The sequence below is a fragment of the Neolamprologus multifasciatus genome, chromosome 8, assembly GCF_963576455.1.
Source record: "Neolamprologus multifasciatus chromosome 8, fNeoMul1.2, whole genome shotgun sequence".
NCBI lineage: Eukaryota > Metazoa > Chordata > Actinopteri > Cichliformes > Cichlidae > Neolamprologus > Neolamprologus multifasciatus.
In genome coordinates this window covers 20,182,470-20,287,663 of record NC_140446.1, presented here as the reverse complement: position 1 = coordinate 20,287,663, position 105,194 = coordinate 20,182,470, and the positions used below count along the sequence as shown (strand labels likewise).

Genomic DNA, 105,194 nt, shown 5'->3' with positions numbered 1-105,194 from the left:
TGTGGCGGCTGCTTCAAAGACAGGATCTGTTTCACATCCCCCTGCTCCTGAGACTTAGGCGATCTTTCTTTATTATCAAATGAAACCAAATGACGTCTTGCCAAATATAAAACATCGTTTTTAGACAAACAATATGACCTGAAATGCATCTTAGATCTGAAATCGCTGACGTCATATCAGCGATTTCACTGAGACATACACCAGACTTACCCCGATGTCGTGCTTTGTGATTCTTTTTAAAGCTTCCAGTTTTGTGTTTCTCACAATAGAAAATCTGTTACTGTTTCCTCTCAGAGTGAATACACCATCATGACTTCTCAAGCTGTCCAGAAGGGCGTTGTAGTCATTGTCCCCTGGGAGAATACCGAGCATTGTACCTGTATTGTGCTGCCTCTCTGAAGAGACAATAGATGCGACCGGCAACTGAAGAGCTGGTAAGTCACCTGGATGGAATGTGTCTCGCTCTGAGCCTGGGACAAACACACACACAAAGAAATGTATCACCAAACCACACCAGACACCATCATTAAAGAGGACTGTGGATTAAAGGATGGGTTTCATGCAGAGCTTCTTGTTTTTTGTTTTTTTCAAGCTAGTCTGACTGATTCAATCCAGAGAAACTTTTGGAGTTTTTGTTTGACCGTAAAGGAATACTTCGGGAGTTTAGGGACCTTTAACACACACCTTCCTGATATTCCTCTGATTTTATATTTGGTTTGGCAGAATGTCAAAAAAAGCCTCATATATAGCATCTAAGAATATTTTTATTTTTTTATAATATGCTGCACACTGTTGTCCATTTGACCTCAAGATGGCACTGGTGTGTCACTGTTACTTTTAATAAATGTAGACCAAATGATACAAATTCTCATTCTTAAACTTTTTTATTTATTACTTTTTATTGTTTTATTGATAATACGCAGCTCTACAAACTAGTAGGACACACTGAGGGTGCCAGTGGCATCCTCCACCAACATCCTCCACCAACATCCTCCACCTAAGCTCATGCCAAAACCCCGGCCTATATTGAAGTTTTAAAGAATTTCTTCCCTTGTCAACGCTCTGTGTCACAATCAGGTTCCATTAAACCCGTTAAATTTGCTTAATTTTGCTGATGAGCAATGATTGGTGCAATGATTTTTTAAGGTGTTCCTGTTGCAGGAAGACACTGGGAAAGCTCTATTCAAATAGGCTTATTGGTCAATCCCAGATATGAAAACCAGACAAGATTTTTAAATCCATAATTAATTCTGTTTTGAGCAGGAACAAATAACAAGTTAATGTTTCAACTCATTGTAGGATGGTTTCCTCTCTCTTGTGGTCACGTTTATAGAATTATTACCAACATAGGACAGTTTTTCCAGGGGTGCAATGGAGGGAACCAGCAATATTTTCTTTGGGGGGATCCAGTACCCCGTGGCCCCCCCTTGGTGGCGCCCCTGGCTTTAGCCAGTGAGCTCCTACAAAGACAGAGGTGAATTTTTATGTATTTATGTATTTTTATTTATTATCTATGACTACTCAACAAAGAATCCAAAGTGCCTGAATTGAAGGTAAGTCAGAGACAGATAGAGATAAATAGATACACAGATATTCCCAGGTGAAAATGCTTTAATTTAATCTACTAGATTACAAAAAAACAAGTGGTTAATAATAATTAAGATTCATTCTCTATAAAATATGCACAGTTTCAATAGTTTCACAGTAATTTTTAGAGAGAGTGCATTTTGAGCACCAGAGACTTTTTGTTCCACTCACACAGTCGGCCCTGCTGATTTTTTGGGTGTTTCTAGTTGTCCTAATATACGTCGCTGTATCCCCTATTGTTACTCTTCGATGTTTTGAGAGATAGAAAAGTAGACCAATCTGGACACACTCTTTCCCCAGTCAACAAAACATTTAAGGGGGAAAAAAGCTACACCAGGTAAAAACTTTGAATGACAGCGTCTCCCATTCAGCACAGAAACACTGCAGGAATTTGTACTTTGTACAATAGCTGTCACCAGGAAAACTTCACACACAAATAAAGCACAGGCATCAGCCAATGGGAGAGTCCGTAGAGTCTTCACATCTACGCACACAGAGAGCCAGTGGCAAGGCCATATTCTCAGCCATAACTGCAGGGCAGAGCTCTGCGGCGAGCTGAGTAAGTATAGGGCACAGCAGCACTGTACATTATCACATGGGTGTGGCCATGAGCTTGCTACTTGAAAAATGTTTTCAATAGAGAAGGCACGTCAAGTGCCAGGCATGCCTGCACACGATTGTTGCCTCACTATGCGACCTGGGGAAATCAGAGGGCAGTTATGAAAACTGTTTACCAGTTTAAAGCTTTGCAGAGAGAAAAGCGAGAGCAGGAATTACACTCACCAAATGACCAGCTGCCTTCTCATATTTAGACTTTTACAACACTACATTGCAAGCAACCGATCATTATCTAAAATAAAAAACAAAAGAAAGCTGTTTTGAGGGGGAAAAAAGCGCTCTTTTGTTTATTTCTCGTCTAATTGCTTCTTGATTTTTTTCTGATTTCATAAAGCAGAAAAAAGAAAAGGCCTCCAAATTTGAGAGAAAAACCGGAGGGGAACAAATGAATTTCAGATGTTTCCCTCTCAGTGGAAACATTCTTCTTTAACACTAAGGCAAATATTTTGATTCTCGTTCAGTCATTATGAATGCACTCCCTGTGTAATAGGATTGGGGAAATGCCATAATGATGTGTTGAGCTGTGCTGACAGCATGTTGACCAGTGACACACCGCCAGCATTTTGGACCTCCTCCTCCAGCCGGTGGAGTAACAGCACAGGATGAGATAAGGCTCCAGGTGCTCCACGCAGGGCTGAGGTTCAGACACAACAATGCAGACAGGATCGGCTTATCTACTGCTGACGTCTTCTAACGTTTATGTTAGAAGACACCCCCCCCCCCCCCCCAAAAAAAAGGCCCATTAACCAGATATATAGCTATTTGAAATGATTTTTCTGTTATAAAAGAAAATCAATAGTTAGTCTCCTAATTCATTTAATGATGTTTATTTGATTCGTCAAGTTCTTTAACAATGACGAAAAAAAGTCTGATTTTTATATTGCAAAAGTAATTTCAAATTATTTAGTATTTAAATGACTTTCATGTTTGACTATAATTTAAAAAAGGCACAGGTCATATTTACACATAACAAAGTAATTTTGCATAATGAAACCTTCCCACATACCGATGCATTACAAAAACCTACATTAAAAAATTAAGATTTATGGTACAATGAAATGTTATTAAAAATAAGGAATATTGATTTTTTTTTATCCATATTTTTTAACCATTTATTTTTACCATTTGCCATTTACAAATACAAAATTTAGAAAATTAACAGGATGTTTCCTGTTTTTTCACAGTTTTCTTTTACAGTGTATAGTGGCATCCATTTTTTTCCCCATTTCTCTACAGCTGTGATTGCCACACATTTCAACAACAGAATTAAACTGTAATTATCTCGTGACCTTGAGAGACTTTCCAGATGTTTTGAGTCATTAAGGGTCACTTAAAAAAAACTGCCATATACAGACGAGTTCTCACGCTGCACATCTACATGGCAGTCATGCCTGCATAAGCAAATGATAAAAGAGAGTGGCCCAAAGAAAAGCTTTTGAGTCCCCGTGATTCTGATCTCAGCTACACACCTGAAAGGTTTTGTAACACTATCTTGTGCCCTTGTTACACCATCATGTTGAAATCGGTCCATAGATTAACAGACATATAAACACCTGCCAAAACACTCAACACCACTTTCATGATAGTTTCCTGATAGTTCGTGCTACACCGGGTTTCTTTAAACCTGAGAAGTGAAAATATTAGTCTGTTGCACATTAACATGATTGTGTAACTAGAAATGGTCATATTATAGGATCACGCGAACTGTGAAGCCGCTCAACATGTTGGTGTTTTGCCTCATGAATAACCCCCACCACATAAAGCCGCGAGTACTCAGTAGTCACTGGCTGGACAGCATCCATCTTCGAACGTGCACTTCATTTGGATCTCAGCTACAATCCTGTAAAATTTCATGACTGCATTTGGCACAGTTTTGTTGTTATAGCACTGACAGACCTGACCTCAGTTAGTCATATAAACACCTACCAAAGTATCGTGTTTGTCTCCCTTCCCACTGCAGCACGTTTCGCTGTAATGATAAATTTTGCAATAATGACACAGACACCAAAGCAAATAGCCTCAAAGGCTGAAAGCGATACCAGTCACCGCTAAAATGTATATATTTTAACTTACTTTGAATTATCAACATAATACAACATCAAACATAAATAAAGTGCAAGATTTGCATATGTCTTTACATACATACACTCCTAAATCAGTCCTGAATTCCATGTCTTGGTTACAAACAGCATCAAACTGCCATTTTTAAAAATATACATATAAATTATTGTTGCATTCTATTTATATATTCAAGAACTATTTTATTATTAATAACCGCACGTTAAAAAAATAACAAAATAACAAAATAAATCACCTGCGCTGCTAATGGAGATTCACCGCGTTAATGCGTTTATGGCGTTAACATCATTTTAACAAGATTAACGCTAACAGCACTACAAAAAACTAAACAAGTAAATAAAGCCATTTATAAAAGTTTTCCCTAGTGACAGCTTAAAACGTGTCAAATTTCTATCAGCGCTGCTTGTTAGCAGTGACAGCTACGCTACGCTAACGCTGTCTGTGGCCTGTAGCCTCATGTAATTGTAATGTAATTTTATATGTGCACTTTTATGTGCACGCGCTTACTTTTCAGCTAAAGTTCACCAGGTTAGCCAACTTCTGGCTGTTTACTTTCATATGAATTAGAAAAGCAGTATTGATCTTTACCTCTACAGCCCTTTTGAGCAAGAAAAAAAACACGTTGGACAAACAAACAAACAAAAAACAGCCCAACTTCATGAAACAGCCCACAATCAAACCCTGGAATGAAGTTACAGGAGACCTCGGGGACTTCATGGCAACAGAGCAATCGCCCTATCTGTGCTACAGTTCACAGCAGGAATCGTCTTCTCCGATACGTTATCTGACAGATGTAACTCAAAGTAATAAGACCACCCCATGATACGAGCAGATTAAAGCTTCACAGCGGCATCTGTGCTCGCAGGTTATGCGAGTGCATTTCATATGTGTGTGTGGTGAGTCCTTGCACGAGAGTCTCCTTCTGCCCACCTTCTTCTTTCCTCCGCATCAAACATTTAGCCCAAAATGTCAGACTGCACGCTACAGCTACCGTGCAATTTACTGCGCTGTGTGATCTCCAAAACCATACCATTCCTTGATCTACAATCATGATGTCATTCACAGGATTTGGGGGGAAAAAAGTGGTTTATAATCATTCTGGTCACTTCTTCTCTCTGCTGTGAAATTCCACAGAGATTTATCAGAAGCTGGAAACGAATATAAATTCAGACACGTGCCACGCTGTTAGATCATTTGGGGCTATTACAGTTACATGGTGTTTGCGTGAATGCCTGTGTTTTGAATACAGGAGCTTTATAGAGTGGCATTGATTTCACTATGTGGTTGTTTAAGCAGGAGAAATCGATGGAGCAAAGGAAAACTCAGAAAACTTGTAAGATCTTGAGCAGTTTCACCACAGAATTATACCTCTATAAACCTAAGCCGTACCCACAGAGGGAAAGACAGAGCCTAAACAAACATGACCCCCTCAACCACTAACACCGCACACACAAACAACAGAGTGTATCGCAGCACCAGTTCTGCAGCGATGGCCAGGAGAAAAGCCCCTGATTACATTTCTTTGGAGCGTGTGCCGCTGCAGTTCAGGAAGCTCGGCTGCTTTGAAGCCAGTCACTCGGTTTTTCTCTTATCTCCTCTTGGACTTAAGATAACGCAGTTAGACAGGAGTAAAAGACGATGTTTACAAACAGCGAGCGGTGCTGACAGGAGGAATCCACGGCGACGCAGAAGTGAGGCTCAGAAAGCAAACCAGATGGTGATTACTGGGCAGATGGTGCTTGAAACCTGGATGCACTTCCACTACCTGCTGCGGCCAGACATCCCATAAAGCACTTCTGCTTAAACTTTGTATCACATCATATTCAGTTCTTTCCTTCCCCCTGCTGTATTTCTGGTAAAGGGTCAGTTCACTAAATTATACTAAATTAAGTGACATTTTCGTACTGAGGTTAGAAGTATATTCCTACTCACATAAAGCAGATTTGGATTTATTTACACTGGTTTTGAGTTATGTTTCTGGGATTTGTAAAGTCTAAGACAGATGTTTGGCCTGATGATGACAGAGGGATGGATAGTTTTTCCTTTTTCCAATATGGATACTTTCCATTTTTCCTCTTTACTGTATGTTTGACCTTTAACCAATACACAGGGGGAGAATGTAACTTAACGTCTGATGCTTAAAATGTTGGAAAATGGTATAGTAAAAGCAGAAATGATGAGATAAAACACAGGAAGATGCGTAATTAAAAAAATACTTTTAATAATTTGACTCTTTAAAAGTGATGGCACTATTTTAAACACAAAGAGTTGTGGTCAGAGGTTTAAATACTTCGGTCATGGGCACAAATCTCATGGTAATTTGGGGCTTTTAATGATTATTTAACCTTAATTCTTTAACCGTTTGCTTAATGACTTGAAAAAAAACAAGAATTTGGTGCACAAGTTTGAACTTATCTATCTTTTCTAACACACACAGGGTCAATATATATGTACACACCCACTAATAGTTAGTTAAATGTTCCTTAGCACCTTGACCAAATGCATTTCGTGTGTCCTGTTGGAACACCCAACTGTGCCCAAATTTCAATGGTTTAGCTGTTGCACTAAGGTGAAACGGAAGAATTTGGAAGTAGACGTCCCTCTTAAGTTTTCTATCCACTGCTGGCAGCAAAACAACCCCAGAGCACGATGCTACCACCACCATGCTTGACTGCGGTTGCAGTGTGTTAAGGTTTTAAAGCCTGGCCTTTACTCCTCCAAACACACTTCTTGGCCAAATACCTAAATCTTTGTCTCGTCTGACCGTACAATCTTTCTCTAGAAGGCATTTGGCTTGCCCATGTGGGCAGCTGTAACAATGGTGGAAAGTTAAAATACAGAAAGCCACATGAAGAAGTAAAGTCAAAATAAAGCAAAGTCAAGGAAAACACACAAAGCAAACAAGAACTAAAGATTACAAAAACACACTGGGATCATCAGAAAGGCCACAACAACGAAGGCTTTAACTGTCAGTGTGCTTTAACTGCTCCTGAGATTCTCATAAAGAGCTCAAAATTCGGCTGCAACAATCAGGCAGGTAATAAGGACTGGGCTTCTTTTTCACTTGTTTTTTTCTTCATACTTTCTGCCACTTGTGGGTTCAAGTAAGTTCAGCACCATGAAAATGGCACACCTTCATCCAGTTTGAACGATTGCTGCCCTCTTTGTGATGGCAGGGTTTTCGTGCTGTCCCCGAGTGTGGCCATTAAGGCGTAATTATGCCTTTAGATGTGGCTGAGTAACACTTTGCACAAAAGTGGTTTGAATGAACCATGCATTTAAACCGGCCTCAGCTTTAGTTCGCTGTACCGAGTAACCATTTGATAAAAAAAACATTTGGTACACATTGAAACAGTGTCTCCTTTCTAGTAGAAATAATGAAGAATGGTGTAGTACATATTTATGAGCCCCATACCAGGACATTAACTTTATACAGATGCATAGCAGACCTTTTACAGAATCAAAGCCACTGTTAAACATCTGGCAAGAAAAGCACGCCAATATAGCCCCTTGTTGCATTTTTAACTCAAATCCCATCTGGAGCTGAAAGTTGTCGATACCTCGCTGTCTGTGCTGACTTATCGAGCAGCAGCTCAATGCTCTGATCTCACAGCATGATGTATGGGGGTGTACGTGTGGGGTCCGCTAGGACCTGAGAGATGCCGCTGACACTGGGGACACACAGCAGGCCGAGGGAGCTGGGCGCTAAAGTCGACAGGCGTCAGGGCATCAAGATGGATGGTGGAGATTTGTCCAGAGGATGGAACGTAATTCAGCCCAGATGCTGAGTGACTTTTGTTCCACTGCCTGGCTAGGTAGCTGCCTGTCGGTCGATCCTGTTTGCAGCATGATTTAACTTCTGACCGCACGATCTTCACCCAGCAGGAACGGGTCATAGAGCGTGCTTTGTCTCTTTTTACTCAGATGGTTTTACATCTTCAGACAAATTTATAGCCTAGGCCTGCTTTTCCGAACTTCAATGCTGCCCGTGCCAGAACACTGTAAATAAACAGCAAGTGGTTAGTGATCTGACGAGTTGGAGCTGCTTTCTATCTCCAGTATGTTTTACCTTGATTTACATCATTAAATGGCTATCAGGGGAGCCACGGGGAATACCATCAGGTTGTGCGTTTGAAGTGAAATGTTGCATAAATGCACCAGAGCCAATTAGAGGCTCTACCAATTTTACACAAGTAGGTTGGTTTACTCATCATTATGAGTACTATTCAGACTGCGAAAACACTTTGTAAAGTCAAATGACCATCGGGATGAGGTCATAACAGATTTGGCACAACGCTTTGAAATGTCTTTGATGATGCTCCAAACTTTAGGTGTGGCGCCTGAAGCACAAGGGTATTTACCTTCAGACATGGCATGTCCATGAAGGTAGTGAGTTGCACTAACAAAACCACAAAAAAAAACACATAAAAAAGAAGGAAGAAAAGAAAAAAGTGTGCATCTCAGTCTCTACTGCTTTGAATTTGACTTCTCTTTTTAAAATCAAACTCATTGTGACTCAGATGGCAATATAGAAGACACTGCATTGTTGGAGTAACCCTTCAAGGCATTTTGGCATCCAGTAGAAAAAAGCAAAACTTTCTTTAGTACACAAGAAGGGGGAAAAAACTAGTTTATAACAATACAAACAAGTGCAGTAAGGCGAAAGAGACACTAAGAAGACCTGTAAAAAAATTAACACAGCCTTTCTGCTTCCTTAGGAATTAAGAGGATAAGGAGCAGCCAAGTGCTGCTAATGAAATGCATTTGATTAATTGATCATTAGCAAATGTGAGCACCTCTATAAAAGCAGACATTTTGGCAGTTTGCTGGTCTCGAGCTGCCAGCTGCGTGTTAACACAACGTCAAGGAGGAATAACAGTGAGTGAGCAACCGTTATAAGACCATCGCCAAAAGAATCTGAAAGTCCGCCATTCTTCAGTGAGAAAGAAATAGGCATTCAAGACAGCTGTGAATCTTCCCAGGAGCAAACATCCCAGCTAATTCATTTGAAAAAGAAAATAATCAAAGTGCTGCAATGGTCCAGCAAAACTCCAGACCTCAACCTGACTGAATTATTGCAGTGGGACCTTCAAAGAGCTGTGCACAAATGAATGCCAGCAAGCCTCAATTTAGTGATGTGATGTTTGTTTTTTGTTCCATTTTTTATCATGTAAATAGTGCACAGTATGGCAAAATTCTGTATATATGTAGGATAAAAATTAGCATAAAAAGAAAAGACTAAAGACTATACTTCGCAATGATGTGAGAGACTGATAAACTAAGAAAATGTTATTGCTGGTAAAGGTGGTTCTACAAGCTACTGAATTCACAGGACTGCATAGAGTACTTTCTACCTACAGACTGCAAAAGCAACCGAAAAAACAAAAAACAGCAGAGACAGACCAAAAAAAGATAAACATATAATAGATATTATTAAAAAAGTATGAAACAAATACAGAATCGTGACATTTTTGCTAGCATGCACATGTGTTTGAGATTTAAAGCTTCATATATAATATATCAAAAATTCTAATGAGTTATTTTTGTTGGCATCTCAAATAGATTCATAGTGTGGGAGTCCAATATGGCTCACCATTGCACTATTTTAGCATATATATACCACATATTAGCAAACTGATAGAAATGCTATCTCTTATTGGGGGTTTTCCCATCTACTGAGCAAGTTGTTACCACCAAAACTCGTACTCCGACTTCTGGTACATTCAAAGTAAGGCGTTAAGGCAAAGTCTCTGACCATGCAATATATCATGACATGGACATAATTACAAGAATAAAATATTACAATAAAACACAACACTAAACTGCACCATCAAGTCATTCCTGCTCACATGCTCCATTTTAAAACGCCTTCCTAATAGGAAGGATAAACATACCGCGATGCAGGTACAGCTAATTGTTTGTCGTCTAACAGTCGCCCCTATAGAGGAGGCATTTCTGCTGAATATATAACGGTTAAATCTAACTCTTTATCTAGATCGAGACAATAGAGTTTCACCGTCCCATAGCAAAACTGATATGTGGGTATGCATGTGCATCTCTGCGTTTGTGTGTGTTTTGGCTCAACAAGTGGCTCTAATATGCCCTAATAACCATGATGTCATCCACCTGTTTTTTGGCTCAGAGGCAGCGATGACTGATGGGACAATTTTGAATAATCATCTTATCTGATCTGGAGCCCGTGGGCTAGAAACCCAGAGAAAATAGTACCTATGAATGTGAAAAGTCGTCTATTCGGAAATACCCTTGGGATTTACTGCTTTGGGAAAAATTGGAGAACAAAGGTTTTTTCCATTAGGTTTCTCCAAAGTGCTGTGCAGAATGTCTGAAAAGTGTTTGTTTTGTAGACCAGAACATTTTCTTTTATAAAATACACCAATTTGGATTCATTTACCCTTTCAATTACGCTGTGGTAGGAGAGCCCTCCATAAACTCCCCGTTTGTAATGAAAGATTCATCAGTACGGCCGGGGAAGAAAAGGTGTAGTTCTTTGAATACCCTTTCTTTTTTTTTACAACACTGCACAGGTAACATATAATTGAGCTTCTTCACACCAGTACAGAAATGTTTTTTCTCACTGGATCATACATTAGCTCAATCTTAAAACGTTTCAGGGCAGCCAGGTTAATGCAGCGCTTGTGCAACAACAGCGTGCTGTCTGCCCTTCGGAGAGAGTCGCCATTAACCCGCAGACGTCCTACGTCCACACACCTCATTGAGAAAGCACTTTGTTTCTGTTTTGCGTCTTTCATTTCATCAGTGGTGAAACCCAAATGCAGCTTGATGCGTATGAGTCATGCTAAGGTTAATGATAGCTATGAGAAGATCAATTATTGCTGAATTATCTATCAAGTAGCTGTGCACAACATGCCAAGTGGAAACCTTTTATGACGTGCAAAGATGTTCAGACCAGAAAGGTAGTTATCATATTTGTGGTTTAGAGCATGCAACTTTGTTTGGTTTCCTGCGAGATATAACTTCAGATCACTGACAGTAGTGTTATGAACATTTACAGATGCCAACTTTTAATGGAAAAATCCTTGTAAAACATGTAAGCACAGCCCTTTGTGAAGCAACTCTTTTTCTTGAGGGCAAAATTAGATGATATAGTGCCATTAAAAAACAGACATGTTTAGTCATATGGCAGAAAACGCCAACATAAATTCAATAAAATATATATGACGAAATTTTTTTTTCCATAAACAACAAGAGGTGAAACTGTTTCTTTCAGTTTAGATTTTCACGGCCAATTACCAAATGTAGCATTACATCTAATATTAAAATGGTTATTATGTCTCAAATCAGACCCTTCTGTTGGCGCACTTTCATTTAGTACACTTTGTATTTTGACCAGTGTAGTTTATCTCAAAAAATGGAAAGTTTGGCACTCAGTGGAAATGACAATTGCAGCATTTGACTGCAACACATTTTGTAAACATCTGAGATTTTTAAAGCCTCTGACCAAGAAACTAAACTGAAACAAGTGAAGATGGCAATTAAACACAAAGTAACAAAAAAAATGGCAGATGTAACATCAGTGCCTGATAAAAACCTATGGATGTTATCAAGATAGCTAGCATTGGCATTGCAATTTAATAAGTATGTATGTCTGTTTGAATCTCCTTAATGGGTTGGCCAAAATTTCTGGACGAAACTTGCACAAACATAACCACACATACAGCAATTAATAACATCTCTATATCAAGTAATTGTATAATAAGTAATTGTATAATAAGTAATTGACGTGAAACAGTAATTTCACGTCAACATCAATCCAAGGCTTACAGGCTATATGTAGCTTGCAAAGATGATGAATCACTGTCACATGTATATATCTTTCTGTTGTGAAGTTTTATAACAACCAAGTTTTTCTCATCTGAATATATACAGCGGCATATACATGAGTGAAACGAAAAAAGTGCTGCAGGCTAGTCCTCTTAATTGTTGTGAATAAGGGTAAGAAGTATGTAGTGTTCCACTATTAACTGAATTGTGTGTGAAGTCCTGTTTTAAAGCCTTGAGCTGAGCATTTCTGGCTTAGCTATTTTGGCATTTTGAACTGCATGTGGTTAGCGAGGAGCAAATTTATCTGTGAAACAACATGCTCAGTAGCTAACAACGTTGTTAGCTACTGTTAACAACGTTAGCCTGGATACTCTTCCTTTCTGACACCTAGCATTAGTACTGACACCAGCATTAGTAATCCAATGGGATGCGGATGTAGTTTAAGAACATAAAAGATTTTGAGCAATAGCTGCTGACCGTAGTGACCCCCAGGAAACATTAGCATGCTATCACTGTTATTCCATGTTAGCATCATGGATAGCAGAACAGATGGGTACCTTCCAGATTTGATTACGAAAAAGGTGCTTTATTATTTTCAACAGCCAGCAAGGGTAGACTCCTCAAGCACAAGTTGTTAGTCAGCAAGTGTGTAGAAAGCTTCTTTCAAAGATCGTCACACACTAACACATAACAGGACTTCACTAACCATAAATGGATGATGTCTCTGGTGGTTGATGTCACCTAGTGTTTAAAGATGACAATGAATAAAGAAAGAAAAAGATGATGCCGAGACCAAACTGGAAAGAGTTAGTCCCTTAAGATTTTTATGGAAAACTATTGTGGGAAATACGAGCAAATTTCTGCATAATATGAATGACTCGTTGACGTACAAAGACTGCATAAGAAAGAAGTCAATCATGACAGGAATGAACCACATGTCACAGCCTCGTGGAATATAACAGCAAAGATGATCCATGGGGCTTCTTTCTCTGCAATTACAGACTTCATCTCGGCTATCTGTTGTCGTAATCACAGTCCCCTAGATGTATCTGCTTTTACCTTATCCGACAGGGCTGTACAGTATACCACAGGCAGAGCATGACAACCACTGCCAAGAGTTATGGGTTTAACTCCTAGCGGGACCACCTCTGCTAAAAATGCTGTGCAGTGCGGCATCTTGGGTAAAAACATCCACCAAATAAGCTAAGTTATGTTGAAAGAATAAGCTGAGTGTCTGCCTGCCAAGACAACACAAGAGGAAATTCACTCAGCCGTAACAACCTCGGTGCAAGGTCAGGCTTCTCTGCCACTCTGAGGCCTGAATGCATTCGAATACCTTTGGCAGCGCGAACACGTGAAGTCGGATGGAATGTTTGCAGCTGAATATTCAAGCTGCGGACGGTGAGAGTTCATCGACATCTCCCAATGTTATGATGACCTCTCGTAATTGCACACTACAAGAAGTGATGTTTGGAAAGAAAATAGGCTTTAAACTTAACTTGTCTGTGGTGAGACCAATAAAATGGAGTTCAGTGTGTGTGTTCTGTGTGTGTTTTGGCATGTACAGCTCCGTGTTTTTGCACATAGGAAAAAAAAGAAAGCGAGTCGATGCCATTAGGTGGGAAAAAAAGAATACATCTCTTTGAAGTAGTACACGTCTGTGACATGGACGAGAGAGGGTGGCGACTGACACGTTTGTCAAGCTTTGTGTGCACGAGGGTGTATGTTTACTTCCTTTGTAATGATAGCCCTCAATCTCTCACCAGGCGGCCGAGCTACTCCTATAAACCTCAGGGTCTTTGCCAACCCCCGGAACCCAGAGAATATGGCCTGCAGCTGGGCCTCAGAGAGCGCCTAAGCCCCTGCTGAAGGAATTAATGCCAGAGAACTCCCACAAACACACACACAGATTTCTTCCTGTGCATCAATCACACGCGTAGGCAGTATACCAAAGCATACAGTACACCGTTTGCATCATATAGGGGCAAATGTAGGGAATCCTCACTTGTGGAAAACAGTGAATGTCATGTGAAAGGACAATATCGCCATCTAGAGCTCAGTCTAAAGAATGACAGCTCTACCACTTTGAAGGTAAATTTAAATAAGCAAGTTCATCCCTAATGTAGCTATGTTAAGTGCTGCAAATGCATCTTTAAAGACAAAGACGGACTCTATCAAATATAATTTATTGTTTGGTTTTTCCTTCGCATAAGCAACAAAACACTAACAGTGGGAGACAAATTAAACTGATGTGCATTCGACTGTAAACTTGCTATACGTAAAGGATATAGAGAACAGAAATCAGTGTTAAGTAAATGCGGCAAACTGGAAAAACAAATCAGCTGAGTCATGATTTGCATGAATTTCAAGTAACACAACAGCAGGCAGACTATCTGGACTTTGGTGCATAGTCAATATTTTTAAATAGACAGCAGCCTTTGGAAGTGAAACTGCTTTCAAGTGTGTCTACTCACATCAACGTGTTTCAGCAGAGGAGAGTAAATGACTAAATGCACATTAAATATGAGGTATTCAAAAAATTTGAACCATCTTGTAAAGGAATATTTGCAGAGATGCGGTCCGAGCTCGGCGTCACAGGCCCGGTCAAAGATTCATCAGTGGACAGGACGTCCCTCCAGGGCCTTTCTCCCATCCACGTCACCCACCGACCCAACCTGTTCGCCGGATTTGAGCCGAGCAGCAGGTACAGCAGCTGGACACGAAACACTTCACTCGCTCTTTACTGCTTGTCCTTACCTTGGACAGAGAAGAGAAACACACTTGCTGTTGTTTGATTGCATGTGAGGCTAAATCTGAAAAATGCTGATTCACTCTTACAGGAAGCTACCAGTCAAATCTCAAACATCGAGCACTTTGTGGAGCAACATCAGAACACATGAGTTATTAGACGAGAGAACCGGAACAGCATTTGCTACCTCAGTTCATTTCAGATTCAATAATATTGTACTTTAAATCCACTATATTCTTCTAATAGCTATATTGTCAAGTAAGTGTACAGTTGATTCTTTTTCCTAATGCTTATCGAGCCTGAATCCACAGTGGTGAGTGGTTTTTGCAAGAAAGGATGGTTTCATATGTGAGAGAATCAACTGACCTCATTGTGGACAACGCTTATTATTTTCTGCTTTTAAGAGAAACAGCTACCAATTAAAACTTTTAACAGTGAGTATTCATTTCACAGCTTAACAAAGCATTATTGCTAAGAAGCAGGTTTTATAATATAGGTGAAGTGACCTTTTCTGCCTGCATGCATGGATTTTCCAAGGTTAACTTGTTATAAAACAGCAGTAAACACAGTTCTCTACCTTTTCTGGGGACAAACTTGAGCGAGTGGCTGAATATTCAAAAACGCGATATTCCCTCCTCTGGACCGTCATTTACAAACTCGTGGCCTAATCCATTGCCACACTTGCCGCACAGGACCTGTGTACACACAACACCAGAGTGCACAAACCTCCCGTTGTAACCAACAGGTGACTGTAATTATGATTTTTGTTGCTGCAATGCACACTTTGCTTGGTTGTGACTTGGACCTTGTAGGCGGTGAGCGTCTCCATCATCTTGGTTACACTGTCCTCCCTGATGGTCTCTGTGAAAGCCGGCCAGGGAGACGAGTGAGCAAACTTGGACCGACTGGAGAAGAGTGGATGGTTACATTTGGAGCACACATACACTCCTGCAGGGGGACATGCAAAAAAAAAGCTTTGGTACCTTTATTTATTTCCAACCTGCAAAAAGACATTCAATATAATCTAAAGATGTTTAAGTAGTTAGACAGAACTGGGTTTATTTTGTTTTCTGAATAGCTGCTGTTTTTTTTGCACTTTTTTGGGCTAAAATCCTTCCAGCATTGCTCCCAACTCTACAGTTTGTTTGCTCATTAACAAAAACTAAAATCTGTGTGCTACAAAAATTCCTCCAAGTGCCAAGACAACGTCTGAAGAAATTTGGTGGTTTGAACATACCACCCTTTGATAGCTGTAGCTAAATGCTTGATTGGATTCTTAAGCTGTATCACTGCTTTGTTTTTACTATTACAGCAGCTTTATTCTATTGCGATCCTGGTAAAATCCAGCTACATTTTTTATCTTCCTCCAGATTTTGCCACAGTACATCCTGTATCCTGCCACTGTGATGCTGCACAGGATTTACTTAATTTTACAGTCACACGATGCCTCAAAGTTCATTTTCATCCTTACTTATATACCACAGTCCAGGGGAGGTTACATCACATCACCGTTTACCGAATAACGGGACCGCCTGCTGCTCACCTGGTTTAAAATGATCCTTGTAGATCTCACCGCCGAAAAACTGACAGAAGGACATGATATTTGGTCTAAATAGATTAGCTAAAGGGAAAATTCTCTCTCCTAAGCTTGCTCGGTGTTTCTTCCTCCGTTTGGGAGCGATTACGGAACGTCTCCGGTTTCCCCTCCTCTCGTGTGACGTGATCCTGGCCTGGGATTTAACGGGAGCTCCGCCCACTGCCGTTATTACCACGGCCACTAGATGTCAGTGTCTGACAGCAGACGCACAGGTGGAGGTCGTGTTACTCCAAGTCTGTTGTCGGACTGAAACAGAAGTGTTATCTCTAATGTATGTGTTTGATGGGCTGAGCAAACCTTAACCAACATAACGTGCCGGAAATGGAGCATCATATTTTCAATTGGAACCACGTGATACTTTTTTAAATTCAATTACAGCCTTATTATTGCCTTATTCATGGATGTAGTGAAGGAGGACACGCAGAGGGTTATGGAGGCAGATGAAGAAGAACTAAGAAGATTGATTTAATTATAACTTTCCACCACAGCCAGACTCGTTTTAACTTTACAAGGAGATTGATTGTTATTCTGAAATATGGAAATCTGAAAATCACAGTTCAGTGCAAAAAGTATCAAGCAACCCTTCATTTCGGGTTTTTTTTTAGTTTGCTGGGAAACTGGGGAATAATTGCAGTCATCTTATTGGAACTTGTGCAAACATGGAAATATATAAGGCAAAAACAGATTATTGACAAGTTTCCGCTGAGGCTTCAAAAACTCATTGAAGAAAAAAAAAAACTGAAGTAAAGTGTAGTTAAATTAACTAGGTTGGGGCAACATATTCATTATGAGTAGGCCCTGTGCCTTGCTACAGGGTCTTTGCTGGATTTTCTCCTACTTCATAAGGACATTACTTATAAATACTGTTTGTCTGCCATAGTTTTTTTTCCTCTGAAAGGCTACTAATGACAAAGTCTCAACATACAATTTAAAATGAATTCTTTGCTAAGTTCTGTGTTATGTGTAGACACAACACTGGTTCATCCATCGAGTCAGAAAAAAAATAAAAGGGTGAAACGTGAACATGAATGTGGAAATGACTCAGTGTGACCAGATCATCACATGAATTTCACCTTCTGCTTGCAAGCAGCTGCACCGCAGCTGGAACAACTTTATTCATTACAGACACAGCGATGTGTGAAACTCCCTGTGATGCAAACATTAAAACTAATCAATCAAACAGACACATAACAAACTATTTAAATTTACTTTACTTTGATCTTGTCATCTCAAACAATTCATGTCAGCTCCAAGTGAAAAGAGTGTAACGCTATAATTTATAAATGTCATCCAAATAAATATCAAATTCTTGATCGGACCTAGCACTTAAGTGATATCCATGTATCCATGTGTCCTTCATTCATACTTGCAGTAGTGTTTGAGTGCCTCTGGCAGCTCGAGCCAGTCAATGGCCATCCTGTGAACAATGTGCTTCTGGATGGCCTTCCTACACAGTGTCTGCAAGGATGAGACTGGAGCGACAGAAAAGAGAAGAGGAAAATGACAAAAATACAAAGTGTTTTAGCAGATTAAAGGCAATGGAGAAAATAAGAGATGAATAAAAAGCACTAAAGAATTTCTTAACATGCAAACTGCCCAGCTGCCCCTGAGCCTGAGCAACTGAAATTATTAAACAGTCATCAATATTTGATGGATGGTCAAATTACCATAGTGAAGCCCAACATGAAAAAAAGGTGATGACCGTTTGGATGCAGAGAACAATCACGACAAGACACAACATGAACACAAAGAGATGCAAAAAGTCCAAAAGAGGCTAAAAACAGCCATAAACTGACAAAGAGAAGATAAAAATTTTAAGCAGACACAAACACAACAACACAGAGACTCAAAATGACAAAAACTTGGCACAACAGACTGCAAAGAGATGCCAGACAACTACAAAGAGATTAAATAACTACAGAGAAATGCAAAGTGACTGTGAAGATGACCACAAAGATGTTAATAAAGGAACGTGTACACAATGACTCCTTTGTAGCTGTGTTTTATCTTTTTTTTAGTGCCAATCAATGTCAGTACCTTGCATCCTATTATCTCAAAATCATTCCTACACTCACATCCATACTCCACCTGGACAATCCGAACACACTTGGTAGCAGCAAATACATCCACCACAGCATAGAGAGGCCCCGCAGTAGAGATTCCCTTTGCAGAAGCTCCCATGTCCTCCCCATTAATGACTATGTGCATGTCAGCCAGGCCTTCTCCTCTAGGCACATACAGTACTCCTATCCTGCTGCGTCTGGCTGTGGGAGGCAGGGCGTTGGTTTTATACAAGTCGTCTAAAATGTGACTGTAGCGCCCGGGCCGGCTCCGACCAACCAGCTTATCTCTGGGAATTCGAACATTCTCGATGTACAAGTGGGTGTCGGTGAAGAAAGTCTTTGGTCTTCTGTTCCTGGCCGCTCGTTCGTCTGCCTGATCTCCAGCCCCGTCTTCTTCCTCCCCTCGCCCAAGCCTCCGTCCCCCGACCAGTTCTCCCTGCCTGGGCTCTATGAACTCAGCCTCCTCGACGATCTTGTTATGGTTGCGCGTGATAGCAAATATCCAGCTGTCCCCTAAATCTGTCAAGTTTGGAATGGAGTATTCAGGTACCACCTCTAAGCTCCTGGGGTCCCTGGCGGTCAGACCGATCCGGAGGTGGCCACACCATCCCAGCTCCTTATCTTCAATCTCTATTAGAAAAATCTCTCCAGGCTTCAGGGGGCATTTGCTAAAACAAACTCCGTTGGCAAAGCTCTCAACTCTTGTGGCCTGGGTTTCCAAGTGGTCCAGTCGAACATTGGTACCATGGATGGGGTGGAATTGCATGAACTGGTCAGAAATGGGCTCCATTTCCAGCTTTGGTTGCAGCACTTCAAGCAGCCACTCTGGATCAGGAAATGATCAAAGAACAAAAACCCCAGATGAACAGAGGGGTTAAAAAAATGAACAAAAGAAATTATCTTGCTGTGGTTTTAGAGTACACGTGGTCATTGTAGAGTCAAAACAACCTGCATGGACGTGGGACAGGAGCCCTCTCTGCTGATCTGCAGGCCACTTACGGAAGCTTCTGGTAGAGGGGCTATTTTTGAACAACTGCACATGTCAACAGATGGCAAGATATGTGTGAGAGTGTGTGTTGAGGAGGGGGTGGCCAACACTCGCACGGCCACAGTCATTCACACGGCAGACATGGAGAAAGACAGGGACTGAGCAGGGGTTAGCTGGAGCGATGAAGCCCCCGGGGCCAGAGCGCTCATTTTTGATTTCACAAACCCACGTACTGAAGAAATACCAGCGTAATTATCCTAATACCATATGCCAGGTAGATATGTTAAAATACTGGCCTGTCATGGCTGCACTCTAAAAATAGCTCATGCAAACACAGACTGGGATTTCATTCTTATGTAAAGCAGCAATTAAAGTAACATACCGAGGTAGACAGAGCCGTGGAGAATATGAAGAACAATTACAATTTTTTTTAAAGGAGGAATGTGATGAGAGGTTTTTTAATTATTATGTATAAATAAAAGAATATAATGTGAAGCTATCTGGTTCTTTAACCAGGTCATATTAGAGCAGTTATGCAACTGTGGAAAAAAAAAGAAATAAAATAAAATACGTCACTTGGGTTACCGTGGCGGCGAGCTCATTGTGGCCTGTGCAACCAAATGTTATGAAAAGCACGTTTATATATTGTTGTGTTGCTCGGCAGAGATGTATGCTATGAGATACGACTTTTCTTTACTTTTTCCTGTGAATACTGCCTGCATGAACTATTTCCATTATGCAGTTGCTGTGGTGGAGATTGCATAACTCCACCACAGCGATTGTCTTTTTAAGGGACTCGGTTCTGTATCTGAGATTCAATATCTGAAGGTTAATATGATAACGTGATGAAAAGAAGCTCTGCACCAGAAAGCTTAAAAGAGTGTTCTTCCAGAAAATAGCCTTAAACAGAAAAATTAAGCAAAATTTTAAATAAATAGGGGAAAACCTTAAAGTATGTTTAATACCTTAAAGCTATGCTTTACCATACTGCATGATTAGATTTACTTTGAGGCAAGCTTCCACCTGGTCTGTGTTTGAAAATGTCACAAAATCTGCACACTTCGTAAATGCACTTATTATGAAGCTTTTTATTTTTGACCCAATACACTTCACAGTGTTCTACTTTGGGGGGTCTAACATCTACAGTACAGTAATTATATGCTGTGCCAGCTGCCAAGTTGGTGACCTGCTTTCAGTCCTGTGCCTCCTGCTGGAGACGTGATCTAGCATGCTGCTTTCACTCTGTGTTTGAAAGCTCAAGTGGCCATTAGAGAGTCTTTAGAAAATGACACTGCTAAAGAGAACTAATGCTTAAGCTTCACAGTACAATAAAAAAACACCAATTTATGGTCTGACAGAAAGTCTGAGGAGTAGTTACTTCTTTTGTTCACATGCAAATGCCAATGGAGCTGCACAGCACTGTGGTGTGATCACAGGTCCTAATAAAGGATATCAGGACCTCGTGCCAGTTTGGTCAGAAACGTGCACAAGTAGACCACTGGAGGTTACTCTGCGAGGCTCTGGCAGTGCTCCTCCTCTTCTTCCTCGCACAAAGAAGCCAATCCCAGTCCTGCAGCTGGGTTGAAGCCCTTCTAACAGCCTTCACCTCACCTTCATGTAATCACCCATCTCCTGGAATCTCCTCCACGCTCTCAAGACTGTGCTGAGAGATACAGCAAACGTTCTTGCAATGAAATGCATAGATGTGCCATCCTGGAGGAGCTGGACAACCTCTGCAAACTGAATGTGCTGCAGCAATGACAAGTGCACCAGAAAAATGACAGTGACTAAGGACATGTATTTAATTCAAGGAATCTTTTAAGTTCTCACAGGAGCAAAAACAAACCCTTTCAGGACTATTTAAGGACCCTCTGGTTCCATGACTCCACTCATTGCTCATATGTTAACACCAACAAGTAAACAAAACGTGTAACGCCATAATAACAACAGAGCAGAGTTAAAGTAAAACAGAACCATGAAATTGACCAAACTGTACACAGAGTGTAGCTCTTCACTGAGTCTCTTCCTCCAGGCAGTGATGGATGGGGGGTTACTGTCTCTTACCCCAGCTGCAGCCTGCAGGCCAGTCTGCCCCATTCCTCACGTTGTCATTTCTAGGGCTCACATTGTGTTTTATGTAGGCCAAACTGCACAGAAGAAGGGAGCCGTATTTATTCTTTCCTTTTTAGCATCACATAAAAGTCTTCTCTGGCATTTCACTCAAGCTAAACATACTCTTTTTAAAAATCGCACATTCCAGTATCAGTGTGTTCTGCTGGTTATGGTACTTTTGATCGATAACGGAGTTTAATGCAGTAGGCTGTGTAACGGTATTCAACCCTCAGGGTGTACTTCAGCTGTCACCCTGTCGTGTGTAGGATACAATTAGACGATTATTAGACACACACTGTGCCAGCGTGCGTGTGTGCGTGGGTGAGTTTGTGCGAGTGCGTGTTAGGACCGCAGAACTCTGTGGTTAATCTGGATTACCATGCCGCGCGGAGACGCTTTTCATAATCAGGCTGTTGAGCTGTGATTCTCAGCAGCGCGTGACACATCTGGAAACGGGCGGAGGGAAGGTGTGCGCGCGTGCGAGGCTGCGTAAGAGGGGAGAAAGAGAATGGGGGGAAGGGGAGGGGGGCAGTCAGACGAACAGAAGAGCGACACTTTCGCATTTCGCTGTCCTCTCGCGCACAAATGGAGAGGAACCCGGAGGAAGACAAAACTAACGAACCGGTTTAACTATTTTCCACACACATTTCATGGGGTAAGTAAACGCCCCCTAACCACATTTTTATCTTCCTTGTATTTTTTTTCTTCTTCCAAACATCATAAGCGGAGACGTGTTTGCTCTTTTAGCTAATTGTGCACACTCGCCATCTCTTTAACTTCCACCTCTCCCGCCGTGATTTCCTTTCACGCTCGTCTTGTGCATGCAGGGAGGGATGCAAACGTGAAGATTTTACTGCTACACGGTCTGTATGCGCTGTTCCAAAGCTGCACTCTGTGCTTTAATAGTTTATATGAGACATCTGTTCTTGGATTTGGCTGTAAAGTCAGCCAATAATATTTTATATTTTCTTTCATACCTATCACATATGTTGGTGCAACGAGGATTCAACTGACCGCTGTTCTTGATTGAATGATTGATGTATCATTTATTACATTTATTGTTTGAACGTCGTGGGAGGAGCCCTGAGTGTCATTTTCAAACTCATAACTTTATTATTAGTGAGGTTGAAGTTGCTTTTAAACTGCTGCAAGAAGTCAGTTGTTACTTGTAATATTTAATCTAACATTTACTGACATTCTTCGACTTTTCATGTGAAAAGAAAAAATCTCAGGGTATCTTTATATTGTTTGTGGTCTCCACCGGCCTCCATCTCAGGTTCATGTAAGAGCAGAATCTCCCATAAGTCCTCGGCCTGGATATGATTCCTGCAATTTTTTATTTGTCAATCACCTGGCTTTCACTTTAAGCCCAGGAAGATGACTCATAGCTAAGGGACTCTAAAGTATTGCACTGGTACTAATAACTACAATCAACATTGGGTCAGCTGAGATGAGCTAGCTTGGAAACACACTCCAGCAAATGTTGGTTTAGCCCATAATCCGGCTCTGTGATTTGTTAGATTTCACAGTAAAACCCTGCATTAATGTTAATCTGAGATTGTTACTGTTTGTGTCTGATTGACGCGGCACACAAACACACAAACCTCTAAACTCACATACAGAGAAAGTGAGTGAAAGACACCCTGTCATTTGAATGCTTGGATTGCATGTTAAGATCTGTTATGGCCTAATTGTTTTACAAGTGAGCTTGTGGTTGAGCTTTTCATGTTGCCGGTTAATAAACTGAAATGAGTTTCTGGAATCACAAATACAAATGAAAGGCTTTAGGAGTAGTAACGTTGAGACACCAAATTATTACTTTTTTCTTGCCCTTGTTTAAACTACATAGTTGTATAATTTCACACAGTTTTCAATGCCCAATGGGCTGCCACAGATGAATACTCCAAATGCACAGTTAACTAAGTGAACAAAAAGGACATATAGGGATCTTGATATTTGTGTAAATGTTTTTGAAACATTAGACTTTGTGTCTAATTTTCTTCTAAAAAACACATCAGGGATCAAGTTCTGAGCCACACTTGTTATTTATCAGTTGGTCTGCATTTTGGTACAGAAGGAATAACCTCAGAAACTGTTTTTTTGCAAGTTAGCATGTAAACATACAATAAGATAGTAGTGTAAGTTAAACAAACATATAGTTAGTTGTAGATATTGATCATAAGCCATATAAAACATGGACATAGGTACTGTGATGTCACCCATTGGTTTCTGAAGCCCTGTTTTAAAGCCGCAGCCATGCCCAGCACACTGGTGACAGTGAGCACACATGCAGATGGGTCAAGGATTTCTTAACAAATGGACCACAGAGTTGGGAGTTCCCCAGTCTGACACTCTTCCGGGGCTGTGTGCTAAGCCCACTTTGCTACTCCCTGTACACCTATTACTGCACATCCACCCCAGCACCAACTTAGTCATCAAGACTGGACATGGTACCAGTGTCATTGGATTAATATATAATGATAACAATTCTGCCAACAGGAATGACCTCTGCAAACTATCTGAGTGGTGCTTCATCAATAACCTGGCATTCAATACCTCCAAAGCAAAAGAACTGATCACTAGCTTCAGGTGACAGAAATAGGAACCTATACAGAACTATTTCTGTATAGACAATCATTCTGTACAATACAATAATTATAGTTCTGTTCTGGTCTGTTTACAACTGTTTACAACTGTTTATTACTTACAATTGTATATCTACAATCTGTATAGTTTCATATTTTTAACCATATTTATATCCTGTATATAGCTTGTACACTGACTACAGCCTATACATACTTATAGTTATAGCATATTCATAACATACCTTCACACCGTGTACATTGTAACATACCTATAATAGATCCATATCTTGTAATATACCTATATTATTACTAAAGCACTTTCTGGATTGATGCAAACTGCATTTCGTTGCCTTGTACTTATGACATGTGCAATGACAATAAAGTTGAATTCTATTCTATTCTGTTCTATTCTAGGAACCTGTTCCATTAAACATAGGTGGAGAAACTGTTTGGAGACTATTCAACTTAAATTTTTTTAGCACACATGTTCCAGAACCTCACGTGAATTATAGACACAACCAGTCTGGTGAAGAATTCGCCGAAGTGGCACTAATTGAGACACTGAGGAAAGCTAATCTGTCAAAACAGTTGTTAGCATCAGCGCAGGAGGCTTACCAACAAAAAGGCTTTTGAGAGAGTTAATAAATCAGCACAGATGGCCACCAACACTCAGCTATTTTCAGTTGAGCATATGTACATTAGGTCAGAGACATTATCAACGATGCTTCTCATTTTCTTACATGGTTGCCCTCTGGAAGGCATTACAGATCCTCCCTCTAGACTGAAGAAAAGCTTTTATCCAAATGCCCAAATGTATCTTTTATCCAAATGTCATAAAAAGACATTTGGGAACAAGCTCTAAATTTTGTTATACGGGGCTCTAGAGTGCAACCAATTTGGTCGCAAATGTGACCAAATTTTTCAACGGTGCGACTAAAAAAAAAATCTTAGGTCGCACCGGTGCGACCAACTGTTCGAGTAACAAAAAAAAGTCTCTGCAATTCTGAAAGTCTCTGTGTGGTCAACAGCAGACACACATTATGCCCCTATCGTGGTCTAAACCAATCAGAGATAGTCAGGGGCGGGACCTCTCTGATTGGCCGTGGTGCAGTTCAAAGTGCAGGTGGATTTAGAGAGGTGAGTAGCTTGAATAAAGCGATATTGATTCATTAAATCCTGAATCGACTTTTAAATATAAATGTATTTTGCCAGGAACCCCAGAATCGCAGGTTAAAGCTCACAAAACTATTTCAACAACCACCAAACAGTAAATGAGAGCAGGTAGATGGATTCCACACAAAGACACACAGAATGGACCCGACGCATCAAAATCAGCTTTCTCTTTCTCAGCTTTCTCACCTGACGGCACGTACACGGACACGCCATTGGGGCTGAAAGCCGACAGCTCACTGATTCTGATGTGTCGGGTCTTTACGTCTTTTTTGCGCTAGATTGATCTGCAGGTATTGTGTCTCTCCAACCGAAATTCACTGAACCAGCAGCAAAAGAAGATCCAAACTGTGCTTCACATTTGATAAACATCGTCATGAATTCCCTCTGACTTCTGCTGTTTTGCTTCCGCCACGATAAAATCACACTTGCACAGCTCTCTCTCTCTCTTTGGGTATTTCAAGAACAGTTTCCCATCTCAAATTTCTGTTTTCGGTATTATTCATTCGCTTATTACCCACCAGTCTACCGTTGTTTACAGCGCTATCAGCCGCTGTCCATCAATCTTTGAACGCTGAAAAAGCACAGTGTATCCAGAAAACACATTATATGTCGTGGTAAATGCGCTGCCCAAGTGTCCCCTCTCCCCACGGCCTTTCAGCAGCAGGTAGCAGCAAACAGGTCGTCAGAAGAGGCCGATGTGATGATTAAATTTAACATGGGCTGGGCGATATGACCAAAATCCCATATCCCGATATAAAACATCTATCATCCGATAATGATATAAATCACAAAAAAATTAATATTTTCTGTAAATTCTGTGAATCTCAGGTAGCTGAAGTGTTTCCAGCTGAGCGTCGTGTACCTGGAGTTGAGTGTTTTAACCGATACATGAAACTACACATTTTTAGACATAGGTTGTAACGGCCGCCGTTTTCTTTGTGAGTATTTATTACACGGCGTGCTGTGGGGAAAAGCCTGTTCTAACGTTTGAGTCTAAGGTTTATTTTTTAGCACCTGACAACTCTTTTTTTGCTTCTCATCCGTCAATACTCTGCATACTTTTTCACGTGATTCCATTTATTTTGAAAAGTCTCAACAGGATCTTGAGCTTTATTGTGAAAGGTTTATGTGGAAAATAAACAAGCGGACATGCGATGGTTTGGAACAACTATAGCCAATCACTGAAGCAACACTTCCACGTGAATCCTGTGTAATTAAGGTGTTTCACAGCAATTTCTGTACAGTTTTATTTTCTCTCTGTCTTATTTGAGACATATAGAAGACCTGCACATGTTTTAGCTTAAAGCCCTCTCCACTGTGGATTTTGTGTTATGCTATTTGACCAATACAATAATCTTATATGCCCCAATGGTTGATACCCTTTTATGATGAGTTTATGCATAAAGCCGACTTATAGCTGGCGTGATTGTTATAAAAAACATCTGGATTAGAACTACAGCAGCATCTGGAATCCACGGACCCCACAGCAGTTTCCCAACTCACATGATGATAAGACACCAACAGTCAGCTTGGACAAAACATTATTAGCTTAACAGTTGTTTAATGTGTGAGTGCATTTAGCACCTTGCGGCTTCTGGTCCGTCTTTCCATCCCGTTAAAGGTTGTGAGGAAGGAGTAAAGCCGCCTCAACACATCTGTGTGTGTTAGTTTATCTCCCCTCCGTCCATTTTGGCCGAGAGCAGATTAGTCAGAATCCACCAGCTGCTGGGGAAGTGGGTGAAACTGTGCCACACAGTGCCCTAATACAGTTACGTAAATCTGAACAGTAAGAGGTAGGGTTCAACTTGCATAAAGAGCAGGGCACTTGACCTCAAGAGACTGCAAATAAAAGGGCTCCCACTGGGCCTTTATGCTGGTTTCCAACTTGTGTTTGGGGACACAGAACTGCTTCTTTCATTCACTAAATGAGAGCTGATCTAATGCGTCTCTCCAATGTTGGTTTTTACTTGTACCACTTTTACAAGTTCATAGGTGGTGGCCGTGTTATGTGAAAAAGCGCAATGCTGTTGCGACACACAAAGGCCATATGCGGGGATGGAGGTGGGGGGTGAACGATAAAAAACATCCCCCCTCACTATTCATCTCAGGGTTGCATAAGTAACTTTCAAAGCAGCTTGAGAAGATATCACAGGGAGCGTTGTGGCTCAGTTTCAGTGGCTGACAGTAGGCTCTTTGGAGGGTGACGCTGGAGAGAGATTACATTCTGAATACTGCTTCACAGAATGAGTGGAGCTTTTTTATGTTTGTTTCTGCTTTAAAGGGATCTTACCATATTTAAATTACCCCTTTTTTACTATCATGCACAGATTTTTCTGTTTCCATAAAGGCATTCATATCAGGGCCAAAAAGAATATAGATCCAAGCCTGAGTTGCCCTAGTTTGTGCAACATTTGGGGAAGAAAGTCTGTCTTGTCTATTTTTGCATGCTTCTAAAAAACCTTCAGTATGTGGAGCGACAGCTATGGGAGACATGCTTACTTGGCTGTGATTCAGGCTCACTGGTCTTCAGATTAATGTAGGTTTCCACAGCTCTTTAGAGCTCAACTAAGCGGCATTCACACATTAATGCGCAGTTGGCATCAGTAAGCAGTTTCTTTGGAAATTACGCACTAGCACAGAAAAGATGCCCTTCCTCATTCTCTACAGCTCAGACCCTGACTGCTTTCATTTGTTCTGCCCTTGAGGCTTAGTGATGTAGCTGACCGTGTCTTTTTTTATTCTTTTTCAGTGACACATAAGTGCCTCGGCCTGGAAATGTAAAGTCAAGAAATGGCAGAAGGTGGTAAAAATGGAGAGAGAGGAAGCGAGGACAAAGGTGGAGCAGGTGGCAGATCTCCGGAGGAACCCCACGGTCTCTCCTCAGTGGGTGCCACCTCCCTCGGGACAAAGAGGCATCTCCCCCGAGGGATTGTGATCCAGCTAACAGGGACTGAAGGAGAGTGGGACAGCTTGGATGAGAGTGAGTTCATCTTCTCCCTTGAGCATGATGAGGACTACCCTGCTATATCGCTCTCTAAGGAGAAACATTTTTCCGTCGAGGATGACAGAGGGATGAAGTCCAAAGAGTTCCATGTCCCTCTGTCTCCCTCGACGCCAGGTTCCCTGGGGAACTGCTCTGGTTCTCTGGGCCCAAGCTTCCTCTTGCCTGGCACGCCCTCACCCACCCACCGACCCTTAGCGAGCCTGGTCAAGTCTCTGTCCACAGAGCTGGATCTGAAAGAGAGCTCCACCCTCAAACCCAAACCCTTTCTCAGCCTCGTCAAGTCAATCTCCACAGAGCTTTCCCGCTCAGAACCCGAGGTGTCGCAGTCCAAATCAGACTCCCGACTTAACCTCCACCTGTGGAAGCAGCTGACACAACCGAAAACCCGCAGCAATGGAGACTCTCGGACTGCTCCCCCATCTCCTAGTTCACTTTCCCCAAGCGGAGACAGCCTGAAAGGTGGTTTCTTCAAAATGGAACTGGAGGACACCAAGAGGAAGCTCACTGAGGTTGTGCACGAACCTTTGAGCAGCATGTTCAGTAAGATCAGGAGGGAAGAAAGCTCAGGCAGCCCCAAACACCAGTGTAAGAACCAGGGAACTCACCAGATCAGCTCCAGAGGTTTGGGGCGGGAAAGTAGCTCAGACACTGTTCTGTCCGAGTCTCCTGTGAGAAGCGCCAGGAAAACAGATGCTGATGTTTTTTCTGTCTTTGAGTGGCCTTCTGTAAGACATCTCGGGAGAACTCAGCACTGCCCCTGCCCGGTGCATCACCACGTGCAGCAACACAGGGATGAGGAGCTGGAAATATGTACAGATGGTGATATGATGCAAGTGTTTGCCATCGAAACTCATAAGCAGGCGAGGAGGTCGCCTGGTTCTCAGGCTCTAACAGCACCCACAACCTCTCCCGTTCCACAGCCCCCTCACCCTCTGCCACGAATGAGTTTATTTTGTGTGGCAGTGCTTTCATACGGCTACTTTATCCTACCTCTCAGTCCATACTTCTCTGGCCTGGCTCTGGGATTAGCAATGGGCTTCTTGCTAGGGCTTTGGCTCATTCGGATGGGTTCCTCCAGGTCTAGCAACTCAGTCCATACCTATAGACCGCCACAAACGCTGTTGGGAGAAGGGATTCTGACAGGTGGCATTGTAAGCACTGAGCCTGACACACTCAAGGTAAATGGATGAGTCATCAACGATGAAAATGTCACTTTTATTTTCAGACACCTCTGTTCAGCTCCAGTACTCACACATTTTTAGTTTGTCATAAAAATGCCTGGGAATCAAGTGTGTTATGGCACCTTCAAGTGCATCAGAGCACTTGAAGGTGCCATAATGCTCAACAGATACAGAATTGAATTTCTTTCTTTTCCTCATTCTCCAACCCGACAGCCAGTTGAAGTGTTAGAAAAAGGCTGGCAAGAGGGAGAACTAAGTAGTCCTGGATGATTCCATTTTCTGCACTTATTAGCAAGAAAGTTCTTAGTCATCTGCGGCCTTTCTGTGTGTCCCGCCTTCCCTGGTATGGGTTATTTTTCAGGTTACATCGATTGGAGATTTTAACTCTCTGAATTAAAAGTTACTGTAGGTAATAACTCTAGTTCTAACTCTCAACTTAACCTAACTCTGTTTTTGAGATAGTCAAACGTTTTTTTAAAAGGGAAGTAGTTTTTAATTTGTGTCAGAATGATCATTTTCTTTGTTTGTTCCTTAACTGTCAAGACACAGATTTTTTTTAAAAGCAACCCAAAAACTATTCTAATTACATAGGTAGAGTTAAGGTTAGGGTTCGGTACTCCTGCTGAAAACGTCTACACTAGCCCGGATAAATTTGAAAACGGCGTATACGTCTAAAAACGCTCTGCGTCCACACTATCGTTTTCATTCATTTTCACAGAGTTGTATGTCCACATTGAGTACGTTCCAGTACTGCGCATGCGTGAAATGCCAGACGATTCGACCTGCGTCATTTCTGTCTGCCGTCTATTTACTTTCTGGCTCTTTGAAACGTTGCAGCAAAATGTCGAGGAAAAGTTTTTTAAACGGACTAACAATGAGGTAGAGTTCTTGCTGCGAGTAACCAAAGTACAAAGTTGCAAAAGCGATTGAGAATGAAAGAATTTGAAGAAAAGCTATCTGGAGTCTATCTTGGTCACATGACTGCATCACATGACTAAAATGTGTCATTTATGAAAAGGCTCCGAGTTCGCTGTCCACACTGCGACGTAAAAACTGAGTTTTCAAATGGATACGCTTTGGAGAGTGTTTTCAAAATACTCCGTTTTCCTTGACCAAAAACGCCGTCTCAGTGTGGACGGAAGGCCAAAACGGAGAGAAAAAGATGAGTTTTAAAACGAAAACGTATTAGTGTGGACGTGGGTCTCTGTGTGTCAACACTGTGATGGAGTGGCAATCTCTCTTGGGTGTAAAGTCATTTCTATCCAGCTTTGACAGGTTTTGTCTGCCTGTGACCTTGAATTTGATAAGTGTTCAAAAGAATGAATTGAACAAACACTGTTATATAAATATTATGTGGAGATGGGATCAAGAGTTACTGCAAAATAGGGCATTAATAGTCTCAGAACAAATTCAGATTTTTGACCCTCCTGTGCACAGAGAGCTGAAACAGGTTCATATTGTAGTGCACAAAGTTTTTTCATGTTGGCATGTTCCTACTCTGTAAACAAACTTCAGTTTTGTCTAAAATGTTCACATGAAGCAGATGGATGGAAACATGTACCTCAGTATGGTCACAGTGGGATTATGGCTATTTCAAAATGTTTACCTCTTATATGAACGAAAATTTACTAATTTCTGAATTCACTTTAAAAAGCTTGTTAAAAAATCCCTCCAAGTAAACTTCAGCACCCAGAGTATGCCAAGTAGTTGTTATTAGTCTTCACTACTGCTCACTTGGTCCAAAATAACAATGTCATGCTGGCGAGTCACTTCAGCAGGTCTGACTGTTTTGTTCTCCGATTAAAGCTTCTGAATGTGGCGTGCTACTACCGTACACGAGGATCCTGGAACACAATTGAAACCGTCAATAATGAAAAGTGCTGGAGCCGCAGTGATAATTGCTGTTCTACTCATGGCTTAGCTTGACACGGGGCAACCGAGGAGGACTACACCACCCAGACACTGTCAGCTCCAGAGGCAATTAGTGGGAAATACAGACAGGAATAAGCTGTAATTTGTCAGGAAGCTAGGCAGACTAGGGATGGAGAAGAGTGGAAAACAATGTTTGCTGTCTCGCTATTGAGCTAATTCCCTTTTTTGGCCATTAGCAGTTGGGTATCAGTTTGAAAGCAATTCAAACGTGAAAGCTGTGGAGGTTTGTGGGGCAGTCTACGAGGTCATAGGGTGACTCTGCTTTAAATTATTAAATTACTGTGTGTAATGTACCAGTTAGTTGACTGGACCTTTAAAGTGGAGTGCACAAACAGTTAATGAGGTACTTTTGTTTGTTGCCTTAAATTAAATCTGGAAGTCTGCACTTCAATCGCACATTGAGTATTTGTAAAGGTGAAATAAGATAAAGGATATCTTTGAAAATCCAGAGAGTTGAATCTAATTTGCCTAGTTTGGTCCCGAGACATCAGCTCTCCCTCTGAAACCTTCACTGACAAATAAAGCGTTTAAAATGCACCTTTACTTTTCGCTCTCCACATCACATCTCAGCCTGATTACAAAGATCAGGATTTTCACGGCTGCAACAATTCGAGATGAAGTGTTTACTTCTCACTTGAATGTGCATAAAAACCCCTAGTGTTGATTTTAAATCACCTCTTACTTTCTTTCTTTTCAGGGCTGGATGAATGAGATATTTGATTACGACCCAGAAACCAGCCATCTAGGTCTGACTCACTCTGTGTTTGCCACCCTGGAGGGATCGTGTCTCCGTCTGGAAACACCACGATCAAACATCAGCCGCAGGGCCACATATGACGAGAGATTCCACGAGCCCACCTTTGTCAAGTCACGCTGCTATCAGCTGGCAAATAGCAAAGTATGAGAACTCGCTAAGTAATAGTGTTAAGTGAAAGGTTTTACTGTATCTGAGGCCCCACTGGCTGAAATGAAATATTTGATTTTGAAATTAACTCTCAAGATTAAAATAAACTGTTTACGTTCCCCATTTAACAGTTTTGCTTCAACACCACTGAACTCTGCTTGCTTTTCCCAAAGGTATTCCTGCTGCCATCTGTGTTGGCGCAGAAGAGGATGTGGAACCCAAAGTATCCCATCTGCATCCAGCTAACCAGGGGGGCAAAATCTCAGGAGGATGAGGGGGGAAGGCGGGAGGAGAGCCGAGGATCGGAGTCCGGAGCCGAATCCGCCAGTCCAAAACCAAGATCCTCCAAATATGACCATGAGCTTCCCACCATTCTTTACCTCTTCGGCCGTACGGGAAGAGAGAAAGAAGAGTGGTTCCATCATTTCCTGTTTGCATCCATGGACACAGAAAGGGAAAAGGAGAGAAACAGACAGAGCAAATATGTCTCCTGCACAAGGGGTATGAGACACATTGTTAATGCATTAGGAATCTGTAATATATGAGTGGAATATGGATTACGTGCTCTGGCAATCCATTTCAAGCGAACATGCAATAAAAAACAGAGACCAGCCTTGTTTTGGGGAAACTTGAAACGGTTTTACTACAAATATTCTTAAATCAAATCTGTTATTTCATCATGCTTCTGTTACACTTCCCTCTTCCACTGGCAGCTTTATTCATCCGAAATCCACGGCACTAAAAGTATCTGTCATGCTGTGCTCTTGGGAAAGGCTGGTTTTTAATCTAAACGGTCATTTTAGTAAATTCAAATAGAGTAATAGTTGAAATAATTATGCATGATTATTCCCGTGTCTGAGGAGCTGAGAATACTATTAGCGCTGTCTCTCCTGTACTGTTCTAGTGAAGACCTGGAGCTAGGAGATGACTAGCATAGCTTAGCATAAATGCACTGTCGTAGAGGGGCAACAGTGCCCCCTTGCTTTGTCGTAGTGGTCTCACCTACTATATACTCTGGAATCACAGAATACAAGAACATATCGGAAAAGTGTTCATCAATACTGCCACACCACAGGATGATTCAGGGTTCAAACCACAGACTGTATATCAAAGATGGACAGACACTATTTTTTGTGAACTCCAGTTTTGAAAGCTCAACTTGAGTAGTTTGGTTGAACATATATGCTTGCAAATAATTTTCTTTCAGATACCATCATCTACAAGTCTGTCCATCAAAAACAGACTTCCAGCTGCCCTGTTCATGTGGAAAATATATTAGAGGATATTTGAGGAACTGCAACATAAGCGATGATATGATCACTATAAAAAAATCTTTTAGAAATTAAAACCCATAGTACAATATTTCTCAGTCAAAGTTTCCAAGGTAGATGTTGTGAAACTAACCAAAGTAGCTTGCAAGTTATCCCTTGCTGAAAATGAGACAACTTGCAAGTTGCAAATAGCCCTTCTCCGCTAGTACCTAATCAGCTCGACATAACTTGGTTCTGGTCATTTTCCATTATAATCCAGAACCAGAACTTAATGTGCATGGGGTTGTTATAGCAACACGGCCGAGAGTATCACACGTATGTATAGTTACATATATATGTACATGTATTTAGTTCGTGATATTACTCTGCTCTTTTTTTGAAGTTTGTGTCCCAGTGACAGGTTGGCCACACATTGACTGGGTAGAATTAGCAATTTAAATCCGTGTCTGTGATGTTTATGTTTTTTCAATACAGTTTTCAAGAAATAAATCACTTTATTTTATATTTTAATTAGAGAGAAGATTTATGATCGGGCGTGAGATTTTCTGGTTTTAAAGTGGGTCGCTTTGCTCTGAAAAATCATCAGAGTTACTTTTTGTCAGAACTATGATTATGACTATGATCCTGTGTTCTCCCAGGTGACCAAACACAGCGCACCAGTGTACAGGTTAATGTCCCGAGCAGCAGAGGCTCCAGCAGAGTGGGCAGCAGTGACGAGGACGCCCCATCCACACCTCCATTCCCCATTATCTCCGGAGCGCCCTCCAGTAGCACCAGGGGCCTTTCTGTGCTCGACTACCCCAGTTATATGGCCCGTCTCCTGGTTACAGAGGAGCTGACCCCACTCTGTAGTCCTGGAGCCAGCAGCACAGATGTAAGCTTCACCCTTAAAAACTATACAGCCTTTAATTTGCTCTAAACTTGTGTTTTTCTTGTCTTTATTTTTTAAGTGTACCTGTGATCTAGCAGAGTACCCAGGGAAAAGCCAAACTGCCTGGGCTAACGCTCTAATCGGTCGGATCTTCTGGGATTTCCTGCGAGAGAAGCGCTGGGCCGACGCCATCTCCCACAAGATTCAGAAGAAACTCAGCAAAATTAGAGTGAGAGCAGTAGTGAAAGCTGCCGAGTCAGAAAGGTTAACCATAATTACACCACATTTTTGCCCCCCTGTGATTTTAAATCATGCAATATTCTCTACAGCTGCCTTACTTTATGAATGAACTGACTCTGACTGAGCTGGATATGGGCAGCTCAATGCCGCAAATCACCGCTACCTCCAGACCAGAGGTTAACCCCAGAGGTGAGTGCAGAGAGGAGATTAAACACTGCAAAACATAAGGGCAACACAAAATGCAAAGAGATTTAGACAAATACACAGACACAGCAAGCGATGACCTCATGCACAGCATCAGATCAGACACTGTTATCCTGTCGTAATCTTGTGGGGCAGGGCAACCATTACTCTGCAATTTGGAGCATATTTGTGTGTGTGTGTGTTTTGAAATCAGGCCGTTTGGCTGCTCCTAACGATGAGGGAAATTTAAGCTTATCAGCATGAATGTAGCTGTGTGACATCATGACCTTCCCCTTTTTCGATTTCTCCGCCTCCTTCGCCGTTACGCAACCTTGTGTCAACAGCTTTTGCTGTTTTCTGCCCTCCCCCCCCCCCCCCCCCCCCCCACTCACCTCCTAAAGAGAATTAATATCTCTCGTAATTTACTATGAATTTAATTCCAAGCCTCGATAATCTCAATGAAAGCTGTTTAATCTGCCTACTAAGCAGCGTGTGTCCAGATTAGGCTGTCTCTAGCAGCATTTGTCTTAATTTTGGAGGTCTAGTTTTGACCTGTTTGGGGTGCCCTCTCCAGGCCTGTGGGTGGAGCTTCAGCTGGTTTACACCGGTAACCTGCAGATGACCCTGCAGACCAAGTTCAACCTGTCCAAGCTGGGTAAAGATGGCGGTCAGGAGACAGTGCACTGTATGACGGAAACCGGTAGCCCACGGTCAGTGCTGCACACATGTCCATTCGCACTGTGACACGTGACGCATCCCTGTAATCTTATAGAGTTACCTATATATAGATATATTCTTACATATTACACACTTTCTTAAACAAGATGCTGTTTAAAATGTAATAGCCAGTGATGTCTGTGGATAATCTCTTTAATTAGCTACCTTACTGACTTTGTTTTCATATTCCAGTAACCCCCACAGAGCAATGTATTAGCTGCATCCTCATCTTTAATGCACTAATCACCGCGGGGGTGAAACTCACAAAGACAGATACATCCTGACTTACCTACTGAGCTGCCTCCTATTTTTAAATTCTGTCATGTATTATTATTTTTTAAAAAAGCTAATAGTGTTTTTATCATCTGTATTGCATATTTCATCATGTTGCCTTGCCCAAGTAGCACGAGCAATGTAAAAAATAACAGTAAACATGGGTTTTTCATTCTAATCCTTTCTATTGCACGCACGCACACACCTACACATCTCTCTCTCTTGATCCCTTCTGCTTTCTGATCTACAGAGCTGCACATTATAATGATTAGACCTTCTTGTCATAAACCCACAGGGATTAAAGTCCAGGCAAAGCTTCACATTAGCTGTCTCTGTGCTGCACCTGAAGCTAAAAGTCAAGATAGCAAAGCTGCAGATATGTTCACTAATAGCAGATGCAAAATTGGCTCCTGCACATGTACGTCTCCAATTCTGGAAAAGTTGGAACTCTGTGTGAAGTGTACATAGAAACAGAATGATTCGCAAATCTCAGAAAGCGACATTTTAATCAGAATAGAACAGGATATTTTAAGAAACATATTTGCTCTTTTTTCATTTTTTGGCATGAACACACCTCACAAACAGGGGTGGGGCAACGAAACGAAGTAGTACTAAAAAGAAATAGCTGGAGGAACATTTTGCAACTGATTAGAGTAATTGGCAACAGGTCAGTAACACGATTAGATAGAAAATGAACATCTTAAAGATGCACAGATCCTCAAAAGTCAAGATAGGCAGAGGTTCGCCAGTCTGGAAAAAATGTGTGTACAAATTATCAAAACAATGTTCCTCAACACAAAATTGCAAGGACTGACTATCGCATCCTGTACAGTACATAATATCATGAAAGGATTCAGTTTGCATGTATTGGATGCTGTGATCTTTGTCCCTCAGGCATTAAAAACAGTCACGATTCACTTCATGGGATCAGAAACACTCCCAGAAATCACTGTTTGTGAACACAGTTTACCATATCAACCACAAATGTAGGTTAAAGCTCTGCCGTGCAGTAAATATGTCATATATGAACATGATCCAGAAACATTGCTATATAGTCTGGACCAAAGTCATTTTAATTGGATTGAGGCAAACTGAAAAACTGTTCTGTGGTCAGATTAATCAAAATTTTAAATTATTTTTAATAACAATAATGGATTGCATTTATGTAGCGCTTTTCTAGGCACCCAAAGCACTTCATCCATTTACTCACACACTGGTGCAGGCAAACCACAGTTGTAGCCACAGCTGCCCTGGGGCAGACTGACTGAAGCGAGGCTGCCATATCGCACCATCAACCCCTCTGGCCGACACCAGTAGGCGGTAGGGTAAAGTGCCTTGCCCAAGGACACAACGACCAGGACAGAGAGAGCTGGGGGATCGAACCTGTTATAGATGAACTTCCCAACCCCCTGAACCACAGTCACCCCATGTTTTTGGGAAACATGGATGCCACATAGTCGGGACTAAAGAGGAGAGGGAGGATCCAGCTTGATATCCGTGCTCTGTTCAAAAGCCTGCATCCTTGCATATTTCATATTTCTGCAAGACAAATGCTAAACCGCATATTGCATGGCTTCATGGTAGAATAAAAACCTCCTCATTTCCCAGATGTTTATTCAATTCAATTCAATTTTATTTATATAGCGCCAAATCACAACAAATGTCGACTCAAGGCGCTTCATAGATACAGAGAAAAGCCCAACAATCATATGACCCCCTATGAGCAAGCACTTTGGCGACAGTGGGAAGGAAAAACTCCCTTTTAACAGGAAGAAACCTCCGGCAGAACCAGGCTCAGGGAGGGGCGGCCATCTGCTGCGACCGGTTGGGGTGAGAGAAGGAAGACAGGATAAAAGACATGCTGTGGAAGAGAGACAGAGATTAATAACAGATATGATTCAATACAGAGAGGTCTATTAACACATAGTGAGTGAGAAAGGTGACTGGAAAGGAAAAACTCAATGCATCATGGGAATCCCCCGGCAGCCTACATCTATTGCAGCATAACTAAGGGAGGATTCAGGGTCACCTGGTCCAGCCCTAACTATATGCTTTAGCAAAAAGGAAAGTTTTAAGCCTAATCTTAAAAGTAGAGATAGTGTCTGTCTCCTGAATCCAAACTGGAAGCTGGTTCCACAGAAGAGGGGCCTGAAAACTGAAGGCTCTCCCTCCCATTCTACTTTTAAATACTCTAGGAACAACAAGTAGGCCTGCAGAGCGAGAGCGAAGTGCTCTAATGGGGTAATATGGTACTACAAGGTCATTAAGATAAGATGGGGCCTGATTATTTAAGACCTTGTATGTGAGGAGCAGGATTTTGAATTCAATTCTGGATTTAACAGGAAGCCAATGAAGGGAAGCCAAAACAGGAGAAATATGCTCTCTCTTTCTAGTCCCTGTCAGTACTCTTGCTGCAGCATTTTGGATTAACTGAAGGCTTTTCAGTGAGTTTTTTGGACATCCTGATAATAATGAATTGCAGTAGTCCAGCCTGGAAGTAATAAATGCATGAACTAGTTTTTCAGCATCACTCTGAGACAGGATATTTCTAATTTTAGAGATGTTGCGCAAATGGAAGAACGCAGTCTTACATATTTGTTTAATATGTGCGTTGAAGGACATATCCTGGTCAAAAATGACTCCAAGGTTCCTCACAGTGTTACTGGAGGCCAAGGTAATGGTACCAGAGTAAGAATCTGGTTAGATACCATATTTCTAAGCTTTTCAGCACCGAGTACAATGACCTCAGTTTTATCTGAGTTAAGAAGCAGAAAGTTAGTGGCCATCCAAGTCTTTATGTCTTTAAGACATTCCTGCAGTTTAACTAATTGGTGTGTGTGGTTTATGTGCTGTTGTTAAAAAAAAGAAAGCGGTGATGCTACATAGTGGTAAACATTGTCTTTTTTCTCATTTTTTGAGATGTTTTACTGCCAACAAATTCAAAATGAGCCAATAAAATGCGACGTTTTCTCACTTCAAAAAGTTTGTTCTCTGTTATGCTTTGATTAAATTCAGGTCTATGAGATCAAATCATTTAATTCTATCGTCCCATTGTCCCAATCATTTAATTCTAAATCTAATGTCCCAATGTTTTAACACTTGAGATTGTATCCATGGTGATATAAGTGAGTGTTTCAAGCACTGAATTGCCTCAGAAATGATTTTTGAATACTTGTATTATGCCTGTGTCTGTACCTAACTTGCCTGCCTGTTTATCCTCCCAGCTGCAGGCCGATCCTCAGTGTGTTGGCCGACAGTGATGAGGAGTCCTCCAGCGCTGGTTCATCTGACGAGGAGGAGCCGCTTCTCTCTGAGCCTCAGGGTCCGGTGGGGGAAAAGGGATGCCCACCAGCTACAGAAGGGTAAATTTTGAATGATTCATGTCATTCATCAAATATATCCTACTTTTGCATCATGCTTAGTAAGAGCTAAAAAAAAAAAGTTGCAGCAATGACATTATATTACTTTTGTGGAATGATCAGCAATAACGGCTTCTAAAAGGAACGTTTCAGTAAGAAGTGTGAAAGAAAGTGTTACTTCCACCCTGCTATCTTGCAAATGCTCTTTTTTTAAACCGTGCTGACATCACACCCCAGATGGCTGCTGCTCTCATTTACATTTCGAGGCTCTCGTCTCCTCAAAATTCTGACTCGTAGGATCACACAAGCGCTGTCGTTTCGTCTCCTCTAATCCTCTCTAACAGGACAGGGGGTGGCAAGACTGGAAGGAAGATTTTGAGATTTGTGGACAAAATTGCCAAATCCAAGTACTTCCAGAAGGCGACAGAGAACGAGTTCATTAAGAAGAAGTTCGAGGAGATGTCCAACACGCCCCTGCTGCTCACTGTCGAGGTTCAAGAATTGTCAGGGACTCTGGTTGTCAACATCCCGCCGCCCCCTACAGACAGGATATGGTACGAAAAGACACGCCGCTGCCTTAGAGCTGGAACGAGGCACAAGCAGCCCTTCAGTGTTGATCCAGATTATTTCTTTCTGCATATAAACATGTAGACTAAATCAGAAGCCCTTCAAAACCATGTTGGATCAAAGTGTTCAGGCCCAGTAAGAAGATCAGTCGCTATAGCTTATTCAATAACCACATTAAAGATTAAAGAGGATTGAGCAATTCAGATAAACATGTATGTGCTGGTAGGGCTTTGGAGGCTTTGGACCATTATGAGTGCACGTGTTTAAATAGCAAAAAACATACAATTGCGTATGCATGTGTTGTAATTAATAGTTTGAAAACAGTTTAAAGCATCCAAATATTAACAATGAATCAAGCGAACATGAAATGGCATCAAAGGCGTAATTACACTCACTGGTCAGTTATTTTATTATATCGTGATCTTCACACCAGCTCACCAAAATTAGACAACAGAAAACTGGAAAACACAGCCAGGTGTGATGTGTCCTGATTTCTGCTGCAACATTTAGATGGTAGAGTGAGAACTTTGTGTAAACAGCATTATAGCATGGATCCATCCTGCCTTATATCAACAGTTCAGGTGCTGCTGCTGGTGTAATACTGAGGCCGAGATTATTTGGCACACTTTGGGCTCCTTAGTATCAAGTGAGCATTGTTTTAAATGACAAAACATATCGTTGCTGTTCATGTCCATCGCTTTGTGGCCACAGTGTAGTCGTCCTCTGGTGACTGCTTCCACGTCACAAAGCAACTTTGGCAAATCTGCATTAACTATGTGATGCTATCGTGTCAAAATGGATACAAATCTCAGAGAAACTTCTCCAACACCTTGCTGAATCTGTGTGTCATGAAGAAGCAAGGCAGTTTAAGGTGTAATAAAATGACCAGTGACTGTTAACCCTTTTTTGATATAAAAATAATAAAGCTAATGGAAGTGCCACCAATCGCTACTTGGGTTTGTCTTTAAAAAAAATGGTGACACCTTCTAGAGTAAGATTTTCTATATTTTGCATCTTTAAAAATTGACAGAAAGAAGAGGTGACAAACAAGTTGAGCTTAAGATTGATAAGCTTTAGATTGGAACTAATGCAAAAGTTAAGAAAAACATAAAATATGATATATATATATATATATAAGAAAAAAATATGGAGAACATGAACAAAAAATCTGATTTTACTCCAGGACGTCCTGATTAATGGATTTTCTTAAGATATAACACAGTATAAGTTTACATATATTCAAGGAAAAAAACAATGAGATTTAAAAGACGTGGTTATGCTGCATGCCATAAGTGCACTTAACAATTCTCAAAAACAAATCAGCTGTGTGATCTGTTTCTGACACTCTGTGGAGTGACTCACTTTTCACTGCTTGCCAAAGGAACATTTATTTATTCGCCTGATAAATCTGTTCGGGCACTGAGGCTGTTTTGAAGCGCTCCAACAACGTGAGATCGAAATAGACCTGAAACATTCTCATACTTGTTATCATCTTGATGCATTTGAATATTTGAATGTCATCCGCAGGTACAGTTTCTGTGTACCACCAAAGCTGGATCTGCATGTCCGTCCTAAACTGGGGGAAAGGGAGGTGACTTTCTGCCATGTGACTGAGTGGATTGAAAGGAAACTGCAGGACGAGTTCCAGGTAGTCAAAAATCACTCGAATTCTGTGCTGCCACGAAATGTTTCTGATGCGTTTTCCTAGCTCACTCGTGCTTTTTTTCTTCAGAAAGTTTTAGTACTGCCAAACATGGATGACATCTACTTACCGCTGATGCAGTCCGGCGTGGACAGCACTCAAGCCTCAGAGTCCCAACAATCCCAAAGCTCCTCCACAGAATCCATAGAAAGGATCCCACCCGAGATCGCAGGGGCAGAATCAGACTAGTGCCACAATGATAATAAAATAATGGAAAGCCGACCCTGTGAAGTGGATACATAACATGAAGCTAGTAGCTCTTAGGCAGACTCACTAACCTTAGTGTTTATGTCTGAACCAGGAGTTTCTATAAATTGTGTTTCACGCTGTACGTGTTAAGATAACTGACCATGACTTAGAGATCTGTTTGTGTCATCTAAAGGAGAATAACTGTCACAATGAATGCTATGGAGCAACTTGCAACTGTTTACATGTGAATGATCCATAGAAGATATATTTATTTATTTATTTATTTAATTATCTGATGTTTACAATGTCCCTTTGGATAATAAGATGATGGTCATTATTAAATAAAGTTGGAAAATACTGAAAGCATCTCATCTTACTACAATACACAAAATGTGTGTGTGTGTGTGTGTGTGTGTAATGAACCATAGGAACATCGACAGTCCCTAGCATTAGGGGTGGTTAGTTATAAATAATAGAAATGTGTTAATTTATAACCAACCATTTTTTGTTGAATTCAGTCATTTGCTGCTTAAAGGAAGCTGACATTTTTTTCTAGTGATATATGATTTAACAGACGGTCCTTCTCCTGTACAGCGTACACGTCGCTCTGGGCTTCTCTGATTATGCTGCTTTTTTTGGAACTGCAATTAAAAGTCAAAGGAAACAGTTTTAAGGCAGCCTTCATGCTGCAACATTTAGATGGTAGAGTGAGAACTTTGTGTAAACAGCAATATAGCATGGATCCATCCTGCCTTATATCAACAGTTCAGGCTGCTGCTGCTGCTGGTGTAATACTGAGATGGAGATTATTTGGCAAAATTTGGGCTCTTTAGTATCAAGTGAGCATTGTTTAAATGGCAAAACATATTGTTTGCTGTTCATGTCCATCGCTTTGTGACCACAGTGTAGTCGTCCTCTGACGACTGCTTCCAGCAGATTAACACACCACGTCACAAAGCGCAGATCATCCCAAACAGCTTTCTTGAACATGACATCGACTTCACTGGCCTTTAAAGTCACCAGATCTCAACCCAACAAAGCATCTTTAGCCATGAAGCCAGATAACACACACAAACTAATTAAATTGCAGGAATGTCTTAAGGACACAAAGACCTGAAAAACCTCTCATTTTCTGCTTCTAAATTCAAATAGAACTGAGGTTATTGTACTTGGCCCTGAAAATCTTAGAAACATGGTATCTAACCAGATTCTTACTCTGGATGGCATTACCTTGGCCTCCAGTAACACTGTGAGGAACATTTGAGTCATCTTTGATATGTCCTTTAATGCACATATTAAAAAAATATATGTAGGACTGCTTTCTTTCATTTGCGCAATATCTCTAAAAGTAGAAATATCCTGTCTCATGCATTCATTACTTGTAGGCTGGACTACTATAATTCATTATTATCACGATGTCCTATAAACTCCCTCCTTTTGTCAAGAAGGTACGGCTGACTGGGCAGACACAGGGAACATAGAGACAGGGGTGACTAGACATGAAACATCAGATATGGGAAAGGCAGGGAGTAGACACAGGAACAGTGACATTTATATGTCATAAAACCTTAAAAACTGAACAATTTGCTTCACTGTTGAAATCTTTATGTATAGTTTCAGCTCTCTTAATTTTGTTTAATCAGTTTTAATATTTACTTAAATCTGAACTGAACAAATCGATGTGAAATTAAAATGAGGCAGCGTCAGTCAATTCTAACCCAGATGATCACATGAGTCTCTGCTTTTGTGACACACAGAAACGTTAAAGTTTAGGACGAACAGCTCCAACCATTCAGGAACATTTAATTCTCTTTTAGAGTCATGTGAGGGTGTTTACTCTAATGTGACTGAACAATAAAAGGAAGGAAGTCGTCAGTGATGGTTCTGTCACTTTACACCACAATGAAAGCTGAACATGAAAATTCCAAAGAGACACTGGAAAGCTTCTGGCACCAAAAAAAGTCCTCACTCAAAGAGTCTCCAGTTAATATTTAAACACTAATGAGGACAGAGGTATTTGCCTCAATGAAAATGACTGTTTTTTTAAAAGCACTACAGAAAGCGTTTCCACGATACTCCCACCATCAGGATTATTTTACACTGTGAATCATGCAAAGCTACCCTAGTGCCCAGACCCTTTAATGTTTCTGGGATTTGATCTCGAATCTGTAGCATTTGTAATAGCAAACTAGTGTACAGATAAGGCACATGTTAGTCATTAACATTTGTGGCACATTATGCTACGAAGGCTGAGCTGTATGTAATCGAGCCCTCTGTTTTTAGGGGGATTCATCGGTGCATTACTGAGCTTTGTTAATCATGTGGATAATACAAGTAAGGTCAGGCATCTACCTACTGACTTATTTCTATTTATCCATCTGAGGCAACACGAGCGCTCACGATTGATTTACTAGTAGACGATCCCCACACTCTTATTTTGAAAGTACTAACCAGCACTTAGTACTTTCATGTTTCCTGACCAGGTGTGTTAGCTGGCTCGGTTGCTACCGTAGCAGTCTTTGACAATGCATTTCTCTTAAAATCTGCTCTCATGCATGAAAAGGAGAAAAAAAAAAATTGGAGTTGCGTCCGTATGCTTGTTATGCTTTTCTGATCATTATTATGTCTGTGAGTCTGAATATTTTTTGAAGTCTTTTGTGACACAAAAACCATCTCCAGCATGACTAACATACATGTGTCCATTCTCTGGTGACTCACTTCTCTATATCAAATAAGTACGAAACGTCATCCTTGCAGTTTCTGTAACCATCATCTCAGACTGAAGCTTCCACAAAATTTACTTAAAAACCAAACAAACTTTAAATGTTCCTAAAAGCTTTCCGTGTTTGGAACAATTAGAAGAGCTTGACGTACCCGGGAGGTAAACTGGACCTGAGATGTCCCAGTTTGTCCTCCTTCCACATTTTCAATCTTCTGTTGTCCACAAAAGGGGACAACAGAAGATTGAGACCCATCAGATCAGGCAACATTTTCAATCTCTGTAACATTGAGATTTTAGCTTCAGAATTTGTCTTAAAAAAAAAAAAAAAAAAAAAAAAACATGGATCCATCCTGCCTTGTATCAGGAAATGCTGATAAACTCTGAGCAAATGAAACCACAACTATAAAAGATTATTTTCCCTAAAAAAATTTAAAAAGAAAATCAGAAGTTTTAACACCTACAGCAAGTTTGATAAAAAGAAATACAAGATTTTAAAGATCTTATTTTTCTTAAATTTAAGATCAGAGTTTGTAATAAGCTGCAGGAACCCTGTTCAGTGTGAGGGAAGGAAAGCCAAGTGTCCTCTGATAAACCTCCATCTGGGTCACTGAAAATATTTAATCTGACTCTGACTGTAAACATGTTTCCATTCATCCCTCGAGTCTTTACTCTGAAATACAGGAAATGACATCATGGCTCAAGCTGTCATTAAACCATTTCTTTATTTAACATTTTCATTTTTTATTTAACCGTTGCAAAGTTTCATATCACAGACAGCCTGAACAAAGAACACCTACAGAACACATGGATCAAAATGCATTCAATAAAAACTATTTTACATAACAAGCTTTCGTCTTCCAACAAAAAAAACAAAAAGCTAACCACACTAAAGTAGAAGAGTTTAGAAAGCTTAAGATGTAACTGCAGGAACATTTATATTTACAGCAGCCTCATCAGTTCTTTACATGAGGTTCCAGCTGAACTCTGTGGAGCCTGACCTCAACAGTTTTAAGTCTGACCCTGACACCAGATTCACAGTGATCACGCTGATGTTTGCACAGAACAGATAGTGAAGTGAACGTTTTTGCACATTTGTAGCAGTGAAACAGTTTATCTGCAGTCTGGGATCGTTTGTGTTCGGAGTATGAACTAAGATTCCTGAAAGTCTTGTCACACACACAGCTGTGCGTGTGTGACCGTGTGTGTACTTGTATGGTTTCTCTCCTGTGTGGACTCGTTTGTGTTTTAAGCTCACCTGCAGTGGTGAACGATGACCCACACTGATCACAGAGGTGCTTTTTAACCCCACTGTGAATGACTTCATGGTGTTTTAACTCATTTGATCTGGTGAAGCTTCTCCTACATTCTTTGCAGTATTTCAGTTTGTCTCCAGTGTTGATGTATTTTTAGGCTCTTTGCATGACTGAAAGATTTTCCACAAAGGTCACAACAAAAGTCTTTCCCACCACCACAGCGATGACAGGGTTGAGAACTGGACCCATCTGCACCGCTCTGCTTCTAAACAAAGACACAAAGACAGTGGAAGTCAGTCCTTCAACATTTGTATTGTTAACGTCACCTGAAATAAAGAGCATCTCTGCCAACGTCCAATTACACAGGGCTACGATAACTACAATACTACCACCATAATACTACAGTAATACTTATTTAATGTTACACCATGCTAATATTTTCAGGGTACCAACACAGTGCTAAACTACTAATGTAACACTCCAATAATACTAATTTAATACTGCATTAGAAACACTGCTACTGTGCAGTTACAGTACTCAGCTGATTGGGACACAAGAAAAAACACTACTACCCCCATGACACTGCAATGATAATATTAAATGAGTATTTTAACACTGATGTCTAAAAGTACTCGAGCTACAAGGAAGCAGTGATACTACAGCTAAAGTACTACAATGCCAATATGTAACGATACAACTTTGTTAACATAAGAGAAGATTACTGTATGGTTTAGTTTTGTACTTTATTGTATTCCACGTACACCTGACAGAGGAATAAGCCTGTAAACCAAAGGTCATTTATGCTGAAATAACAACAAAACCATGAAACTCCCTGAAGATTAAATCACAGCAATTTTAGTTTTTCATGACTGTGTAAGCAAAAACCATAAATGAAATTAAGATCTGACTAATCACTCAGAGCTTCCAGTAGAATTTCCAACATGTTAACACAATTTAATGAGCTGAGTTTTCCTAAACAGTCAGGCTAAAATTATATGATAAAAATAAACATACATACCTCACAGTAACTGTAGAGTCTCTTTCTGGTGTGGATCTGTTGGTGTAGTCTCAGGTAATGTGGAGCTTTAAAAGTCTTCTCACACAGGTCACATTTATAAGGTTTCTCCTCAGCGTGGGTAAACATGTGGCTTTGTAACTGTACATCTGTTATAAACTGTTTGCCACGCTGATCACACCAGTACACAACATGTCTGGTGTGAATGCGTAGGTGTCTATTTCGGCTGTCTCGCCAAGTTTTTCCACAAATGTCACAGCTATATGTCCAGAGTGGGTAACCAGATGCCTATGTAAGCTGCAACTGCGATCAAAAGCTCTGTCACACTGATCACAGCTGTACGCTTTCACTCCACTGTGGACGAGTTGGTGTTTTCTTAGTCAACTATCCCAGGGAAAAGACTTTCCACACAAGTCACAGCTGAACGGTCTCTCTCCAGTGTGGATGACTTGATGCATTGTTAGTGAAGCTTTGCGAGAAAAATCCTTCCCACACTCGTCACAGCTGTAGTTTTTCTCTCCCTTTCTGTGAGGTTTGTCGGCCTCCTGAGAGCGCTGACTTCTCGCTCCATGTTGGTCCTGCAGCGACAGAGATACAAACACAGGCAGTGAGTGAAATGCAGACGCTGAACAAACTGAACCTTCAAAGTCCCTCCATTAACACTAATTTTAAACCTGATGGTGGAGCGTGGCACCAAACGCCTAAAGGTCTCTTGTCACCACCTACTGGTAACAGTAACACATTACATCCAACCTGGTGTTAAAAATAACGAATGACTGTTCAAACACACTAAAATCATGCCCATCCACACTGCTTTACACAAATATTAATGCTAGCATGCTAACACAGAATAGTTAAACATGTTTACCAGGTCTATACTTTCTTATATTTCTTTCCCCTGTTTACTATCATATATTTATATAATTTGCTAGTTTATTCAATGATAATAAATCCAGTATAATAGTTGCAAGCTTGGTTCAGTTAAGAGTCTGTAAACTAAGGTTGTTGTTTTTTAACATTTACTCCCTGTCAGGTTAGGGCTGTGTGCAGGCAGGAGTGGAAGTAGAAGGACCCAATGTGTAGACACTCGGAGGCGGAAAGTAACTCAAAACTCAGCTTTTATTGCTGGATGGCAAAACGTAACAAAAATCCAAATAAACTTACATGAACAGGCAGCTGGAACACACAGCATAAATGAGAGTAGATCACGACACAGACACAAAGAAACACAGGGCTTAAATACACAGAGGGAGCAATCAGGGAAAGGGTAACAGGAGGGAAACACAGCTGGGGCAAATCAGGCCTAACGAGACAAGGGGAAGCAAAACCAGACACATTAACATCAGACATGGACTTTCAAAGTAAAACAGGAAACATAACACAGACTCACAGGCAGGCACTATAACAAAGGGAACAGAGACATGGGACCAGGGCAGACACAGACACTGACTGGACGTGGGGATACAGCAGACAGGGGAGACAGCAACTATGGAACACAGACAGAAAACCAGAACACTAAAACTAACCAAACCCCACCCAGAGAACCTAAACTAAGAATAATCCTAAAACCCATAAAGCAAAGCTAGAATATAATGAAATAACAAAATCAAAGAACCAAAAACACAAAACACTGGGTCGACGACCCAGGGACCCTAACACTCCCGACATTAAAAAAAAACTAATCTGTACTTTATACTCCTTACAAAGAAAAGCGTCTGGACTTCTTTAAGTTACTTGAAGACGTTTCACCTCTCATCCGAGAGGCTTCTTCAGTTCTAAGGTCAAATGGTGGAGAGTCCCAGATATAAACCTAGCGGGAGTGTCCCCCCACAGAGGGACAAAAGGACCCCCTGATGATCCTCTAATCGCCTGAGCCAAGGTGTGGAACTGGGTGTGGGTCCCAATCAGCCAGAGTTTCGGGTGAGTTCATTGTGAAACCTGGCCCCACCTTATCATGTGAATTCCTGAGGTCAGATGGCCCAGGGTGTGAGTGGGCGTTAAGGCGTCTGGGAAGGGATCTCAAAACTGGATTATAGATGGCAGAGAGTTGGTGTCGTAAACCACCGCCTCTGTTCAAAGATGGTCGCTCACAGTGGACATAGATGGCTTCTTTCACTCCTCTTTCAAACCATCTGTCCTCTCTGTCCAAAATGTGAACATTGGCATCCTCGAAAGAGTGTCCTTTATCCTTAAGATGCAGATGGACAGCTGAGTCTTGTCCTGTTGAGGTGGCTCTTCTGTGTTGTGCCATGCGCTTGTGAAGTGGCTGTTTGGTCTCTCCAATGTAGAGGTCTGGGCATTCCTCGCTGCACTGTACGGCATACACCACATTGTTAAGTCTGTGTTTTGGCGTTTTGTCTTTCGGGTGAACCAGTTTTTGTCATGTCAGCCTTTTAACACAGTCGTCTTGGTGACATCTGCCAAAAACATAAAGAGTAACATGAACTTACAAATAAAGTGCTTCATTATAACTGCCCACTCTACAGGCCCTACCTCCACCCTGAATGAAGGTTAGCTGTGCTGTTAACACTCATGGACACTTGCACTGTAGTTATTTATAAACAGTATTCAATATAGTATTTATTTATAAACTGTACTCATTACAGTATCAAATCAAAATTTATTCATAAGCACATTTAAAAACAACACAGGTTGAGCCAAAGTGCTGTACATAGTAATTTTTCTAACAGACTAGTCTAGAGAGTGCAAATGTGTTTTCAAGCGGGTTTTAAAAATGTCGACTGTTGGCGAAGACCTAATGTGAAGGGGCAGAGTGTTCCAGAGTTTGGGTGCAGCGATCGCAAAAGCTCGGTCACCTCTGTTTTTCCGTCTAGTTCTGGGGATAGTCAGAAGCAACTAATCTGCAGATCTAAGGGCTCTAGTTGGATTATTTTTTGTCAAACAGTCTGCAGACTCAAGCACACAATGAATTCAAACAGAAATAAAAAAAACAACAAAAAACTAGACACTGAAAAATTTAACAAGGTGATGTGGGAGGGGACAAAGGGAAGCAGCACTGAATTATCATCAATGAAAGAGCAGAGATTGCAAAATAAATCAGGAAAGGACTTCAAACTTACTGAGACTAAGGCCTCTGTTACAAATCTGTCTCATACAAAAACATGTTGTACAAGTACAGTATGGTAAGTGCTCATAGTAATTCATAAGCCAGCTCTACCTAAACCCCTTCAATATTTAAAAGTTTGTGTTTTTTTAAGTGCAGTCAGAGTGTGGCTGCTAAAGATGAAAACACATACAGAATGTAAACTGAGCTTGGAGACCTTTGTTAGTACCAAATGAGGCCAAAAAAGCAAAACCCAAACCACACAAACACGATACTCATTAATAATTAGAAAGCATCTAAACATTCTGGTGGTGGATTTTTACAGTCTTCCACTCGCTGTCATCTTCATAATCACCGTGATCAATACGTGACTTGGCGAGGTCCTGAGGTAGGCGGGCTGTCTCTGGTGATGTTACCTTCACAGGCAGGAACAGCGTCTGGCACGAGTTGGGGAAACATCCCAGTGCACTGGTGTAGTTTGACATTTGACACTTTAACATTAAAGGGAACAAGAAGAAGCAGAGTTAGGTCAGGTGACCACATGGTTTGTAAAATACTGACAGGAAGTAACCAGGTAGTTAGAAATGGATGGCAGCATGTGTTTAGAGGGACTGCGTTATAGTTCGTGTAGTTAGGTAACAAACCAAACGCAGAAGCACACAAACGAACAAGGATCAGATGCTGAATGTTGCAGGAACAGGCTCATGTGTGGTGGTCCCTGAATGCTGCTCTGTTCTTGTCTCTGTCCTTTCTTGAAGCTGGCAGGTTGGACAGTCCAGTAGTGATATCCTGCCCATCTGAGGAGCGGTTTGAAAACATACATGCAATGCTTTGTTTGTCTTACAGTCAAAGTTGGATGTTGATGTTTGTCCTTTAAAAATGTTCCTGTATTTAAAAGTACTCTAGTGGCTCTCTCTAAGTGTCTCCTTTGAAAGCGGAGACGAGTTTATCCACTGATCCACATCACTTTACCCGGATGTTTTCTTTTAAGCTGGATGATGACTCCTCTCTCCCTCACTCCAGTTCCAGCTTCGCAGACCAGTTGCCCTCTGAGGTCACAGTGATCATCGGAGGCAGGAGACGGGAAATTCAGATCGGTTTCTTCCATCTTTTTTCTCCATGTTTACAAAAACACTCCACAAAAACAGTGGCGCTGGTTGAATCCCAAGGGAGCGCACCTAGCTCCCTATGTTCACCTGCTAGTGGGTTAGCCTGTAGAAGCCAAATGTGGACGAGGTTGCGTCGCTCCAGGCTTTATGGTTGTCCTGGAGCCCTGTATGTAGCTGGCACTCACCTTCTTAAGAGCAGAAAAAGTAAATCCTCTTTTATACATGTTACTAATATGATTTTAAGCAGCACATTGGGTTAAATAACATCAGCGCATACAGACATCAGTGGGAAGAAACCAGCGTGTCGAGCTCCTTCAGGACTGTGTTGGAAGACACTACAACATGTTTACCAATGACCTCAAAGTGTTAATGAAGAAGACTGAAGACGTGGTGCAAAAAAACAAAGAAACATTCCTCATCTTCACTGAAGAGAACACAAAGACAAGAAAAACAAGAGTACTGGGAGAAGAAAGAAAGAAAATTGCAGGACAATCAGCAGAGAGAAATTAAACATGTCAGGAGGAGGAAGAAAAGCAGAAAAAGCTCCAAGAGGAATTGGAGCAGAAGAGAAAAATATGAAAAACAAAAGAAGATCGAATCAGAAGAGAGCTTGAAGAAAAAGAACAAAATGAATTAGAGGAAAGCTACAAGAGAAAAATGGAGGACATGAAAAAAATTATAAAATACAACAACAAAAGAAAAAACATACTGGAGAGTGCAATCTATTACAAGAAGTCTCAAGTCAGAAAGAAAAAGAAATGAAAGAAGAAATGGAGAAACAAGAGGAAAAAAATACTTACAAAGCTTCAAGATTTTAAGCAGGAAATAGAGAAATATGAAAACAAAAGAAAAGTAGATCAAATTGGAAAAAAAAAACAAAAAGAAAAAAGCAAAAAAAGAGAAAAATGGAGAGTATGAAAAAAATGATAAAGAGGAGGACATATAATTTCAGAGTGAAATACACCAATGACTTTAAAGACTCATAGAAAAACAGAATGAGGAGCTGAAGCAAAAGAACAGCATGAAAACGAAATACAACAGGAAAAATATACCAAAGAGTAAAAGAGTATACCAAACAACAAACTACACGAATGCTCACATTAAAAAGACAAACTACTCAAAGAGCTGAATGAAAGAAAACAAAGAATTATAGAAAAAGAAAAAGATGAACTTGAAAAGCTGAAAAACAACAAAATCAATCACATCTGATTGTCTTTCTGTGTCAAAATCATTCTCATACATTCTGGGGCCTACGTATCCATAAACTGGATGTTTAACATCACTCCAGCTCTTTAAATCTTTCAGGTGATGAAGATTTCATTATTTATTTTCTTTATGGAGAGACTAAGAGTTCAGTATCACTTAGTATTTCTAAGTGATAAAATTAATATTGTATTATTATTTACCTAAAACCACATGAAGCTGTTTTTTTACATAATCCATTCTGAAATCATTTAGCTTCACTTAAACTCTTTTTGGTGTGTAAAATGGTGTGTAACTGCACTCACCCACTCGGGTAACACCATCATAATATCATCTCATGGTTTCAGTGGTGTGGAAACTGAAATTTCTAAGGTTTTGAATGAATGATGGTCATGGCGATCGTGGCTCAAGAGTTGGGAGTTCGCCTTGTAATCGGAAGGTTGCCGGTTCGAGCCCCGGCTCGGACAGTCTCGGTCGTTGTGGGCAAGACACTTCACCTACCGCCTACTGGTGTTGGCCAGAAGGGCCGATGGCACGATATGGCAGCCTCGCTTCTGTCAGTCTGCCCCAGGGCAGCTGTAGCTTGCCTCCACCAGTGTGTGAATGTGAGAGTGAATGGGTGGATGACTGGACGTGTAAAGCGCTTTGGGGTCCCTAGGCGGGACTAGTAAAAGCGCTATACAAATACAGGCCATTTACCATTTACCATGGTTAAAGGAAATATCGAAATAGAAAAGGAGATTGGCCCAGAACTGCTAAAAATTGGAGAATATACGAAGAAATTACACTACAAAGCTGTAAAGGCAATGTGGGGTGAGACACTATATTTTCACTGTAGTTATTATTAATCAACAATCATTATTAATCAGAGTGAGGCCAGGAGGTCTTAAACTGCTACTTGTTAAAAACAAAATCTGAGTTGCTTTGAAAAGTTTTTAGCAGCAGTTTACAAATGAAATCATGTGATGATCAGAAACAGAGTCTGTCAAGGAGTTAATGTTGAAAGCAAATCTAGAAACCGTATAGAAATGTGACTACTCAAGCTGTTTTAGTTTAAATGACTTACAGTCTCTGTGTGTGTTCCCCTACTCTCCCTGCATCTCTGCACTGTCTGATGAATTGAAAAAATGATAACTTAAAATATCAGATGTAAAATTTGGTCAACTGAAACCAGTGTGATCATATCTAAGAATAAATGAACCCTGAAAAGTTAAATTAAAAAACAAAATAAAACTAATACGAGTTTAAGAAGATTAAAAAAAAAAATCTGAGAGTAAACACTGATGTTGAGGTTGAGTTTAAATAGAACTTCACAATAGGAGGCTTCTCTGCTGGGGTGGGGGTTATAAGTATACACACATATAATAATAGTATAATTATTCCACAAGGGGGAGCTCTAGGAAGACCTGTCATATAAACAGCCATGTTTGTAGTCAGCACTGCATGAGAAAGTATATTTAACAGGGTGCCAAGAGAGAGGCTGCAGTATTGTATAAGGAAGTCAGGATGCCTGTTTCATCTGAAGTTTTACCTTTGTTTTTATTATTACACCAAATCATGAAAAACGTAAGTAAGAAAACCACAGATTGAAAAATGACAAAGAAATAATATTTATACCTCTAATGAATCCATTTTCCAAAAATAAAGAACTCATTATAGCTTGCTTTCAGTTGTAATGAAATTAACCAAGGTGTTCTTGGCTGGACAGGCAGTTCAGGTGCAGGTGTGCTCTCAAATTCAGTTTTCATGGTGATACTGTATCGATACAGTGATATGAAAAATATAGTGCAACTCTTTTCCCCTTTTCAAATATTATTGATAAATTAAACATTTGTACTTCTCGGGAAATTCTTTCAGTGTAGGAATTTTGCAGAGGGTTTGCTAATGAAGGGAGTTTGTCTGAATAAAAAACAGACGGACATCCAAACAACCCAAATTATTCTTTATTTAAATCGTTCAGGAATAATGATGTCAGAGGAAGACTAAATATATCAGTTGTATTATGGTAAGCATTGGGGGAAAAACAGTAGGAACATTCATGCAGAAACACAGCAGGTGAAGACACAAATATCAAATATTTGCTTGTTGTTTTTTTATCATCATTTATATGATTGACTTTACTTGGGCACTTAGATATTTAATAGTTTGGTAATGATGACCACATTAAGTGTTATTTAGGCTATTTTTAGTTTTCAGACTGTAGTGCCTTTTCAGAACACACAGCAACATTTAAATGTATGAATTTATTTTTTTGCTTTAAATTCCAGTTAGTTTGTGTTGGCTTTAACTGCAGCTCGTACCAAAGCACTAACACCAATAACCAGACTCCCAAAAACACCAAGAGGTAGTGCTGTTGCTACTGCTTCATCTACCTTCTGCACCTGCAAGGGAAACATAATTGCTTTAGTTTGGGTCCCACGAACATAATCAGAGGCATTCAAACTCTATTCATATTTTTTAGAATAATGCATTTTTACACTATTTTGAACTCCTTAAGTTAACACAAGAATTTACATTTATAACCCAGCAAACATGGGAAACATTAGGATTGTATCTCCAGTCCAGAATCATTCAGTATGATGACAGAAACTGCATCATAGATGCATTTTTTTAATATACAACAGTGGTTCAGGCAGACAGTCTTTTACAAAGCAAGAATTACTGAAGAGATTATTGCTATTGTAGCAAAATGAATATTATATATTAATATTGCTTTGTTAATCACTGTTAGTAGCCAGTCACATTATATGGTGCTACTATAAATAGTAGCTGCCATATGAGCATCTCTGACCTGTTGCAGTACACATCCAAACCTTCGGACTGACTTCCGTAGCTGTTACAGGTAGGAGTCACGTACATGTTGCTGCTGCCTTGGCCTGAATTGGCTCCTCTTTTGTTTATTGTGTTACTCATGTTTTTGCAGAGATTACCTACGAACTGTTTCCTCTGAAGCCTTCTACCGATTGCTGGTATGTTTTTATTTTGTATGCTTATTATTTTACCTGGTAGTAAACAGGTGTTTATAGGTTGTAGCTGCAGAAGCCTCCTATTGACCCCTTTGCTTGTCAATTGGGCAACGCCGTTTGAATAGTATGTAACTTTCATTTGTTACGATCTTAGCATTACTTCTGTCATAATTGTCTTTTTGCTACTTTTATGATGCATTACAGGAAGTCTGGGCCTGAGTGGGTGGCTGATAGCTTTATAGTGGAGCTGCTCCTGCTTCTCTGGGCTACGTTTACAGAAGTGCTGCTGATTTGCCGTTTTGCATCCACTTTTTTTTTTTTTGGGGGGGGGGGGGGGGTGGCTTGTTGAAGTTTTTAAGCTTTGCCTTGTTGCCTTATTTGGCCCTCTTGTTTGCTTTGCTTGCAACACTCTGGTTTTTAGAATAGCATTTGAGGTGTCTGTGCAATATATGAAAGACTGTTAATGTGCATTTTAATGCATTCAATTATTTATTTATAACAGTTGTATGTTTAACAATTCGGAATAGTACTATGAAGTTATCTGCTCTAAACTGACAATTTAATTTATTTTGTTTGTACATTTGGTTTTTGAATGTTTAATTTTTAGATCCTCATTTTTATGTTACACCACTGGGAGGAGGCCCATTGTCTAGCTGCAGATCACCAGTGTGTTTCTGCAGCAGGGTTAACCACAGCGGTGGATCTGGGTTTTGTTTTGGATATAACTTGTTTTCATGTGTTTCATTTATTCATAAGCAGATCGCCTAAAGTGGAGGTGACTGGGTGGTGGGAGCTTCTGTGTGCAGTGAATATTTATGCGCCCCTGGTTTGAGCTGCACCATAGTGTGAGCGTTGCATGTATGAGTTTCTGATTTTCTGGACCTGTCCTCATCTGGCATCCCATTCATCTACTGGTAAACCACAGGTCTGAATTTTACAGTACATGAACAATTGATTCATCGGCTCTTTTATGAGACATTTGTTAATAGCTGTCAATAAATTGTTTGTTTTATCTTGAACCTCGTCTCTGTCTCATGCCTAATAGACCAAAGTGTCTTCTTGATAATTAGCATAGTTTCAAACTAAATATTGTCTGGGTGAAATTCCCAGGGTGGCGTTGTCGGCTTTTCCCTTTAATTGTAAAGAGCTTTTGAGCTTCCACTCGCTGCACTGCCATTTTTAGTGTGTGCGTGCAACATCATTGGTTATTTGGTCTTTTACTTATCATTCCCTCCACTTCGTGCTGCCACAGTAATAAGAAAGCAAAAGGGTTTTTGTTTGTGTGTTTAATTTCTTTTTGTGTTTTTTTAACAGTAACACTTGATTTACAACAGCATGTAGCTGTTCAGTAAACTGGTTGTGTTTCTAAACAAAACGTAGACAGTTCTTCCTTTGAAATATGCCCCCAAACTATAAATATGCAACCCTGATTCACACCAGTAAAATTCAAACTGAGTTGCTGAGTTTGTGCTGACCTTTGTGAGTGGCATTGCAGACCTACATCTGAAATCATTACTGTCATTTTGTGCTTGTGCTCTATCAGACCTGTAAAAAGGACAGAGGCAGTTCAACCCACCTGCTGAGACACGGCTACACCGTAACACATCTCATTGGCAAAGTGTTCACAGTTACTCTTTTTGAGGTTGTACTTCCACACTTTGCCAACCGATGCAAGGGCATCCTTCACAATCTCCTTAGCTGGACGGGGTTTATACTTCACATCCAAACTGTTCTTGACTTGCCACTTGTCATTTCCAGCCACGGTCTCCAGCTTCTCCTTCATCACACGGCCCTCCACAGTTTGGGAAGACACTGCCTTGGAGACTGGACTAAGGTCTGCAGCTTTAAGGTCAAAAATATCAAAGAGGAAAAAACTGGATCATTTGCAGACAGTTTATATACTAAAACTCCCATCAGATTTTTCTCTTTAGTACGGTAATTTAACTAGTTTGTACTAAACAAGAAGCTACTGTTTGAAAACTGCATGTCAAATACAGGCTGTCAGATAAAATACATTTTCTTCCACTCAGAGTAAGAATATGGAGGAGTAAGGTGAGTCAGCTGTGTGAAAGACTTACCTGGCACTCCAAAGTGAACAACAACGCCATCACCAACATACACACCCCAGTGCGCATACAGGCCACGAGAGATCTCAATCAGGTCCCCGGGCTGTGGTTTCTTATTATCACAAGAAAGAAAAACTTTGTCATCAATAGTTTTTTGGTAACTATTGCAGCACATTTGATGAGATGAGACTCTTCGACATAATCTAGATTAAACAGAAACGACATATTTAGTGAAATTTCCTAACCTGTACTGGCGGCATAACGGTGCTTTTCACCTTGGACAACAGGCAGATTTAATTTTCCTGATGACTCTCAGAACCTGCAAAACAAATACACAAAAATGTAAAGCAAATATAAATTTATAACTCTTTATCATCTCAAACCAAATGCAATAATGATTCCCTCTATAATGTCATTATATTTTTCTTCACCATGTGGTATTCACACATAATTTAGAAAATAATACACACTATATAAAAACCATTCCATTAAATTTACATTATTCTTTGTAATAATTAAGCATGTTGTGCTAAGGTGTAGATTACATCTTCAACAACAACTCAGTTCAGTGTTAAGGTCCATCCATCGTAATACATAAGCTCTGTAAAGCTTTCCTTTCTTAAAAGTTATATTTAGTTTGTCATTTATAAATCATTCACATGCTGTTGAAATATGCTGTATCATAAACAGGAGATTTCTAAGAATCGCCCCACAGTTCTTCAGCTGAGACACCTGAGTTAGAAAACACAAACACTGCAGTTGTCTTTACTCATGAGGGCAGTCACAGAGCGCTCGTCCTCGCAGGAGGCACTCACGGACTCCCGCTCTGTCACTGTCTGCGTTCTTTATTTATACAAGCTTGTGTGTGTACAAAGATAAAAAAGTTATTTTAAGAACTTAGAGCTGAGGTTCCCCTTTTCTAAGTCTGTATGTTCTTAGAAAAGAGGAAGCTGTTAGATGCTAAATAAGTTTATCACACAAGAGTTCATGTAAAAAGTCACGTAGACATGTGGTTTGCTTAGTGATCCATAAAACCACACATTTCATGTAGCTGATCACACTGTGTACAATTTTCTTTTGACAAGTAACTTTCCTGAAAGTTTTCACAATCTACACACTTCAACCCACTAAAAGTGGTGAAACACCAGAGATCATCATGGCATCATGGAACGAGTCTTCATCACAGTTTAGGTTACACAGATTCTTTAATGGGTTATTATTCTCCAATATATTAAAAAGTTATGAACCTATTGAGGTCATGAACTGGGCATGAGGTGGGCATGTTTCCATGTCTGTCACAGAGCAGTCATTGATAGTGCATTCCCAAGGCTCCATCACATCAGTGCAGGTACAAAGACAGCTGGCACATTTTTATTTAATGTCAGTCCTGGAGCTAAAAAACACACATCTGTTACACTGTTTGCAAACAGGCTGTATGGTAATACAGAACAGTAGACAGTTATGGAAACATTACACTTTCTTTTTCAACATCACAGGGAAATATTGTACTTTTTACTTCTTCGAAACGTTCAGTTACTTTACAATATTTTTTGCTCACAGACGTATTGAAATATGATTATTTTTTCTTTTTGGTGATGTTCCAGCTTCAGCAATATTTTATATTTAACTGTCACTATTTTATATTTGACTGTCACAGGTGATATTGTTACGTTTCAAGTACTTTTATGTACATTTTAAGTACATTTTCATCGTATGTACCATTTCATCACAGCATTGATATTTTGAGTGCAGTAGTAGTACTTGTGCTTATGTTTAAAAAAATCCTACTACAGTACAATAAGCAGTCCAATTGATTCTGTCACAACGACCCTCAAATGAACTTTTGGACGTATAACTTTGTTATTTAGTTTGAATTGATTTGTTTGTAGATTACCAATGAACACAATCAAATAAAGTTGAAACATAACTGTCATTTTGATGTTTTCATGGATTTTTCAATCATATACATTCATATATATATGTATTGTGTAGAATATGTATTCACACAGCCATTCATAGAGCTACAAACCTTCCTTTAACTTACATATTTCAGCCAGACGTGTCAAACCTGTGGCCCAGGGGACACAGCTGGCTCACTAGAGGGTCCAGGCTTGCCTACTGAATGCTCTGGAAAGTGTGGATGTTTCAGTGAAGTCATGAATTGAAATGAATTGGTGATGCAATGCTAGTACTGACACACCACAGCATAAATGTATAGACATTTATGTTTGCACGATAAAGACATAAAACACTATTGTTTAGTGGCAAGAAGGTACATGTTGAGACTTTTTTTGTTTTTACAGGCACATTGCTGTAAATCATTATATAGTTCTGACTGTAGACTTGATATAGAACAAGTGAAAATTAGTGCTGAAAATGTACTTTTTAAAGTCTATATTGAACATGACAGGGATTAAATGGCATGTGAGAAAATGTCAAAGTTAATGTTATGATTTCAATTTGATATCATTTATGTGGCCTTGTTAAAACAGTTGATGCAGTTTGTGGAACTTGTTTGAACTCAGTGCGTTCCAATAGTCTTTCCAGCTGTCTGCTGTCAGATGGGTTCATTCCATTTCAAACAGCCGCAGAAACATTTATATATTTAAAGATATGTACTCCAGTAGCTGCTGCTAAAGAACTAAAATATTGTTGATGATAATAAGACAATCTGGGACACTAAACATAAATTCCACTTCTGTCTAGTTTTATGAAAATTAGAGCTGATCGCGACCACTCAGGACAATTCAAGGAAGCAGCATCCAGCTACACAAAGTGGGTGAAGGGAACAGGAAGTCAGAGAAGGAATAGAATCGAAAAGCCTCAACTTTCTAAGTCAAATTGAAAATTGCTTCTTTGCTGTTGATGGCTCAGATCTGCCATAGACCTGAACATTAAACCTCTGAACATACAAACAACAGCAAATGTAATCAGGCTAATTACAGTTTCAATATTCATCAGTTTACTGTTTTACACATTTGCCTCAAAAGGAAAAGGTCCCTTGTTTGACTCCAGGAGCTCATAAATCAGTTTGGCGTGCGTCAGGAAAGGCATCCAGTGTCAAATCTACCAAATCAAACAGACAGAGCTAAAAGCTGTGGCAACGCCTTGTAATAAGAGCTGCTGCAAGTAGCTTTTGCCTTTACATATTTCTATATTGTTGAAAATCTGCTTTGATTTTGTTACATTGATTCGTGAACATAAATCATTTTTAAGAATTTCAGTCAGTTCGTCTGTACACCATAATACATCAGAGTCCAAATGCCACCATCACTATAAAGACATTTAGTTTATTGGTCATTAAATTACAGTTTATTTCACGGATTATGTGGCTTAGTGTATTTGCTATGAAATTCTCATTTTGATACTAAATAATAATAATAAAAACAGTGACACTACTCAGTAGATTCACAGCAGCCTTCACAGTTATAAATAAACAAAACACATGTTTATAATGCCACCTTTATTTGAGAAACAAAAGCACACAGAGTGATGAGTTTATGGGCTTTTTACAGAATGTAGCGAAAAAAATAAAACAAAGCTTTACAATTAAAACATTCAACATAAGATGACAGAACTAGTATTGTAAGTAACAACATAAGATACAGATTTTTGCATAAAACAATGCATTTAAACAAGTATAAATATGAGTCTAACATTTGTAACCAATCAAACGGCTTCAAATGAACACATCCTGTCCGTCAACAGCAAAGACCAATGTGGTTTCTGGATCTTTGGTTCCACATATTTTTAACACTGTTCCCCGTAGACAGTACACATCTACAGTTTGCAGATATTATGTTAATAATATTATGTTACAAATGTTACAAACAATTCAATTCAATAAAACTTTATTGATCCTGAAGGTTGACCCCGGAAGGAAATTGGGTTAAAGCTGCCGACCTTTGCCAGTGCCATCTTACCCTTCTGACCATACATACATTACACAAACATCACAGGGAAGACAGGTCAGAGAGGTATAACAATGGAAAATGCACAACATGAGGAAAGACGAAGGGAAAAAAGAGCTCCCCCCAGACTGAGCTCCAACAGGGAGATCAGTTTGAGAACAGAAAAAACAGGGGGTGGGGGGGGGGTGAGTGTAGGTCTGTATCAGTGTACATGTGTGTGTTCCGTGTTCAGCCAAAAGAAAGTGTCCCTTCACTCGGTTAGGCAAAAGCCAACAATCTTCAGTCAATGCGGGTGGCCTTGAAGGAGGGGGAAGAGAGTCACAACACAGTTTTGTTATCTAAGGGAGAATTTTTTGTTATTCCCATCAGCTTTTGCCTTGAGCATCCAGCTGGCGCCAGGGGGGCCGCATGAAATCAGGATGGTAGTTGTTTTGGTTAGTGCAAACAAACTGCTTCCAATTTTACGGCTGGTCTAATGTCTGTCACTGGTCATCAGGTCTCTCAATTCCCGTTGTTCTTCTTCAAGATGTTATCCATATAGCAGAGCCATGAGCTTCTCCAAGATCTTGTCCATATTGCGTTAAAAAAAAACACAGTCTGAGTGCTCACAGCCCTGCCCATCGTCTATCATGTCGGCCAGCCTTGTGAGATTTTGAATAGCTGTAGCCGCTTCTTGTTCTTTGATAAGCCAGGTCCAAGCCAGCTCCAATCAGCCAGAACTCTGTTACCGTGGTTCCGAATTGGTAGATCTCATTCAATGTCTTCCATCGAGAGTGTCGCCAGACACACAAAGCAACCGACCATCGAGTAGCAGCAAATGTCTCTGCACGACAATCAGGCTCTCCCAAGCCTAGGAGTTGTCAGTTTCGTTAAGTGACCAGTTGATCAAATCCATAATTCTTCTTTATGTTTTTAGAGAACAAGTCTGAGAGACTCTCTGAGGGTTAGAGAATAAGTGAGACTATACAAAAGACATGAGAAGCCAAGCAGGAAAAATAAGGGAGCTGGAGAAAGTGCGACTGCCTCTGTCAAGAGCCAAGACATAGATATATATGTAAGATTATATAATATCACTCATTTGTAAACGACCAACACAATATGATGAAAAGACTTGCTCACTGGCTGAAGGAGGTGGCACATCAGGCACGTCAAAGTGGTGCTGAAATTCACTGCAGGGCTCCCACGAGTCATCCCACATTTTCCCACTGGAAAATATAATTATTGAAAGAAACAACAGCAAATACATAAAATCAGGTTGGGGATTACTTCATGCTTTTAATGTTTAATCCCAGGGGTGGAATATAATAATGTCGAATTTATGGTAAATTGCTGGCAGCTGTGGTTGCCAGAATTTCACTGTGGAAAATATAGTAATAATGCAGAATACATAACGGTATACTTGATGGTGTCGGAGGAACTGGAAAAGGTTTTGGATCCAGTCTGTTTGAGGACTTGCATGTTGTTCTTCAGATGCTCGGTGTAGATTAGCCTTCTTTTCTTTTAGCCTGAAAGCAAATACAAAGCACAATAAACCAAACTGGCCATTTTAAAAACAAATAGACATTCGAACAAGCAAATATACAATCTCACATTTCATAGAGCTGACACAATTAATCGTATAATGATTATACAATTGTGATGCAATGTGGAAGGAAAGGATCTTAAATTTATTCAGGAGTGTAGCGTTTGACCCGATAAACATACGCTGGGGCGATTGTTTTGACAGCAAGGCTTTTTATTTAGAGATGTGGGTTTATTCACAGCCACTCCCGCTCTCTGCAACTGTCACGTCCGCTCTCCCTCCGACTGTCACTGTCAACGTAAAAAGACACACAATCAGTGTCGGAACCCAGCACACCTGTCGACCCCGCCCCTGCGCCGCCCCGGGAGCTCACTGTGTCACCCCTCCTCTGCAGCTGGCCAGAGACCACACCCACGCCACAAGGAGAAACTAATGGATTGTTAAATACAGTCCTGCTCAAGTTTAAGATCATTTGAAAAATGGCAAAAAAAAAAAATCCTATTTTGCATGTTTGGATCCAAGTAGAGCTTCAACACGCAACAGGAAGAAATGGGAGTGAGACTAAACACTTTTTGCACAGATTTGGCCTTTGTTCTCCACCTGGTAAACCTCACATTTCCACTCTTTAGAAGTTTTTAGCGGTTCTGAGTCAAACGAACACAAATAGTTTGGGGTTTTTTACTGCAGTTTTTTTTTTCTCTGACACATTCAGAAGCTCCAGGAAATTAGGATTTACTCAAATTGAACACATATGGGTGAGAGTGCTGCTTTGTAATTGCACTGAGGAAATCCATGAGCTGTCAGATGCTGTAGTTCTTAGGATTTATCTTTTAAAAGTTTTTATTCATTATCAGGAAAAGCATAAAACAGAAAAACAAGAGAAAAACCCCAGGGGAAATCACATAAGTAATTAAATTATATACCTGTGCAATTACACATATGGGGGGAAAAGGAAAGAAAAAACCCCAAAAGAAGACACAAGGAAACAAACAAACAATAAAGAAACAAAAAAAGAAGGAAAAAAAGAAAATAAATATCTTTCCATTCATTTACCCACAGATTTAGAAAAAAAAAGATAAACTACAAGAGTGAAATGTTTTCCTTTACGCTCACTTCCTATTTACCTGAGGACATCTTAAAAGCAACCCCCCCCCCCCCAACATTTAGATAAGCATGTCGCCACTCCCATAGAAAATGGCTATGACATGCCCAATTATAAAAAATTAAATTTTGTAACCCTAAGCCTCCCCTATCTATAGGCAGTTGTAAAATTCTAATCCCTAATCTAGGTTTCTTGCCACGCAAGATAAATTTTGAAAATACTTTTTCTATATCACAAGAAACTTTCCGGGTTATCCATAGAGGTAGCATTTGTAGGGGATATAATAAATGCGGGAGAATATTCATTTTCATTAAGTTCACACGCCCCATAAGAGAAAGCGGCAGTTTTTGCCATCTATCTAAATCTTTTTTAATTTTTATTATAACTGGTGATAAGTTCAGTTTCCAGAAGTCTTTAAGAACTGGTGGAATGTTTAGCCCAAGGTATGTAAAGCCACTGGGGGACCATTCAAAGGGATTAGAAATATCTGGCAAGGAGTTAATCTGGTCACCCAGCGACAAGACCTCTGATTTCCCCAAATTAATTCTGTAACCAGAGAATGAGCTAAACTCATATATAATGGGCATAATGGCTAGTATTGATTGTTCTGGTTTATGTTCGCAGCATTGAAACGTTTGAGAGAGAAACCTTTCAAAACAATTGGATCCTTTTCAGAGAGACTTTTTACACTTTCCAACATGTCTCTGAAAAAACACACAAGAAAAGAAAAAGTAAAGCCCAGCTCTTCTCTTCTGGCTCAAGAAGACAATATTCAAGTTCAGAAGATGTGCTTGGAAGAAATGCATGAGGAAGATCTCATGAACAAGCACAATACGCAACACAAGGCCCAGCCAGAGTACATCTATTACGTCTGGGAGAGTTTTTTTAAACAACGAAAGGAGATTATCTTCCTCAGAGAAGAAAATGAGAGAAAGAGCGCTGAAGTAGATAAATTGTTCAGCCAGCTTCTTGAAAAAGAAGATATTCAGAAGGAGAGAGAAATGGAACTCCTAGACATGTGTGGAAGGAACTTTGAGCTCAAAGCAAAGCTTGATAAAGCAATAGAAAAACTCAAAGAAATCCTCCAGCAGAAGAAAAATGAGAAAGACAAGGACAAAAAGGATCGAGAGCTGCAATTAAAGCTTGATGAAGCTCTGCAAAAAAATACAGAAATCCTCCAAGAGAAGAACATAGAAGGACATAGAACTCCAAAACTTGGGGATAAAATACAAAGCATTGCTTCAAGAGAAAAAGCAACAACCGATCAAACATAAAGAAAGCAAGCTTGAAGACTCAGAGCAAAACTACAGAGAGCTGAAAAAAAAGCTTGATAAAGCACTGCAAAGAAATGACGAGATTCTTCAAGAAAAAGAACAACTGGAAATAAACCAGAGAGACATGCGGTGCCAACTCCAAAGCATGGAGGAAAAATGCAGAGTCCTGGAAGTAAAACTTGATAAAACTGCAGTGCACAAGCAGAAATATCAAGAGCTGCTTCAAGAGAAAGAACAACAGGACATAAAGCAGAAAGAAGACAAACGTTTACTCCTGGACTTTGAGAGAGAAAACCAAAAGCTGCAAGAACTTTACAAGAAAACTACAAAGCAACTGAAATGGAAGGAGAGAAGGAGAAACTGCAAAAACAGTGCTCAGCAATGCAGAGTCAGCTCAATGACATGCTGACAAAAAACACCGAACTCGAGGAACTTTCAAACACCCTGAAGTGCAAAAACACTGAGGTGCAGCTGCTAAAGCAGCAACTCGAGAAAACAAATGAAGACCTGCAGTGCAAACTTCAAGAAACCGAGAGGAAAAGTCAGCAGTTAGAAGACACTCGCAACAAATTACAAGAGAGTTATACAGAGATGCAGGAGGCAAAGGTAATGCAGGAGGCAACATCTAATGAGTTGAAAGGAAGGCTCGAAGACAAACAAGCCAAATTAGAAGAAGTGGAGAAAACATGCAGGAGACTTGAGAAGGAGAATACCAAAACAATCGATCAGCTGAGAAACCTGATCCTAGAGAAAAAGGTTCTCGTGGAAAAGCTCCTGGAAAAGAAGAAGAAACGCTTCCGCTTCTTCAGGAGGAAGGACACTCATGCTTTGTCTGGTTTTTCCACTGCTGATGTCACCTCATCTTCCTCCACCTCTGTTCCATCGTAATTTTGACCTCCCCTCTCCTGCCACCTTGACACCTCTCCCTCCCATAGCTCCCTTGAACTTCTAACACCTGTCCCATCTCCTTCCCCCTCTCTTTTCACCCTCACCCCCCAAACCAGTCCCGACAGTTGACTGCCCCCTCTAGAGCCTGGTTCTGTCATAGGTTTCTTTCTTTAAAGGGAGTTTTTCCTGTCCACTGTCGCACCTAGTGCTTGCTCAGAGGGGATTGTTGGGGTTTTCTCTCCTCTATCGCTCTCCTCCTTTCTATCCCTTTCCTTGACACCCCCCCCCTTCTATTTCCCCAAAAATTTAATAATAAACACAATTGGCTGCATTTTAAATGTGTCTGATCAATGTCTTCATTCAAGAATGAATTGTCTTTGTCACAGAGTCATGTGTATTTTGTGTTTTCCTCGGGCTGGTGATCCTCACGGTCGTTCAGCCCAGGAGTCCAGACTATTCGTGTTTTAATCACATTTAGTGTTACATTTTAGATCACCACAATAGGATATCCACAATTTAGGATTCAGGCATTTGTTTTAGTTTGATATCGTAATCATTCTATGATTGAGTCGTTAACAGAACCAGCAGTTAGCAGCAATAACTTCAAATCAATGACATTTGCAAGCATTCCTTTATACACAGCATTTCAGTCAGGTTGAGGTCTGGACGTCCATGCTGTAGATTTGCTGCTGAGCTTGGGGTCATTATCCTGTTGCATGGCCTAATTTAGAAGAAGCTTTATCTGTCGGACAGACAGCCTCACATTTGACTCTAAAAAACTTTGGCATACAGAGGAGTTTGTTGACTGCAAGGTGCTTTATTGCTTGTGTCTGCAGAAGAAGCTCAAATCCCCACACTTGAACCAGCATATCTGACAGTGGGTTTGAGGTGTTTAAGTGTTTGAGTGTCTGAAATACTGACATGTGAACGGCAGAATATAATGGTGAGATTTTAGTGCAGGTCAGATTGCATACAGACTGCACATTATCAGGTTTTACACTTTTGGATCTGTGACCATTCAAACACCAGACAGTACTGAATGTTTCTTCTTTCTTTGTGCAACTTTACAATCATAATGTCCATTTTGGGGTTTGGGTTTTTTTTTTTAGGGAAAGAAGGGAAGTTTTATTTTTAATGATCAGTGTCAGGAATTAATCACTACAGTGACACAAAAAAAACTTGAATTATAACCATAATCCTGATTATCAGTCAATACAAAACACATTCAGAAGTCATGTTTTCACAGATTTATTTTGACATTACATCATATTTTTAAGAGGAACATTCACTTGCATATTGTAATGCTTGCATATTGTTAACCTAGAAGCACTTTTAGTCTTTGTTAGGTTTATCTAAAAAGAAAATGGCAAACAACCTTTTTTGAATGTCATGCTCTTGAAGGCTGCAGTAACATTTGAGTTTTGTAAGTGCAAAGGTCCATTCAAACAGGTGGTGACATTACAATCCTTGGTTTATGTACATTTTGGAGCTTGTCAACATTCAGCATTTCCAAAAGCAGAATAAAAATTTGGAAGCTTGAAGATATATTTACATGTACATTTATTTTCCTTTTTTTTGGTCATACAAATTTGGCCTCTGATGCTTCTGACTTCAGATGTTAGTAAAAAAAATATTATTGTTAATAGGGCAAAACTGTTTTTTTTTTTTAAAAAACATATCAGTATGGCTCTCGGCGAAGACGGTCGCACTTTTTCTCCTCTCCTCCTTCCCCTTATCCTCCCTGCTTAGCCTCTTGTGTCCTTGTCCTGTCTCGTGTGTATTACTTTCCCTGGAACAGTCTCTCACTGTCGTTCTCTAAATCTAAAAGTGTTAAAGAACAGCTTTGAAATTCTCCTGAGCTGCTCGCATAAAAGAAAAATCAACATCAACAACATGCGGATACCTAGGCGCTAGGGCTGGGTATCGTCACTGATTTCTAGAATCGATTCAATTCCGATTCACAGGGTCCCGAATCGATTCGATCCACGATTCGATTTAATTCGATTCGATTCGATTTAATTCGATTCGATTCACTTTGATTTGAATCTGGGAAAGTTTGACAGTCAGAAATATTATAATTCAGATCAGTACATTTACATATTTTTGTATCTATAAAAAGGAAGCTGACACACCAAGACTTTATCAAAGGTGTGAGCATCACAGCAGAGGCCTTTGCGTCAAAGTAGCTGAGGATAAAACACAGAAAAACATGAAGGTGATTTTCCTGTTCTGGGATTTTATAAAAATTTTCTGCAGTAGATCAAAAACGAAAGAAAACCATTAATCAACACATGAACATTACCTCTGAAGTTACAGCGGTTTTATTAGAGACAAGGCTGAGCGTTTTGCATTTTGCATAATTTTAAAAAGTTTAAATTTGTTCGGTATTGAACGGCAGAAATTAGGTTTTATTTTCGGAAGTATATAAAACAAGAAAAAAAACCGTCGGCCGACAGCGCTGTAAACAACGGTAGACTTGTGCGTAACAAGCAAGCGAATAATGCAGAAAACAGTACAGAGAGAGAGAGGGAGAGAGAGGGAGAGAGAGCGCGAGAGAGCGAGCATGCGAGAGAGAGCTGTGCATCGTGGTCGAAGCAAAACAATAAAAGTCAGAGTGAATTCATGACGTTGTTTATGTGAAGCCTAGTTTGGATCTTCTTTTGCTGCTGGTTCGGTCAATATTGTTTGGAGAGAGATAAAACTAACAGCTTTAGAATCAGCGCATAAAGGGCGTGAACACAAAGCGCGGACCGCCGACAGATCAGAATCAGCGCGCTGTCGGCTTTCAGCCCCGACTGTGAGAAAGGCGACATCTCACTGATTCTGATCCGCGGTTGGGCTGTGTGTTTAAGTCTTTGTGCAGAATCCATGTTCCTGCTCTCATTTACTGTCTGAGCTGTTTGGTGGTTGTTGAAATATTGTGAGATTTCACCAGAGATTCTGGCATTTCGGGCAAAATAAATTTATATTAAAAAATCGATTCAGGATTTTAATGAATCGATTTTACGTTATCCAAGCCAGAATCGATTTTAATCGATAAATCGATTATAAAAACCCACCCCTACTAGGCGCCAGCTGCGGGCCCAAGGCTGGAGCTGAACAAAAACTCCCTGATAACCTGGGTTGGCTAGCAGACTGTTTACTTAGCCTGATAGGGTGAAGGACACTGTCTCAGCTGAACTCTGGACACGCACACACATACACTTACACTGATAAGCACACACTCATCCCCCTCCCTTTCCAAACGCCTTCGATGCTTGTTTCCTGTGGGGGAAGACGGCGGGTCTATGTGCCGCGCTGGAATGGTAGCGCTGTGCAGGGCGGCTGCTGTGTTCGCTTCGTATTACCCCTCACCCCCCACCCAATCCTGTGGCTTGTCATGTCTTTCACAAAGTGTGCTGTGGACATTTATGTGCTTTTTGTGCAGAGGAGTTTTTTTGTTTCCTGTTCTCATGCTGTCCTACCATGGAAGCACAGCATGAGTAGAGGTCTCTTTTTTTCCTCTTGTACTTTCCCATTGTTGTGTATATTTCAGTGCTTTTCTGTAACGCTACCGATCTCCGACTTGTATCCCCATGTCTGTGTCTGTGTTGTGTCTGTAAGGGGGGGGACATTTCACTGCAGGGCAACCTGCATGTGGCGAATAAAGCTTTGATTGATTGAGGAGATTTATTTTCCCTGGCATCGTTAAGGTGCTATTGGTCTACATTCTTCTTCTAAGGTAGCAGCCTGAGCAAAGTAACACCCAAATTTAAATTTCTGCTTTCTGTTGGCACCAATGACTATAGAAAACATTGGTTATTGCGATAACATGTTCTTTCTTTCTTTGGTTTTTTTGTGTTTGTTTTTGTTGTTTTTTTTTTGGGGGGGGGGGGGGGGAATAACAGAGATTGCAACGTTACTGATAATTTGAAAAAAAAAAAAAAGTGATGCAATGTGACAACCTCATTGGCTTAAAGAATGATGACATCACACACATAACTCATTGGCTTACAGAATGATGACGTCACACACATAACTCATTGGCTTACAGAATGATGACGTCACACACATTTAGAATCTTACCTCCAATTCTTCCTTTTATCTTTTGATCCTTAAACCCATAAATAGGGGTGAAATGCAACGTCTTTTAGTCCGTTACTCGCAGCATTTATGTTCACAGCCTTCGACTGTTCGTGACACAGATTTAGAGTATTAGCACCAACGTGATCATTTGATCCTAAAACGGACAAATAACGGTGAAAAACAACGACTTTTAGTCCATTACTGGCAGCATTTCTGTTTGCAGCCCTCAACTGTTCGCCAAAGAAGCATTTGGAAACATTTGGATTCTGACCCCAGACTCCAACATGTCTCAAGGAGAAGAACCAAAAAGTCAAGAAGTTGACCCCGGTGCTCTTCCCTGGGATGAACCAGAAGACCCTTACCTCTCCTCTCTTCCTTGGGATGAACAAGTTGAATTAGAGGAGAAGCGCTTGGCAGAAATGGAGAATGAAAATCTTCTTAACAGAGAGAAGATTGCGTTATTGGTGGAGGAAAATGAGAGACAGAGCGCTCAGTTAAAAAAAAAGTCCTACCAGCTCCAAGAAAAGGAGAGTATTATTGATGAAAAACAATGGGATATCAAAGACATGGAGAAAAAGAACCAAGAGCTCCAAGGAAAGCTGGATGAAGCTCTAGAAAAAATTAAAGAAATCCTCCAAGAGAAGAAACAACAGGACATGAGACAGAGACAGATGCACGATCAACTCGAAAAGATGGAGATAAAATACAGAGTGGTAAAAGCAAGGGATGATAAAAATCAGGAAACAAATGAAGAGGTTCTTCGAGAGAAAAGGCAACAGCAGATCAAACAAAAGCGAATGGGCCGCGAGCTTAAGAACATCAAGAAACAAAATGACGAGTTGCAAATAAAGCTTGATGAAGCTCTGCAAATAAATGAAGCAATCCTCGAAGAGAAAAACCAACAGGACATAAAGCAGCGAGACATGGAGAGCCAACTCCAACACATGGAGGGAAAAGACAGGATGCTGCAGGCAAGGCTTAACGAAACAATGCACAAATATGACGAGTTGCTTCAAGAGAAAAAGCAACAGGAGATAAAACAAAAAGAATTAGATTTCAAGCTTCTGAACATAGAGAAAAACAGTGAAGGCTTGCGAGTAAAGCTCGATGAAGCTTTGCAAAAAAATACAGAAATCCTCAAAGTGAAAGAACAACTGGACATAAACCAGGGAGACATGCAATGCCAACTCCAAGGCATGGAAGGAAAATGCAGAACACTGCAGGCAATGCATTATGAAACACAGAACAAATATCAAGAGCTGCGTCAAGAGAAAGAACAACAGTACATAAAGCAGAACGAAGAAAAACTTCTTCTTGTCCAGGACTTTGAGAAGACAAACCAAAGACTGCAAGAACTTCGCAACAAAATGAAGTACACAACAGCTGAACTGGAAGGAGAAAAGGAGAAAGTGCAAAAACAGGAGGCAACAGCTAAAGAACTAAAAGAAAGGCTCAAAGAAGAACAAGCCAAATTAGAAGAAGTGGAAAAAATATGCAAGAAACTAGAGAAGCAAAATACAGAAACAGTGGACGAGTTGAGATCCGTCATACTAGATAAAAAAGTGCTTGTGGAAAAGCAACTCAAGAAGAAGAAAAAATGCTTCCGCTTCTTCCTCCGGAGGGCCACTCCTGCCTCATCTTCCTCCACCTCTGTTCCAGCTTAATTTTCCCTTCTCCTGTCCCTCCCCTCTCTCCCCAATAATTTAATAATAAACACAAGTGGCTCCATTTTACACCTGTCTGATCAATGTCTTCATTCAAGAATGAATTGTCTTTGGTCCCAGGTCTCAGGACCGAGGACTCGTGTGTATTCTGTGTTTTCCTCAGGTTGATGATCCTCGCGGTCGTTCAGCCCAGGAGTCCTGATTCATTTTCTGTGTATCGTGTTGGTTGTGTTCTCTTCTACTCCCTCCATCTTCCTGTCTATGTTTTTGTTCGCTCCCGGATGTTTTGGGTCGTCGGAGGGATCCCAACCTGGGAAGTCGCGATCAGTGTTGGTCAAGTTACTTGAAAAAAGTAATCAGTAACTAATTACAGATTACTTCCCCCAAAAAGTAATCCTGTTACTTTACTGATTACTTATTTTCAAAAGTAATTAATTATTTAGTTTCTTAGTTACTTTTTAAAAACACGATTTACAACCTGAATAGGTGATAAAGCGATAGATCTTTCAGCCCAATTCTACTTTTTCTGCATAATCCATAATACAAAATGTAATCAAATGGAAAAGTCTCTTTTTAAAACTTGTTTTATTAGTTGTAACCTTTTAACTTTATGCATCAAGCAAAAATTTAATTATATGCAACATTCTCTGACTGGAAGAAATTTGTTTAACATTTAAACTTATTTTCTGCACATTCCAGCACATAAAATATTTTTTTTGTGTGTTTACACTCAGTCTTTCAAATAGATGCAAGTAAAACACAGCAGAGAATAAATAACATCAAAGACTAGCGGTCCTGTTGCTCTATTTTCACCTGTAAAGCAGGAGTGGCGTAGGCGGAGGTTTACCCTGGTGCAGGTGTGCTGCAGCGGTCAGTTGAAGAATCCGCGAGTTTCTCTGTGAGTTTCCCATTACGTGGTAGCGTTAGTGATGGGATTTCCGGCTCTTTTTAGAGATCCGGCTCTTTCGGCTCCGAACCGGCTCTTCAGGTTGTTTTGTTGCTTTAATTAATTTATTATTAACAATAATATAAAATTATGCACAAAAGGAATTATTAACGTAAAAAAAAGTGGTTTTATTTATATATGTTTATATATAAATATATGCGATGGCCCCTAGAGACAAAACATGTACAAACTCCAAAACACATTTCTAGCATGAACTGAACTTCCAAAGCAGAGCTACTAGATCACTTAAATTACACAATTGAAAGCATGTGTGTGTTGTTTGTGTATTTATACACAGGCACTCATATATACAGTGGGGCAAAAAAGTATTTAGTCAGCCACCGATTGTGCAAGTTCCCCCACTTAAAATGATGACAGAGGTCAGTAATTTGCACCAGAGGTACACTTCAACTGTGAGAGACAGAATGTGAAAAAAAAATCCATGAATTCACATGGTAGGATTTGTAAAGAATTTATTCGTAAATCAGGGTGGAAAATAAGTATTTGGTCACCTCAAACAAGGAAAATCCCTGGCTCTCACAGACCTGTAACGTCTTCTGTAAGAAGCTTTTCTGTCCCCCACTCGTTACCTGTATGAATGGCACCTGTTTGACCTCATCATCTGTATAAAAGACACCTGTCAACAGCCTCAACCAGTCAGACTCCAAACTCCGCCATGGCCAAGACCAAAGAGCTTTCGAAGGACACCAGGAAAAGAATTGTAGACCTGCACCAGACTGGGAAGAGTGAATCTACAATAGGCAAGCAGCTTGGTGTGAAAAAATCAACTGTGGGAGCAATCATCAGAAAATGGAAGACATACAAGACCACTGATAATCTCCCTCGATCTGGGGCTCCACGCAAGATCTCATCCCGTGGGGTCAAAATGATCATGAGAACGGTGAGCAAAGATCCCAGAACCACACGGGGGGACCTGGTGAATGACCTGCAGAGAGCTGGGACCAAAGTAACAAAGGTCACCATCAGTAACACACTACAACGGCAGGGAATCAAATCCCGCAGTGCCAGACGTGTTCCGCTGCTGAAGCCAGTGCATGTCCAGGCCCGTCTGAAGTTTGCCAGAGAGCACATGGATGATACAGCAGAGGATTGGGAGAATGTCATGTGGTCAGATGAAACCAAAGTAGAACTTTTTGGTATAAACTCAACTCGTCGTGTTTGGAGGAAGAAGAATACTGAGTTGCATCCCAAGAACACCATACCTACTGTGAAGCATGGGGGTGGAAACATCATGCTATGGGGCTGTTTTTCTGCCAAGGGGACAGGACGACTGATCCGTGTTAAGGACAGAATGAATGGGGCCAAGTATCGTGAGATTTTGAGCCAAAACCTCCTTCCATCAGTGAGAACTTTGAAGATGAAACGAGGCTGGGTCTTCCAACATGACAGTGATCCAAAACACACCGCCCGGGCAACAAAGGAGTGGCTCCGTAAGAAGCATTTGAAAGTCCTGGAGTGGCCTAGCCAGTCTCCAGACCTCAACCCCATAGAAAATCTGTGGCGGGAGTTGAAAGTCCGTGTTGCTCGGCAACAGCCCCAAAACATCACTGCTCTTGAGAAGATCTGCATGGAGGAATGGGCCAAAATACCAGCTACTGTGTGTGCAAACCTGGTAAAGCCCTATAGTAAACGTTTGACCTCTGTTATTGCCAACAAAGGTTATGTTACAAAGTATTGAGCTGTATTTTTGTTATTGACCAAATACTTATTTTCCACCCTGATTTACGAATAAATTCTTTACAAATCCTACCATGTGAATTCATGGATTTTTTTTTCACATTCTGTCTCTCACAGTTGAAGTGTACCTCTGGTGCAAATTACTGACCTCTGTCATCATTTTAAGTGGGGGAACTTGCACAATTGGTGGCTGACTAAATACTTTTTTGCCCCACTGTATTCAAATAATTTTTAAAAAAAGTTCATTTACCTGTTACTACCACACACCAAATCCGGTCGTTGGTACTTGCTGGCTTGTGTAGCCACTAGGTAACAAAAGCTCAACACTGCGCCCAGCATCCTGGAGCACTTCTGTTGTCTTTTGTACGTGTTTTGAGTTTTTACGTGCTTCTGAGTTTTTACGTGCTTCGGAGTTTGTATGTGTTTTTACGTGCTTCGGAGCTTGTACGTGTTTTTACGTGCTTCTGAGTTTTTACGTGCTTCGGAGTTTGTACGTGTTTTTACGTGCTTCGGAGTTTGTACGTGTTTTTACGTGATTTGAAGTTTGTATGTGCTTTGTCTCTAGGGGCCACCGTAAATATACTTTTATTTATTCACTCCACATAAAATGTAATAAATAAATCAAATTTCAAATTTCAAAATTTCAAATTTTAACTATTTAAATTTTCAGCTTTTTCCTTTTACAAATTTAAAGTGAAACAACACAAAACACTGCAAACCACAACACAATTAAATATAAATTAAAATATGAAAACAAAAAGAAGATGCATATTCTCTGTCATATGGGCCCGCATGAATAAACTTTCTGAATCCTTTATCATCTGCAACTGAAAATAGTTGTGGATGATTACTATACCTTTCTAATGTGACGCTGTTGTCCCTGGCTCTTTCTCTGTCTCTCCCTCCGGCTCTGTTCCTGTGCTACTGAGCAGTGTTGCCAACTCCTCAGCAAGGAAAATCGCTATTGGTTGTCCTAAAAGTCGCTAGAAGTCGCTATATGACGTCATCACCTAATTTGCATAATTGGTCATGCTAATGTAATTGTAACCTACGCTGCTGGAGAGAGAAATAACATCGTGGACGAGACATAAAGTGAGCAAAAAACGTCCTAAATGCATTTAGAATTTATTTAGAACTACAAATTAAATTTCTTTTAGCAATTATTGTTTTTTGTAATGTCTTTCACGTCTTTTTTTAGCGACTTTTTATAGAAGAAAAGTCGCTAGGGGGTCTGAAAACTCGCTATATGACAAAGTCGCTAAGTTGGCAACACTGCTACTGAGTGTAACTACCGCCCCTCCCCCCTCTGCCCAGCGTAAAGCACAAGGCTCGCATGCGGAGTGAAGCCGAAAAAAAGTGCGAGTGAGAGGGTGAGAGAAAGAAAAAAAACCCACGGCTCGCGTCGTTCACGTCAAAGACCCGGCTCTAAGAGCCATTTCGTTCGCGACTGACCCATCACTAGGTAGCGTACTGTCGGTGTTTGCTCGGATGTTTAGGGGTTTTTTTTTCCGCTGTAAAAAGAAGTTTTCTTCCCACGCACAACGGACACTAATGTTTTTGTCACTTTTTATGGAATCAAACTCAAAGTAAGGTCAGTACTTCCAAGCTTTAAACGCTGCACGCTCATACTCTCTCCCGCACTCGATATATGATCGTCGCACTCGCTTGAGACATTCTCGCAAAAAAATCACGGTTTTAGTAATGCAGTAACGCAGCGTTCCTACGGGAAAGTAACGGTAATCTAATTACCGTTTTTGCAATAGTAATCCCTTACTTTACTCGTTTCCTGAAAAAAGTAATAAGATTACAGTAATGCGTTACAAGTAATGCGTTACTGCCCATCTCTGGTCGCGACCGCTCGTCAGCCGTCACGAGCTCCAGCTGATGGGCCTCGTTAGTAGCGCCCTACTTAAGAGTGTTGCTGAGCTCCAGTCTGTGTGGGATTATACTGTGTGAAACTTGACAGTACAGCTGTTGAGTTGTGCGGGATTTTAACCCTCGATATAGTGGATTGCCCGCCAATGTGTGTATGTGTTTGTGTATTGCCAGGAGCGGAGTGCGTTTTCTCACGGGAGTGGAGTCACGGTGTGGGAAGAGGAGTTTTGGAGTTGCTTTTTCACCTTTTGGACATTCTGCACTGTGTGGGATTCTGGGGAGGAATGACCACATGGTCCACAGTACCTGGGACTGTACATTGTGTAATTAGGCTTAGCATATGTGACAGTACATGGCACAAAATGAACAAGAGGTTTCCATTTACTGAGTTAGTTTGATCAGCCTCAGAATCACAAAACAACCACAATGGACCAAAGTGCTGAAAAGAAGATTAAATACATAAAAACAGATACAAACGAAAACCACATAAAGGAAGAAGGATTGAAAAAACAAAAAAACTTTATGAAAATAAATAAATAATAAAATAAAATCTCACATGGTGTCAAAGGCCAATAATCATCATAACAAAACCTGAAAGTTGTCCCTGAAATAATAACATACCATCCATTCATTCTCTAATCTTTTTCAGGGTTGCTTTATTTGCCAAACAGCTTCACAAAAGCTGGAGAATTTATTGCTGTACTATGTATATAATGTGCCTCTCAAGTCACGAGTAGAGAACTTGTTTTAGTTACAAGGAAATCATTTCTCTTTTAACACATAAACACAGTGTGGATGCTGAAGAGCTGCATCTGCATCACAGCAAAAATTGTAACAGTTCCATTACTGCATGCAAAAGTTGCAGTAGCAGCAAGGGGAGATAACTTTTTAAAGCCAAGAAGTCAGTAGTAAACCAAAAAACTTACATTTCAAGGTCCTTAATCATCAGAAACGAGTAAGCTAGACAGCCAATATTTATATATATCCAAATGTATTAGAAATGTCTGTTTAAACACTTATTATTATTATCCATTAACTATTATCATTTTCACTTTGGCTTAAAAAAAAATCTCCCTCTGCTGTTAGTGTAGATTACTGCAACTTCTGTATGAGTGTCCTTTCCACGCTATGGAGAGACAAAGAGTGAAATGGACACGGTAGATCAGTATGTCGATTACGCATTTTGGCTATCAAGTTGGAAGGTCCCAGGGAGCACAGTGGCCTTAGGGGTGGGTTTTTATAATCGATTTATCGATTAAAATCGATTCTGGCTTGGATAACGTGAAATTGATTCATTAAAATCCTGAATCTATTTTTTAATATAAATTTATTTTGCCCGAAATGCCAGAATCTCTGGTGAAACCTCACAAAATTTCAACAACCACCAAACAGCTAAGACAGTAAATGACAGCAGGAACACGGATTCTGCACAAAGAAGTAAACACAAAGCTCGGACCTGCCGACGGATCAGAATCAGTGAGATGTCGCCTTTCTCACCTGACGGCATGGACACGGTCGGGGCTGAAAGCCAACAGCTCGCTGATTCTGACCTAATTTCTGCCGTTCAATACTGAACAAATTTCAACTTTTTAAAATTATGCAAAATGCAAAACGCTCAGCCGTGTCTCTAATAAAACCACTGTAACTTCAGAGGTAATGTTCATAAGTTGATTAATGGTTCTCTTTCGTTTTTGATCTACTGCAGAATATTTTTTTTAAAAATCCCAGGCCAGGAAAATCACCTTCATGTTTTTCTGTGTTTTATCTTCAGCTACTTTGACACAAAGGCATCTGCTGTGACGCTCACACCTTTGATAAAGTCTTGCGTGTGTCAGCTTCCTTTTTATAGATACAAAAATATGTAAATGTACTGATCTGAATTATAATATTTCTGACTGTCAAAATTTCCCAGATTCAAATCTAATTGAATTGAATCGAATCGTGGATCGAATCGATTCGGGTACTTGTGAATCGGAATTTAATCGATTCCAGAAATCAGTGACGATACCCAGCCCTAATTGCATGTGTGTTTTCAAACTGCTCCTCGGATGGGCAGGATATCACTACTGGACTGTCCAACCTGCCAACTTCAAGAAAGGACAGAGACAAGAACAGAGCAGCATTCAGGGACCACCACACATGAGCCTGTTCCTGCAACATTCAGCATCTGATCCTTGTTCATCTGTGTGCTTCTGCGTTTGGTTTGTTACCTAACTACACAAACTATAACGCAGTCCCTCTAAACACATGCTGCCATCCATTTCTAACTACCTGGTTACTTCCTGTCAGTATTTTACAAACCATGTGGTCACCTGACCTAACTCTGCTTCTTCTTGTTCCCTTTAATGTTAAAGTGTCAAATGTCAAACTACACCAGTGCACTGGGATGTTTCCCCAACTCGTGCCAGACGCTGTTCCTGCCTGTGAAGGTAACATCACCAGAGACAGCCCGCCTACCTCAGGACCTCGCCAAGTCACGTATTGATCACGGTGATTATGAAGATGACAGCGAGCGGAAGACTGTAAAAATCCACCACCAGAATGTTTAGATGCTTTCTAATTATTAATGAATATCGTGTTTGTGTGGTTTGGGTTTTGTTTTTTTGGCCTCATTTGGTACTAACAAAGGTCTCCAAGCTCAGTTTACATTCTGTATGTGTTTTCATCTTTAGCAACCACACTCTGACTGCAATTAAAAAAACACAAACTTTTAAATATTGAAGGGGTTCAGGTAGAGCCGGCTTATGAATTACTATGAGCACTTACCATACTGTACTTGTACAACATGTTTTTGTATGAGACAGATTTGTAACCGAGGCCTTAGTCTCAGTAAGTTTGAAGTCCTTTCCTGATTTATTTTGCAATCTCGTCTCTTTCATTGATGATAATTCAGTGCTGCTTCCCTTTGTCCCCTCCCACATCACCTTGTTAAAATTTTCAGTGTCCAGTTTTTTGTTTTTTACTTCTGTTTGAATTCATTGTGTGCTTGAGCCTGCAGACTGTTTGATGGGCTCCTTGTCTTGTAACCGCTGCCTGTTTTTGACCAAAGATTTGGACTTTTGACTTTAATACAGCCTCTGCATGTCCTCCCTTTGTGTCCTCTGTGAATGTGTTCCACATGTCACAGATGTTTTCATTTTGATAACACAGCTTTCCCACAGTGGGTTGCAGCAGCATTTATTCGCAGCACATTCGAGAAAGTTGATTCAGATGACTACAGTGATATTAAAGATTTATCCTGACAGTGTGTCACTGTGAATTATTATCTTTCACCAGGTCAATTTTTAAACTTCAGTATTTCAAAGCAGGAGCTTTGAAGAATCATATTGGCATTAGGACTGTAACAATATGAGATTTTTACAGAGTCTCATTTTTCTAATTGGGTTCAAAAACTGGAAGAAACATATGCAATCAATAATACTGTTATAACTTTGAGTGTTTTTTTGCATATGAATTATACTCAAATAGTTTGCTTCTGTACTGTTATGGTCACAAACTCTAAGCCATTGACAATCTAACATACATTTTTGGCTCTGAGTTATTCACAGCACAGCTCATTAGACAGACTCTGTGTGAAACTGCTGTAAGGTGCAAGAGAGTTGTCCCGTTTCAGTTCATTGAAAGCACGAGGCAGGTTGTTGGAATTTGATCCAGTTTAATTAATAGGTTGTGCAATCGTCTCTGTAAGAGAACAGAGTTGAATTTTTGTCATATTAAACTGTGAGTATCGGCACCACGTAGCATCACCTGTGAAGACAATAGAGGGCAGCATTTGTTCATCATTTAGCATCATTTAAAACATGAAACTTAATAGACTGTACAGTGTAAAAATGTCTCAGTGGCCATTATAGACGAGAGAGACAACCACAACGCATGTATTGTGTATACTAGCAAGAGATTATTGTATTAAAAGAACTTGAAAAACTGGAACCGAGCCAGTTGTTTAACATGCGTGTGACACAGTGTGTCTGTTTGTACAGATATGCTGTACTGTACTTTATTATACTGCACTGTACTCGCATTAGAAATTATTATTGAGTTCAATAGTTTTTAACCTTTTAAACTGTTTGAACTTGTTTTGTTGTTGTTGTTTTCTCAGAATAAAACCGATTACATTTCATTTTTCCAGTCACCATCAAATCCTGACAGCACACACTATCCATCGGTCATAACTCTACAAACCAGTAAGTTTGCAGAGCTACTATCAGAAGAACGACTAGCAGGAAGAATCTTTGTGAATGAAAATACCTTTAAGAAACATTACAAACCACATGAGTTAATAAATGAGCTAATAAATTATTGACTGTTGTTGTTTGTTTTTTCTACAGGGTCCTTGCAGCTTTCTGTATGAGTGTTTTTTTTAACATGGATATAGGGAGAGTCCTCGGGCATGTCTGTTAGCTGCTAACTCATACATCTGCTCCATCAGAGACACTGAAAGAAAAGTAGTTGAAAATGATTGGATAGTTATTGATGAATTGGCTCATTTCATTCATGAGGTTTGATAGGATACTTTTCATTACAGCACTTATAATTGACTCGTTTACTGTCAGTTATGTGTTGTGTTCCTTTCATACTTGCGGTTTCATGTGGGCTGGGCATCCCATCACTGTTACATAACATAGGAAACAGCATAACCAGTTTAACTATATTTGTTATATAAATCTGCTATTCTGGTAAGTAAAAACATTTCCTTAAAAAATTCCCTCAAACAATGATCTAGTTTGGTGTGGCGCTGAGTCGTATGCTCAATAGGAGGACAATGCTCCTGATTATGATGACCAGACAAGTAACAGTGACACACTGCAGTGACCTAAGAAGAAGATGAGACAGACTGCAACACAAATGAAAACATCTGAACCTATCACAGACTGAGTCAGAATCGTGGCATACTTTTTGACTCATTATATAATCCCGTTCTGTTTCTCATATGACGTGTCAGTTTAAATACCTGCCATTGTTTTGTCAAGAATGTCAGATAGAGATGCTTAGATAAACTGCTGTGAGTAAACTACCTGTAAATACAAGGTTAGCATTTTGTTTCTCTGACATGCAAATAGAATTTAAAGGTGGTTTCTGCTGGCGTTTGTTGTCAGTTACTCCAAACCCAGAAGATTAAAAACATCCCATCGGAGCTACTCCCAAGTCCGACAGCAACACTAAACATTCTTGAGTTTCTGGGTAAACTCTGTTAAAACCTCCCAATTCTTTTGATCTTTGGGCTGAAGGAAGGACAATACTTGGTGTATAAATGCTCAATCAACAATCGTTTATTCCATACAATTCAACACTTTATGAGCATAAACCATCCGGAGGGGAGATGAGCGCGGGTGGGTGTCCGCCTGATCTCGAAGTGTCTGAGCATTCCTCACATTCTTATAGCTTCGGCCCCTCCACCTTGTCATAAAACTCACTTAAGTCACTTAACCTCATCATGTTTCCAAACTCAGAGCTTTGACTTTGAAGTGCCAGAACAAGAGATCATTTTAGCAATTCCCTGATAACCAAGAGCTTGTATGAAAAAGCATGAAGTCAGGAACACTGATGAAAATGCTGTGTAGCAGATGCTCAATGCAGAAAAGACAAATATCTAAATGAAGAAATGCATATGAATAACAAAAAAGCGTCCACAAAAACAATGCATGAAATGAAAGAATCACAGTGAGAAAGCAGTGTGATAAATCTGAGAGACTGTGTGTGCAGCTGCTGAATTATTCGCAGCACGGCTCATCAGACAGATCCCGGGTCTCTGTGTGAAACTGCTATAAGGTGCAAATTCATTTCTGCAGTGAATGAAATTATTATTCCACAGTGAAATTATATAAAATTGTATAAAAGACAACTCCTAATGTCCTTTGTTGAGTTGTCCTGTTTCAGTTCATTGAAAGCACGAGGCAGGCTGTTGGAATTTGACCCAGTTTAATTAATAGGTTGTGCAATCGTCTCTGTAAGAGAACAGAGTTGAATTTTTGTCATATTAAACTGTGAGTATTGGCACCACATCTGTGAAGACAATAGAGGGCAGCATTTGTTCATCATTTAGCAACAAGCACAGAAGCCAGGCAGACTTTTTTTTTTTTTTTTTACCATGTCTTATCATCTCACAATTAAAAGATAACCTCTGATTTTGTTATCTTAATACAGGCTATTTAAAAGTGTTACAGATTGTTTTATGGTGTACAACTGTGTATCAACACAAAAGCAAACAAAAACAAAAAAAAAACAGTTAATTGAATAATATGTTATAAAAATGATTATAATTTAGCTGAAGCTCACATAGTTTTTGAGTTTGTTTTCATTTATCTAACAACAGCATGGCCTTGATTGTTTCTTCGTATTTCTATTTTAAGTTTTAGTTTGACTGATAGAGAAACAAAGTTCTGTTCTTGGTTTCACTTTTGTTTCTGTTTCAGTCTTTCACCCAAAAATCAAAGAAACAAAAAGAAACAAAACCAAATAAATGAATAAATCGTCCTAAAATTATGACTTTAACTAAATATATATATATATAAATGTAAAATGAAATGTACTTGACTGATATAAATTGAGTTTATCCAAAGCACATTGTAATTAATGATAATTTAACTGAGTAATAAATTGATTTAATAAATTTAAGGTGCATTTTACTCTGAATTATTGTTTCATGTTTATTGAGGCTTAAAAACCTTTTGTTTTGTTTAGGGTGGAGACTGTGTGTGTTCATGCCTTGTGTTTAGTGTCTTGTTTAGTCTCTGTGTTTGTCTTTGGGTCTTTTTGTGTCTCCCGATTGTCTCTCCTCCTGTTTTGTTTTAAAAGCGTGGTGTCATGTAACGACTGTGTGAAGGCAGGAAAAGGACCCAAAGTGCAGACTGCTCGACAGGCAAAAGTGTACTTCCAAAACTCAGCTTTATTGCTGGATGGCAAAATGTAACAAAAACCCAAAAATACAAAATAAACTTACACAGGCAGAAAGACAGAACACACAGCATGAATGAGGGTAGATCACAACACGGACACAGAGAAACACAAGGCTTAAATACACAGAGGGAGCAATCAGGGAATAGGTAACAGGAGGGAACCATAGCTGGGGCAAATCAGGCCTAACGAGACAAGGGGAAGCAAAATCAGACACATTAACATCAGACATGGACTTTCAAAGTAAAACAGGAAACATAACACAGACTCACAGGCAGGCACTATAACAAAGGGAACAGAGACGTGAGACCAGGGCAGACACAGACACTGACTGGACGTGGGGATACTGCAGACAGGGGAGACAGCAACTATGGAACACAGACAGAAAACCAGAACACTAAAACTCTAACCAAACCCCACCCAGAGAACCTAAACTAAGAATAATCCTTAAACCCATAAAGCAAAGCTAGAATATAATGAAATAACAAAATCAAAGAACCAAAAACACAAAACACTGGGTCGACGACCCAGGGACCCTAACACGTTGTTCTCTGCATTGAGTTTTACTTCCCCGTCTCTTTGGTTGAGTGCCTTCAGCTGTGTTTCTCACCTGTTCCTACTTCCCTCAGTACATTTTCTGTACATGGTCTCAGTCTCCTCTCGCCCTTTGTTGAGTTGTCCCGTTTAGGTGTGCGCTAGCTTGCTCTGTAGTCTAATGAGTTCTTCAACTTGTCTGCCTTTTGAATTCCTTTTGAATTGTTTTGGATGATGTGCTTTGGTGAGCAATCAGCATTAAAGCTGCATTGTTGACTTTACATCTTGCTTTCTCAATCCTGCGTTTGGCTCCACAATCCTGTCACACATCAGTTTTGTGACACACACAGACAAATCATCTTCAAAGTTCTGCTCTTTTATAACATCTTCATTCTGGACCTTCTGCCGCAGATGAGCAAGTCTTAGACTACAGTAATTAATTCTGTATTTGTCACTCAGGAAATGTATACATCAAGGGCGTAGATTTGGCATGGACGGAAGGGACATGTCCCCACCAATATCCAGCGATTATTGAATTGTCCCCACCAATAATTTGATCTCTTTGAGTAAAGAAAAACAAAAAAAAAAACCGATAGAAATTTAAAAAAAAAAAAAAAAAGCGATCTGTCAATGTCTCATTCACCCAGCGGTGCAGAAAGAGTTAAATTACGTTCTCTACTGGAGTCCTATATCATGTGACAAATATGGCCAATGTGATTGGCTGTGCCTTTCAGGGAACTCTGTTTAGTTTTAGCAGCGGCAAGCCTGCGCTGCGAGGACCTGCGAGGAGGAGAGGAGGATGGCAGCAAAAAGAACCTGGATATAAGAAAGTGTTTTTCAAAGAAACCTGTAAGTCACTTAAAGTCAAGTTCACTCATAAAATCTGTCCATCATAATAACGTTACAGGCTATGCAAGGCAATACATTCCAACCCTCCCGTTTTTTCTCGGACAATCCCGAATTTTAGTGCCCCTCTTATTACTCTTTCTGGGTTGCAAAATAAACTTTTTAAAAATTTTCAGCTGTAGCTGTGTAAACTTCAAATATCTGAACCGGGGAGAACAGTAAACTCCCGGCACATCGTTTTAGGCTTTGGCCCACATCAGTCTAAAATTGTATGTAACCATGAATAACGTGTTGCCATGTCTACCAGGAGAGACTGGACAATATAGATGTAAAACAAATATGCCAGCAGTTTATCTCAGTTAATGAGAGGAGAAGGCATGTGTTTGGCTGCTTCACATAGTGGACATTGAGTTGTTGTGTGGGACACCAGTAGTCCATGTCTGTTGCTGTAACAGTAGTTCATGTTTAGAGTAAAACATCCCAGCTCACTGATTTGATCGGGGCAGTAGTGCCTAAAATGTTGCATAATGTTGCTGAGAGATCTTTTACTTTGTGGTAATCTTAGGTGAGTAGTTTTATGGACAAAAACCACCAGGTCATTCAGTGTTCCCTTAGTGCTAATGTATAACAGATGTTGGTGTACTATAACTGAAGTAATGATGTTAAGTCCTTAAAGTCATATTCTTTTATTGTCATGACTGTATTTGAAGCTATTTTTATTTTTGTATGATACCTGATTTATATGGATTATATGGAAGCCTAAAATACTTAGTCAGTCATTTGTTTAATAGTAACTTAACATTATATAATTCACATATAAAACTATGAATTGTAATTTTAAATGGTTTAAAAGCATGTAGAATAGCATATGTAGGCAAGTATATTTCTCCTTTTTTATCAAGAAGCAAAGACAAAAAGGAAAAAAAAGAAACAAGGCAGGGTTCGATGGTTGAATCATCCGTCCCCACCAATGCCAAAACCAAATCTACGCCCTTGGTATACATGCTTTTCTAATTACTGTGCGTTCACATAGAATAAGCTGTCCTAACATGGTCATCTGAAATAAAGTAGACTCAGCCAAAGACAACAATTTTGCATATTCTTTTAAAACATGAAACTTAATAGACTGTACAGTGTAAAAATGTCTCAGTGGCAATTATAGATGAGAGAGACAACCACAACACATGTATTGTGTATACTAGCAAGAGATTATTGTATTAAAAGAACTTGAAAAACTGGAACTGAGCCAGTTGTTTAACATGCATGTGACACAGTGTGTCTATGTTTGTACAGATATGCTGTACTGTACTTTATTATATTGCACTGTACTTTTTTTTATTATTATTATTGAGTTCAATAGTTTTTAACCTTTTAAACTGTTTGAACTTGTTTTTGTTTTTGTTGGTTTCTCAGAATAAAACAGATTACATTTCATTTTCCAGTCACCATCAAATCCTGACAGCACACACTATCCATCGGTCATAGCTCTACAAACCAGTAAGTTTGCAGAGCTACTATTAGAAGAACGACTAGCAGGAAGAATCTTTGTGAATGAAAATACCTTTAAGAAACATTACAAACCACATGAGTTAATAAATGAGCTAATAAATTATTGACTGTTGTTGTTTGTTTTTTGTTTGTTTGGGGATTGTTTGTACAGGGCCCTTGCAGCTTTCTGTGTGAGTGTTTTTTTTAACATGGATATAGGGAGAGTCCTCGGGCATGTCTGTTAGCTGCTAACTCATACATCTGCTCCATCAGAGACACTGAAAGAAAAGTAGGTAAAAGGTTATTGCTGAATTGGCACATTTTATTTCTGTGGTTTGATAGGATACTTTTCATTACAGCACTTATAATTGACTCGTTTACTGTCAGTTATGTGTTGTGTTCCTTTCATACTTGCGGTTTCATGTGGGCTGGGCATCCCATCACTGTTACATAACATAGGAAACAGCATAACCAGTTTAACTATATTTGTTATATAAGTCTGCTATTCTGGTAAGTAAAAACATTTCCTTAAATTCCCTCAAACAATGATCTAGTTTGGTGTGGCGCTGAATCGTATGCTCAATAAGAGGACAATGCTCCTGATTATGATGCCCAGACAAGTAACAGTGACACACTGCAGTGACCTAACAAGAAGATGAGACAGACTGCAACACAAATGAAAACATCTGAACCTATCACAGACTGAGTCAGAATTAATGCATATTTAAGTATAAACACAAATATGATAACATAATCCAGGCAACAGTGGGAAGTAGGAACTCCTTTTTCTCAGGAACTAACCTGGTAGAATTGGGTCCAGGGAGGAGACATCATCTGCCACAGCAGACAAGCAGGTGAAGGACGAACAACAAAGGTGGCAAGACAGAAACTATAGGAGGCAGATAACGTATGACATACAATAATGGCACGCAAATACACGAGGCATAAAAAGGGGTGTGTGTGAGAAATGCTCAGCTGTCAGAACAAATTTTTTCACCTAAGCAAAATGAATTTTCTCAATAAACTTCAAGTATTTATTTAAAAAAACATTAAAGTAAAGCTAATCTAAATTTTAATTTAGTCGTCATAATGGAAGGTTTAAACTACACCTGACTCTCTTGGTGCTTGTAGCTGAGATTATGTTGCACCTCGCACACACAAGATTTATGATGAGGAAGAAGAAGGAATGTTATTTCCCATCCTGGGGAACAAAGAAAAGAACATATAAATCTTTCTGCACTTAGTTGACTCCAAGAACAACAAGATCCGTGTAGCTGTAAGGAAGGAAACCCAATCAACTTAATGAGTGCTCATAGTGAAATTTCAGTGTAAAATAAAACCTGTAAAATACATATTTGCACTATTCTGCGGTTTCATGCGAGGCATACTGCATACTAGAGATTGAAACGCTTGAAGTTAATGATTACCGCTTAACAGTCAGCACATCAAAAACCAACAATACAGCTCAGAAATCAAAGACTCTTTCCAAGATGTTTGGATCTGGCTTGTGAAATGAAAACAGTGTGTCGGTTGATTAGGCAGTAGACTCTGATCCTTGGCCACCAGTCTAATTTTACACTGCGTGTCTGGAGGAAAGAGACAACACTGCACTACCTTCCCTGCAAACGTCATATTATTTCTACAGATTAAAGCCAATGCGCATGTCAGATTTGTGCATATCAGTCACAAAATCTGTGAAAGCATCCCTGCAAGGATTGGATCACATTGATATATGCATCAAAATATCCATTTGAAAACCTGCACAGATGCAGTATGTGCACCAGATAATGTATTACTAAATGTAGTTCTGAGTCATAAAGGACATTGAAATTATAAGATTTAATGTAGGCTAGCATGTTATGAGGACACAATAAAAAGTAGGGATTTTATTTTTAATATGCAACATGAGCTTATGATATCCTCTAAGCAGCAAACTGACTTAATTTACTTTGCAAAGTGTCAATGAAAAAACTAATCTACCATAATTAAGTGCTAGAAGTGTGTCTTTTAACAACAGTCCTGAGAATTGATTAAAGCAGCTCAACATGGATAATCATCGTGGCATACTTTTTGACTCATTATATAATCCCGTTCTGTTTCTCATATGACGTGTCAGTTTAAATACCTGCCATTGTTTTGTCAAGAATGTCAGATAGAGATGCTTAGATAAACTGCTGTGAGTAAACTACCTGTAAATACAAAGTCAGCATTTTGTTTCTCTGACATGCGAATAGAATTTAAAGGTGGTTTCTGCTGGCGTTTGTTGTCAGTTACTCCAAACCCAGAAGATTAAAAACGTCCCGTCGGAGCTACTCACAAGTCTGACAGCAACACTAAACATTCTGTTATGTGAAGGCTGTGTGCAGGCAGGAATGGTAGTAGGAGGACCCAATGTGCAGACACTCGGAGACGGAATGTGAACTCAAAACAGCTTTAATACTGAACCCAAAAGGGTAACAAAACTGAGACTACAAAATAACCTTACGCAGCTAGAACACACAGCAAGATAAGGGTGGGTCGCGACACCAACAAACTGAAACACAGGGCTTAAATACACAGAGGGAGCAATCAGGGAATGAGTAACAGGAGGGAAACACAGCTGGGGCAAATCAGGCCTAACGAAACAGGGGAAGCAAAACCAGATACATTAACATCAGACATGGACCTTCAAAATAAAACAGGAAACAACACAGACTGAACTAAAGACACAGACTCACATGCAGGCACTGCAACAGAGGGAACCGAGACGTAAACCATAAGACAGAACACAGACAAAGAAACCAAGGGCGAGGACGTGCAGGCCGGACAGGGCGAGGTGAGGCAGAACCAGACGGCATGGAGACCTCAGGCGCAGACGAAGCAAGACGGGGTGAGGCAGGACCAGGCGACGCAGCGGCAGAAGCAGAGGCCGCTGCAGGCGAGGATGACGAGGCTGAAGCTGGACCAGGCGAAGCAGAGGCCGCTGCAGGCGAGGATGACGAGGCTGAAGCCGGACCAGGCGAAGCAGAGGCCGCTGCAGGCGAGGATGACGAGGCTGAAGCCCGACCAGGCGAAGCTGAAGCTGAAGCTGAAGCTGTAGCTGAAGCTGGACCAGGTGAGAATGAAGACTCGGAGGTGGGACCAGATGAGGATGAAGACTCGGAGGCTGGACCAGACGAGGATGAAGACTCGGAGGTTGGACCAGACGAGGATGGCGCTGCAGGCGACGGCGTGGGAGCCGCAGATGGTGGCGCTGCAGGCGACGGCGTGGGAGCCGCAGATGGTGGCGCTGCAGGCGACGGCGTGGGAGCTGCAGATGGTGGCGCTGCAGGCGAGGCAGGTTGCTGGACGGGCCCCTCAGACCCTTCAGCCGAGGCGGAAGGCTGTACAGGCTCCTCGGACCCTTCAGCTGGAACAGGTGGCTGAGTAAACAACTGAGATGAGAACTGAGCAGGTGACTGAACTGATAGGTGAGCTAAAGTCTGAGCTATGGAGAGAAGTTTAAGATGTATTGACTGGTGTAAAGATGGTAGCAAAGGTGAGTTGGATGGTGCATTAGCAGTAAGCTGAGCTAGTTGCCCTGAGCCTCTAGAAGCTGAAGAAAACTGCTGGACGGGCTCACCTGAGCCTCCAGCAAGGTCAGAAACAGGTGCAGGTACCTGCCGGATACCAGCCACTCCCACCCATGGAGAAGGTACAGGTGGTGGAGCTAACTGGTTCCCGGTCATCCTCACCTTGGGAACCGGGACAGGCACCGTCAACGGCTGGGCAGCTGCTGTCCCCACCCGAGGAGCTGGTACGGGTGCAGCGACAGGCAGAGCCTCAGCCGGCCTGGACACCGGAGCAGGGACCAGCTGGACCTCAGCCTCCCTCACCTGAAGCACTGAAACAGGTCCAGGGGAATGCTGGGCCCGAGCTGCCCTGGGAGCAGGAACACAACGGGGCGAAGGAGCAGGCTCAGCAAACACAGACTCATCTAAAATGGTTGTTAGCTTCCTACCACCACTACGTCTAACAGTCTTAACAGTCTCAACAGTCTTTGATTTAACAGTTTTCACAGTCTCAGACTTTACGTCGCCAGGTTTAGAAAAAACAGACTTGGCAAAAGTGGGTTTTAGCTTATTTCCACCACGATGAACAGTCTTAGGACTAAAAATCTCAGAGGAATGTATATTGCCATTAACTAGCTCGTGAGGAGCTAAACTAAAACTGGCCCCCCAATCCAAATCATCATCGAGAAAAGAGATCCCGAAGGTGTCTGAGGTGAGATTATAGTCCTTTCTGTTTATTGGCTCAGGAGTGTGGGAAATGTAGTCATTTCGACTCACCACCACAAGTTGCTCAGAATTGTCCATATGACGGCGGTGTGGGCGCCGCTTTCCTCGGGAGGAGCAACGCTGTGGTTCCAGCAAGGCATGCGTGTCCGAAGTTAAACAAAGACCTCCCACTTGTAGTGTAGGTAGCACAAGTGCAGGTGAAGCAGTTCATGTTCTGGACCCAGCACACATTCTTGAGTTTCTGGGTAAACTCCAAGCCTCGAGACTCATCCTCGTAACATTTTACTGGTCATGGTTCGAAGAGCGTGAAACTGGGATGGTCGTCAATGATCAGTGATGATAAACTGTGATGATGTCCTGTAAATTACCTCTGCAAAGCTGCAGTAATGCTGGCATCAAAACTGCAATAGGAAGACAGGCCTCTAGCTGATCGTTGTTGCGATCAGTTAAGTTGTTTCACATACTTGTGTTTATATAATTGTTCTTAATATTATCCACCAATGAAGTCAATAAGTAATAGTGCCCCCACCTGCTGCCTAAGTGAAAACCTGTAGTGTTCCCTTACGTGTCAGGAGTATCGGAACAGCTGAGACGCATTTTTTCTAATGACCACATCTCGGTGGCTTTTAAACGCTGTGCCAAAAATAAGTCCACCACAAGGATCAGGTCCTCCAACACAAACAGAGTTATATAGTGTATGTTGTTAAGTTCCAGGAGGATTGCCTGATTGATGATGTATACATCGGGGGAACCAAACAACCTCTGGCTAAGCGGACAACACAGAAGAGCTACTTCGTCAGGCCAGTCTATTCACACCTACAGGCCAGTGGACCCTCCTTCAGTGATGAGGAGGGTCCTCCACATCCTGGATGGGGAGGAGCGGGGTGTGAGCGCGGAGTCAAGGAGGCCATTTACGTGAAAAGAGAAAGACCATCTCTGAATCGAGGAGGGGGCCTAAGGGTACATCTTTAGCCATGTTACAATGCTGTGATTGCAGCCGTTCCCCAACTCTCTGTGAATGGGACTCACGGCCATTGATCAGTGGTTGTTGATCAATGGTCATGAGAATTTGCATATTAATCATCAAGAACTGACCTCACAGCCCATTTTTCATTAGAGGGCTTGTTTCAGTTATTGTGCAAATGTACTGTTTATAAGGTTGGTAAAAACCTGCAGTCAGCTGAGACTGAAGAAGTCACTTGGATGAGTGATGGAACGTTTCTCTCACTGAAAACGCTACGTCCAGATGAAGAGAATCAACTGTTGGGATTTATTTACCTGGATGATTGAGCGTGCATCAAGACAGCAAGTCATAGTGGTCCACATTTATTTATTCTTTTTTTTTTTGATGTACAGCAGTGCCTGCTGCCTCAGCTTCATTACCCAGACAAGCACTGTGTTTGTGTAGGTGTGTGTGTGTGAGAGAGAGAGAAAGAGAAAGCGAGAGATCCTAGAAGTATTATTTGTAATGGGGTACAGATCAAGTTTTACAGGTGTAACAGATCCGACAGATGACTACTAAGTTGAGGTTTTCCATCTGTAACGCCCCCATACAAGCTTTCTTTATACTATCTGTCAACATTGCCATTAAATCTGAAGTGATCACATTGCCAGACGGTCTGAGGCTTTGTCTTCTACACTGAAACTTGATTATGTTGGACGTGCTGCAGTATATTCTCAGGTTACAGGGTAATGATCAGGAAATGGAGCTCTATAGCTGGGAAACTGCTGCCATTTGTTATTTGTCAATCACACATAATATTCACACCCATTGCCTCACTGCCAAAGCTGATGGGATGCTTTGTGCATTTGTAAAGTTGGTGCATTGTTGTCAAGTACCAGTCTTTTATGCATTTTACAGGGTTGCTGGCAGCATATCCTTGTGGGAAATGATAACTTGGATACATTTGCTACTTTGAATCACAATAAAAAGACACTAAATGAGACTTTGATTTTATAGGAGTCTTCAGGGTTTTACTGTGTTTCTCACAACAAAGCACAAACTGAAAATGAGCATGAAAGCACAAATATAACCCGGAGAATTTACGTTTACCGATAAGTTGTATAATATTTAATTGAAAAACATGAGTATGTTTTCAATAAGTGTAATGCAATACACTTCAAATTTTAAATTTCATATTTATGCAAATTATGCAAAGAATTTGCTTTACATGCAAAAAGATCCCCCAGTTTAAGACCAGGAGGACAGCACAAACGGAACCTGTGAAGGTAAAATCTGTATCAAAATGCTGATCCGTCTGCTGTGGTGACCCATTGGGAACGGTGGAAAGTACCAAGCATCTCAAAATGTGGAAATTCTTTTTTTTTTTGCATCACCTTTATCAACTGTAAGCATTTGGAAAGTGCTCAGAGCATTTACTGGAGCCTTAAAAAGTGAAATGTTTTTCATTCATTTTTAATGTAGGTATAGATTTGAGAAGCTCACCAGCTTAAGGCTTCTTATCATTTGTTTCAGTTGCTTGATAATTCTGGACTGCAATTGGGCCAGTTAAGCCAGTTTAGACTTCAGTTAAGCCAGTTTAGACTGACTACAGATCCGTGCTGGTGCATGCTCAGAATGTGGCTGGATCTCTTTTGTTGCCTTCCTGGAAAATGAAATCATCTGCATGGCAGCACATGTTGCCCCGTGTGCCACACATCATCACAGATGCTGGTTTTTGAGCCGTGCCCTGCTTGTTCCTGAAGGTTATTCAGTTACAAATCGAACACATTGCTCTGGGGTTTCCAAGCTTTCATAAATGATACGCTGTTCTTAAGCAAATGCACCCACATCCAAAAAATGCATCACGTTTACAAGTGGTCACGTAGACTCCTTGTGCAAACTGAACAGCGCAAAATAAATACTCAAGGATGACAATTATTTCTTGAGACTTCCTTTTACTGCGGCTTCATGAGCCGCTTCATTTGCCCCATGAAACAAATGCCATAAAAACACAACGTCGATGCCGTTTTTCATGTAGTGCACTCAAAAGGAAATAGAGCCTCCTGCTGTGTTTACCTTAGAGTCACTTATCAACCAAGGGTTAAGTGTTTACTGACATGGGCAAGGAAACCTGGGGTGAATAATTAGCCAGAAGTGGGCTGCTGATGGGAAGATGTGCCACGTGGTTGACACACTTTTATCGAAAAGATTTTCAGTTTGCTTCTGTCATTGAGGCAGCTTCATGACCAAAATGGCAGTGTGTGTGTGTGTGTGTGTGTTAATATGTCTGTGTATGTGTGTGTTGTGTCGTGTATGTGTGTGTGTGTGTGTGTTTGTTTTGTCTTTACAGGAACCTTAAGGAGTAACAGCAGTTTTTGTTTAGTTGTCTTCTTACGATTGGCTCACTTATGTTGAAAATGGTGCAATAGATACCCTATTACACAAAAATCACATTCAGCTGGGTAAGACTTCCCAACACGTATGTGGTTCACATTTGAGTGTACTTCCTAGTTCTTGAAATGACTGATAAGTAAAAACTTTATCTGTGGCTACAAACCTGAAGGAACTGAAAAAGAAAAAAAAAAAAGGCAACAAAAGGAGTCAAAGAAGTGAGTCATAAACGGATTCTTCCTTAAAGGAACCTGTTCACATTTATTAACTTCCAAGAATCAAAGGTGGAAAAGCTGCAGTCTGGGAATGCAACTGATATTGGGGAGAGGTGCAGCTTCACTTTTGTTCTTAAATAAAGAGTCATGTGAGAAGAACTATTTCACTAAGTTAATAAAAAAGAGTAAATAAAAGTAAACAATATTAATTAGATTACAATTAGATAAATACAGTATTTTGCAAAAATCTTGAGCCATTCCTCATTTCTTTATATTTTCCTAATAAAACATCAAATAGGAGAAGCAATTTTTGTAAATACAGATTTTAAGGTGAAAACAAAGTCTATGTAATTGTAAGAGCTCTTCTTTGGATGTTGGTTGTTCCTTTTGGTTCCTGTTAAAATGATCCCACATTGCTTTAATAATGCTGAGGCTTCAGCCTTTTCTTATCGTTGTCCTTCCTTAAGAATGGCTTCCTGACAGCCAGCCTTCCACTGAGACATTCCCGATGAGTCTTTAGTGAACAGTGGATGGATCAACTGAAGGGCCTGATCTCAAGTCTCTTCTTCTGTCTGCTGTAGATCATTTTTTGTTTATTAGTTTGTTTGTTTTTACAGCTGCCATTTCTGTTGTGCCAGGTCTTTGGCTAATACCTCTTTGGGAATCAACTTGTTGGCGCCAAAATATATTTTTATGTCTGTTGAATGGTTTGACATTTTGGTATTTTTTCACAGATTCAGCTTAAGAAATAGGGCCAAATTGTATGTTTTGATCAAAGGGTGCTTAAAATTGGCGATCAGCTAAATTAGCCACTGAACACAACCCTGGTTCATCTCTTGAGTTAAGACCCTTTTTATGCTTGAATGTCCTTCACTCCATATAAAACAAATATGCAGGACTGTTTTTGTTTCCATTTGCACAATATTTCTAAAACTAGAAACATCCTGTCTTGGAATGATGCTGAAATGCTACTTGTGAAATGATCAGGACCCACGCAGCATTTGAGTGTCAGTCGTAGCACCTTTATTTTAAAACAGTGTTTTCCACTGCTTCGACACCTTATGCTCAAACAGGAAGCCAGCTTTCCAGCTCCTTCCCACAACACACACTGCTCCTTCCACACTAAAAAGGGTGAGAGTTCATTAGTTGCAGTCCCTCTCACCTGTCCACCACCCTGTGAGCTTACTGTACCACCCTTCCACTGCAGCAGAGCTAGGGACCGCAATCCCCGTCACACAACTTTATAAATGTATTATTTCTAGGCTGGACCATTGCAGTGCATTATTATCAGGCTGTCCTAAAACTCCCTGAAAAGCTTTCAGCTGATCCAAAATGTTGCAGCGTGACTGCTGACAGAGAATAAAATGAGAGAGCAAATTTCTCTTGAGTTTCCTTCATTGACTCCCTGTTAAATCCAGAATTGAATTTGAAATCCTTCTCCTCACATACAAGGTCTTGAATAATAAAGCCCCAGCTTATCTGGATCTGAAGATCCCTCTTCAGGGGAACCAGCTCCCAGTTTGGACACCCCTCTCTACTTATAACCCATAAGAGCCCAGAGACATTTTTATTGTCAGGGAAACTAAGTCAATGTTGAAACTTTAACAGGAACTTTCTTCAATATGTAAAGGGGCACCTATTTCACCGTGGGTTCTTAGAAGTTAATATTATGCTTCAAACTTTAGTTAGGACTGGGTCAGGCAACCCTGAATCCTCCCTTAGATAGCAATAGGTCAAGGCAGCTGGGGGCTTCCCATGATGCACTGTATATTTAATCAGTCATCAAATGAGACTGTGATCTGAGAAGTACAAGCCCGCATGGTTGCCCTTTTTGATTTTTTGCACTCAGAATCTTTTGACACCCAAATTTGTCAAACACACGAGAAACGAACAGACATCGGTGCACATTCAATTTTATTGACCTATTTTATGCAGGATATAAGGTACATCGTGAAGCAGCAGCACATTCATACAAGAGGCTGCTTTAAAAACAAACAAAAATGAAGAAAAAAACCCCACAAAAACAACACATCATGGCAGGAGACCCACAACCCCCCCCCCCCCCCCCCCCCGTTTCCCCGACAGCTTGTTTACCATGCCCATGACGTTTCAGTGCAGTCATTCAAAAGGCCTTTGCGTCAGCATTCAGTCTGTTCACTGATGCGTGCCTTGCTGCTCTTTTTTTTTTTTTTTTTGCAACAGCTGCTTCACATATATTAGTTTTTCAAATCTGTCAAGCACAAGCACTCCAGTGAATAAAGAGGAAATAATCATTTAACCATATTCACAATCTTTTACAATATTTTTGAACCCACAGCTGATTTGATTGATTTCTACATGTTAAAACAGCCATAAAGCCCCTGTACATTCACAACCGCTTCAAGGCCACCGAAATTTCCCCCAAACACCCTTCAAAGCTAGAAAACAAACTTTATTATTATTTCTTATTTATTTTTATTGTGACTATAGGTCACATACGTAGTCTTACTTACTGCTCCTCATAATGCTTCACTGAAGCTACATTAGTCTTATACTGACACTGAAATGTTCAAAATTAAGACGCTAAGCTCCATTTGATAAAATGGGAATTGTCTTGACATCATTTTATGAAATTTTAGTCTGCAGCTGCCTTGTCCAAGCTGCTTTCCCTTTAACCTTTCACATAAGAAGGAAGCAAGCAAAAAGTTAAGCAATGCCTCTTAAACTCATCTAAACGTGGCTTTGAACAAGTTACATTTTCTTCTTATAAACACATAATGAGTCTAAAAGGTTTGCAGAAACAAGTGAGTATCATTAAGAATACAACTTATTGTCGGATTTGTAATGTATAGCACTGGTGCCGTGGTTTCCTTAACGGCTGTGAATGGGCTCGGGCTGAATCTGGAGCCGAGCCTTGGTGGCCAGGGCTGCCTTGCGCGTCATGGTGGTGCAGCGGGTCAGGATCTCCTCTGTTTTGGGTCGGGGAGGTACCCTGGGGGCGACTGAGGCGTTGCTGCTGCCTTTGGACTTGACAGACCCAGAACTCTCTGAGCCGCTGTTGAAGCTGACGCCGTCTAAGAGGCTGGGATCGGGGCTGCTGCGCGAGCTGTCGGGCTGTTGCGAGGCTGCAGGGTGGTCTGCGTGGCTCTGCGCCTCCTCCCTCAGACTGGAGGACGAGTCGCTGCTTGAGGAGAATTCAGAGAGAATGGAATCAGAGCTGATTTGGCTCATGATGCTCGGGTGACTGTTTGAGGCTGGGGCTTCCCTCTCCTCCTCCCCCTGAGGCCAGGGATCGGAGAGGACATCAAGAGATCGAGCCTTGTGGAGACGTGCAGGCTCAAACATTTGTCTGGAGGGGCCAGAATTCTGGTGTAGGTCATCTTCTTCGTGGATACTAGGAGGGTAGGGAGCCTGGCGATCCCTGCTGGCTGTTGCCAGATTCAGAGAGGAGCTATGCAGCCTGTTGTGCAGCCCATAAAGGCCTGCCCTAGGGTTGTTGTATGGCTTCAGGTACATGGTTGGGATGTAGCCTACTCTGCCATTGAATCTGTAGAGAACAAAACATGATGTAATTCAAACCTGTTAAAAATAATTAAATTGTCTACAAACTGCTATACCCTTAAATCTGGACTTTCTAGTTTTCTAAGTAAAAGATGATAAGTTTATCATTTGCAAACAGACAAGACCGACATACCTAATGAGCCACCAGCCGTTGTCAGACTTCCTCAGCACCTCAACCACAGAGCCAATGGGCACGGAGATCTCATCAACCTTCTTAGACGTGTAACTTCTTACAGCACAGTACAGAGCACCTAAAAGTCACAGGCAAGAGAAAAAAAGCTTGAGCAACAAAGCAGAGCTGAAAAGTGGTCAATAAGTCACCTAAAATGCAAAAACAGCATCTAGATTTTTATTAAAAGAAAACATGCACTGATGAAAATGGCTGAAGACAGCTCCCTAGTGTTGGCTATTTGTAACAACAAGGCAAAACTTCATCAGCACATATGTGGAACCTGCTCACAGGCATGCTCATTCATGTTGTAAATGTGTATCCAGTGCGCTCTTTGAAGTGAAAGTTTCCAGCGCAACACAAGTACACACCTCTCAGCTGAAGCTCATCTTCATCGTCGTCGGCGTCTCCTTCCGACAGCTCCAGATACGGAGCGGGAAACCAAGCCAGGCGCTTATCTTCATTCTCCACAAGCCACCAGCCTGGAGATGAATTAAAAAAATTAGCATGAGACTCTCTTGTTTAGTAGAAAGATAAGATTCTATAATAATCTTCAATAAAAATGTGTAAATCTGAAAGCACTGACCTGCAGGGTCTTTGATCAGGACGTCCAGCTTCTCGTCCTTGGCCACCTTGAACGGGTGGTTCTTGGTGTCCTTTGTCTCATAGGCAGCCACGCAGTGGTATGTCTGGGTCACAAAAGGGTTAGTGATGCTGCCTCCATGGTGAAAGTGGTGGGCAGATCTGCCTCCTCCACCTGACTCGTCATTCTGATCATCAGAAAGCAACATCATGACACTGTATAGAAGAAAATTTATGTTACCAAAAATGGTCAAAGTTCTTATTTGCCCCTCACAGTTTCCACTGAGCTGGGAGCATACCTGTTCTTGGTGTAGTCTGGCTGCAGGTCATGGTCTTTGGGGGTGAAGAAGCGGGTGACCTCGATGCTCCGGGTCACGCTTTGGTCGCACTTCAGCAGTTTTTCGAGGTAGCTTTCCAAGAACTTCATCCGTCGGACTGACTTCTTGGAGCCTTTCTTTTGCACGCTGCTCCTCCTGGCCTTCCCTGGAAAGAAGATGAGACCAAAAAAACCCAAAAACTATCAAGACATGATTTGCAAAAAGAGCTAAATGACAGCTCCACTAGTGTTTTACTCAAATTCTGAGAGACCGAGCTGCTAAATTAACCCAGTTTTGGAGACATGCTTAACTAACTTTACTCGAACCTTCCTCTAGTTGGAAGAGGGCTTCTGAATTTCATCCGATTAACTCAACACACATCAACAACAGCAGGTGAATCAGTCTTACCTGTGAACTTTGGGATCATTCTGTCATCTTTCCGGAAAGGGTTCAGATGAGGAAATCTCCTTTTTAGTTGTTTCTGTTGAAAATTTAAAAAAATTAATTAAATACACATTTAGCCTCAATTATTTCAAAAGATCCAATACAAAGCAGCCAAGATCAGTCCCAATAGTAATAAATATAATAATAATAATAAGAAGAAGAACAGATGAGCTGATATATATATATTTTTGTTCCTTACATGAAATTCCTTGAAATCCTGGAATGATCTGTAGATAATAATTTCATTCTGGTCAGACCAGAGCACAGACAGCATGAACATCTGTGGAGGGGGATTAAAAAATCAAAATCAGCCCAAACTGTCAATTTTTACCCGTTTATTCATTTTATTGTATTTTTAAAGCTAATGTCTGGTCTTAGCTCACCTTGAGTTTCGGTGCGTCCCTGTGAACACCTCCAATGATGCGGGCGCTGAAAACAAAGCGGTGTTCGTCAGCCATCATTTGGCACTTCGCGTCTCAGATCAAAGGATGAGTAGCTGCTTCTTTTCTGACCTCAGGTATGCCGGTAAAACTCCCTCCGCTATTCTGTCTGCAAGGCGAGCCAACTGCTGCTTAATATACATTCAAGGTGCGGGGACGGGGCGGGGCGGGGGCGTGGTCTGAGAGGAAGGATGCCAGCATCCCAGCGCGTGAACAGAAACACGCGCTGGAAACAGAAAGTGTAAGAATCACAAACGGTGTAGGAGAATGCAGTGGAACCGGAAGCCCAAATGGAGTATGTGGTGCATGAAATGGGAATGAAAAGAAAGTCAAAACAGCCACTAAAAAAAGTTTATTTTTATTTTATTTTAAAAAAATGAGATGAGTGATATCATATCGGTGGATATGAAGGCATGATACAAATAGCTCACATATTTGAACTATTTTCATGTTTTTGCCCTTGAAGCAGGTTTATTGACAATATTATGATTATTATTACATTTCCAGCTGCTCCGCTCCCGTCTTCCTTATTCTTCCTGGAATCCTTTACATCCTCAGCTCTCATAATTACAACATTTTTGCACGTGCAGCCGCTTCACGTTTATCACCTGGCAGTAATATCCCCTTATCAGTAACAAGTGCAGAGAGCTGCAGGGCTAAGTGTGTGTGTGTGTGTCTGTTGAGGCTGACTGAACAGGTAAAGGTGTGTGTGTGTGTGTGTGTGTGTGTGTGTGTGTGTGTGTGTGTGTGTGTGTGTGTGTGTTGTGGGGAACAGGTGTTTCTTCAAAGTGAAGATAGCATGAAAGGGCTGGAGTCAGAGGGGGTTGCCCCGACCAGTCTTGAGACAGTGCAGTACTGGTATGAAGCAATGCCAGTCCTTTGTCTCAAACATGCACACACACACACACACACACACACACACACACACACACACACACACACACACACACACACACACACACACACACTGCTTTATGATCTGAAAGGTCAGGGCTGTCCAGCTTTGTGAGTGACCTGTGAGGATGTCAACACCTGAGGGTAAAGCCACATTGGGATTTTCAACAATAAGTATAAACAACCGTGACTCGGATTTTTTCTTGTCTTTCTTTTTTTTTCTTTCATTTTTTTTTGGACTACTCAACCAAGTGCAGGCAATCGCATCCAGTAATTGAGACACGTGTGCAAGTGTGTACAAATGAAGGATGTTTGCACAGGAAATCAAGCACACATGCCCGCACCCAAAAGCACACATTAATGCACACTATCACCTAACTGCATCCACAAATCACGTGCACATTGGCTCTTCTCACCTGTCAGTCGAATAGGCAGCACTTTTTTTTTATCTATTTATATTAAAGGCTTGTTTGCTTTCTTAAAGGTTTCTCAGGTATTTCACTTGATTTGAATGCCAAAAAAAGCACCAGTGAAGTCATGTGTATGTGAGCTGTGCGCTTTTTGCAGTGTTTGCATAGCTGTGCTGAATGCAGTGGAGCGGGTTAGTGTGTCGCCCTGTGTGACAGCTTTAAAACATGGATGTAATAATCAAAACAAAACAGAAAGAAAGAAAAAGGAATGCACATTTGAGCTCTGTTCAGCTTTTGAGCATCACGCCCTGCTGCTGGGTGCTGTGACCATTTGCTATGTTCTATTTTTCTTTATGCACTCTCTGTTTTTATGTTGGCCTTTCTAAAGCTATACAATCTGTTAAACAATATGCTAAACAGTAGACAGAAGAAAGCTAAGAGAGAGGAGAAAGCTAAAGGCAATGACCTCCAAAGGCTGGTCGCAGAATTGCAAAGAAAAGAGAGTGCATGAAAAAGAGAAAGCTAGGCTCATGTTTGCTTTCTTATTCACATAAATGAGGCATTATGAGCAACAGCAGGACTTCGCTAAAGTGGAATGCAGCACCATTATTGCGGCGAACAAGGAAAAATGTTTGTGTAAGAAAACGGCCTATGACTGAACAATAGCTCTTTGACTGATGATGACATAAAGCGATCACCTATTGTCTTTGGAACCTCCCACTTATCTGGAGGCTTGTAGAAAAACTTCCCACTTTTAATGCATTCCTCAGGACAGAGGCAGAGGTTAGTCATCACCTAATAATACCCATCGGCTTACAGGTGATGAGTATTTTTGCAAGAGTCAGTTCATAGTTCAGCAGTGCCATCATCGTCATTATCAGCAATTATCGGTGTGCCAGGATTTTGAAAATGAGACGAACAGCCCATTCTCAGAAAAAGTGTTTTTTTTTTAGCCAGGATTTTCCACACTGCGTCACACATCAGCATTTCCTATGAATTCGATTGCCGTCACAATCCTCTTTTTGTTTGGTTTTACTCTAAATCAGAGAATTGAAAGGAGAGAGCAAATAACCAGGTGCACGGCTCATTCCTTTTGCTTTCCCCTAAGTTACTGGAAGACGTTTATCACCATGGTTTTTATGTGTGTGTGTTTTTAACCTGAGACATTCTTTCAATTTCAAACCTGTCAAATGTATCTTCACTTTAGTTTCAGATAGTTTCCAGAGGGAAACATCTTATTTGAGTTTCGTTTTTATTGTTTGAAAAGTATTTGTTTTGGTTTAGCTTTTATTAGGTTTTTTTAGGTTTGATATGTCAGACGCAAGATTTAAGAAAATAGATACAAGTATTACAGTATAAAAACAAAGAACTTTTCTGTAGAAGTTTCATAAAATCTCAAGAAACATGTCCATCAAGGCGAGTTAAAATGAAAATCCCCCCAAAACTAACAAACACTGAATTAAGCACATTATCTCTTTATTTTTATTTCATTTTAGTTCACAAAATCATTTCAGTTGGTTTAAATTTTCCTCAAAAGTCCATTTTTTAATGTTGTTTTTGTTCACCTCTCGTTTCAGTTTAGTTTCCATTAACTACAGTACTGTAATAAAATGCAGCACAAACTGAAATGCATGAAGAAATGCATCACCTGTTACACAGACAGGAAACAAAGTGTGGACGTGACAGTTGTCATGCTTTTATGACTTGCAGCACAACCGCTAACAAACACTGCCAAATTCTTCAAGCAGAATAAACATGTCAGCAGAGCGAGGCATAAGAATGCAAACGCAACCTCAGCAAACAGCTTGACCTGAAATCTTTTTCAACACTCAGACAGGACTTATCACCGCGTACCAAATCATAATCAGTTCAGTACTCGCTGAGAAGCGATGAGATGTGACTAAATGTGAAAGCTAAATGTGAAAGCTGCTAAATGAAGAGCCTGAAACATGTTCGTGATGTGCAGCAGATGCTTTGTCGCTTACATTCAACATAAGAAGGCAGAGTTGGTTCATAAAAGCTTTTGGAAGTTCCTTACAATTGTTAATAGAGGAAGCTGCGCTACTGTAATTACATAGCCACTGCCGAGAAGTCACAGGTACGCCCACATAAGGCACTGTACGTAATATATGCTCTTAGGATAATGACTCCTCAAATGTAAGGCAATGCTGGAATTACCCATGGAACTCACAGCTCCCGTATCATATATGTCTACGTGTGTCTCCAAGCAGAGTCATTTGTGAACGCAAATCCTCTGTTACGGTAACACATTACTCAACAGCCCCACCTTGTTTTTGTTTGACAGGCCAAAGGCTAAACCCTTCTTGTCTCAGGAGGAGTTATTTTAAACCACTTTTATCTCCATTCGTTGTAGGCGTTTGGTTTAAGCTGAGAGTGCAGATGCTCTATTTATGGTGCATTTATGTCCCTCTGCTAAAAGGAGATCATGCTTACTTGCAAAGCTGCTGCTCTGAATGCAAAAGAGTAACACAGAAATCCATGATATACTAATACATCATGCAGTTTGCCTGCAGACATTTCATTTGAACATTTCATTTGTAAAATTTTAACCATTGTGAGCTCATAAAGGTGACAGGCTATAAAAAAAAGTCTTTCTTTATTTATTGTTAAAAACACCTCCGCTAATCTGGATTGTCAGTGCAAGTAGAGACATTATAACATAATCGGGCTTGTGTCACTTATGGTTGTGCAAAGTAAAAATTATCAGTTGTCGTTTTATGAGGACGACAACGTTGCCTCGTATTGTTGACCCAGATGCTGATAATCACAGATGATTGAGTGCTTGGGTGTGGCTGTTGATTTGAATGTTAGATTTGGGGGAAAAAAGAAGAAAAAGTCCAGTTACTTAGACAAAGTTTGGGTTCAAAGCCACAGATTGGAACTTTTGTGGATTAGTATGGAACTGTCCAGACGATGCTCACATTCCTGCCCTAAGACAGTTTTTTAAAATGCCAGGTAGGTCCAATCAGAGATGTCCTGGACTCTCAACTATACAGAGGAGTGACACTTTTCATAATCATCGTTATCTTCTCCTGCTGCCAACTTTAAGGCAGACTTTATGTCTGAGTGAGTGGGAAAAATCTACAGCATTTTTTGTTCCTGTCTTTGTAGGCGCTTCTTTTCCCAGTGTCACAACCACAATTGCGCAAAACCAAGTCATTCAATATTTCGTTTAACAATACGCACAATCCTAAAGCCACTTCTTATCTCTGCATACATCACCTTTAACTTTTTACCCATTCAGTGTTTACATTTTTAATGGTCTTTTTGAAGATTTTCTGAGAAAAGAGACTTAACCCTACTGCTTTAAACCAGTGAGGCCTTCCAGGAACAATACAATCTGAATCTGCTGCTCTCCATGAGAATGTCAGCTGCTAATAAACAACCAGCCACACTTTAAATCATGTCACCATGTACAAAAGGTGGCAAAAATGTGTAATGTGCAACCTGACTTGCAGAATTTTATCTACAGAGCAGAGCAAGATCGTAAGTCACAATTATTCCAGCTAGCAACAGGGATAAAGAAGTTTTTTTTTGTGCTTCCAAACAACCAGGCATTCATATACATTTTTAAAAAATGCACTTATAGTGGCAATTCTTGAGGCTTGTTTCCTCATTTTGGATCCAGTTCCTCTTTTTTTTTTTCATTTAAAATCAATCAAGCATAGAAAAGTCACCTACCTAACTCAGGAGATGAGCCAGTTTTAAATTGTACATTAAGACACTTTGTTAAAGCAGGCTGTCACAAAAACACATCCATCCATCCATCCATCCATCCATGCATCCATCCATCCATCCATCCATCCTATCAAAAAAATCAGAGAATGCACATTTTGTCCTTTAGTTGATTCTGTGCAAAATAAATTGAAAAAAAATTGGCAAAGATAACATAGAGTGACAGCTATAACATCGTGTTTTATAGTATTTTTGCACCATCAAATAAAATAATTCCTTGTTGTCTATCTTGGCATAGTTCTGCTTAAAAAAACTGGGATGTAGCACGACTAAAAAGCTATCTAAACTATCTACAGCAGAAAACAGTGTCCGAATGTCCTTAAAAAGGGGGGGGGGGGGGGGAATCCTCTAAAGACCTGGAACTTTTTATTGATGAATCTAAAGAAGAATTAGCAGGTATCGCGTCTTACTGTGACTGCAATAAATGCACAAACAACAAAATCAAGCTACCAAACTTCAAATAGGCCCTTTTATTTGGCACTGGTTATGGAAATTTTAATAATCTGTTTTTTGACCTTGTTATGTAATTAACAGTGGTTTCCATTGTAGTGGCTAACTGCGAAATGGTATCATTGGTATTAGGAAATGTTTTCTTACAACAAGATATTCATTGTCTATGGCTGATCTACAGCTTTGTCCATTGCTGGTGATGCTTAAGGCGAAGGAGCAGCAATAACTGTACTGGGTACATAATAAATCACAGAATGTAACGAATGTCATGCCGTGGAAGAAGAAGCAACAAAACTGGATCACCTGAGGTTATGAAAGCAAAAAAGGTCCCAGCTTCCGGATGACAAGAATTGGAACATTGCCAAAAAATGTAACATTGTCTACATTATTCTGAAATTATTCTGAATTAAAAGGTAATAATGCATTTTTTTTTATTTTTTTTTATTGCTTTTTGCCTATTGACATGTAACAGCGATTGTATTCAGCATTTCTTTTGCATGGCTTTTAGCACCACCCAGTGGTAGCTGTAATTAAC

The 105,194-nt window shown here is 40.5% G+C and overlaps 6 protein-coding genes and 1 long non-coding RNA gene across 10 annotated transcripts; 2 read left to right on the top strand and 5 right to left on the bottom strand.

Moving 5' to 3' along the window:
• Window positions 1-4,757: 4,757 nt before the first annotated feature.
• Window positions 4,758-16,554, bottom strand: msrb1b (methionine sulfoxide reductase B1b). The gene is made up of 4 exons (XM_085170638.1): window positions 16,380-16,554; window positions 15,642-15,784; window positions 15,414-15,531; window positions 4,758-14,844 (listed from the first exon to the last, which is right to left on the bottom strand). The coding sequence occupies exons 1-4, from the start codon at window positions 16,432-16,434 to the stop codon at window positions 14,828-14,830; spliced, it is 333 nt and encodes a 110-aa protein (XP_085026764.1). The 5' UTR covers window positions 16,435-16,554; the 3' UTR covers window positions 4,758-14,827.
• Window positions 16,555-17,626: 1,072 nt separating this feature from the next.
• On the bottom strand, window positions 17,627-19,997 carry neurl2 (neuralized E3 ubiquitin protein ligase 2). 3 transcript variants are annotated; one of them, XM_085170636.1, is made up of 3 exons: window positions 19,445-19,990; window positions 18,509-19,321; window positions 17,627-17,905 (listed from the first exon to the last, which is right to left on the bottom strand). In XM_085170636.1, the coding sequence occupies exons 2-3, from the start codon at window positions 19,284-19,286 to the stop codon at window positions 17,790-17,792; spliced, it is 894 nt and encodes a 297-aa protein (XP_085026762.1). In that variant the 5' UTR covers window positions 19,287-19,321; window positions 19,445-19,990; the 3' UTR covers window positions 17,627-17,789. The 3 variants fall into 3 exon arrangements, with proteins under 3 accessions (XP_085026762.1, XP_085026763.1, XP_085026761.1); XM_085170637.1 differs by having other exon boundaries at window positions 18,522-19,997; XM_085170635.1 differs by having other exon boundaries at window positions 18,509-19,990.
• Window positions 19,998-21,972: 1,975 nt separating this feature from the next.
• Window positions 21,973-42,110, top strand: tex2l (testis expressed 2, like). 2 transcript variants are annotated; one of them, XM_085170633.1, is made up of 12 exons: window positions 21,973-22,251; window positions 28,104-29,536; window positions 32,169-32,369; window positions 32,549-32,876; window positions 34,285-34,520; window positions 34,597-34,746; window positions 34,847-34,946; window positions 35,515-35,650; window positions 39,155-39,292; window positions 39,634-39,843; window positions 41,384-41,504; window positions 41,589-42,110. In XM_085170633.1, exons 2-12 carry the CDS (start codon window positions 28,145-28,147, stop codon window positions 41,745-41,747), a joined length of 3,171 nt encoding a protein of 1,056 aa, XP_085026759.1. In that variant the 5' UTR covers window positions 21,973-22,251; window positions 28,104-28,144; the 3' UTR covers window positions 41,748-42,110. The 2 variants fall into 2 exon arrangements, with proteins under 2 accessions (XP_085026759.1, XP_085026760.1); XM_085170634.1 differs by lacking the exon at window positions 21,973-22,251 and adding an exon at window positions 22,258-22,459.
• Window positions 42,111-44,915: 2,805 nt separating this feature from the next.
• On the bottom strand, window positions 44,916-47,961 carry LOC146513015 (uncharacterized). Its single transcript, XR_014875610.1, has 3 exons — window positions 47,902-47,961; window positions 46,741-47,315; window positions 44,916-45,987 (listed from the first exon to the last, which is right to left on the bottom strand). It is a non-coding gene; the product is annotated as an uncharacterized LOC146513015 (long non-coding RNA).
• A 5,415-nt stretch (window positions 47,962-53,376) lies between these two features.
• LOC146513014 (phospholipase A and acyltransferase 3-like) lies at window positions 53,377-57,836 on the bottom strand. Its single transcript, XM_085170857.1, has 4 exons — window positions 57,391-57,836; window positions 57,158-57,257; window positions 56,656-56,921; window positions 53,377-54,494 (listed from the first exon to the last, which is right to left on the bottom strand). The coding sequence occupies exons 1-4, from the start codon at window positions 57,403-57,405 to the stop codon at window positions 54,381-54,383; spliced, it is 495 nt and encodes a 164-aa protein (XP_085026983.1). The 5' UTR covers window positions 57,406-57,836; the 3' UTR covers window positions 53,377-54,380.
• An 11,884-nt stretch (window positions 57,837-69,720) lies between these two features.
• LOC146513013 (uncharacterized) lies at window positions 69,721-71,640 on the top strand. Its single transcript, XM_085170856.1, has one exon. The coding sequence runs from the start codon at window positions 70,192-70,194 to the stop codon at window positions 71,569-71,571; it is 1,380 nt and encodes a 459-aa protein (XP_085026982.1). The 5' UTR covers window positions 69,721-70,191; the 3' UTR covers window positions 71,572-71,640.
• Window positions 71,641-95,554: 23,914 nt separating this feature from the next.
• Window positions 95,555-99,256, bottom strand: noxo1b (NADPH oxidase organizer 1b). The gene is made up of 8 exons (XM_085170599.1): window positions 99,093-99,256; window positions 98,909-98,989; window positions 98,674-98,746; window positions 98,248-98,431; window positions 97,953-98,164; window positions 97,738-97,848; window positions 97,331-97,448; window positions 95,555-97,183 (listed from the first exon to the last, which is right to left on the bottom strand). The coding sequence occupies exons 1-8, from the start codon at window positions 99,168-99,170 to the stop codon at window positions 96,508-96,510; spliced, it is 1,533 nt and encodes a 510-aa protein (XP_085026725.1). The 5' UTR covers window positions 99,171-99,256; the 3' UTR covers window positions 95,555-96,507.
• Between the last annotated feature and the right edge of the window lie 5,938 nt (window positions 99,257-105,194).

What these genes read in the sequence shown, in the direction of transcription:
- neurl2 (XM_085170637.1), bottom strand. Translation starts at nt 19,286, where the DNA reads ATGGAGCCCATTTCTGACCAGTTCATGCAATTCCACCCCATCCATGGT. An exon ending in AGTGTGTTCGGATTGTCCAG is followed by an intron (nt 17,906 to 18,521) that starts GTGGAGTATGGA and finishes CTGTCGCTCCAG; the next exon opens with TCTCATCCTTGCAGACACTG.
- tex2l (XM_085170633.1), top strand. Translation starts at nt 28,145, where the DNA reads ATGGCAGAAGGTGGTAAAAATGGAGAGAGAGGAAGCGAGGACAAAGGT. An exon ending in CTGAGCCTGACACACTCAAG is followed by an intron (nt 29,537 to 32,168) that starts GTAAATGGATGA and finishes CTTTCTTTTCAG; the next exon opens with GGCTGGATGAATGAGATATT. An exon ending in ATATGTCTCCTGCACAAGGG is followed by an intron (nt 32,877 to 34,284) that starts GTATGAGACACA and finishes GTGTTCTCCCAG; the next exon opens with GTGACCAAACACAGCGCACC.
- LOC146513014 (XM_085170857.1), bottom strand. An exon ending in TGTTCACTTTGGAGTGCCAG is followed by an intron (nt 56,922 to 57,157) that starts GTAAGTCTTTCA and finishes TTGACCTTAAAG; the next exon opens with CTGCAGACCTTAGTCCAGTC. An exon ending in GTGTAGCCGTGTCTCAGCAG is followed by an intron (nt 54,495 to 56,655) that starts GTGGGTTGAACT and finishes TTTCCCTTGCAG; the next exon opens with GTGCAGAAGGTAGATGAAGC.
- LOC146513013 (XM_085170856.1), top strand. Translation starts at nt 70,192, where the DNA reads ATGTCTCAAGGAGAAGAACCAAAAAGTCAAGAAGTTGACCCCGGTGCT.
- noxo1b (XM_085170599.1), bottom strand. Translation starts at nt 99,170, where the DNA reads ATGATGGCTGACGAACACCGCTTTGTTTTCAGCGCCCGCATCATTGGA. An exon ending in AGGATTTCAAGGAATTTCAT is followed by an intron (nt 98,747 to 98,908) that starts GTAAGGAACAAA and finishes AATTTTCAACAG; the next exon opens with AAACAACTAAAAAGGAGATT. An exon ending in CCTGATCAAAGACCCTGCAG is followed by an intron (nt 97,849 to 97,952) that starts GTCAGTGCTTTC and finishes ATTCATCTCCAG; the next exon opens with GCTGGTGGCTTGTGGAGAAT.